The 144,179-nt window shown below is 32.5% G+C and overlaps 12 protein-coding genes and 1 long non-coding RNA gene across 15 annotated transcripts in view; 6 read left to right on the plus strand and 7 right to left on the minus strand.

Annotated features, from left to right (window-relative positions):
• LOC109619599 (uncharacterized) overlaps positions 1 to 2,504 on the plus strand; it is a 3,819-nt gene extending 1,315 nt beyond the window's left edge. Inside the window, exons 2-4 of the mRNA XM_020069960.3 lie at positions 526 to 559; positions 1,349 to 1,573; positions 2,165 to 2,504. Coding sequence (XP_019925519.3) covers positions 526 to 559; positions 1,349 to 1,573; positions 2,165 to 2,382 — 477 coding nt within the window. The 3' untranslated portion in view covers positions 2,383 to 2,504. The remainder of the gene's footprint in view (positions 1 to 525; positions 560 to 1,348; positions 1,574 to 2,164) is intronic.
• Positions 2,505 to 9,762: 7,258 nt separating this feature from the next.
• On the minus strand, positions 9,763 to 17,359 carry LOC105334831 (coiled-coil domain-containing protein 89). Of its 2 annotated transcripts, none has more exons than XM_034453886.2 (7): positions 17,170 to 17,359; positions 16,167 to 16,639; positions 14,897 to 15,027; positions 14,147 to 14,283; positions 13,820 to 13,902; positions 12,151 to 12,244; positions 9,763 to 10,913 (listed from the first exon to the last, which is right to left on the minus strand). In XM_034453886.2, the coding sequence occupies exons 1-7, from the start codon at positions 17,224 to 17,226 to the stop codon at positions 10,827 to 10,829; spliced, it is 1,062 nt and encodes a 353-aa protein (XP_034309777.2). In that variant the 5' UTR covers positions 17,227 to 17,359; the 3' UTR covers positions 9,763 to 10,826. The 2 variants fall into 2 exon arrangements, with proteins under 2 accessions (XP_034309777.2, XP_034309776.2); XM_034453885.2 differs by having other exon boundaries at positions 17,113 to 17,358.
• Positions 17,360 to 17,555: 196 nt separating this feature from the next.
• LOC105334830 (GATOR2 complex protein MIOS-A) lies at positions 17,556 to 42,670 on the plus strand. 2 transcript variants are annotated; one of them, XM_066074041.1, is made up of 28 exons: positions 17,556 to 17,663; positions 18,127 to 18,282; positions 19,039 to 19,115; positions 19,766 to 19,845; positions 20,432 to 20,475; positions 21,017 to 21,075; positions 21,641 to 21,797; positions 22,259 to 22,360; positions 22,967 to 23,061; positions 23,703 to 23,744; positions 24,013 to 24,068; positions 24,507 to 24,583; positions 25,070 to 25,117; positions 26,868 to 26,986; positions 30,871 to 31,008; positions 31,525 to 31,600; positions 32,065 to 32,260; positions 32,625 to 32,699; positions 33,779 to 33,879; positions 34,459 to 34,628; positions 34,976 to 34,993; positions 36,184 to 36,252; positions 37,405 to 37,477; positions 38,066 to 38,204; positions 38,744 to 38,785; positions 39,763 to 39,934; positions 40,448 to 40,556; positions 42,121 to 42,670. In XM_066074041.1, exons 2-28 carry the CDS (start codon positions 18,165 to 18,167, stop codon positions 42,300 to 42,302), a joined length of 2,634 nt encoding a protein of 877 aa, XP_065930113.1. In that variant the 5' UTR covers positions 17,556 to 17,663; positions 18,127 to 18,164; the 3' UTR covers positions 42,303 to 42,670. The 2 variants fall into 2 exon arrangements, with proteins under 2 accessions (XP_065930113.1, XP_065930114.1); XM_066074042.1 differs by lacking the exon at positions 34,976 to 34,993 and having other exon boundaries at positions 17,557 to 17,663.
• Positions 42,671 to 43,146: 476 nt separating this feature from the next.
• On the minus strand, positions 43,147 to 47,100 carry LOC105338180 (uncharacterized). The gene is made up of 5 exons (XM_034453889.2): positions 46,944 to 47,100; positions 46,441 to 46,570; positions 45,603 to 45,724; positions 44,667 to 44,772; positions 43,147 to 43,419 (listed from the first exon to the last, which is right to left on the minus strand). The coding sequence occupies exons 1-5, from the start codon at positions 47,050 to 47,052 to the stop codon at positions 43,233 to 43,235; spliced, it is 654 nt and encodes a 217-aa protein (XP_034309780.2). The 5' UTR covers positions 47,053 to 47,100; the 3' UTR covers positions 43,147 to 43,232.
• A 1,389-nt stretch (positions 47,101 to 48,489) lies between these two features.
• LOC109618293 (uncharacterized) lies at positions 48,490 to 52,136 on the minus strand. Its single transcript, XM_020065696.3, has 4 exons — positions 51,774 to 52,136; positions 50,418 to 50,451; positions 49,808 to 50,038; positions 48,490 to 48,803 (listed from the first exon to the last, which is right to left on the minus strand). The coding sequence occupies exons 1-4, from the start codon at positions 52,119 to 52,121 to the stop codon at positions 48,586 to 48,588; spliced, it is 831 nt and encodes a 276-aa protein (XP_019921255.2). The 5' UTR covers positions 52,122 to 52,136; the 3' UTR covers positions 48,490 to 48,585.
• Positions 52,137 to 56,828: 4,692 nt separating this feature from the next.
• On the plus strand, positions 56,829 to 61,163 carry LOC105340628 (GATOR2 complex protein MIOS-A). The gene is made up of 6 exons (XM_066072693.1): positions 56,829 to 56,892; positions 57,032 to 57,170; positions 57,699 to 57,740; positions 58,888 to 59,059; positions 59,564 to 59,672; positions 60,614 to 61,163. The coding sequence occupies exons 1-6, from the start codon at positions 56,829 to 56,831 to the stop codon at positions 60,793 to 60,795; spliced, it is 708 nt and encodes a 235-aa protein (XP_065928765.1). The 3' UTR covers positions 60,796 to 61,163.
• Positions 61,164 to 61,648: 485 nt separating this feature from the next.
• LOC105324742 (uncharacterized) lies at positions 61,649 to 65,799 on the minus strand. The gene is made up of 5 exons (XM_066074044.1): positions 65,644 to 65,799; positions 65,072 to 65,201; positions 64,244 to 64,365; positions 63,306 to 63,411; positions 61,649 to 61,921 (listed from the first exon to the last, which is right to left on the minus strand). Exons 1-5 carry the CDS (start codon positions 65,750 to 65,752, stop codon positions 61,735 to 61,737), a joined length of 654 nt encoding a protein of 217 aa, XP_065930116.1. The 5' UTR covers positions 65,753 to 65,799; the 3' UTR covers positions 61,649 to 61,734.
• A 754-nt stretch (positions 65,800 to 66,553) lies between these two features.
• On the plus strand, positions 66,554 to 70,988 carry LOC136272294 (uncharacterized). Its single transcript, XM_066073667.1, has 3 exons — positions 66,554 to 67,087; positions 69,510 to 69,593; positions 69,893 to 70,988. Exon 3 carries the CDS (start codon positions 70,056 to 70,058, stop codon positions 70,821 to 70,823), a length of 768 nt encoding a protein of 255 aa, XP_065929739.1. The 5' UTR covers positions 66,554 to 67,087; positions 69,510 to 69,593; positions 69,893 to 70,055; the 3' UTR covers positions 70,824 to 70,988.
• Positions 70,989 to 88,209: 17,221 nt separating this feature from the next.
• Positions 88,210 to 92,125, minus strand: LOC136272454 (uncharacterized). Its single transcript, XM_066074043.1, has 5 exons — positions 91,969 to 92,125; positions 91,466 to 91,595; positions 90,629 to 90,750; positions 89,699 to 89,804; positions 88,210 to 88,482 (listed from the first exon to the last, which is right to left on the minus strand). Exons 1-5 carry the CDS (start codon positions 92,087 to 92,089, stop codon positions 88,296 to 88,298), a joined length of 666 nt encoding a protein of 221 aa, XP_065930115.1. The 5' UTR covers positions 92,090 to 92,125; the 3' UTR covers positions 88,210 to 88,295.
• Positions 92,126 to 98,974: 6,849 nt separating this feature from the next.
• Positions 98,975 to 101,075, minus strand: LOC136272426 (uncharacterized). Its single transcript, XR_010710426.1, has 3 exons — positions 100,974 to 101,075; positions 99,618 to 99,651; positions 98,975 to 99,239 (listed from the first exon to the last, which is right to left on the minus strand). It is a non-coding gene; the product is annotated as an uncharacterized lncRNA (long non-coding RNA).
• A 1,644-nt stretch (positions 101,076 to 102,719) lies between these two features.
• On the plus strand, positions 102,720 to 103,765 carry LOC136272304 (uncharacterized). Its single transcript, XM_066073714.1, has one exon. It carries the CDS (start codon positions 102,720 to 102,722, stop codon positions 103,758 to 103,760), a length of 1,041 nt encoding a protein of 346 aa, XP_065929786.1. The 3' UTR covers positions 103,761 to 103,765.
• A 5,250-nt stretch (positions 103,766 to 109,015) lies between these two features.
• Positions 109,016 to 114,714, plus strand: LOC136272023 (GATOR2 complex protein MIOS-like). The gene is made up of 6 exons (XM_066072694.1): positions 109,016 to 109,058; positions 110,583 to 110,721; positions 111,250 to 111,291; positions 112,444 to 112,615; positions 113,112 to 113,220; positions 114,165 to 114,714. The coding sequence occupies exons 1-6, from the start codon at positions 109,016 to 109,018 to the stop codon at positions 114,344 to 114,346; spliced, it is 687 nt and encodes a 228-aa protein (XP_065928766.1). The 3' UTR covers positions 114,347 to 114,714.
• A 485-nt stretch (positions 114,715 to 115,199) lies between these two features.
• LOC136272455 (uncharacterized) lies at positions 115,200 to 119,342 on the minus strand. The gene is made up of 5 exons (XM_066074045.1): positions 119,198 to 119,342; positions 118,627 to 118,756; positions 117,795 to 117,916; positions 116,858 to 116,963; positions 115,200 to 115,472 (listed from the first exon to the last, which is right to left on the minus strand). Exons 1-5 carry the CDS (start codon positions 119,304 to 119,306, stop codon positions 115,286 to 115,288), a joined length of 654 nt encoding a protein of 217 aa, XP_065930117.1. The 5' UTR covers positions 119,307 to 119,342; the 3' UTR covers positions 115,200 to 115,285.
• Positions 119,343 to 144,179: the final 24,837 nt, after the last annotated feature.

Here is a 144,179-nt window from a genome sequence, read left to right on the forward strand (position 1 = left end):
ATGTAAAAAATATTACATAATAGGATTGGACACACAGATTACAGTAAAGGTATGTAATCAAATCTACTGAGATGCCCCGGGCTTCAGAGGATTTGATCACATGACTAACCAACTTCATATCCCGGTGACCTTTTTGAATTGCTATTTATTTCTTTAAAAAAACCCACATAGTACACACATTTGACATAATTCATACATATAAACGTGTTTTAATCTGGCCATACAAATCAAAGGGTGTCACTCCCATTCGTGAGAAATAAACTTTCAGTTCAAATATGATTTGTTCCTCAGCTGCGTTTAATTAAACTAAGGAATAGTTATTTTCAAAGTGTTCTAATTTCCATTTATTTTCCGATCACTTTCATATTTAAGTGTTAATTGTTTATAAAAGAGAAAACTACGATTACTTTAAGTACTATCATAGCAAATTTATTCTGAACTAAAATCATGAAAGTTACAACCTGTCATTGTTATATTGGCTGAATATTTATCCTAGATTTGTCGATTTTTTTTTTCTATCCACAGAGACAAGATAGCTTGGAATCAAGAGGGACCAAATGTAAGTAATGGTGTTAGATTAGCAGCATAAGCCCATCAACAGTCGGGCATTTTAGAAAATAAGATACTGTAGATTCCTAATTAAACGCGAGGAATTTATATCAGCGTAAAATCGCGAGAAGCACCCCTAGCAGATTTAAAATCTTGCCATTATTTTATGAAATTGGGAAACTCTAAGAATTATGGATAAATGTTCCGCGTTTGCGATTTTATATTCTCGCGATTTGATACAAAACGGCGGGATCGCGGAATTAAGTACTCGCGTAATATAAGGAATTTACACTACTTTAATTACCGATTTATGTATATACACCATGCAATGACTATATAGTTAAAAAAATACTTAAGTTTACTTCTTGTCAGATAACCTTAAATTGTTAAAATGCTTAATTGGAATGTTCATGTCTGACCTACATGTATTTCATTGTATTGCATTGCAGGAAAAAAACTATCTCAAACTAAATTTGTATTAAGCTATTAAGCGTGGTTCCTTCCTACTCATCTTATGTAAGAAACTTCGTTGTAATTAATTCACTGTCACTTATATTGAAATGTATGGTAATGTATGAAATAAATGTGCTAAAACAGGAAAGATTATTTTGCATTATATCTAACATTCGTTGAAAATGACAAGTAGTGTTTCGATTAATTGTTTAGTTTAAATCTATTTGTCAGACATTGTAAAAATTTGTGAACTTTTTTTTCTAAAAGAACAAACAAATTATACAAAAGAAAGATTACATTTATATTGAGAATAAAGCAAATTGATGTTTTTCATTTTGATATATAGTGTCTGCAAATTCAAAATTGTCAGCTGTAGCAAGCTCAACATTCATGAACAGTTTGGGAGATACATTTCCAGTGTCTAATGTTCTTGATGGGATTAACGGAAACGACTGCAATAGAAGTAATGTGTTCGGTTCAGGCAAAGAAGAAAATCCATGGTTAGAAATAACATGGTCCGGGGCAATAACAATTTGGAGAATAATAATATACAATCGAGTTGACTGCTGTGGTAAGTAAATTTAGATCCGGCTCCAAGGTAATGTAATTTAAAATCTTTTGATTGCTTTTAAGAATCAAAGTTTAAAAAAGCATAAAAATATGCACATAATTTAAAATTAGACCCAAATTATTATCACCAGGCTGTTCTCTGAAGAGACTACTCTAACTTATGTATTAGATAAACTACGCTACTTTTTTCACTGAAACGACTTATACATGTATATGTTCTTTAATAAAATAAAACATAAAATACTATGTAATCATTAATAATTAATTCATTTTAACTGTTAGGGTCCACGGGATTACATCTCTTGATGACAATTACCATTGAACGTTTTTTTTTTTGACAGTTGGACAATTGTTGATATTACATTCTTACTAAGAACGTTTTGCAGACTTTGCAAAAGAAATTATATAAAATAAATGTAATCTTTTTTCCTAATTATTCTAAATCGTTCATAAGGATATGATAAATTCTATTTACTAGTCAACAGCATGATTTAAATTTAATACATGTTTTTTTCTAAAGACACCATGAATATAATTCATAATTATATGTTAATGAAATTAATTTTAAAATCTTTTTATTTTACTCTTACAGGTGACCGTTTGGTCAATGTTAACGTCACGTACAGTATCAAGGGTGTCGTCGAAATCTGCGGCTTTTATCCGGGTCTCTTGTCACGTGAGGGTGATGTTATCATGTTCTTCTGCCCACCGGAAGCTCGTGCTAGTTCAGTAAAATTGCAAATCCAGTCAAAGTCGGGACAAGTAGATTATCTTATGCTGTGCGAGGTTGAAATCTACCGGAAAAAATAATTCCAATCGAGTTTATTGTTTTCCATTAATATTGAGCATCTTCAATGTCCTATTATTATTCTCTTTCTTCTTCTTTTTATTTTTCTTTTACTTTTAAAATTTTTGTCTTAAAAATATTTGCATTGATGGATCATAAGCATCTGTGACATTTTCATGAATGATAAAAAACGAATTTGTTTGAATACTATGAACCTATTTTATTTTTTAATTACAAAGTTGTTTCACATAAATAGTCTTTTTACCTTCGTTAGCGTTTTTTGTTAAATGGACTACAAACAAATTGAATGTGGATCTTTCGGGGATGAAATATGCATCGTAAAAAGTGTGCACCACAGTTTTCTCTCTTCATGAGAGGAACAAAAATATAAAAGGAGATTTTGCAGATTTTAAAAGCACATTAAAATTAGAATATACCAATACATGAAGTCAACCTAAGGGTTGCAAAATAATCTCCTGGCTTGATCCCATACTTGTGACTAGTTATTTCTTGTCATCAAGTATTTTCTTTTAGACTGAGACATTTCTGAAAATGATTTTGACGAATTAGACAAATTAGACAAACTGTTCTTAAATTTAGAAAATTCAATTTCTCAAACCTAAGAAATACCGTTGTTTATTTTCTTTTAAAAATATTCACTTATAATTTAACATCTTTAGTTAGAAGTATGCAATTTTTGTCTGTAGCGTTTGGTTCTCACAAATATTGAACGTTATACTTCAGCAATTAAGTCCAAAGAGCTTTCGTCTACAAGGCTTTAATTGATTTTAGAATTTTAACAGTTTGCCCTCGTAGCATAACAACATGTAATCATATTAAAACTTTCGACCCTGGCTGCGAATAAATAACATAAATATGACATTGTTTTTTTTTTTCAATCTATTATCTTTTATGACTATGATGACTTATTGAATTATGCGTTATCTACACAGTATACAGCCTATCCGTAATATGTCAGTCTATAATCAATCGGCGTCGTATAAACAGACGCTATGCAGCTTTAAATTGAATAGAAAGAGAAAGAATGTTTCTTGTTCAAAGAGACTACATACAGGTATAAATTTATTGTTAGAAAATAACTTGGTATTTAAAAGTATAATGGATGGTGTCAATGCATCTCATGAATTTTCAACTCATATCTGGAAATCAATAAAATGGAACAAAGAGGGAAAAGAGGGAATTGCTTTCTGTATATTAATTATACTAATTGATTCATACATGATGGGAAAAAGGTGTAATGTCTTCTGTTTTGGTATTGTCATAAATAAAAAAACAAAACTTTTTTTTTAAAGATAAAACCCAAATAACCAAATGTTCAAGAAAATATCTTTCAAACTGAAATGATTACAATCATAAACTGTAATTTTTAACTAAGCCAATTTCAAATCTGTAGATTTCAGGAAATCAATGTTTCGGATCAAAATACGTTGGACTGGAGACCGGTCTTTTATAAAAATTTCTTTATACGGGATTTATTATCCGGAAGAATTAAATGACTGCATACGATAGATGACTGCTCATAAGGATGACCGCTTCGGCAGTTTAGTCTATATTAATAATTTAAGAAAATGAGTTATATTAATATCTTTTAAAAGAGTATAAAAACAAAATAACATTACAAAATAGGATGCAAGATAAATTAAATACTTTCAAATTAATTAAATTCTGGATGTAACGCAGCATTTGATTGGCTATAAAAAAAATTGATATACAATCTGGTTTGCACGTCCCAAGACACGTCACAAAGCACCAACGTCAGAAACGTACTAATCAACCCCACGTTACGCTTTAAATTTTAAAAGATTAACACTATTGAAAGTAAATCTGAAAGGTAAATGTATACTAGTAAATGAAAATTTTATTACGTACTTTATTAAAAATAAATAAATAAATAAATAAATATTAGTATGTTCTGCTTATAGTTTCAAAATGAAAGAGTTTTACAAATATTTTTATCAATAGACACTAAAGCTATATAACCATTAATCTTTATTTTCTTCTTGAAAGAAAGATGGACTTTTATTTATCTCTGTGCTCGTTTATTTGTGATTTCTTTTCGTAAAACGGTTTGCACTAAAATATCAATAAATGTTATATTCTAATCCCCAAAAAGTTCTTTAGTTGCAAAATGGATATATATATTTACAAGGAAACTATTTATTATTCGATTATTACAATCACAATCAAAGTACTGAAAGTACTGTTAGACGGTGGCGTCGTTTGAAAGTGGCATATTACATGTAACAATGAGTGATGTATGATAATTATTTTTTTGTCGAAAACCGCGGCCAGTATCGCATTCATGTACTAATACTTAACGCTTACTCGCACAACTAGTCGTGAGTTTCCTACATGGATAATTCTGTGGAAATCGTAGCTGTGATCTCACTCTACACTTTACAAATGCTGTGTCTCTTGGTCGTCATCTTTTGGGAAAGACCCAAAGATTTATCACAGTAGTCTTTGTCGTATAGAAGTTTGTATATATATTTTGTATCAATATGTTTGTATCTATATCAGTTGACATTAAAACCCCGTTTGAATGGTTGCCACCACATATTGAATGAATAAATCAAATCCAAAGCGATTTCATCACAGTACGCCCAAATATTTGATTGTTTGAAGAAGGGGAATTTTGGTTTATTCCTTTTTGACCTTTGGGTTGGCCCCGCAAATGGGAACAACTTTTGAAAAGTGTGGATTGGACTATTGTGCTTTAAATATATTGTAGATTTCTCAACGTAACGAGAACAAATAAAGCTTTGGTATGATAAAATACTTATTTTTACTAACTATTTGGGCATACATATAGTATATTAATTGTCCCTCTCGACAGCATTTTCCCTCATTTTCTTCACGGGGAAAAAGTTGCAGTCTTGTGGATCATCACATTTGCTTTTTTTTCCCTCATAGTCAGTTAATACATTAAGGTGTAAAGAAAACGGAATGGGTTTACAAGAACCTGTTTGATAAAACTGGCATTGCTTTTGGAATGCACGTCATCATGAAACAGAAGAGTAAATCAATATTTTATCTTCGACTTTAGGGGATTATTTCCATTTGCTCACAACGAAAGTGAATGAAAATTTTAAAAAATATCATACAACATTCGGTCGCGGCAGTTTCATTAATCAACGTTTTAAACATTTGTTCTATTGTATATAGCTATAGATTTATTCAAACTATTTGAATGAATTCGGGAAAGTCACATGTATATTTTATCGCTTCTCAGTACACTTTAACACGCATAAATTACTTGCTACATTAAACTTTTCTAGTAAACTTACAACAAATATTGATTAATTATACAAAATAAGTTTTTAAAAACACCAAACAAACAAAATTCAAGCTGAACGCACGTTTTTCTGACCGTACAGCTGTGTATATAAAGAAGATGGGGGGGATAAGATGGCGCAACTGCCCTTTTGGTTTAGTTGTAAAATACAATTTCAAATTTAGCATTTTTTCAATTAAATATATTTGATATGTTATTATGCAAGTTTACAAAATGGTAATTTCTAACTATATTCAGTTTGAAATATTTCAAAAAGATAAGAAAAAAATAATAAATTTTTAAGTTTTGGTGGTATCGAACCCAAGTTCTATAAAGTTTCCTAATGGATGGTGCTCTAACCATGGTGAGCCATTTCATTCACAACAAAGTGCGTTATTTAAATGCTATATGAGACTATGACCACGAATTTTCGGACTTGTATTATATTTCTAAAACTTTCAATTGTTGAGCTACAAAATGACATTTTTGAACTGTAGTGGGTCATCTCTCCACATTTTTGTTGAGTCCAATCGGTTTATTAAATTCCATTAAACCACATTTAGACTGTAAAAAAAAAAAATATTGAGCTCAGACCCACTCTATGAAAGAAAATGAATTGAAGTTATAAAAATTACACGATTAGGAGGTTTTGACACGCATACGCCAGTTTAAATCAATATATTGTAAGTATATTTAAAATATTTAAAGATTACAATCCGATGTTACGTTAAATATACATTGTTTTTAATTATTTTTTTAAAAAGTATCAGATTTAATGATATTTTAATTTTGCCGTATCTAATCATTCCTCATATGGGCATTTTACACGCCTTATTCGCCTATCTTCTTTGATTTTATTCTTTGCATGTACTAAACAATAGATCTAGGGTTCGCAAATCCCGGCAATATTTTCGGAAAGCTATATTTCTGTAGCTCAGCAGAATTCTACAGTCATCTATGAAGCACATTTTTTTGCCTTCATGTTTCATTATTTATCGCAAATATAGCATGAATGTATACGCTACGGCCGATGTAGCATTGTGTTAAGTGATGACACTTTCTAACCGGTGTGTATTTCAATTGTGAGTCGCAACAAACTGGCGCATTTATATAGGCCCGCCTATTTGTAAATGCATGTTGACAAAATGATGCTAACACTTGGAAACAAATGTCGAAGAAAGTTCATAATAGAGTTGTACTCGCGAATTAAGAATCATTTGAGAACAAACGGGGCGATGTTTACGTACATATGTAAATAATGTTATCTGTTAGTGAAAAAATGCCCCCAAACCAAAGAAAAGATGCTCTCTTACATTACCGTTCATTATGTACCATAAATGTATATGGAATATCGCATGTTTTTTCTCACAAAAAAGCTAGCATTTGCTGCAAATTAGAGATAGACGAGCTGACACGCCGTGAAATCCACAAGACGTTTTACAGCATATGTAAAAAAAAATCTGAACTAAAAATCTTTGAAACATCGTAAAATGTAGTTTATAAACATTTAAAATGGGGACTCGATTTGCACGTGAATTTTACAATCCGACGTCGATTAGCGTGTTTGAGAGAAAGTCAGCAGCAAGTAAAGCGTCAACATCTGCAGTAAATATTGTCTGATGAATATTGAGGTGCCTGTAATAAAATTTATGTTTCTACAGACTGAGTGAGGTACGAAATAAGGTACATTGTAAATCACAGGTCAGTCGAAAATTTAACACATTTGTATCGTAAATTTAAAGTTTTTGTGTGTTTGAAAACACATGCACACTTGTAGAAGAAACTGTGCCATTGATCGGTTGAAGTTCAATAAAATGTAATTTAATTATGTAATATTCATTGTGAGTATCTGTTGTGAATTCTTTGGAATAAGCTTCAACAACAAAAAATATACTGCTCAACTAAAACTAATGCGTTGAAAATGGCTGAATTTATCGATGAAGCATAATTGCTGAAATATGAAATGGCAAACCAGTTTAAATAGTGTGTTTCTGACAATTATTTATATCATAAAAAACAAGAAGCAATTATTGTGAGATCTCTTGACCAATTATCGCAGTGATATAGTTTATATGCAGTCCTGATACAGAGTTAAACGTCAAAACTGGCAGTTTGAGCCTTAATTAATATTATTAATACCGCGTAAGCAGATAGGGTAACGGCTCATTTAAAATAAAACCCAATTTCATACATTATTTAAATGTATGTACAAAATAATTAGCAGCTATAATGCTTAAAATATCTGATAAGATTAAAATGAGTTCTCATACTGAAATCGACGCGTAGATAAAACACTGCATACATGTACCTAACAGAGTTATCGTTCGTTATCCGCTAGGGTCCCCGTGAGAAATACCCTTCCGGTCAGGACCGTAGCAATAGACAGTGGCTATAAATAGCCACCGTCTAAAAATAAAGCGCAGTGTTAGCATTACTTGCTCGCCTAGCAAACCCTTCGTTCAAGTGCTAGGTAATGGTATCTTTATCCTATAAATTGATATTTTGGATATTGACAAACACAACAGTTTGATTTTCAAATAAATGCTTTTTTGAGTTTCAAATTATAATTCGTCGTTAAAGGACACGAACGTGGTCTAGTATTGATAGTTAATCAATAGACGTAAATTAAAACGTTTATGTCAATCACTCTTAGGGACGAATTCCTCAATGACATATGGTAATAACGGATATTGTTCAAATCTATAATTCCACAGAAAAAATACAAAAAAGGGCTGAAAAATCATGGACCAAACTAAAAGCTATTAGAGGTACATGTAGGATCAGGTGCCATGAAGGAGAGAGCATCCTCTGTAGACCGGTCACACATGCCGTGTGCTCTTTGTCATAATCGGGAATACGAAAAAACCCCAGATAATTTGGTAAATAATAGCGGTCTAACAATTGGTATGAAAAAACGTCAGTCAGCAAGCGACCTATTGGAAAATTGTATTTCCTAACAAGGGCGTTGTATCGACTATAGAACTTAGAACTGTATCATCCCTTTCCAGTAAAATATCTAAATATGTAAAAGATGATTCAGACCCTTTGGTATCTTTTATTTCAAGTTCTCTGGAATATATCGAGTCGACGTATGGAGGTAACAATTGTTAATTAATAATACATGTACGTCGTCGATATACCCTATTGTTGAGTTGAAGGCCACAGCGAGGGATTCATTTTTTAACGTACAAGTTTTTGAAAAAATTCTGCTTCATATGAAATTAATATAGAACAAGTGAAAAACTCTCAATGTGGCAGCAAACCGGGTTTTCTTTTATGTGAACTGTATCCATAATCCATGTCAACCCATATCCAGTGAAATGGGGTACCCTATATGCAACATTTTGCCAAAAAATGACTAAGTTCAAAAGCTAGTATTTTTTTTATTAATCAGAAATCAAAATTCTAGCCATATGCACACCTCTGATATATGTACAATTAATCTGCAAAAGAACAACTTCCTATCTTGAGAACTGTAGGAGGAGTTATCCGTACAATGAGGGTACCCTATATGCAATATTTTGCCAAAAAATACTAAGTTCAAAAGCTGGTAATTGATCTGCAAAAGAACAACTTTCTCTCTTGAAAACTGTAGGAGGAGTTATCCGTACAATGAGGGTACCCTTTAGGCAGCCGCCCGCCCGCCATTTTCACCATTTTATAACCGGATTTTTCCGTTGGAAAACCCGGTTAAAAAGGTCTGCTAACAATGACATGAATTGGTGTCAATGGTAATTCCAACAGCTTGTTGGAAGAGCTAGTTTCCAAATTTTCTTTCTCATAATTGTTACCTAGCAGAGTAGCGCTGTGGGTTGGAGGTTTCACTTCGAATCTGTAAGCAGAGACATGAATAACATGTTATTTATGTCTCTGCTGTAAGTCATGAGTTCAAACCCTGCTGGGGATTATAAAGTTTTTACCTTAATTTTCAAAAAAATAATTAAAACGATTTTTGGTGAAATATTGTGAAATTTGAAAATTCTAAGTTGGTAAAAATAATTTAATGTACTTTAATCCACATCAATTCTGACAGATTCCCATACCACCTTAAATACATTGAATAATTAGGTTACCATGGGTTTTTCTCCATATGAACATAAGATAAATATTGTTGACATGAATTCATTTTATTAGTTACTGGAACTGTGTTAATCACGTACAATATATGACAGTACATGCATGGTGTATCACAAAAAAATAATAAATTATAGCTATACAATCAGCAGTTACATACTAGGCATTTGTCTGAATGTCAGATATTTTGTATAACAGCACAGCATGTTCATATTTGCTTCTAGTCCAATTTTATACAAAATTGGAACACTGTAAATAAATACAATGTACAAACCTTGACATTCATTTATTAAAGAACAGTTTTTTCTACTATTATATACAGTCTTTATTTAAAAATTGTGTATAACAATATCACAACAAATTAATATCAAATCAGCAGTATAATGAATATTTGGTCTTGTTTTTGCATATAATGAGACGTATTCAATTCAACTCAAACATAGTTGGAGAGAAAGAACGCCTTTTAATAAATGAAAACCAAAACTAGAACTACTAAATTTTAATCAATTCAGATCATGCAATAAAGTAAACATGGGAACCATTACAGAAGTATGTGCAGTTAAAGTTGCAATATATGACCATTGGCACCATAGATCATTCTTTTCTCAACAATTACATCATGTAAAATATTTTCTCAGGTGAAAATAAATCAGGCATTTATCAAACGATTGAGTCAATGTCACAATCAACATTTTCTTGCTAGAATAAATAAAATCTGGTAGACAAATCTATATGTAGATTTAAATATAATCTGATCATCATAACTTTCTACAACAGATTAAATGTCTGAATTCAAAATCTTGAAGCATAAATATTCACCTAAATATTAATATACCTTTATAGACAGTGACATGTGGATTTCCAATTACACTGTTCGGCTTTATCAATCTGCATATACATTTATTTTCATATACAGGCACATTTCAATTTACTGGAACTGTTCTCTTAAAATGGTTTTAAATGGTGGAATAAGTCATCCAGTTGAAAATAAGGGAAATGATTTAAGTTAAAGTCATTTTTCCCACATTTTGTATAAGAGAGATAACTCCCTAAGATTCCATCAACAAGGGGAATAACTATATCCTTCAACCAGAGAGGTCATTCTGCTAAGTGTCTTAGTCTTTCATTAATCTCCTTTTCTTTCTGTAGAAGCGTGTTAGAATATTTCTTGAAAGCCTCAAAATCCTGTAAATTAAAACAAATTAAAACTGTATTGCAGTTAAAAAATGACTTAAAAGTTTCACATTTTATTTTTATATCAATTAATAAATCAATCTTTTGATCATTACTGATAAATGAAAAACTGAATATAGAAAACTTTGATATATGAAACAGGATTCAACATATTGTGGCTAAAATACCTAAAACAACAATCATGTAAGTACTGGCTGCTATTTTAAAGGACTATAAAATTGAAATGGAAATGGTCCAATATCTGCTCCTTTCTTTTACAAATTTTAAAAAGTACCATATCATCAACGAATGGTAAGATCAGATAAATTCCAACTTACAGTTAATTTGACAAGCTATGTCTTATACATTGGAGATTAAAAACTTTTTTTTACCCCACGCTCCCCCACTACTTGACAATGACACACACATAATGAATGGCAAGATATGCATTAAATACACAAAATAATAAGATAAAAGGCATAACTTGCAAAAAGCATACTAGTATGCAAATCGATTCCTTAAACAACTAACATAATTCTAAGTTCAAAAGAGCCAAAATTCCAAAAAAATTACAGAATGGCCTTTTAACTTTCACATTTACACATTGTGTCCTAAATGACTACAACGTTTCACTAAATTCCATGAAGTGGTTAAGAAGGAGTTAAGCTTATTGATTTGTTCCTGACTATTTTCAATACTTGGCCTGCAAAATTCTAAATTTAAAATTTTAAAGGGCCGAATTAAGTTCAAAGAAAAAGAATGGAATAGGAATATCCTCATCTACACATTGTGTCCTAACTACCTACGAAGTTTAAAAGTTGTTGCACCTACAATACAATAGGACCAACAGACTTAACAAGTGAGGGACCAGTCAACAATATTATACCCCTCGAAACCAATGTCAATCTTATAATTACTGAACAACCTATTGTCAACATGTGATACATATTAAGATACTGGACAGCGCTTTACAAAAGAACTTACGACAAAGTTGTAAATGTTTTCAGTCTCATAGGATGGTCTTTAATAAAAAAAAATTAAACTAAAACCATTTATTTACAACTATATTATTTTCCATAATATATTCTACAGCCATTCGAATAGAGCATTGATAAGTTTGGGATTAATTAGCATTCATTAATTTGGTCGTAATTCGTAAGTTCCTTTGTAAAACGCAGCCCTGAACATGCCAGTGGCCATCTCTATGTCAATAAGTGAAAACGTGTACACACTGGGCTCTCAGACTCACCCTCATGACCTCCTGACATCGAGTCTCCGCGGAGCTCAGCTCATCACGTAACTTTCGAACTTGTAAATTAGAATTAACCGTGGCTGCTTCTCTTCTGAAAGAAATTTTTTTAAAAAGCCATGTAGTGGAACATATTACATGAACTCTATTTTAATGTTTGATCCAAACTAACAAATATTAAATATCATTTCATTTTTCTTTCCAAAAACTTTTGACATTCAACTGATTGTTGTTGAAATTAACTCTTTCAAAAAACAAAAACTAAACATTCATGGTATATCAAAAGCAATTTCTACGGATTAATTATAATTCATCAATGATGCTAAAAAGTAAATGAAAGTTCCTTTAAATTTGAATAACTAGAGGGATAACACCGAAAAGGATTTTAAATGATTTATCATAATGGTTTTAATTAACACTGATAAAAGCCATTTAATTTCTGCAAAACATCAAATCATATTTATAAATCACAATGTACTTGATAAAAGATAATTCTAATCAATCCTTTTTTCAAAATATTTACTTAACATTACATGCATGAACAAAAGAAATTTTATTTTATTTTCATCATAAAAAAAAGAAAAGAAACTCATGCATGTGTATCTACCATTAAAAAATAACACATGGACTGTGAACTATGTATTATGTGCTTTAACTGTGTATATATCATAAAAGTTAAAAATTCTAAATTGGTGAATTCAAAGTATTTTGATTACAATGTACTTTTTTCCACATTAATATCCACAAGTTTTCCATTCCACCTTAAGTAGGATATTTTTCTTAATACATGTATTGCAAACCTTACCTCAATATTTCAACACAAGCTTTATTGATTTGATGCTTACAAAGAAAGTCCAGACATATAGAAAACAAGTTTTACCAATAACGAATAACTACGGCCTAAAAATGCAAGAGCTAAGAAAAAGCATGCTTTGTGATACAGTGAAATGAATTCAAGTCATGAATGTGTTAAAAGTACATGAATGTGGGTTGCTTACAGCTTTATAAATCCAGAGAAGTTCAGAAAGATATAATACATATGTTAATCTAAGAGTTCAGGAGATTAGAAGAAATAACAGTGCATTCCAATCAAATATGTGTTCATTTTTTTTAGTACAGAGATGATCAAATGATTAAACAATATTACTGTGTGTTCATTTTCTATTAGTATATAGTATATAGATGATCAAATGATTATTCAATATTACTGTGTGTTAATTAATTCATTTTCTATTAGTATATAGTATATATAGATGATCAAATGATTATACAATATTAATGTGTGTTCATTTTCTATTACTATATAGTATATAGATGATCAAATGATTATACAATATTACTGTGGAATCGAAAATTCATAAGATGTAAATTGCCTCTGACTTAATGAATCATCATTTGTGGTGGTCAAATGCTGGAACTTTTATTTCACTTATTAATAAAATATTTTTTTAACCATTTAACAATTGCTTGCAAGTTATACAATTAGTCATAGAACAATAGAATACAAAATTATCTGAAACTCTTATCCTATTTTCATCATAATTAAATGTTCCAATATTATAATTTTGTAATCAATCAACATGGTCGAAACAGAACACAGAGACACACTTGGTTGCGTTAAAAGGAATGTCATTAAGACTCAGATTTCTCCTCCGTACTATATACTTACTCAAACTTATCCTCCATGCTACGAACAGATTTCTCCATTTCCTCCACCTTTTTCTGCAGTCTCTTATTTTCTGTTTGTTCTTTCTACAGTTAAAAAAAAAGATAATATTGTAAAATTTAAGCATTTCATTACCATATAAAAAAGGAGAAAAATTTTACTGAGAAAAATAAGTATGCATGTTTTCAGTGTGTGTTACATGTACCTGTATGGCTTTCTATCCTATTACCTGTGCTATACCTGTAGTTTACCCCCCCCCCCCCCCCCCCCCCAAGCATGGTGCTTTACATGTATTGTCTATGTTTTATCTTCATTATGTCTATGCTTTACCTGTATTATCTTCCCTCTCTGCATTGCTAGGTCCAGTAACTCATCTTTCTCCTTCACCAATGACTGTAATTTGGTCTGAGACTCTAGATCTGCAGACCTCTTGTCATCCATTTGATTCTGCAGCTTGTAATTAGCACCTGTGTTAATAAAAGTAAATCAAAATCAGATGAGCAATTAAATTATAATCAGTTTTTTTTAAACTGTAAAATATCAAACAGTAATTGAGTGTATTTTACTGTAATAGTCACCTTATTTATTGCGATACTGACCCTATATATAGTACTACATGTAATAACAACATTATTCAAGAAATAAAATATGAATTTTTGTGAATGTTGCAAAATAATCTCCGAGGTTGAGAAATGGTGTTTTGAATTTGATATAAAAGCCAATGAGTTAAGCGAGGCTTTTATGTTTCAAAGAACATTTTGAGACAGTGCCATCTTTTTGATCTCAGCAAAACCTGTTGTAGAAAACCCCTTATAACTGATCTCATACATTGCTAACTCTGACTTAATATTTAAGCCTTTTAACCCACAAGTCTGACCTTAAACCCTATTAATAAATCTGACATTTCCTCTGTTACTAGAGTTTAGTAGTCAATTCTTTGATGTCCCACCTTTTGACCCTTTGATACCGACCATTTTTTCCTTTTGACCTGCTGATACTGACTGCTTAACCTTTCCTATTTGTCCTATAGTTAAGAGGTCAATGCTTTGAGGACTGACCTTTTGACCCTATAATACTGACCTTTTAACCTTTCCTCTGTGTCCTGCAGTTTAGAGGTCAGGGCTTTGAGGTCAGTCCTATACTGTTCCTGGAGGCGGTCCACCTCTCTCTGAAGCTCCTGCTCCTTGGCTCTCAGATCCTGGATACTTTGCCTATAGGAAGGCAGTAACATGTAAAATCAGGATGCAATTATTTCATTTTAAGATGTCAAATTGTCAATCAACCAGACTTCAAACTTAGACAACCAGCACACCATTATTTCAATGATTATTGAAAACCTACAGTTGATTATGCTTCAACTCTCTCTCCAAGTAGAAGCATTTAGTTATCAATTATTTTCATCAGAACTTGGCACTTTAGATTAATTCATATTTATTATTCATCAAGCAAGGTAACCAACTAAATGTGAGTTATATTTGAGCAGTGCCCCAAAATAGACTGTTGCATGTCTGATTTTCAAATGTATTGTGACATCAGCTATATTGCAGCATTTGACAACACCATGGTGTCATAGTTTCAACTGCAGAAATGCACCTAAAAGGTTATCAAAACAATGTTAACTGTCTTGAAATATAACTAACTAAGGTGATATTTGGGCTAAGGTCAAAATATAAAGAAGGCTCCACAAGCATTTCCTGCTATCATATTTTGACCTTACCCTCACCCTGATATTGTTATTTATTACATACTTAGTAATAAATACAGATTTTGCATATCTGATAAAGATCACATCCCAAAACTCATATCGGCCTCCGGAACTGATACAGGTTATCAGCCCTAGGGCTGATACGGATCCGTATCACACCCCTTGAGGAACTCCTCTGCCTTTTTTCCGTTTCGGCATTTGTGCATGTTTCCAGAAGCTTAAGGAAACTAAAACATTTCTTACGTCGACATTTTAAATGCAGTTGAAAACTTATGTTTTGGAGCAGTTAATTTCAAAACACTAGGAAATTTCGGTTCTGTAGCTACATGTTTGGTAAAACAACAAGATCTTATATTTTATTTAGTACATATACAGACTACTTTCAAATAATATTTAAAATCAATTTGTTCAAGTTGATGCCTTTTTAATTTTTTATTACTAAGTATGTAATAAATATAATAATAAATACCCTTTTCAATATCAAACCCTGTATCAGTACTCGACCAATATCATCCCTCGGGCTGATATTGGAGTCTCGGGCTGTTACTGGCTGTGATATGGTAAAGGGTACGTATTATTCTCAATAAGACTGTAACCATGTATTTTGTAGATACTGTATACAATGTGTATATATGATAGAATTACCTCTGTCTCAGTTCTTGAGAACTATTTTGTTCCTTCATACTGGCAAGTTTCTTTTCCAAATCAGCAATGAGTTGGTCTTTTTCGACAATTGCACCAGAAAACAATCTAGCATTTTCGTCTCTGAGCCGAGAATTTTCAAGTCGGAGTTCTTGATTGGAGCGCTTGTATTCGTCCTTGATTTTAATCATTTCCTGATGATTTGATGCAAGCTCATCGAAGCGTTTTTCAAGTAAAGTATTTTTCCGTATTTCTGCGTTTAACATTTCTTGAGCATTGCCTCTGAATTCAATCAACTCTTTGTTGATTCGCTCCAAGGTGGAGGTTTTGCCTTGCACGTCATCGGCTCGCTGTTTAAGGATCATAATCAGCTGACATTGTTCGTCGATTCGAGATCGCAGCATGGCATTCTCTTTCTTGTCATCTTCAGACAGATTCTTCAGTTTATCCAAATTGCTTTTCATGTCCTCTACATCCTAAAATAAAAATCATACATGCATAACTTTATGATCCAATTATTCAGTTAGTTAGATTTCTAGTCCACACAAAAGCTCTAAAAGTAGTAGTTCTTTTTTTTTAATAATTTTTTTTTCTATATCTTGCTCACAAACATTTCACCTGCAATATTCTTTTATAATGCTTAACAATATTTAATCAAGTAAGAAACATATCGTACATATGATTGAACAACAAGGATTGCCTATGTAAGCTATCTCTTTGTTCAACATTGTTACATGTACCAATTATCGAGCACCTTAAAAATATGATTCATCATGCATCATTAGCCCTACATTTCACGTTGACAATGAATTTTTATTATTATGATCAAACTGTGTTTATCGATATATATTTACCATGTTTACAGTCAAATTAATTGATCAAAACATTAAACATTATGTTATAATTTCCCCCAAACAAAACTAAATAAGTTCAAGGTAGATCTGACCACCTTCTTGTTTGATTTACTGTCGACCAAGTGGACATCGACCATATCGAAAGCAGTTACCCGTTCACTGCTGGTCACCATCCCGCGTATGTCCTTAGGGTTCCTCGTATTCGACATTTTTCTTGGTTTACATGACACCGTTAACTAAAACATGGTACAGAACACGCATAAATTCTACAAAATTTGACAAGTCGCATTTTGCTGCCATGAAAACATGACGCCGGAAATAACAGAAATCGGAACTGTCCAAAAGTTTTAATCAACAGAACGCTTAAAACGCTTGTGAAAAAAAAGATAGGCATCTAAAAGATCTAGATTTTGATGCGGAGCCCGGTACATATTTATTAGGCCTATCTCTTGGCATAAATTTTATAAAATAATGAATCATGAAATTATTTTTTATGTTACATGTTACAATGTTAAATCAAGATCATTTTATACTGTTTAGGACTTTTACGACAACAGGAATGTAAACTGGTTCACCTCTAAATTGAAAGCGAAAGTTAACCCACGGAAGGACGAAATGAAATGATAACTTGAGCAGCTTGTTTTGTGTATGTCTGTCTTATCATACTATATCGTGCAAAGCAAAGTACTTCCAGTGGCACAATACACAACGCCTGTTAAAATTCAGGCTCATATAGTTAGACTTCTCTGTATTTTTGGGACTTCATCCGAGACATTTGATTTTTTGTGAAAAATTTGTTTTAAGAGATATACATTTCTGAAATGCTTATTTAGATCAGGGACGTATATACGTCCCTGTTTAGATCAATAAGCCCTAAACCCTGTCAAGGTAACTTGTCAGGGCAACTTGACATGGTTTAATGAACAATGATGTATTAAACATCAATTGCATGTTAATCTACGTCATTTAATTATCTACCATCTAAAACTTTGCCTAAATGTAGACCTATTAATTTGCACTGCAAGAAAGGGTAAATTAGCATGCCTAAAACTTTTGCTATCTAGAATAAAAAAAAAAGCTTGAATATTAGTTACTTTTTTTAATTTCAGATCTTTATTAGGAGAAACAAAACATAGATATATCCAGGATGAGTAACCTGAAAGTACATTGGTCCCCGATCCACGACGATGTGTTTTGCACATGTAGTCCAAACAAAATCCTACTGTATAAAGTGGTACACTCCACAGAGAAGCCAACACAGAAAGGTGAGTAAACAAAGTGTTATCTGTTTGTATAATGTGCTATTTCATTGTCTTAAGATCAAAACATTTACACATGTGTACTTTTTTGATGGTGTTGTAATTTCTTGTATCGAACTGTATGACGTTGTATTTATATTTTGTGCAATGATGCAAGATCTTCTCAATTTCTGTTCCTGATGATAAAGAATTGAAATATTAGGAGGATGTAAAATTCATACAATTCATGCAATAGATTCAGAATTTATAATCACATAAACTCGGTTGTAAGAGGTTGCACTTTTTTGCTGTTTATAAAGTGTGAACTGTGTAGCCAAGTTCATATTTGTATAAATTATGTAGCTATTGGATTAATTCTTGTTATAAGATGTGATAGTCCATAAAAACCAAAACAAAAATTGTTCTTGCTAAAGAAGATACTGTGTAATCTTCATTTTTTGTGGAGGATCAATGTTTGTGGCTTTTGTGGGTAACCCTTGTCATCGAATTTACATGAGTAACCATTATGCACAATAATAAACATGAGTTTTGTGACTGAAAAAAGACGAACATAAACATTTGTATAATACATCCATGTATCTTTTATGTCTTTTTGCATGAGGTTGGACTCCGTGTATTGTTGATTAACATAAAGTCTATAGTCTTCCTTTTCTTTTTTTAGATCAAAGTTTCAACAGTGTGATCTATATGATGTAAATATTGTATAACAGTGTGATCTAGATGATGTAAATACAATGTATTATATTACTCTATAATTGACAGTGCCCTCGATGAAACAGATGTCAGACACCCTCTGGGCAGTGGAACAACCCAAGTCTATTGAGATGGGGATGCTAAAGGTCGGTGATGGTGATGGAGTCTGTGAAATGTTAGGTTAATGTAGAGCGGGAGGAATAAACATCCGCGTAAAATCGCGGAAAAGCACATCTTGCAGATTTTAAACTCTTGCTTTTATTTAATAGACAGTGTTGAGTTATATGAAATTATAACCAAAAAAATTGTGTTTGCGATTTAATACTCTCGCGATTTGATTCAAAAAAGCTTTATCGCAGAATTAAGTACTCAATTATGTAAACAAGGAATCTATAGTATAAGATTATGTTAATTATTACCCATAGTTACCTTGATAGTCCATGTTAGCTTTATCAATAAAGCTGCATGTATACCAACAGAAAACCTAATTATTTTTCTTTCTCTTATTTAAAAACATCTACATACATGTACTGTTAACCAACTTTTCTTCGCCTGTAAGAAATTTTTGTGAGGTTTGCAAGAGCCACATCATCGTGAATTTTTCTCGCTGTGAACCAGTCCATGTCGTATGGTGGTTATAACAATATCGCTTTGGATAAGGTTTCGTTGAGAACATTAGTCATTGCGAACTAGTTTATCAGAAGTAAATGGCAAAATAAAGTTGTCGCGAATAAGAGTTGGTTCGCAGTATTTAACTTTAAGTTAAATTTTTAACAAAAATTATTGTGATTTACAGACAGTAGCTTGGTACCCGAAACCTGAACCAGACAACATGCTGGCCATTGGGCTGGCCAATGGGAGAGTTATATTGAACAAGTAAGTAGGTCTGGAAAATAACTTAAAGCCATTTCATTGTGGCCAGATATTGATGAAAATTTAGAGCTACATGTACACGTGTTAACCTGTCATCATATCTGCTTGGTGCTTGTCTGAATCTACCATACTCTTGTCCATTTATCAACATTGTAACAATGTATGTTTCTCATTTCTTGGTTATGAAATCCCTTAGGCTAGATGACAGTTCTTTAAATCTGTTTGTTATCAATTATGATTGTTACAAGTATGACTAGAAATAAACTGTGTAGCTGTGTTCACTCTGATGAATAAAAAAACAAAGCAGATTGCTGAGATACTGTAGACTGGCAAATAATCACGATGGTTTTAATTTCACTATCTTCGCGTTTTTTATCGTTTTTCCGCTAAAATAAACCCAATTGCATCGTAAATATTAATATTAGTTTTTTAAAACATTTTATTGCTTATATTTTGATCAACTGGTTTTCTTTGAGTGTGAAATTAAAACCATCGCGACTGGTACTTTTTAGAGTTTATGAAATTTTAACATCATGGAATTAAAACGACTTACAGTATATTTATGAATGCTCTTTTTCTTGAATTACAGTTTTAGCGGTAATAGCGAGAGTGACCTAATTAAAAAGGAGTTTGGTAAGAACAATTCAGCACACAATATTAGCATTATGTCCGTAAAAATATCTAGTCTCTATTTACAGTCACTGTAAAAAAAAAAAAAAAAAGGTAACATGTTCGTATAAAGTTAGACGTGACGCATAAAAGTTTGTGACTGCTTTTACCTTTGGCTCCAACTTTCACTAAAATTTTCAAATCACTCATCACTCAGCACAGTTCTCAACTCAAATTCTTTCAAGAGAAGTGCAGAAATTTAAGAAGTCAAATCTTAGAGTTGTTTTGATTGTTTTGAAAATACTTTATTGATCTTCAAAAGGATCAGAAACACGTTCTGAGAACTTAGTACTAGTTCTTCTTTTTAGAGTTGAGGCTGAGTTTTGACTTGACAAATGTTGGTGACGAAGGGGCCACCTGTTGTTCACATTCGAAAATTGATCATAACAATCTGTTTATTTTATTCTATTGCTGACCTGCTCTTGTGTATCAGGATGTAGACTAACTAACTGACTAACTAACTAACTAACTAATTAACTAACTAACTGTTATTATTATCTTTCAGTCCCCAAGCATACTCGATCCTGTATTTACTTGAACTGGAACCCAGTGGACAGCCATTTAGTAGGTTATTTTCTTTGGTTTTTCATCAATATTCATTTATACCAATTTTCATGGACTTCATGGTTTTCTGTAGGCTCAAACCTTAAGTTGATATTTCCCCCAAAATATGCATGTGTATCTTAATTATTTTTGTCAAATGGTTTTTTAAATCTACTTGAAAGGTGTAATTTTTTAACTGTCCTTTCACTACAATAAAGTATTTACTATATCTTTTGCATGCTTTGTTGATGGTGCAATTAAAGCATTTTTTTTTCAGAATAAAGAAATTGTATTTAACACTAAATTTCAAACCAACAATAGGCAATTGCTGCATATTGACAATCTCTTTGTTCTAAGTCTATGCATAGTTGTAGGACAGATGAATGATAACCCAAAGTTCTCTCCTACATACTTATTATTATTATTAGTTTTTTTTTTTTTTTTTTTTTTTTGGGGGGGGGGGTTGGTTGGTTGGTTGGTTGGTTGGATAGATGGGTTAGGTTCTAAGTTTGACAAAGACTGTATAATATAATAATGCTAAGGTCAATTTCATGCACAGTTTATTCAGTGCGTTTTTTTTATCAAGCTTGCGGAGGGTCTGGAGAAGTACAGAAATGACAGCTGTATCAACATCTGGAACATTCACCACAAACCAGGGAACGAGCTGGGGGACCGTCAACGATACAGTTCTAGTCACAGTGAATCCAGCGGGGCAATACACACACCATACGTAGAGATAGGGGGTAAGTCATTACACACACCATACATAGATATAAGGAGTAGGTCATTACACACTCAATAAACACTTTATACATAGATATAAGGAGTAAGTCATTGCACACACCATATGTAGAGACTGGGAGTAATTCAATTCATTACACAAATAATCTGAAGAGATAGGTCTAGATTATTACATGTGCCATCTTCAGAGATATTAAAAATTAACTTCCAAGAAAACCGGTTGCTACATTTTTTAAGTGAGCTAGTCATTAACCAAGTGATACTATAAAGTAATACCCTTTATACAGTCACAGCAAATTTGCTTAGTGATCTTGCTAAACACAAAATTTGCGACAGTGAATTAACTATACTGTTCATAGGTTTGTAACACACACAAGCAGGTATATATCTGTCTTTACAATGTGTCCTGACTCTGCTATCTTACAGAGTATAAACAGATAGTTCTATTTCTGTACTATAACAGGTCCCTCAGAGACAACAGCATCTTTCTGTTGGTTCAAGAAAGAACCCCGGACATTTGTGACTGGAATGAACACTCGTTACCTTCGAATCTACGACCTTAGGGGTAAGTAGAGCTTCCTCATTAGGAGACTACACAATTGTCTGAAAAGGTGTCCCGAATCTGTAATTCATCAGAGGGACTCCCAAAAATGGAACTGGGCTTTAATTCATTATTTAGTATCGGAATAAATTTAAGCTCTAAGTTTTAATTTGCAATAATTTTTTTAATTAATGTTATTATGTTTACAAATGAATTTATGATAAAAGTTCGGCTGTGATAACTAATACAAAACATAAAGATAACTGTTTGAAAATACTGTGGTTTCATTAATATTCAAGGGTATCAATTTTTGTGGATAAAATGAAAATCACAGTTTCAAGGATATGTAAATTCGTGGCCAATATGACCCTATCAATACAAAATGTTAATAGATATTGCATTTCAATGAACATTAAATTTCGTGGATCAACTTAACAATGAAATCCATGATAATTGGTATTCAACTAATATTGATGAAACCACAGTAGTGAATTAGACAAAAGAAATCCCAAACACACATTTTCCAACTTCTTTTATGATCCTTGATCAGTTTATTGTGTTAAGGCCAGTGCTTGTTCCCATAGAAATGATTCTTAGTATTAAACATGGTTTTCTGTTTGTGACTAACAGATTGCACTCGGCCCCAAAACCAGACACAGACCAAGATGATACGAGGGGCCAGTGTGGACAGACAGAATGAGCACAGGATCGCCACCTTTAACGAGGTCAGCCATGTATAGGAGACTGAATGGTCAACAACTATTGAATCTACGTCCTTAAAATATCAAATAATAATGATATTATCAATTTAGCTGAATATTTTCCTACATCTTCATCTAAAGCTCTTTATATGATTAAAAAAGATAAATTAAGTCTAAAAATGTGCTGTCCCCCGAAAATAAGGGATATTAATAAACTGTAATAGTCGCTCCCTCTCACAAATCCTGCAATGAAATTCAAAATAAAATCCCTGTCTGCTGCATTATATTTTGACATTTTTTTTTACTTGAAAAGCAAACGATAAATTTAATTTTGGCCTTGGCACATTGATAGTTACTGTTTTAATGTAAGGGGATACTTTTGACTTGTGCTGACATAGCTGTAAAAGATTTTGTCATTTGGCAAGAAGGAATTTTAGCTACATGTATATATGCAATGTAAAATATTATGATAACTCTTATGTGTAATGATGAAGTACATGTAATACATTAAAACCTAATATAAAGCTATAGACATTAAGCTTGTTATGAAGAAAAGAATAGCTTTTATAGTTATTAGATGTGAAATGGTGAATGTAAACAGATACCTAACATGACATATTTCTGTCAATCAGAATGAATGTGATATTTATTATGTCTTTTTCCAGAACCATGTCAGTGTGTGGGATGTGAGGAATTTTGATAAACCTGTATCCTTTGTACAATCTCTCTCTCTCTCTCTCTCTCTCTCTCTCTCTCTCTCTCTCTCTCTCCATCCATCCATATCTCTCTCTCTCCATCTCTCTCCATCTCTCTCCATCTCTCTCTCTCTCTCTCTCTCTCTCTCTCTCTCTCTCTCTCTCTCTCTCTCTCTCTCTCTCTCTCTCTCTCTCTCTCTCTCTCTCTCTCTCTCTCATATATGGAAAAAGAACCATGTCAATCATTTCAAAGCATTACATGCCTTAATACACTACAAAGATGTTAACATTTCAAGAACCGAAAGCAGTCTCTATGATCCGCTGGTGTCCAACAAGGTAATACTTGCAGCATTGTAACATCTTAACAAACAGTTTTATGCTTATCCTTAACTTCATTCATTCTGTATATTATATGCATGTTCATTGATTCAGATAGTTTATCACCACATTGTATGTTCATTACCAGTATGTATGTCATAATAATTAAGTAACTGTAATTGAATTCAATTCAATTTGACACTGATGGTTGTTTTCTTATTTTTCATTTGATAAACTGTAAATGATTTATAAAGAATTTTACACTAGACACATAAAATATGACTGCTTCAATGTTTTAGTTATATAATCAGCTTGTTTATTACAAAAACAAACTAGAGATCACTTGATAAACTAACTTAGATGTACATTTCCTGTTACAGTAATGTATTAAATGATTTTTTATGTTGCGCCATCCCTTAGTCAAATTTAAACAGACTTTTGTCTTGTGATTTGTAGGAAAGGATACCTAGGTATTCTAAGCCAGGACAGCCTGACAGTCAAGATCTATGACATTCTCCATCTACCACAAACAGGTAAAAACTCATCTACATAGCTCAGGTGAAATCATTAATATCACATAGGTAAATAGCATCTACATCACACAGGTAAAACTAATCTACCTCAAACAGGTAAAACCATCAGCTATAATGTACATATACTACACAGGTCTACAACACACAGGTATAAAACATCTACATCATACAGGTAAAATCATCAACATGTACTCCACACAGGTAAAAGTATCTACATCACACAGGTATTAAAAAAGCATCTACATCTAACAGGTAAAAAGCATCTACCACAAACAGGTAAAAAAGTGCCTACATTACACAGGTAATATCATGTAAATTCAAACAGTAAATTAAAGAATCTACAATATGTAGGAGACCTTCAAAACATATTGATAAGTAAAGTCATTTTAAGGTCTGTTGGAGGCTAAACTGTATGGTATGTTTTATTATATCTGTTTGAAGTAACTTCCATTCTCTGATGTTCATTGATTTATTGTTTGCTTACAGTGGGTTCTGAAGAACTGGATCAGTACTACAGCGAGAGAACCATCAAAGGTCTGCTCATTGTTTCTCTCCCTTTGCAATTTTCATCAACATATCAAATTATATCTTTTAGGCTAATAGGTAAAAGTGAAACATCTGCCAAATCTAGTAATTAAATGATTAAAGTCTACTGTAAACGTGGTTATATTGACGAGTTCAAAATTTGACGATTTTTTAGTAAGAGACAATTGGCGAGTTTTAATTTTGACGAATTTTTGAATAAGAGTAGGAGTTATCTATCTTTGATTTCTTATAATGCCAGGGTTAGAGTTATCTTTCTTGCGAACTCTTTTACAAGCGATGGTATTAATAAAATTTAACTTTGATTGAAAAAAAAGTCTGTAAAGATTTGATGGAATAACATTGTTCTTTGTATTCTGTTTTTATTCACTATACGATATTGTCTGAGGTAACAAAGTAGGTCAAACACGGCATGATAATTACGCACGCAAATTTTTTATAGAATGTTGTGACGATTGAGTGATAATTGCATTTAAAACATGCTTGTTTAGATTTTATGGGTTTTTAAAATGCTAATTACATGTTTTTATAGCTATTTACATAAATGAATCATTAACTTTGATCTAGTCCTAAAGGGATAATGCCGATTAAAAATTTCTGGTATTAATATGCTATATATATGATGTGAAGTTTGGCGAGTGGAAATTTTGACGAGAAAATAAAAATCGCCAACATAGTCAAAATTAACACATCGTCAAAATTTCCACGTTTACAGTATACTTTTTATTGATAAGGTATGCTTACTTTGCGCACTCTGAATGTGATATTTAAAATTTTAAAATATGCACTTTTGGTAGGCATTCATAATATATTTGATCAGATGTTTAGGTGTTCAATAGGGCTGAAACAATATGCCCCCTCACGATACAATACATATTGCAACACTTTTACCACAATTCAGTTTTTTTCAAAACGATACATTTGGAAGAAGAAACAATTCAAACAAATGAAGAAAGAATTTTTTTTAGCCAAGTCACACTTGCAATTTTAATTTAATAAAATGAATGTAAACGAATAATTCACTATGCACTAAATAATGACAAATACAATAAATGGACAGAGCTTACTTTTTATTGATTAGTCATTTATTAAAATGACTTTTAGTCGAACTGCTTTTATGTAATGATAAACGGTAACACATTCTTTTAAGTTTCAAAATTTCAAAAAGGAATGGCTCTCATCAGAAAAGTACCTCAGATCACTTGACGCCACACTTATTTAGTGTTTCCTCGGTTTTATGTTAACAAGGTTAATTGAAAGATGTATAGCTGCAAATCTGCTTTTATTGGAAGTTCATTTGCAAATCTTAAATACAAATCATTTTATTAGGAAGAAAGTAGGCATATTGCGTATTGCCCAGATTTCGCGGAACGATAGATGGTAGGTAGATTCTTCAGTTTGGCAGGTTTTTACAAGTTATCATTGTTTGTATCCGTCACAACAGATACATCGCGATTGCCCCCTTCATTTGTATCCATTGAAATTGTTGCAATGTTTTTCCCTTGGCAGTAAATCTAATAAAGTAGGCCGAACCCGATGTAATAAACCAAACTTAATTTTAAAAAAATGTATCAAACTGAAAATGGAAGCAGTGAATCGAAAATTGAATTGGTATTTAACAGTATCGATAATCGGTGAATCTTTTTAGCCCTAGTGTTCACATATATACACTTTGATCTTTAATGTTAAGTAAAAGTGCAGTTGTTTTGTGTCTTCTTATTTTTGTGGATTTTTGTTGTAGTCCTTAACTCTCAGATCGTGTCCTCCTTCTCCTGGCATCCCAAACAAGACAGTCGACTGTTGACCGTAACACAGCAGGGCTTACTGAGGGACCTCATAGTGCAAGAACACATTCCTTTTGTAAGTATCTGTCTGAGGGACCTCATAGTGCAAGAACACATTCCTTTTGTAAGTATCTGTCTGAGGGACCTCTTAGTGCAAGAACACATTCCTTTTGTAAGTATCTGTCCAAAGGACCTCATAGTACAGGAACACATTCCTTTTGTAAGTTTCTGTCTGAGGGATCCCATTGTCCAGGAACACATTCCTTTTGTAAGTATCTGTCTAAAGGACCTCATTGTACAAGAACCTATTCTTTTTATAAGTATCTGTCTAAAGGACTTCATTGTACAAGAACACATTCCATTTGTAAGTATCTGTCTGAGGGATCTCATTGTCCAGGAACACATTCCTTTTGTAAGTTTCTGTCTAAAGGACCTCATAGTACAGGAACACATTCCTTTTGTAAGTATCTGTCTGAGGGATCCCATTGTCCAGGAACACATTCCTTTTGTAAGTATCTGTCTAAAGGACCTCATTGTACAAGAACACATTCTTTTCATAAGTATCTGTCTAAAGGACCTCGTATTACAAGAACACATTCCATTTGTAAGTATCTGTCTGAGGGATCTCATTGTCCAGGAACACATTCCTTTTGTAAGTTTCTGTCTAAAGGACCTCATAGTACAGGAACATATTCCTTTTGTAAGTATCTGTCTAAAGGACCTCATAGTACAGGAACACATTCTTTTTGTAAGTATCTGTCTAAGGAACCTTATTGTACAGTACCAATCAGACCCAATCTAACAGAAAGTAGACCCCAACTTAACCCTGGGTTTACTTTTGGTGTCTGCTTTGGGTTTATTCAGGGTTTGCTAGAGCAGCCCCATAGTTAACCAAGAGTAGACCCAGAGTTAACCAAGAGTAGACCCAGAGTTAACCAAGACTAGACCCAGAGTTAACCAAGAGTAGACTCGGAGTTAACCAAGAGTAGACTCAGAGTTAACCAAGAGTAGACCCAGAGTTAACCAAGAGTAGACTCAGAGTTAACCAAGAGTAGGCCAAGAGTTAATCAAGAGTAGACCCAGAGTTACCCAGGAGTAGACCCATAGTTAACCAAGAGTAGACCCATAGTTAACCAAGAGTAGACCCAGAGTTAACCAAGATAAGACCCAGAGTTAACCAAAAGTAGACCCAGAGTTAACCAAGAGTAGATCCAGAGTTAACCAAGAGTAGACCCAGAGTTAACCAAGAGTAGACCCAGAGTTAACCAAAAGTAGACCCATAGTTAACCAAGAGTAGACCAAGAGTTAACCAAGAGTAGACCCAGAGTGAACCAAGAGTAGACCCATAGTCAACCAAGAGTAGACCAAGAGTTAACCAAGAGTAGACCAAGAGTTAACCAAGAGTAGACCCATAGTTAACCAAGAGTAGACCCAAAGTTAACCAAGAGTAGACCCAGAGTAAACCAGGAGTAGACCCATAGATAACCAAGAGTAGATCCAGAGTTAACCAAGAGTAGACCCATAGTTAACCAAGAGTAGACCCATAGTTAACCAAGAGTAGACCCAGAGTTAACCAAGAGTAGACCAAGAGTTAACCAAAAGTAGACCCATAGTTAACCAAGAGTAGACCCGGAGTTAACCAAGATAAGACCCATAGTTAACCAAAAGTAGACCCAGAGTTAACCAAGAGTAGATCCAGAGTTAACCAAGAGTAGACCCAGAGTTACATGTTACCAAGAGTAGACCCAGAGTTAACCAAAAGTAGACCAAGAGTTAACCAAAAGTAGACCCATAGTTAACCAAGAGTAGACCAAGAGTTAACCAAGAGTAGACCAAGAGTTAACCAAAAGTAGACCCATAGTTAACCAAGAGTAGACCCGGAGTTAACCAAGAGTAGACACAGAGTTAACCAAAAGTAGACCCAGAGTTAACCAAGAGTAGATCCAGAGTTAACCAAGAGTAGACCCAGAGTTACATGTTACCAAGAGTAGACCCAGAGTTAACCAAGAGTAGACCAAGAGTTAACCAAAAGTAGACCCATAGTTAACCAAGAGTAGACCAAGAGTTAACCAAGAGTAGACCCAGAGTTAACCAAAAGTAGACCCATAGTTAACCAAGAGTAGATCCAGAGTTAACCAAGATAAAACCCAGAGTTAACCAAAAGTAGACCCAGAGTTAACCAAGAGTAAATCCAGAGTTAACCAAGAGTAGACCCAGAGTTACATGTAACCAAGAGTAGACCCAGAGTTAACCAAGAGTAGACCAAGAGTTAACCAAGAGTAGACCCATAGTTAACCAAGAGTAGACCAAGAGTTAACCAAGAGTAGACCCAGAGTTAACCAAGAGTAGACCCATAGTTAACCAAGAGTAGACCCAGAGTTAATCAAGAGTAGATCCAGAGTTAACCAGGAGTAGACTCATAGTTAACCAAGAGTAGACCAATAGTTAACCAAAAGTAGACCCGGAGTTAACCAAGATAAGACACAGAGTTAACCAAAAGTAGACCCAGAGTTAACCAAGAGTTGACCCAGAGTTAACCAAAAGTAGACCAATAGTTAACCAAGAGTAGGCCCAGAGTTAACCAAGATAAGAGCCATTGTTATCAAAAAGTAGACCCAGAGTTAACCAAGAGTAGACCCAGAGTTAACGAAAAGTAGACCCATAGTTAATCAAGAGTAGACCCATAGTTAACCAGGAGTAGACCCGTAGTTAACCAAGAGTAGACCCATAGTTAACCAAGAGTAGACCCATAGTTAACCAAGAGTAGACTCAGAGTTAACCAAGAGTAGACCCAGAGTTAACCAAGAGTAGACCCATAGTTAACCAAGAGTAGACCCAGAGTTAACCAAGAGTAGACCCATAGTTAACCAAGAGTAGACCAAGAGTTAACCAAGAGTAGACCCAGAGTTAACCAAGAGTAGACCAAGAGTTAACCAAAAGTAGACCCATAGTTAACCAAGAGTAGACCAAGAGTTAACCAAGAGTAGACCCATAGTTAACCAAGAGTAGACTCAGAGTTAACCAAGAGTAGACCCAGAGTTAACCAAGATAAGACCCAGAGTTAACCAAAAGTAGACCCAGAGTTAACCAAGAGTAGACCCAGAGTTAACCAGGAGTAGACTCAGAGGGGACACAGACAGTAGACAATGATCTGAAGTAGACCCCTTAAAGCACATGCTGCATGTCTATTTGAAATATAAAAGGGGCGGGAATTACAGGCAGTAAGATGGTACTACGATAAAAGACAGGTCTGTTTTACACTTCAAAAGTTGACCCTAAAAGAAAATCCTGAGGTAACCCACAGTAATTTCCAATCAGACCCAAAGTAAACCCCAAGTGGACTTAATTTTTTTTTAAGCAGACCCATAGTATAAACCCCGAAATAAACCTACTAGGGTTTAGTTGGAATCTGCGCAGGTGTTTGTTTGGGTCTGGTCACTACTGTAATTATCTGTCTAAGGGACCACATTGTACAAGCTAGAGCATATTCCTTTTGTAAGTATTCGTATTAAGGACCTCTAATTACAGGTACACATTACTTTCATCAGTATCTATTTAAAGGACCTCATAGTATAAAAACACTCTCCTTTCGTAAGTATTTTTACAAAGGTTTTTTTTGTACCTGTATCTGTTGATAAATGAATAAAGGACCTTATAATGCAGGATTCAAATCCAATTATTGTTAGCATTTGTTTGATAACAGAAGCATCCTCCATTAGTTTTGTCCAAAAGACTTTTAGAAAATGAAAATTAACATTTCTGTTGTTATAAATTGTACTTTTCAGAAAATATCAGTCTGAAAATTGACTTGTTTTTAAAACTAATGTATTTTCTGAATAACTGAGATTAGTCACTTATATGATTTTTATACTTTATAGAAAGTACCCTATAGAATAGGTAAAAACAATAGGTAATGTGTGTAACATTGATGACAATGTTATCTTTGATGTGTGTTTCCAGAACTGGTCCGTTGATTCCACACTTGTCACAGCCCACGGAAAGTCCATGAGTATCACCTCCTTTACAAAGGACAACTCCATTCCACAGGACATTGCTGTCAGAATGAAGGAACGCATACTTCAAGGCTACGGACTGAAGGTACTGTGGTTTCATTAATATTCAAGGATATCAATTTTCATGGATAAACTGAAAATCACTGTTCCAAGGATACGTAAATTTGTGGCCATTGACTCTATCAATATAAAATATTAGTAGAAATTGCAGTTCAATGAATGTTTAATTTCATGGATGAACTTAAAATTGAAATCAACGAAAATTGGTATTCAACTGGTATTTCAATTGATGAAACAACAGTACATTGATTTACACAGAGTAATGATGTGCCATTCAATAAACTAAAATGTCACTCAATATTTATTGGAAGGGCTTAATCTTAACTAAAATGTAACTTATAAATGTTACTGAAAGGTCACTTAATGTTTACTGAAAGGTCACTTAATGTTTACTGAAAGGTGACTGAATGTAAATTACTGTAATTACTTAGTGTTTACTGTTAAGATGAATAAAGTATTATGAACATGCATTTTGTTAAATGTTTAAACTCCTTTTAGTTACCATTATCGTTCTGTAGGAAAATGTTTTCTACTTTTTCAGTCTGACATAATCTGGGAAAATGTGTACGCTATCAAAGAAGAACCTGAGCTGTATGGAGTGTGGAGGTGGTTATCATGTAAGATTACAAATTCTTTATCATTATTGTAAATTCCTAATTAAACGCTAGGAGTTTATTTTCGCGTAGAATTGCGAGCAGCACCCTTCGCGGATTCATAAAACTTGCCATTATTTTCTGAGAGTCGAGAACTATAAGAAATAAAGAACATAGTTCCACGTTCGCGATTTTATATTCTCGCGATTTGATACAAACCAACGGGGTCGTGGAATTAAGTACTCGGGTAATATATGGAATTTACAGTATTCTCTTCTCTGATCAAATTCTCTCCTCTGAGATAGAAAATAATACACGCAAGACAGCTTTTTGAAAAAATTTACAACATTTTAAAATATTGATGACAGATTTGAAGGGGAGGAGAGAGAAAGAAAAAGCAGTCTCATTTGAGTGTATTATTTTTATCTCTCTCCTTTCTTTCAAATCTGTCATCAATACTGTACAGTGTTGTAATTTTTTTAATGTAGATGCACGAGAAATGCTTGAATACAATAAACAAGGACAGACCTTTCAGCGTGGCATGATGGGAAAACACCTGGGAGTGAAGAGCATTCTGGGATTGGATGTGGATGACATGGCCACCTCTCATATGACTAACATGTACTGGTCCTCGGACTTCTATAGAAAGCTTGCCTGTGTGAAACAATATCATAGTGCAGAAAGGTCATTACAGTACATAAATGTCAACATAGTGCAGAAATTTTAGTACAATACATAAAAGAAAGTCAAAATAGTACCCAAAGGTCAATACAGTAATGAGAAATCAGTACAAGAGAGAAATGTCAAATGTAGTTCATAAAGGATAAAAAAAAAATAGAAAAAAATTAATAAGCACAGTACGGAAAGGTTAGTGCAATGCAGGTCAGTAAAGTACAGAAAGCCATAGCCACACTGAATAATCAGTACTCATCTGAAAGATTCTGAAAGTCAGAAAGATCTGCACAAACAATTGATTATTGCGCTGAAGTTGTGATTGGTACAATATTTATTATGTGAAATAAATTGGAACTGTTGTGTATATGTACAGGTCGAAGGCGTTGCAACTATGTGGGTGGGGAGGAGACCATCATAAGCCAGAACTACTGGATACCATCCTACATGAGTAAATATCGACATTTATTGTATATTTCCCTATGTTTGCATTGGAAATCTGCAACGTTCAATTTCCCATGAAAACACTTACTAGGTTAAATGTGATGAGTTTTATTATAACATCACAAAACGTCGAAGTGCAATGTCACAAGCAAAAATCAGAGTTCACGCTTGTGGCTGTTACATTTGCTCTTCCATAAATTGAACTTACCAGTAATTTTGAGGTAAACATATGTAAATCACATTTACAGACAAGGCAAGAATGAAAAAAAAATATAAATACGTATATAAGCATTGAATGCTTATTTTTGGATATCGTTAGTCCTATAATTCACCAGGTCATGCAGATAAATTAGCATAATGGGCAGTATTTAATTTGTCTGCACAGCCTGGTGTGTTATTGGACCAACGATATCCAAAAATAAGCATTCTATTCTTAACTGTCAGTAGCATTAGATAGTGGTTATACTCTGTCCCAAGATATTTTGGATTCACATTTGGCTTAATTGCTTGATATTTATAAATACCTCAGGGTTCAAACGATGTTCATTCAAAAGTATGAAAAATTTCCAAGATTTCTCAGTCGAAACGCCCCTGTTAGCTTATCAGGTTTCAATACAATGCTAAAAAATGAGATGTCTACGGAGATTTTGTATTGCAGCAAGCCCGGATGAATACGTTGAAAAATTGCGCGATGTATTCCGAGTGTATTCCGAATGGAGAAAAAAATGTAAACATTCCCCATTATAAATCTCCGTAAGGAATCTGTTTTCTTTCCTATGAATTTTTCCGAGTGAAAGATGATAAAGTGTCAATGAAATTATCTTGGAAAATCTCCCTTTCAACTATTTCAATTGCACTTCTTTCACAGGTAAGTGTATTTTTATTAAAAATCGTCCAAATGTGTTGTATACATATCTTGGGACAGACTATAGTTCTTAACACTGTGTTTTTGGTGATATGCTAGTTTTGGTGATCAAATGTAAAATAATATCAAAAACTTTATAAAAGTGTACAAAAGAACAGTTTGACATGTAGTTTTTGAAGTTTACTCACGTACATTTTAACTGGAATGCTTGATTTGTGCAGACTCCAGATGGATGGTAAATACGCAATAGCAGCTGCCATGGCCTTGTTCAACCTTCAAATCTCAAAGGCCATAGAAATACTCAGCACCAGCAAAGGTCAAGGTCAGTACTTTTTCTTTCACTTTAGACAATGTCAGTTTGTTTGTGCTTATTTGTGCATAGACCCATCTTAATAATATCTTTGCCTGCTGAACTATGTAAACCTTATCAAACATTATAGATCAAATAAGTTTTCAATATGTTTTGTTAGATAAAAATAAATATTAATTTTAAAATTCAATCATGAACAAAGACTCTCTTTAAGTTTAAATCTTCTCATTCTAATAAATTCTTATAAATGCCTCTCCAGCTTTTGGTGTACTATTGGGTAGCTTTTGATTTAAACTGATTCCTTCAATATAATTCATTGATTCCACATGAATAATTTTGCTATAAACTAACTGAAATAGTAGAGTGTGTTAATATTTTTTCACAACATCTGTGTGAACTACAAAGTCTTAGATAATGTATTATATTTCTTTATAAAACAGTCCTTTTATGTACATGTACATCTATCTATTAAGTAATTAACAAAGGCTTTGTCACGATAGAAAAAAAAGATCACTGCAAACTAGCATTATTTCATTGGCATTATAGCGTTGCCGCCATTAAAAGTTGGTTTAAAGTAGTTTTCCTCCTCAGAAAACACCGACCTTAGCACAGTTGCCATGGCGATCGCGGGTTACACGGAGGAGAAGAACACGCTGTGGAGGAAGACTTGCATGTCGCTGCTACAGAAGCTGGAGGACCCGTACCTCCGCGCAATGTTTGCCTTCCTCACCTGTGACCGCGAGAATTACGAGGAAATTCTGGTGAGCTTGGGGGCTTTCATTGTATATTTCACTGTAATAATTTATAGGTACCAGGCATGTTACAACAGGGGGGTCTTTTTATTTGGGTATACAGCATACAAGCACAGAATTGTCCCCGTCCCCAAGCAAACCTGATATGTTTAGTTTGATTTACATTGGAAATTTATCAATAGCTCTATACTAAGTAAGTCGAAAAAAGTTTGGAAATTATTGTCACAAATAGTGTGAGTGACAGCAATATGAATTTTTGAAAGTGATATATTCCTGATAATGATTGCACCGATGTTTTAACAGTGAACACTAAATGTTTTTTTTTCTTTATTGATGTTGTGGCACTTTATTCCCAGAGACATGGCTGGAGAAAGGTTTGTGGGCCACCATAGACAGTATCACATACTCAGGGTTATCTTAGCAGTCTGTGCTCATGCAAATCTTATTCTACTTTCATTTTCTTATTTATTCAATTTCATTTTCTTTTTTGAACATTCATTTACAGACATATTTTGTATCACCATCAGATGAAATTAGCATTTATAGTGGCATTTTATCTCTTTTGATTGTATTTATGTACTTTGTATATTTTTTAAACTTTGCTATAATTTTTGCATACTGATTTTTTTCCAATGATAAATTCTATATGCTTTAAGCTATATGCTCTAGTTTGTGCATACTGAGATTAAAAACTCTCTGTTTTACAACTTTATTATACATATCCAGTATCATTTATGATACTACCAGACTCTTCATTGACTATCAATGAGCATTTTCTAAGTCACAAAAATAAATGGATATGTTTTGATCAAATCAAATAAGTATAAATAGACATTGTCGGCATATGTTCAAAACTAATATTGAATAAACTATTTTAACTAGACTTAGTATTCAAATCTGTTGCGTGAAATCAATGATAATATTTAATATGATATTGCTTGCAAATGTAAACATTTAGCGAACTTTTACTTTTATTAACATTTTATCATTTTATTCTGATACAAAGCTATGCAATGGAGGAAAAACATCATTCACAGAGATATTAATGATACACATTTATTAATTAATTAATTGTATGACAATGAGGATGTTACATGCAAACTAATTATAAGATGATAACAATGTTCTTAAGACTGTATAGATAAGTTAAACTTATCATGTTAATTCATTCAGAAATTATTTAATATTTGGGAATTTCTTGAAATTAGATAATATACTATAAAGGGAAGATCGTTCATGTATGATTAGATATGTTAATTTGGTTTTATTGAATTTTGGAATTTCATTTTGGAATTGTAATAATTTGATTGTAGGGGAATGCCATTTGGTTATTTTTTTTTTTTTTTTTACATTTTAATATTTTTCAAACGGCTGCAGTTATATTTTTGGAGGAAAATATGGTGTGTGTTTTTTTAAAAGAATGAATAGATTTATTTTGATTGCAACAGTTACTTATTATGAATATGCTGCATTAGTATTCATCGACACAAACAATTTTGTACAAAACATATACATGTAATTATTATTATTTGATTACTTGTTTAACAATTATTTTTGCCAACAGACTGAACAAGGCGGCATGCAACTCTCTGACAAGGTGGCCTTTGCTTGCATTTATCTGGACAACGATAAGGTAAAACTAACTCATTGGACTTATAACTGGAATGATTGCTTGTTCCAAACTCTTGCAATAGTTATTTTTACGTACACAAAATTGTCTATAGTTACTTGTAATTATTTTAGTAATTTTTATTATGCCCCCCTTAGAAGAAGGGAGGGCATATTGCTTTGCTGCTGTCCGTTTGTCAGTGTGTCGGTCAGTCCAACAATAGTTTCCGTTCATTTTCTTCGCAGAGGTTGCATGTATTGAAATAAAATTTGATGTACACATTTATTTTAATAATATCTAGGTCAAGTTCATTTTTGGGTACGATTGAGCAATTTACAACAGAGTTATGCCCCTTGCATTTAGTAAAATTCCACTTATTTGCAGTTTCTGTTCATTTTCTTCACAGAGGTTGCATTTATTGAAATGAAATTTGGTATACACATGTATTATATCACCGGTAATATCTAGGTCAAGTTCGATTTTGGGTATGTTTTAGCAATTTTCGACAGTTATGCCCCTTTGACGTAGAAAAAATCCAATTATTTGCAGTTTCTGTTCATTTTCTTAGTGGATGTTTTCAAGGGGGCATAAGTGTTTCACAAACATCTCTTGTTCATTATGAAATTAAAATGTGTAAATATTCAGTAACTGTCTGAAGTAACATTTACATGTAACTATCTTTAATAACATTTAACTTTTAATTAGTCTGTAAAAATAGACCTTTAGACTAAGTGTAACTATCTGCAGTTATATGCATCTAGTCTGTGAGAAGTTCTGCAGTAATATGTAAGTAGACTGTAATTTTATGCTGTTATAGATTACTTGTTTGTAACTATTTGGAGTTACAGGTACTTAGTCTGTAACTTTTTGCAACTATTTCTAATTACAGTTATGTAACTATTTTGTAACTTTTTGCAGTGACATGTAACTAGTCTGTAGTTACATATATTTAGTCCCTTAATTGTAATTAAGTGTAGAAATATGTAACTGGTCTTCATATGTATTTAGTTATTTAGTCTGCAATTACATGTAATAACATGTCACTTGTCTGTAAAGTAACTTTGTTCCATTCACTGGTCTGTAACTAGTCTGTAGTTACATCAGCTCCCATACAATTTGAAATTAAGTTCATACTTCAGTTTTATGTTACGTGTTCTGATTTTTATCACCATACAGCTCAAAGAGTACATCAACAGGTTGACAAGGAAAGTGATAGAGGCCGGGAACCTGGATGGACTACTCATTACAGGTCTGAATTTATCATTACTAGTATTCTAAGGATTTGTTTCTTCATTTAATTTTACATGTAAATTTCGTCTTTGTTTTGATGAAGATGGTTTAATGTACAGTGTAACATATTAACCATTTTAAACTTTATTGACTTTCTTTTCATTAGTTAAGTGAACATTAGTACAGGTTATATAAATTTCTGTGCACCTTTTTGCTGTCTTCTTGACTTGTAATTTTTCACGGGAAACACCACCTACCTTTATCTTTTATAACATGAATTTTTGAGTTAACTACAGAGAAGATAACCTATTGATAACAATCTCTAATGATACATTATTTTGTCCAAAAGGCATTCATACTTACCGGTAATATTCATGTAAAGATAGTGTTCCTGTTAATCAACAAATTTGTAATTGTCTTGTACACAACCATTGACATTTTTTGTACTTTTTACTTCATAGGACAAAGATTTTTCTTTTTTATTGGTTGCCAGTTTTAGTTTATAAATAATCTGTAGGGTATTGTCTGTTGTAGGTCTGACCCCTGATGGAGTGTCACCGATCTCCAAGTTTTCATTGATTTTTGTATGATCTATGGTCTATCGTAGGTCTGACCCCTGACGGAGTGTCCCTAATCTCCAGGTTTGTGGACATGACGGGTGATATACAGACGGCTGCCCTGCTGTGTGTGTTCTCGCTGCCCAACGAGATGTCCAAGGACGAGCGAGTGCTGAACTGGATAGAATCGTAATCCGTGACTTCCTCCTATATATAATCGTTATCCCTTTAGTTACTGTAGATTCCTCAAATACTTTATTACGTGATTCAGCAGTTTTCAGCCTAATCGCCAGAACATAAATTCATTATTTTCATCAAATTCCAAGTAGTTTGCATTTGTCAGAAAAATATAAAGGAGATTGTAAAATTTGAGAGATAGGCTTCTCAAGATTTTATGCGGATATTAATTCTTTGCATTTAATTAGGAATATAAAGCATTGTCAGGGATTGTCTTGAATTAGTATGAGCTCTGTGTTCTCCTTGCACAATGAAATATTCGAGGATAAGTGGGTGCTGAACTGGATAAAATCGCAATCCTCATCAATTTATTCTATTCTAAAGTGTTGTTTCTATTGCTTATACTAAGAGTCTATGAGTACTAAAATAAATTATCAAAGGTGTATGAATATTTACTATAGGTTATTGCCTATATCAAAGGTCTGTGATTATGTAGATTACATTTGAGGACAAAAATTAAATATAAGCCCCTGTGTTTCTCTTTGTGGCAGGTACAGGGAACTTTTGGATCGATGGAGACTCTGGCATCACAGGTATTATACAGCAAATTCCCCTGCCATTTATCAATATGCTAACATTGAATTGAGGTCATTGTTTAAAAATTTTATGTGTAACACTTGAATTTTTAAAATGTGCTTATACATGGATCTAATTTATAAAGTTTTCTACAGATATTTGATTAAATATTTAAACTATATGTCATTGAGATGTTGCAATAGCCAATACCTGGCTAGCATACACATGTATTTGACAGCAATTACAGTGTTATAAATAATAATTTGGCGTAGAAAAAGTTGTCTCTTGTACTGGAAAGACAATGTACCTAGGAATTCATAGGATTATTTTGTAACTTAAAGGGGCATGGTCATAATTTTGGTCTAATTCTATTTTTCTGTTTTTATTATTTACAATACTTTACAAATGCATTTCTAAAAATTAAGTGAAATCTGAGAGTCGGTTGTTGAGTTACAAGCAAGATACAGGGCTCACAATTTTTTGTCATGCAAACAAGGCCCGTGCCCTGTTTTTGTTTACAAATTAAGGTTCAAAATACCAGTAAAAATCTTTTTCAAGCTAATTAGTCCATCTCTTTATTCATTTTAAGCATAAACGAACAGTTCCTAACAAAGGCTTTGTTTACATAGCAAAGAATTGTAAGCCATGTTACTCGCTTAAAGCTCAACAAATGACACTGACATTTTGGTTCCGTATTAAATATGCCTAACTGAAGCAATGTAAACATTAAAATGGAAAAAATAACTTTTGACCAACATTGTGACCATGTCCCTTTAACATGTTTAAGATAAACCAGTAGAGTATGAAGGTAAAAACCAAAGAAAAAACTGTTGACACAATATTCTATAGATCAAATTAAAAAGGAAGTGGTGCCACAAAATTTACAAATCAAAGTGAATAGAAGAATTTTAAATTATCATCACTAATTTTAACAGATTTACACTCATGTTAGAAAAAAAAAACAATTATAAAAAGATGTTGGTATTGTTTACAGATCTAAGTTTGACATCATCTGGCGGGCCGGTGACAACTTCCGCGTCATCTCCCAGGCGTTTGTCAGCTGTAACTTCTGCGGAAAATCCATCGCCTGTAACATGCCCGTCGCTAGTCGTGCTCGACCGCACAACTCTTACTCAGCCGGAACACTGACGTCCACAAAACCAAAGGTATTTCACTATAATAATTGTACATGTGTTTTAGATCATTTCTGTAGTCATGAATTCTCTATGAACAATTTATGGTAATAAATCTGTGTAATTCTCTTACTATACAGTAGACTTTTTCAACACTTTAGGGGAAAAATCTACTTGGAATTTAAAACCTTTCAATAGAATTCATGTATATAGGCTTGATGAAATGCAGGATTTTTTTTTAATCAATGACCAAACATTTGACATTCAATGGCAATGAAAAGCATGAACTTTAATTAAAACTCTTTTTATAAGCAAATTTGCCCGTAACTATATTTCAAATACAATACTTCACATAGATAGAATTTGATTTGAAATTCATGCATGGAGGCAACTGTTATGATGCCCTCATGTTTCATGCCAAAGTTAGCATCCTCTTGTCCAAAGCTTTTTTTTGTTTAAATATTCCTTTCAGATTTAATTTGATATGTGTCTTTACATGTAAATTAAGCTGATATGATCAAGGGAGCGTACTCTTGTTGTTTCCAGATATCGTGCTGTCCTGGATGTAGGAAGCCCCTCCCCCGATGTTCCCTGTGTCTGACCCACCTAGGGACGCCCTCAGGGTCTGCTCTGTACACACAGAAGGACAAAACAAGTCAGCATTCACACAACTTCTCTATATTTCTCTATCTTCTCCTCTCTATCGTCCATTCATCTCCTCCATCGTGTAAGTTTTAATGATAATCAGTAGTTACATGTACATACTCAGGCTTTGAAGGATTTCTTACAATTTATAAAGAATACAAGTTGATGTCCTTTAAAAAAGGACTACAATACGTGGACTATTTGCATATGTTTCCAACGAAAACGTGAAAGCCTTAATTAAGATCATCAGAGAATCCGCCGACTTTAGCCCTCTGCTTTTAACCACTAAATTTGTACGTTGTATTACGTATACATGTATGTATAACCCTGACTTTTTATCTCAGAACTTAAAGGGTTCATACTTCTAAAATAATTATGATCTATCTATGAATGAAGTTTGCATGTATAGTATCAGGCATTCGGTGAATTCTACTATTTGCGCACACATTACGATTCGCACTACTTTGTTAACTATGCAGTGACAGCTTTGTGTAAGTTAAAAATTTCATATTTTGATGCATTTTTTCTTGAGATTTAAACTTTTATACAGTGACATAATTATTCAATCAAACTTAAATGCTTAAACAAATTTAATCGGGAAGTTCTCTAGGCTCGCCTACTATAAAAGTAAAGTTAAGTTACATGTGTATTCGGAAAACAACAAAACATAAATTGTCATATGCTATTTGATGCATGTTGTAGTTTCGGAATAACATTAACTTATTTCATAATACTGATAGTTCATATCACATGCCAATCATTTCTTTAAAAGGAATACTTTGTTTCTGTACTGTTTACCTACAACTTTACAATTACAGCGCCTTTGAACTTATGTGTGCAAATGGCACGGAATCCCGATCCCGATTCAGATAAACGTGTGCTAGCCTGGTTCCCTGAGCTACCCATTACGCACAAGAACCAGGCTAGCGCATGCGCAGGCTGAATTTTCCCCATAGCATCCGGTTTAACCTCGCTTATATATTTTCTGCGTGGACCTCAGGGTCCACGCAATAAACTATTTGTTGAGTAACTGCAGTTTGAAACCTCACTGAGATTATTTTGTCATGTATATTCAAATTACATAATTTGTTAAAAACAAGACTAAGTTTATGCCTTAATTTGATGTGATTTTTTTTACCATTATACAAAATAAAGATAAAATAAATTAAAGTATGTATTTTTAGGATTTAACATTAAATATATGGGGTTTAATTGCTTGTTACAATTAGTTTTATGTAAGTCCAAGATAATGCATGTACTACATTAAGTTCAGTATCTTTGCTTTGGGTGTTTCATAAATATTGGCTTGATCAAATGCCTTCTCAATCACTGCCATAGGTAAATTATATATTAGTCAAACATGTTTCATTAAGTTATAAACACATTGATTATAAAGTGCAATTTAGACTATCTACTTCTTCTTATTTACAAACCGATTTTTGATTTTAAAAAAAATGGATCAATTTTGATATTCTTCTCATTAGCATATTCAGCAAAAATATGTTAATTTTCGTATTCTTCACATTATCATATATTAATCAAATGCGTTTTAATTTTTCTATTCTTCTCATTAGCATATTCAGCAAAGATGACGGCCATTGACGATTGGTTCACCTGGTGTCAATCATGTAGACACGGAGGCCACGCCTCTCACCTGTTAGAGTGGTTTGCAGAGCACTCTGAATGCCCCGTCACTGGGTGTAACTGTAAATGTTCTACCCTGGATCACACTGCCAGGTTAGCGGCCGAGAGCTGACCAGAATTTCAGTCTGTATTGTGCAAAACTTTACTACTGTGAAAACTTGGAACTAATTACACATGACACTTCCTATTGTGTGGGAGCTTGCAAAAGACAAAACGCTTTGGAATATGTCAGAATACTTGAACAAAATTGCAAAGGTTTTACTTTAACCGTGCTGCCAAAACAGTGAACGCCTAAAGAACATGCATGTGAATTAACATAATTCAGAACATAAAGTAACAATCGAGGGGAAGTTTGCAATGATTGCATATTATTTGTTCTACAAATGACTCAAGACAGTGTCGTATTTTTATATTTAAAAGTTATGTGATTAAAACATTGGTATATTGATCATTAATGTAATTAAAAAAGTGATTTCACAATCAAGTGCATCTTTTATTCAGTGTACAATTAAAACATTGTAGGATTTGACAATTTTACGGTAGATAATTTTTTAATTCATATAAGGGGGAAAAAGATCAGTACCAAAAGCTGACATATTGTATTGAAAATACGTTAAATATTGGGTGAAAGAAAGTGTTGAATATTCTGCATACATGTTATCTGAAGTCAGAATGCTTGAACAAGTAAATGCAGTGAATAAAGGACATACGTATGTCTAAAAGTCAACTCATATGAAATGTGGTGCAATAATGGCTTGAAATGTTGTTTAAGAGTTTGATACTCCACGCCGGGTTTAGATGAATGCAATGTACAGCTGTGCATGTGAATCGTCAGAGAAAGGCCAAGATCAAATCGGTCTCACTTACACTCTCTCGTTAAAAAGCTCAAATACAATGGGGAAAAAATACAGACAACAAAAATATTTTTTCTAAATTGAAAAAAAACCCAGAACCAATTAATTGATGTGATATTTATTTAAGATTCAATTCAGTCGGTTGTCGTTCATGAAATTAGTTTCATCATTGATCAGCTTTGGTATCTTTACAGAGCAGACGAAGGCGTCTCCTCAACTTGAAAGTCACATTGCTCGGGGTAACGCGGGATCCCGAATGTACTAACGAAGACGAAGGCATCTCTGCTTAGCAACGTCTTTATCGTTGAATAGTCTTCCTCTCCACAAGCTGTACGTGTAGATTGCAGGAATTCATTTAGTTTTTCATTTGCAGTCCTTGATAAGAAAAAACAATTATCAGTTATTGATTGCGCTTTCACTACATATGTAATATAAAGAATCAAATGCATCTTCTAAGTTCCACCGCTTGAAATAAGAAAACAAATATTCCCAAATTGATATATTTAATTTTTTTTTCCAAAACAAAGGAGAGAAAGAAAAACGCTGTCGCAAATTGTGTACTTTTTTAAAACAAATCTCGCTATCTTCATATGCTCGCACGAATTTCATATGCAATGATTTAAAGAGTTAAAATGTTTCACTGGGCTTATTTGGTAAAACAAGAAGGTTAGCCCTGTAAAGATGATTTACAGAAAAGCAATTGATGCATTTTATTATGTAGCTTGACATTTCAACTGAAAATAAAAAATAGCGATCCCTGGACTAATACTAAAGACCCAAGATGGGTTCAGAATTTAACGTAGAAGTTATAAAAAAATATATGGAAACTATTTTAAAATCTTTGAGAATCACATAGCTTCAATTTGTCAGATTACTATTTAAGCATCCTCAGATAGCGCAGATTTTAAATTATTTAAGCCGTGACCCTCGATTTGATACTAGGGATCCAGAAGGGTTCAAAGTTTAACATAAAAACTGTTTAAAAATCTTCTGAAGAACTACATTGTTTAACGTTGTGAGGTACATAATGTAACTATGCAAGCATCATTAAATAATGTAGATTCTAAATTGATAAAGCTGTAACTATCGGACTAATACTAGTACTGGGGTCCCGCGACGGGGACAAAGATTAACTTAGAAATATCTATGGAAAACGTCTTTGCTACAGTTTGTGTGAGTACTCTGCAAGGATCCTCAAACAACGTAGATTCTTAATTGTCAATAGAAATAGCATATATGCTACAAAATAAAATGTTACAAGGCACTGTTGTTCAGGTGAGCGATGTGGCAAGTCGGCCTCTTGTTATTAAACACGGCATAATGCGATGAGAAAACGAATAGAAAATAAGGCTAGCGAAAATGCATGCGATGTTAAAGAATGATTGAGAAGTTAATAAAGTTAGTTTTTAATGACCATTTTTGTTACTTTGTTGATGACAAATGATGAAAAAAGGTTAAGAAGCCAGCAAACATAGATATAAATGACAAAGACACTGTAAAATGATACTGGTTTTCGTATATACATGTATAATTTTTGTCTTTAAAATTCTCTTTTCTAAACAGTTATTATTTACCATCAGAACTCCTTTAAAACAGTTAAACTATATGTAATCTGAACGTACGAGCATATATTTTCAGCGTTCACTTGTTGGTTGTCTGAGTTTGCCCAGGTTGTAACTGCGGATTGAAAAGTCCTCTTATTGATACATCCTAACAGCGAAGTCCACTCTGATGAGTAGAAAAATAAAGTTTGTCAACATTTGCTTAGTTCATCAATTATACCAATGTGTGTGTGTGTTTAATGACAGCTATATGATGTTGATGCAAAAGCCGTTACACTATTTAAAATGTAAAATGTGTTAAATATAAAGGAGGAAAAATGGCACATACCGTTAAAATGATATGTAAGTTTGTGTTTTTATACTGGACGTAGAACAAGTTTAATGAATCAATATTAACTAAACTCGGCAAGGACTAAACAAACAACTGGATCTACGTTCTTGGTTATAAATCAACGCTTGTTTGAATATTAAAAAAGAAACACAGACAATTAAGCATTGTGCTGAGTAATTAAAAATAATTTAAGAACGAGGAAATTATTGAGACCACCCATATCTTTTTTTCATTTCTAAGTAACATATTCTTGTGAAAATTAGGATAAACAGGTACAAGTCCCTGGGAAAGAATTGGCAAAATTATTATTTAAAAAAAAGATTAACCTTTTATGTACAACGATACATAATAACAGTTGGTGGTTTGGGTACCCGATGCAGGTCCCGAACAAGTCGAATAGAAAATATATAAACGTTTACATACAAAAGTGTTGGTAACCCTACATATTGTTATAAGATATATCAAGTTATATATGATCAATCTACTATTTATTGTGACAATTTTTTTCACTGAGTAATAAAAAAATGAAATACAATATGAAAAGTTTCAGCTCAAATTATGACCATGCCACTTTAAAGGTTTTCCTTTAGATTAGATCTATATATTAGAAGTTCTATATTGCCATTTAACGTTTTCACATGTTTATTTATAAAATGCAAGCTTACTGTCTTTATTACGACAAATCAAATTTGCTAGATCACGTGACTTCTTGACATAGGTTGGCAGAGGTGTATCGCAGTCCGGGAGTCCAAAGCTTTTGTAGCATTTTCTTAATTCAGTAAATAAACTAAAAATTAAAAAAAAAAATAATTATCACGATTTATAAATTCCTAACTCTCTGACCAGCCAATATTAAAGAGAAAAGAGATAGTATAACTTACATTGAATTTCTACACTAGTAACCTTGACAACATATTCTTATCGTCCAAAAATTTCTTTTGTTTGCTGCTACGGCTTTGATCAACATAACTAACTTATTGTAGTTATAATTATTTTGAGGTTTCCTAGCTTAAAAACCTTGAGATTGATATTTTTGTATCAACTTTTCTCTGAATAATCTAGTATCAACTCATCTATTATTCATTTAGTATTTAAACTTTTTATCAAATTTTCACTGAATTATATACCATCAATTTGTCACTGAACTATATAAAATCAATTTTTTACTAAATCATATACCATCAATTTGTCACTGTATCATATAGCATCAATTTTTGTCAGAAGCAAATAAACACAATAAACATAAAACAGTATTATTTACATTTGCAAATATGTTAAATGTTACGAACGATGAACTTTGACTATGTGTGAATTGTGAGCAAAGATTAATGAGTATTATGTTAGTGATATGTCCCAGCAGTTTAGCTTTTATTTTGTGAATGAAAGGCATCGATGGAATTCACAAACAAATTAAAGAAGTTAATGTAGTAATATTAACTTGAAACATGAGTCTGTTGAAACGACGTCACCATAGTTTTCAGAGAAAAAGATTGCTTTGTTTACCTGCACACACGAGAAAACAGATTTTCGGCGAATACGTATGTTCCATCTGATGTCTTGTTGAAAGGTGGATCGCCTACCTTTCCGTCCATACAAGCTCCCATCCGCTCATACGTCGGACAGTTGTCTTGACCTATTGAGTGAAACGAGTAAAAAGATGATTATTGAATGTATTGGCAAAACAGGATTATTTGATGCCTTTATTAAAGAGTTTCGAGCAAAAATTAATTGAAACTTAACATTTTACTAGTATCTTGTAAAAAATACGAAAGAAATTGTCGTTAACAAAGCAGGTTCTTTGATTTAAAAGAAAATGTTTTGTTTGCATTCTATGGTGCCATAAATACCATGAATTATAAGCAAAAGATGTAATGGTTAATCATATACGTGCATTTTCTGAACACCGAAGGGTACAAGATATTTTATAATCAATAAACATGTTTTAAGAAATATCATATCTTGATGAACTGACCTTTCATTGAAATCCCTCTATTTTGATTACATACCTTCATTTCTCTGAACCGTCCTTATCCTAAGGTGATCATCAAATGAAAAACCTTGCGCTCCAAAGTAGACAAATAAGCCAAAATAAAAACAGGACCTTATGAGTTCCATTTTTGCCGTTGTTCAAAGTTCGAACTTCATTTCCTTTTAAATATTCTCAAAATCAAGTTAAACGTGTAAATTGTTGAACATTATCCATTTAGCTAAAATAACTCATTGCTGATTTCGATATTTTACATAATATAAATGTCAATTGGGTTCTTCCTCGAACAAATTGAGGATGCGCGTCGTGAGAAGGGGTTTGACTTTTTATGATTGCTTTATATGATAACGGAACAAATATAAATGTCACCACCAATTTCTGAAAATGGGAAAGTGGACCAATTATCTACGTGTATTTTTTTCTTTGTAGTAATATTTCTGGCTCAGAACTTTGGTCTGTATTATGCAATTTTTATCTAACATTTGTAAAAAAAAAAAAAAAAATTAAAAGAAATTTTGTTGAATCTATGAAAATATATCGTCAGCACGCGCTGCGTACTATTTAGAATTGATTGAATTAAAAACACGTAATTTAAAATAACATGGGTAAAACTTCGTCAGATCAAACGTACATATAATACTGTTTATCCCTTAAACGCCTGTCTTTGTTATCAAGTGACATTGGGGTATATCCTTCAAATGATACATAGCATACATTTATACATTACCCACTAGAAGTGATGTACATGTATGTCACATAGTTTTATATTCTCTAAATCTTATTTAAAAAACAAATTCTTAAACCCAGGTATCATACCCTTAGTTCCCATTAGTTTAAAAATCCAACATTAATGTTATTGTTTTAAACATACCAAACTAACTGATTAATCTACATCAATTCTGGATTGAAAAACGTGGTATTTTCCTACGCCAATATTCCACCCAAAAATATTCCTTGGTAGATTCTAAACATTGAGTACTGTTTCTATACCAAGTTGGAAGATATTAAAGAAGAAATAAAAATATACATTTTTAATTTCCTTTCATTTCGATTAAATGAACAGTTCATCAAATTTACGTTTGACAAGTCGAAAACAAGAAAAGACTCCTTCCTAAATTAAATCGAATATTCTAAAAATGTATTTATTTAAAAACAAGACGCAATTAATTTTTCTATCATACCAATCGAAAAGTGTTGTTACATTCTAAAAAATCAATATTAAGAAATCTCCTGGGTTAATAATAGAAATGATAAAAGTCTTTAAAAAAATGAAACAATAAGGATTTTTTTTTTATTTTTAAAATTTCCCATCAAGTACTGCAATAGTAGAATAAGTTAGTATTTATGTTTCACTTGTACTAGAATAAGAATTTTTTTTCTACTTATAGTTACATCTTTTTGAAATATTCAAACCTTCAATTTTTGTCATCAATGAAAAAAAAACAACATAGGACTACAAAAAGTCTTGCTTATTGACATATGTACATGTAACTGAGGAAATGAAGTGAATATGACAAAATAAAGCGATATTTTGGGTGGAATTTCTCTTTCAATTAATTCTGAAAGTGTCCACTGTCTCTGATATACTAATAGTAAAAACAAAAAAAAAAGAATTATTGAACTATATATTTAAATAACCAAGATTTGCACAAGAATTGAATTTAACTTTTCTTGTAAATTTCAACTTCACACAAATTCAGTTCATTGATTTGTCCTGGTTTAGAATGGATTTGGAGCTTTACTGAAGTAGCATGAGCTTCTGGTGGACAGTAAAACAGAAGGATATCACCGTCACGTGACAAGAGACCCGGATAAAAGCCACAAATGCCGGTAACCCCGTTGTTTTTGTATGTGACGTTTAAATTTACCAAACGGGAACCTGTCAAAATGATATGATAGATAGATGAAGTTATAAGTATATGTTTGTACATATGTATGAATCGATTTTAATGGTGTCATCAAATTTAATTAGTTGTTAATTAAGATCATGCTGTTGAATAATAATAGGAAATTATTATGTCATTACAAAAATATTTCTTAAAAATTGTAAGAAATTGTGCGTTTATTATTACATCTTTGTTATCCTGCAGGGTTTGTAGGTAGTTCTTTTCAATAGAATAGTAGACAAAATTTCCCAGTGTCAAAACTAGATCGTACTAGATTGTATAGATGTAAAATGTATCAAAAGACATAACAATCGTGGCCTTAACAGTTGATCAAGTCGAATATATAAGTATTCACTAAGCGATTTTTGGGAGTTGATTTTAATCAACTCTCCGGCAAACCGAAAGTGAAACAGTGTTTGGACCAAAGCACAAATCAACACCGCTGACAACATTTAGTTGTAATCAATAATTCGACCTAATGAGTTCTTAAAGGCCGGTTCTGGGGTATATTTATTTATTTGGTGATTTTATTTTTGCTATACTTTATACTGGGTTATTTTCGCCCCGTGTTATTTTCACTCCTCTACACTTGCAAACGGTTTCGCCCCGTCTTAAATTTGGAAAGATTTGCGTGTGTACTAAAGACATAATTTGGAACATTGGAATTCGCACAGTCTTAAATTCGCCCGCTGATATCGAGGGCAAAAGGGGTGAAAAAAAGGGGGCGAATATTTCCCTGTATATAGTAAATAAATTTTACCGTGTGTAAGATCATGTATAAAATTATACTGATTTTGTAGTGAAAAAAGATGCATAGTTCATCTGATAACCTAATATGACAATGTTTTGTCTTTTTAAATTAAGCATGATCAAAATCATTTGAGCTTGTTTCTATTATATGCTAATCTTAATATTTCATTGATTTAGATTCTTTTTTTTAGATATACTTAAAATTGAATTATCATTCTTTTACGAAGACATTTTTAATATTACTTACCACAACATTCATAACGATTGTAGATTATTATTCTCCAAATTGTTATTGTTCCGGACCATGCTACTTCTAACCATGGATTTTTTTCAATGACAGAACTATATACATTAACACGTTTGCAGTCGTTGCCGTAAATTCCATCTAGAACATTGGAGGCTGGATATTCTACTTCCAATATCCCATGCTCAATGTATGTTGAGCTAGCTACTGCTGACAAGTTTGAATTTGTAGACACTAGTAATCAAGATCAAAAGAAATATTGTATCAGGATATTGTTTTATTAAGTATTGTGTCATTTTCTGTTAGAATATCCTCATTTTGTTTACTAAGTATATTGTTCCCACCTTTTCTTTTCAAGGAAAAAACATTAACAATAAGGTGAAAAATGTCATAGATTCTGTGCATTTTAAATACATTTCGATACAATGAAAGTGCTCCGATATTTACATATAATTGTTTGTTTCTGTTGTAATGACCAATAATCGAGTTATTGAGAAGAAGTAACACATATCTTAGCTACTGTATATTGTATTTTTAAAAATCGGCAATTAAAGTATTTAATTCTCTAAAATATCGCATTGACGGTAAATTTAATTTCTTATTTCATACTTACATCTGGTCCCTCTTGATTCCACGCTATTCTTGCTCTAAATATAAGCAACAGGTTTATAATCAAATATCAGTAACAATAACATTAGCAGTTTGTATCGTACATGATTTAAGTACTGGGTATATTTGCTCTGATATAACTAAAACTAATGTACAGCAATAAAATATGTGTGGGTGTCTTTATACATTATATGAATAGATTTTACAGTTAAAGTGGATCTATGAAGTAAAGAATTGTTTTTATATATGTTTTACAATCTGGTAGGATGTTAAATATTGCCTTTTACAAAACTTGACTAGATTGTTTTAATCTTTTTAAAAGTATTATAGATCGTTATGATTATCTTGCATCTTAAATCCTCTCCAATGCATTTCAACTTATAGATGGTAGCAAATTATTATATATGCAGGGTTAAATGTTTTTCAGTTTCCTTCTACAATTTTTCCCACTATTCATAATTCATGTTGCATTAATAATTGAGTTGTTTATTAACGTTTTAAAACAAATCATAATGATATACGAGGGTCAATCAAAAAGACGATGTGACCTTTTAATTATGACAAATACTTTTCATAAATGTCATATTTAACAGATTATTGTAGGCATCAACACCTATTTTATTGATATGTGAAGTTTCACATTTGATGAAAATGTATTTTCGATACCCGAATTAAAAAACAACATGTTTTGTCACCGCGGAGCATAGTATAACATGATGTCAAGTTGACGCACAGTTTATAGGAAAACCCCGTCTTTACATGTATATCACGCCTACTATCTTTTGCCTTTCACCTTACAATTCAAGATGGCACTAGATTACTTAACATCCTATTGGCCCACGTTTGCTCGAGAATCGAGTAAGTTCTTCAGTTTTTATTTTCTTAACCAAGTAGTTCATAGTTTATAAGAAGAAAAAACCTAAAGGTCAGATGATGATACTAATTCCTTTGACTAAATAATTAAAGATTTTCCATTCTTTTTCGGACTGTGTGAAGTCCAAAATACGTTTACAACTATACCCACAAATTGTATGACAATTAAATACTAATGTGCAAATACGCTTCGCAGATTATAAAGGGTATATTGCCCCAACCAAGGTTAAACTTGTGTAACTTGGGTAGACATTGAGTTCATTTCCTTAACAATATTTGCAAAACAAACTGCACATAATAAGGGTATTCCAATAATAGCAATCGTTGAGGATTGTATCGTTACATTTTACTGAAGGTTTGTTTTTCAATGGAAAATAAGGTTTAAATTTATATTTTGTAATCAGATTTCTATTATAAAAAGAAACAAAACATACTTTACATATTCTATGCAGAGAAATTAAAAAAAAAAATAATCAAATATTCAAACCAGTTCAAAATATTTGCAGCCACCAATAGCGGTTCTGGGGAGTCCTCCATCTTTGTCAACCACGTACCATTCACAACATCCCCTGCATCGTGCCAAGTCTGGTCGTATCGTGCAAATCTCGATCCCCACGCATCGCTGGTCTCTTTCACAATAAGCGAAACAAACATGCATGGCCAAACCAACAGATTCTTTCTCTATTTCCCAGAGAGGCTTTGCTCGATCATCGTGAAGTGACCCAATAAACTTTTTATGCATGGTGTAGGTTGTACATCTAGACTGTTGGTTGTGTGAGAGTTGAAGCGAAGCAAGAATACACGCAATTACTGTATTGAAGAATTGGAACTGCATGTTGACAGCCTCGCTGTTAATAGAAGAATCCTTTAACGAGTTTACGTATAAACATACAGGTTAGAGGAAACGTTTTGCATTTTCTAATATTTTGTTTCAAAAATTTATAAAGTGCAAAAAACTCATTTTTAAGAGAGCAATCCATTAGGATGAAGTTTGAAGCATGTTTTTAAAAGCGTGCCTATTGATTAGCTAATGTCAAGTTTCACTGAACAGATCTCGTTATCACATGATCGTATTTTCTCCTTATTTAACAATAAATAAATTATTTTTCGAAACACAATAAACGCCCTCATTTCAATATCATACTGGTTTGGTTGATAATTCCCCATATATCACAAAGTATTGCGATGCCATTTCATTGAATATGATTGAAGATTCTGTTGGACAAAAGTAAAGTTTTCTGGACATTTTATTGACCCATTTTGCAACCCAGATACATGAGGGGGGGGGGGGGGTGGTGGTAAAAAAATTAAGGGGAGTCTACTTGGTTTTATTTAATTGAATATATAGAAAAGTCAATTTTCCTGTTTTAAAATAAGTTCATTAGTTTGTATTTATGTTCATATCCTTTGTTTGAATAAGATATATGAAATATTTGTTATGAAATTGTTGAAAGCTGTATTAATTTAAACAAGTTTTGATTTAAGCTGCACACATTTATTGAACCGTTGTACAATGCTGTATTTATACTGAAAAAAAACTTTGGAGCTTTTTATCGACCAGGATATCTTACAGTATATCAGAAACTCAAAAAATATAACTTTGATGTTCAAGTATACTGAGTATTCTAAAACTCCCAAACGCTATTTCATTGAAAGAAAAAAATCAAGTCATCTTCTACATAAAAAGTTGACAAACGTGTCCATGATAAAGACCTTAACTTGTATCAACAGTACATCAACAGTATCCATACTGGGAACTAAATATCGCACTAACTTCATGTTTAAATGCCATGTTATTATTAATTATTAATGAATAATATTTATTGATTTAGAATTCATATTTGATTTTAATCAATGTTTGCAATATTTTTCACTTAAGGAAAGAGTCTTCTCGGTATCAAACATACTTCTTATAATAAGAAATTTATGAAATTTTGACACAGTCAATGGGATCATATTACCAATTGATTCTACCATTTTATTCAAATTTGACCTTTTTGTTTTCGTATAAGATCAGGTCAAGTTCACTACCTTTTTCCTCAACGTAAATGATGATCAACGTAAACGATCATAAAAGAAATAAATGTAGCTCTTTGTAGTTCTGTTGACATTGTTTAAGATTTGAAGATTCTATTCTTCAATAAAATAATAGAATATCAGAATGTCTATCAGCTAGTACTACTAAATTGGAATAAATATTTGTACTAAAATTGATATTGCTTAGCCCGCATTTCCTCTATTTTTTTTACATTTTGAAGAAAATCTAACTATTATTTTATGCTTCCAATAATGAAACATTTCTGATTTTTATCTATTCTGAATTTATAAAAAGATATGAATTGAGAGAAAAGCTAATATATTGACCATTTATTTAGAGAGAAAAACTGATTTTAGTGATTTTTTTCACAAAAATCAATGTATAGAATGGGCGCGTTAAAAAGCTTATAAAAGTGAAGTTTGATAGGCAAATCATTTTTTAAAAACATATTTTGAAACCCAAGCATTATATTATTAGTTCACATTAGTACAAAAAAAAACAACATTAATATGTTATTGTTTTTAAAATGCTAAAACAAACTCATTATTCTGCAGCAATTCTGAATTGCGAGACGTGATTTTTCCTACGCCAATATTAAGCCAAAAATATAGTCCTTGTTAGATTTTAAACATTGGTTACCTTTTCTATGCCAAGTTATATGATAGTAAAAAAGGAAGAAAAATATACTATTTTAATTTCCTTTCATCTTGATTTAATGAATAATTAAATAAATTTACGTTTGACAAGTCCAAAAAAAGAAAAGACTCCTTCCTTAATGATATATAAGTGATAAATGACCCTCGATTATTTTATATGGCACTAGAAATAGTACAAAGTCCTCTATGATCCGTATAATAGTATAACTTTTAATCATGTGTACAATAGTATAATCATTTAAACTGTGTCTAATTTGTTATACATAATAAGATGTACTGGTACAGTACTAGTATCGGTAAGGTCTTGATCACTGGTGTATTATCCGTCGTTATCATGATACATTTTGACAGGTTTTGAGTGATCATAAGTAATGATTACATTTTGTGTTTTAATATTTTCATTAAGATCAACACAAAATGTAATATTGCAAATTTTATAAATATGTATCGGGGAGTGTATTCTTATTTTTGGAGTCTAAAGCACATACACCTACAATATTTAAACATCAAAATGAAATTGTTAGCTCTTGTAGTCATTCTTTTTCGTAAACGTTCATTCTTTTCTAGTTCGTCTTGTTTGATGAAGTGAAGTTAAGTGTCATTAAAATTCAAGTCATGATGACAGGATAAGCCTGTGTTATCCATCTAACTGAATGATAACTTGAATGTCGGGTAATGGTAGGGATGAATAAATAGCACAGCTATGTTTGATTGCACGCACAAATTGCCTGTAAACATCTAAATAAAATATTAGTTTATAATGTACCTGTCCGTGGGAAAAAAATAATCAAAATAAACCACAACCGATGAAAGATGTGATATCAACCAAAGAAGTCGTTACATTAGTGCAGTCAGAACAGTTTAAGTTTTTGTTTTAATTTTAAGTCAAACACAATATATGTTTTTCTGTATAGAATATTTATTCATAATGTACAATTTTATGTTAATCAATCAAAATTGATGCACTGCCCGGGAATTGAAATGAAAGAATTCCCTTAACTACATGTATAAGTTAAACAGAAAATCAATGTATTTTCTGTTTAAATATTCACATCTTATGTACAGTCCATGTTAATTAACCAAAATTGTTGCAGGGAATTGGAGTAAAAATAAATTCTGAATTTTAAGCAAAACACAATATGTTTTTATGTACATGTATTAAATATTTATTTATAATTTACCATTTTGTGTTAATCAATCAAAATTGATGCACTGATACGGAATTGCAATGAAGAGTTCTCTCACGTTTACGTAAAACAAATAATTAATGTCTGTTCTTTATAAACTATTGAATTCAAATGTAACAACCCGTGTAAATCGATTTAAATTGTCGCAGGGAATTGCAGTAAAAGAGTTCTCAAAATTTTAAGTAAAACACTGCTCTAGGGGTACTAACACTGTGCCGAATAATTATGCCAGTGCCAAGGTGGCATTTTTGGACCCGCTTAATATGCAGTTTCGGAAAAATCCATGTATACCAAATGATAGACCATTGTCTAGATAGTATATAACCACTTTTGTTTTTAGTGTGTTTCACCTGACAGGTGAGATAATTACCTTTAGAAATTAATATCCCATCGAAAAATGATAATTCCCATGGCAGAATTGATTCTCCTACAGGAAATATTGACAATCCTACAGGATTTTTTTTTAAAAAGTCCTATAGGAATTATATTTCCTATAGGAGAATGGTATTTCCTGTAGGAATTTGATTCAGACATGTAGTTTTCCTATAGGATATTAAGTTTTCCTATCGGATTTTATCAAATCCTATCGGAATTGAAATTCCTGTAGGAAGTTCTTGTATTCCGATAGGAAATTTCAAATTACTTATAGGAATATTGTTTTTCCTATGGGAAAAATTATTTTCCTATGGGAATTTATTTTTGAAAGGAAAATATCTCACCTGACAGGTGAGATACTATGATAACAAAGGTGGTTGTTAACTCTTTAAGCAATGGTCTATCATTTTGCATATTTGAATTATTCGATATATGCAGCTTAAGCGGGTGCAAAAATGTCACCTTGACACTGGCATAATTATCCGGCACAGTGTTTACTGTGTATCGCATGTGTAGACATACATCTTGACTCGCTTTTTATTTCTCGGTCACGATGAAATTATCAAATTTTACGCACTTTCTTTCAAGCTCCGTGAACACTAACATCAAATCAACAGGTCAATGTAATTATTTGCAAACAGAATATGGACATAGAATAAGAAATAAATGTATAAAATTCAAAAACAACAAAAGGAATACTACACGTAGGCCACGAGTTTGAGGTGCGCAATCGGGTGGAACAAATTGAAGGGTTTATATAACAAGTACCTTTGTGACGGTGCTTATTTACGAGCGGTGTTCAGCTTTAACCTTCAGACTATAGCTACTGGACCGTGACCGCTTCGATGACCAAAAAATATGACATTTTTTTTAACCTCCGGTTTATTGCACCGTGTAAAAGTACAGGGGTTGTTGTACTTAATTTCCAAAACATAAAGCATTTAAATCAACACTTATAATTTTTCCATGTTATATTCATACAGAGAGAAATAGGAGAAGAAAATGTATGCTTTTAAGCTTGTTTAACCAGATATCTTTCAATTTCCTTGTACTGTTCAGCTATCAATCAAATAATGATATCAAAATTAAGTGACTGTATTAAGTGTGCAACATTCCTCCTAGTTTATACTTTGTAAATGGTTAAAAACAATAACATAGTGTGTCTCTGATCTCCAAGTTTTCATTGATTTTAGTATGATCTATGGTCTGTTGTAGGTCTGACCTCTGATGGAGTGTCCCCGATCTCCAAGTTTTCATTGATTTTAGTATGACCTATGGTCTATTGTATGTCTGACCCCCGATGGAGTGTCACCGATCTCCAAGTTTTCATTGATTTTAGTATGACCTATGGTCTGTTGTAGGTCTGACCCCCGATGGAGTGTCACCGATCTCCAAGTTTTCATTGATTTTAGTATGATCTATGGTCTGTTTCAGTGTTCCTGATCTCCAAGTTTTCATTGATTTTAGTATGATCTATGGTATGTTGTAGCTCTGACCCCTGATGGAGTGTCCCTCATCTCAAGGTTTGTGGACATGACGGGTGATATACAGACGGCTGCCCTGCTGTGTGTGTTCTCTCTCCCCAACGAGATGTCCAAGGACGAGCGAGTTCTGAACTGGATAGAATCGTAATCCGTGACTTCCGCCTATCAATAAATGTTATCCATCTAGTTATTGTAGATTCCTCAAGTACTTAAGTACACCATTCAGAAGTTTTCCACCTAATCACCAGAACATAAAATCGCAAATTCTTTATTTTTATCATACTTCAAGTAGTTTGCATATGTCAGAGAAATAAAAGTGAGACTGTAAAATTTGAGAGATAGGTTTCTCACGATTTTATGCGGATATTAATTCTTTGCATTTAATGAGGAATTGCCAGTAATTATCTTAAATTAGTATGAGCTCTGTGTTCTCCTTGCACAATGAAATATTCGAGGATAAATGGGTGCTGAACTGGATAAAATCGCAATCTTCATCAATTTATTATATTCTTAATTGTTGTTTCTATTGCTTATACTAAAAGTCTATGAGTATTGAAATAAATTATCAAAGGTGTATGAATATGTAGGTTATTGCCTATATCAAATGTCCTTGAGTATGTAGATTACATTTGAGAACAAAAATATAAGCCCCTGTGTTTCTCTTTGTGGCAGGTACAGAGAACTTTTGGATCGATGGAGACTCTGGCATCACAGGTATTATACAGCAAATTCCCCTTGCCATTTATCAATATGCTAACGTTGAATTGAGGTCATTGTTTAAAATTTTTATGTGTAACACTTGAATTTTTAAAATGTGCTTATACATTTATCTAATTTATAAAGTTTTTTAGAGATATTTGATTGAATATTTAAACTGTATGAGATGTTGCAATAGCCAATACCTCGCTAGCAAATTTGACAGCAATGACAGTTTTAAATAATAATTTGACCTAGAAAAAGTTGTCTCTTGTACTGGTAGGACATGGTACCTAAGAATTTATAGGTTTATTTTGTAACTTAAAGGGACATGGTCATGATTTTGGTCAAATTCAGTTTTTCTGTTTTTATTATTTACAATACTTTACAAATGCATTTCTTAAATTCAAGCGAAATCTGAGAGTCAGTTCTTGAGTTAGAAGTAAGATACAGCGCTCACAATTTTTTGTCATGCAAACAAGGCCCGTGCCCTCTTTTTGTTTACAAATTAATGTTCAAAATACCAGTAAAAATCTTTTTCAAGCTAATTAGTCTATCTCTTTATTCATTTTAAGCATAAACGAACAGTTCCTAACAAAGGCTTTGTATACATAGCAAAGAATTGTAAGCCATCTTACTCGCTTATAACTCAACAAATGACACTGACATTTGGTTTCCTATCTTTTTAAAGCTGTTTTGTCTTATTATTCATTTAAAGCATATATAAACAGTTAACACATTTATTTCAGGTCTAAAACTGGAATTTTCACTTCAATATTCGAAATGTAAACAAAAGCTTTGTTTACATAGGGAGGAATTGAAAGCTCTGTAACTCGCTTATAACTCAATAAATGTCACTTAAATTTTGATTGCCTATTAAAAATGCCTCTCTGAAGCATTGTAAACATTAAAATCGAAAATTAATTTTTGACCAACATTGTGACCATGCCCCTTTTAGATAAAACAGTAGAGTATGAAGGTAAAAAACACAGAGAAAATGTTGGCACAATAATCTATAGATCAAACTTAGAAGAAAGTGGTGTCACAAAATTTACAAATCAAAGTTAATAGAAAAATTTTAAATTATCATCACTAATTTAAACAGATTTACACTCATGTTAGAAAAAAAACAATTATTATAAAAAGATGTTGGTGCTGTTTACAGATCTAAATTTGACATCATCTGGCGGGCCGGTGACAACTTCTGCGTTATCTCCCAGGCGTTTGTCAGCTGTAACTTCTGCGGAAAATCCATCGCCTGCAACATGCCCGTCGCTAGTCGTGCTCGACCACACAATTCTTACTCAGCCGGAACATTGACGTCCACAAAACCAAAGGTATTTCACTATAATAATTGTACATGTGTCTAAGATCATTTCTGTAATCATTAATTTTCTATGAACAATTTATAGTAATAAACCTGTGTAATTCTCTTACTGTACAGTGGACTTCTTCAACAGTTTAGGGGGAAAAATCTACTTGGAATTTAAACCTTTCATTAGGATACATGTATATAGGCTTGATGAAAATGCAGGATGTTTTTAAATTAATGACCAAACATTTGACATTCAATGGCAATGAAAAGCACTAGCTTTAATTAAAACAAGCACATTTGCCTGTAACTATTTTTCAAATACAATACTTCTCACAGATAGAATTTGATTTGAAATTCATGCATAGAGGCAACTGTTATGATGCCCTCATGTTTCTTAACAAAGTTAGCATCGTCTTGTCCAAAGCTTTTTTTAGTTTAAATATCCCTTTCAGATTTAATTTGATATGTGTCTTTACATGTAAATTAAGCTGATATGATCAAGGGAGCGTACTCTTGTTGTTTCCAGATATCGTGCTGCCCCGGATGTAGGAAGCCCCTCCCCCGGTGTTCCCTGTGTCTGACCCACCTAGGGACGCCCTCAGGGTCTGCTCTGTACACACAGAAGGATAAAACAAGTCAGCATTCACACAACTTCTCTATATCTCTCTATCTTTTCCTCTCTCTCGTTCATAGATCTCCTCCATTTGTATGTTTTATTGATAATCAATAGTTACAGTTAAACACGGTTATAGCGAACACGCTTATAATGAATTGATGCGTACAGCGTCGTAATTTTCATTCCCTGTGACTCTATTGCATGTTGTAAACTTGACTGATACAGTATAACGAATTATGCATATAATGAAGCAAAATCGTCCATCCCTGGCACTTTGTTATAAGCGTGTTTTACTGTACATTCTCAGGCTTTAAAGGATTTCTAACAATTTATAAAGAATATAAACTATTTGTTGAGTAACTGCAATTTGAAACCTCACTGAGATTTATTTTGTAATGTTTATTCAAAATGACTGAAATTACGTTATTTGTTAAAACAAGACTATGGTTTTGCCTTAATATGTGTTGATGTATTATTTTGACCATTGTACAAAAAAAAATAAAATAGGTTAAAGTATGTATTTTTAGGATATAACATTAAATATATAGGGTTTAATTGCTTGTTACAATTAGTTTTATGTAGGCCCAAGATATTACATAAAGTTCAGTCTCTTTGCTTTTCTTTTGTTTCTCATGTTCATAAATATTGACTAAATTAAAGGCATAATCAATGACTACCAGGTAACGCATATATTAGACAATCATTTGTTCATTAAGTTATAAAAAAACATTGATTATGAACTGCAATTTTGACTATCTACTTTTTATGTACAGACCTGACTTTGATTTAAAAAAAAATGTTTTAATTTTGATATTCTTCTCATTAGCATATTCAGCAAAAGTATGTTAATTTTCGTTTTCTTCTCGTTATCATATATTAAGCAAATGGTTTTTAATTTTTGTATTCTTCTCATTAGCATATTCCGCAAAAATATCATAATTTTTGTATTCTTCTCATTAGCATATTCAGCAAAGATGACGGCCATTGATGATTGGTTCACCTGGTGCCAATCATGCAGACACGGAGGCCACGCCTCTCACCTGTTAGAGTGGTTTGCTGAGCACTCTGAATGCCCCGTCACTGGGTGTAACTGTAAATGTTCTACCCTCGATCACACTGCCAGGTTAGCGGCCGAGAGCTGACCAGAATTTCAGCCTGTATTGTGCAAAACTTTACTGCTGTGAAAACTTGGAACTAATTACACATGACACTCCCTATTGTGTTGGAGCTTGCAAAAGACAAAACGCCTCAGAATATGTCAGAATACTTGAACAAAATTGCAAAGGTTTTACCTAAACCGCGCTGCCAAAACAGTGAACTCCTAAAGAACATGCATGGAAATTTAAAATAATTCAGAACAAGAAGTGAAAATCGAGGGGAAGTTTGCAATGATTCCATATTATTTGTTCTACAAATGACTCAAGACAGTGTCATATTTTTATATTTAAAAGATATGTGATTAAAACATTGTTCATTTATCATTAATGTAATTAAAAAAGTGATTTCACAATCAAGTGCATCTTTTATTCAGTGTACAATAAAAACATTGTAGGATTTGACATCTTTAAAATAGAATTTTTTTTAATTCAATTTAATTGGAAAAAAAGATCAGTACCAGAAGCTAACACATTGTATTGAAAATCCGTTAAATATTGGGTGAAAGAAAGTGCTGAATATTCTGCATACATGTTTATCTTAAGTCAGAATGCTTCAACATGTAAATGCAGGGAATAAAGGACATACTTATGTCTAAAAGTCAACTCATATGAAATGTGATGCAATAATGGCTTGAAATGCTATGTTCGTTTTAGTTTGATTCTCCACGCCGGGTTTAGATGAATGCAATGTACAGCTGTGCATGTGAATTGTCAGAGAAAGGCCAAGATCAAATCGGTCTCATTGACACTCTCTCGTTAAAAAGCTCAACTACAATGGGGAAAAAAAACAGACAACGAAAATATTTTTTTTAAATTGAAGAAAAAAACCCAGAACCAATTAATTGATGTGATATTTATTTAAGATTCAATTCAGTCGGTTGTTGTTCATGAAATTAGTTTCATCATGGATCAGCTTCGGAATCTTTACAGAGCAGACGAAGGTGTCTCGTCAACTTGAAGGTCACATTGCTCGGGGTAACGCGGGAACCCAAATGAACCAACGATGACGAAGACATCTCTGCTTAGCGCCGTCTTTATCGTTGTATAGTCTTCCTCTCCACAAGCTGTACGCGTAGATTGCAGGAATGCATTTAGTTTTTTATTTACAGCCCTTGATAAACAAAAATATTATCAGTTATTCATTGCGCTTTTACGACATATGTAACAGAAAGAATCAAATGCATCTTCTAAGTTCCACCGCTTGAAATAATAAAACAAATATTCCCAAATTGATATATTTGATTTTCTTTTCCAAAAAAAAAGGAGAGAAAGAAAAATGCTGTCACAAATTGTGTACTTTTTAAAACAAAGCTCGCTATCTTCATATGCTCGCACGAATGTCATATGCAATGATTTAAAGAATAAAAATAATTATTTGGGCTTATTTGTTAAAAAAAAAAACCAAAAAAAAATTAGCCTTGTAAAGATAATTTACAGGGAACCAATTGACGCATTTTATTATGTAGCTTGACATTTCAACTGAATCAACCCAAACCAATATAAAAAGAGCAGAGCTAGCCCTTGTTAGTTCACCTGAACCGAACGTTCACAACTGAAACGAAGGTTCAGTGGAAAAACTATGCAACCTTGGATAATGTAAATTTTAAATTATTTAAAAAGAAATAGCGATCCCTGGACTAATACTAAAGACCAAAGATGGGTTCAGAATTTAACGTAGAAGTCATAAAAGAATATATGGAAAATATTTTAAAATCTTGGAGAATCACATAGCTTCAATTTGTCAGATTACTATTTAAGCATCCTCAGATAGCCCAAATTCTAAATTATTTAAGCTGCGACCCTCGATTTGATACTAGGGATCCAGAAAGGTTCAAAGTTTAGCATAAAAACTGTTTAAAAATCTTCTGAAGAACTACATTGTTTAACGTTGTGAGGTACATAATGTAACTATGCAAGCATCATTAAATAATGAAGATTCTAAATTGATAAAGCTGTAACTATCGGACTAATACTGGGGTCCCGCGACGGGGACAAAGTTTAACATAGAGATATCTATTGAAAACGTCTTTGCTACAGTTTGTGTGACTACTCTGCAATGATCCTCAAACAGCGTAGATTCTAAATTGTCAATAGAAATAGCATATATGCTACAAAATAAAATGTTACAAGGCACTGTTGTTCCGGTGAGCGATGTGGCATGTGGGCCTCTTGTTATTAAACACGGAATAATGCGACGAGAAAACGAATAGGAAAGAAAGCTAGCGAAAAAGGCATGCGATGTTGAAGAATGATTGAGAAGTTCACAAAGTTAGTTTTTAATTACCATTTTCGTTACTTTGTTGATGACAAATGATGAAAAAAGGTTAAGAAGCCAGCAAAGATAGATGTAAATGACAAAAACACTGTAAAATGATACTGTTTTTCGTATATACATGTATAATTTTTGTCTTTAGAATTCTCTTTTGTAAAAAGTTATTTTTTTTTACCATCAGAGCCCCTTTAAAATAGTTAAACTTTATGTAATCTGAACGTACGAGCATATGTTTTCAGCGTTGACTTGTTGGATTTCTGAGTATGCAAAGGTTGTAACTGCAGATTGAAAAGTCCTCTTATTCATACATCCTAACAGCGTAGTCCACTCTGATGAGTAAAAAAATAAAGTTTGTCAACATTTGCTCAGTTCATCAACTATACCAATGTGTGTGTGTTTCATGACAGCTATATGATGTTGATGCAAAAGCCGTTACATAATTTAAAATGTAAAATGTGTTAAATATAAAGGAGGAAAAATGGCACATACCGTTAAAATGAGATGTAAGTTTGTGTTTTTATACTGGATGTAGAACAAATTTAATGAATCAATATTAACTAAACTCGGCAAGGACTAAACAAACAACTGGATCTATGTTCTTGGTTATAAATCAACTTTTGTTTGAATATTAAAAAAGAAACACAGACAATTAAGCATTGTGCTGAGTAATTAAAAATAATTTAAGAACGAGGAAATTATTGAGACAACCCATATCTTTTTTTTCATCTTAAAGTAACATATTCTTGTGAAAATTAGGATAAACAATGTACAAGTCCCTGGGCATAATTGGCAAAATTATTATTTCAAAAAAAAATTTAACATTTTATGTACAACGATACATAATAACAGTTGGTGGTTTGGGTACCCGATGCTGGTCCCGAACAAGTCGAATAGAAAATATATAAACGTTTACATACAAAAGTGTTGGTAACCCTACATATTGTTATAAGATATATCAACTTATATATGATCAATTTAACTATTTATTGTGATAATTATTTTCACTGAGTAATAAAGAAATGAAATACAATATGAAAAGTTTCAGCTCAAATTATGACCATGCCACTTTAAAGGTTTTGCTTTAGATTAGATCTATATATAAGAAGTTCTATATTGCCATTTAACGTTTTCACATTTTTTATTTATAAAATGCAAGCTTACTGTCTTTATTACGACAAACCAAATTTGCCAGATCACTTGACTTCGTCACAAAGGTGGGCAGAGGATGATCGCAGTCCGGGGATCCAAAGCTTTTGTAGCATTTACTTAATTCAGTATATATACTAAAAATTAAAAAAAAAATTATTGTGATTTATTAATTCCTAACTCTCTGACCAGCCAATATTAAAGAGAAAAGAGATATTTTAACTTACATTGAATTTCTACACTAGTAACCTTGAAAACATATTCTTTTCGTCCAAAAATTTCTTTTGTTTGCTGCTAAGGCTTTGATCAACATAACTAACTTATTGTAGCTACAATTATTTTGAGGGTTCCTGGCTTAAAAACCTTGAGTTTGATATTTCTGTATTAACTTGTCTCTGAATAATCTAGTATCAACTCATCTATGAGTATTTAGTATAAACTTTTTATCAATTTTTCACTGAATTATATACCCTTAATTTGTCACTGAACAATATACAATCAATTTTTTACTAAATCATATACCATACATTTGTCACTATATCATATAGCATCAATTTTTGTCAGAAGCAAATAAACACAATAAACATAAAACAGTATTATTCACATTTGCAAATATGTTAAATGTTATGAACGATGAACTTTGACTATGTGTGAATTGTGAAAAGAGATAATTGAGTATTATGTTAGTGACATTTCACAGCAGTTTAGCTTTTATTTCGTGAATGAAAGGCATAGATGGGATGCACAAACAAATTAAAAAAGTTACTGTAGTTATATTAACTTGAAACGACGTCACAATACCATCATACCATAGTTTTCAGATAAAAATATTGCTTTGTTTACCTGCACACACGAGAAAACAAATTTTCGGCGAATTCGTATGTTCCATCGGATGTATTCTTGAAAGGTAGATCGCCTACCTCTCCGTCCATACAAGCTCTCATCCGCTCTAACGTCGGACAGTTGTCTTGACCTATTGAGTGAAACGAGTAAAAAGATGATTATTGAATGTATTGGCAAAACAAGATTATTTGATGCCTTTATTAAAGAGTTTCGAACAAATATTAATTGAAACTTAACAGTTTACTAGTATTTTGTAAAAAAAAAATACGAAAGAAATTGTCGTGAACAAAAAAAAGCCGGATTTTCAAAAAATCAGAATTCAAAGAAAGATACAGATATACATAGTTAACAAAGCGGGTTCTTTGATTTAAAAGAAAATGTTTTGTTTGCATTCTATGGTGCCGTAATAACCATGAATTATAAGTAAAAGTTGTAATGGTTTAATCATATACGTGCATTATCTGAACATCGAAGGGTACAATATATTTTTATAATCAATAAACATATTTTAAGAAATATCATATCTTGATGAACTGACATTTCATTGAAATCCCTCTATTTTGATTACATACCTTCATTTCTCTGAACTGTCCTTATCCTAAGGTGATCACCAAATGTAAAACCTTGCGCTCCAAAGTAGACAAATACGCCTAAATAAAAACAGGACCTTATGAGTTCCATTTTTGCCGTCGTTTAAAGTTCGAACTTCATTTCCTTTTATATATTCTCGAAATCAAGTTAAACGTGTAAATTGTTGAACATTATCCATTTAGCTTAAATAACTTACTGCTGATTTTGATATTTTACGTAATATAAATGTCAATTGGATCCTTCCTCGAACAAATTGAGGATGCGCGTCGTGAGAAGGGGTTTGAATTTTTATGACTCCTTTTTATGATAACGGAGGGTTTTTTTTTTATGAACGAATATAAATGTCACCACCAATTTATGAAAACGGGAAAGTGGATCAATTATCTACGTGTAGCTTGTTTGTTTGTAATAACATCGCTGGCTCAGAATTTTGGTCTGTATTATGCAATTTTTATCTAACATTTGTAAAAAAAAAAAAATTAAAAGAATTGTTGTTGAATCTATAAAAATAGATCAAGTCAGCACGCGTTCCGTACTATTTAGAATTGATTGAATTAAAAATACGTAATTTAATCATGGGTGAAACTTCGTCAGGTCAATAGTGTAGCTTTTTTCTTTGTAATAATATCGCTGGCTCAGAATTTTGGTCTGTATTATACAATTTTTATCTAACATTTGTGAAAAAAGAAAAAGAAATCTAAAAGAAAATATATCAAGTCAGCACACGTGGCATAATATTTACGATGTATTGAATTAAATACATGTTATTAAAAAAAAAGAAGGAAAAGTGAAACTTCCTCAGATCAATATTACATGTAATACTGTTTATCCGTTTAACGCCTGTCATTAATAGCAAGTAACCCGTAGTTTTTTATTCTTCAAATCTTACAGTGCCGCTATCCATAAAGTTTACACTGGATAGAATAGGATAGGATGCTGGATACAGGATATAGGATACAGGATAGAGAATACATGATAGAATAGAAACGCTTTCTATCCTATCCATCCTATCCATTCTATCCTGCATCCATCAACCAATCAAATTAAAGAACGGTTTTTGTAATTTTGAGGATTATTTTAACAAAAAGAAATGACTAATTAATTATTAATAGGTTTTAATTTATACAAAATAGGTATTTTTAAGGTTGTATATAAATAAAATTGGTCATCTTAGCGAATTGCGAGCAGAAAATCCTATCTACGAACTAATAAACCGTCTAACCGGAAACTTGTAATCGAAGCACGATGTAGCTCGAATACTCTCGAGCTTTTGTGATTCTTGGTTGTTTTTACGATATTTATGTATTTATAACCAAGCATCTTTGACATCCTGATGTTCATCGTATAACAGAGTGTGCCTTTTTGGGATTTACACATGCATGGACCATTAAAAAAGCCTGTATTATGAGGATTGGACCGGAGAAAGTAAGTAAATCGAGAGCTTATTATTCTTTTTAACATGTTTACCGTTCTATTAGTCAGGGCATGAGTAGATCTATCGTTGGAAAAAAAAACAATTTAACAACCCCTTTCAGTCCGTTTTATATATTTCTATTGTTTTCTGTTCTATTAATCTTCAGAACTAAACTGTGCATGTACATTACAACCTCTGCCGATGCTCTACGATACGTGTCCATGTGTGCAATCGAAGAACCCTGGTACACAAGCGAGGGGGTCAACACTATTATTACTTGATTATTATCCTAATACTGGTCACATTCTTTATTGTACACAGGAAACATTTAATACTAAGTTAGAACAGCTGTCTGTGGTCCAAATCAGACTAACTAATGAATAAGTTGTGGTTTTTTAAATATGAAAACTATCAATAATACCATGCCTTAAAATTTTGACAAGGTCATGCTCATGAATCATCTCTACAAAACATCTAAGTGCATGCAGTTATCCAAGGCAGACCATCACAATCTGATGAAAATTGGCTGATACATGTAATACAAGTATTGATCAAATCAAGTTGCAGATCTGTATAAACCCTATTTGATTTGTATATGATTTTATTGTTTTAAAAACTTCACATGGAACCTAAAACGAAGCAGTTTTAGATGTACGACAAGCTTCATTACACACATTTGACAGCAGGCAACAATATAGAGGAGCACAGAGGTTTTCGGACCCTCCCTCGAAAATTCAAACTCATTGAATTCACATACTAAAGTTGAGGCCTAGGCACCAAGACCGAGAGGCAAACAATTCATCCCGAGGGCATCCCCAGCCCCCAACCCAAATCCCGAGAAATATTCTAACGCACATGAATGGAAATAAATACCATCTGATATGTCTGACTTCTTCATATTTATAGCATTATAACTATAAGCATGATTGTGTATAACTGTAATGGTAATAGCATATTTAAAAACATATTATGTAGATTTAAAACCTGCTTACACTGGAATTGCTATTGTTTGCCTATGAATATGCTGTTTCAAACAACAAATTTGATCACATTATTTCATATTACTTATATATTCTAGAAGTCATAGAATAATCAATTTATAGTTAATATAGAGCTAAAGAAACTCCGACTCCCATACTGTATATGTATTGTTCAGTACATCTTGGTATGGGGTCTTAAATTACAATGGAGGAAATTGGTTTCATTTTAAGAGTTTTGAAATTATATTTCTATCTGAAAACATACTTAAAAACTCATCAAGTATATTTTTTTTGATTTAGGGCCATATAAATAGTTCATATCTTTCTCTGTACTGTAAAGGAATTCAAATTTAATTGAATCTCAGTTCTCTCTTTGATCCTGATCTTATCCAAGTTTTTTTTTCATTTTACAGTCGGTCAAATACAATTGATTAGCAGTCTGATTAGCCTTATATACATAAAAATGTTCATTATCTACAAAAGCGGTATGCTTTATAAAAAATGTTAAGACAAAAATATTCCATATACTTTAATATATTTTAACTTACTGATTGATTGATTTAGTTTATTGTTTATTGAAAATTAGTTACTTGTTTCAATATATCTAACATTTTTGAATTATATAAAATTACTATATCAAATTATCCATATTAACAGTATCTATGAAAGTAAAACATATTACTGAATTAATCAAGTTAATTAATAACAGCTGATTAATGTAAAAGAAGTCACAACCAGGGAGTAACACCTGTGGTGGTGGTATACAGTAGTTAGGATCACATGGTGTCAGCCGCTGTAAGCCCCCTGTCACCCCAATCTTCCCTCTGTGCACCTGTGAATTAAGGGTACGCAATGTTTGATTGGTTCCGACGCCTGTGAATTCTTAAGCCGATTAACTGCTATGTATTTGTTCCATTATTTCATATATCAGAAATTATTTCCAATCATTTTTATTCAGAGTTTTTATGCGTGCTAAAAAATTAAAGGAACAGAAAATTGATACCTCTGCTCTAAAGAGGGACATTAGTTTTACCCTTTCTGTCTCTCTGTCCATATAATAAATTTCTGTGACATGTTTCTGAGGAAAAATTTATCGGAGATATTGAAATTTCACATCTTTAAAAAAAATTTGACATCATCTTCCTGTTAAATGACAACTCCATGTAATTTTAGCCTAAATTGTCAATCATATTTTGGTCTGAAATTACTCAACAACGATTTATTTCAGATTCTTGAAATTTTAACACACTATTTGCTTATGTATGCTATATGATGAGATTTTTATTTTTTTACAAAATAATGAGATGTCATCTTTGTGTTTTAAAAATGTTGACATTGCTTATCTTGTATATTCACATCAGAGTGGGGGTATCACTAATGAGCATTAGCTCAGAGATAGTTTGTTTTAATTTGACCTAGCCAATATTATTAAAAACTGTTTTCTCTGCTTTAGGTACTGTCTAGACTACCATCAGAAGACACTGCCATACCTTCCAAATCAAGGGGCAATAAGCCTTAAGCTCCCAAGGCACTACCGGTATTTTATAATATAATGGAGTAGTAAACAGAAATTCTTTATTACAATGATAACTTTCTAAAACTGTATTTGTTTATACTCTATCTGTCACTTGCAAGCAACACGTACACTTTGAAATTATGTGCTAGTCTGATAGTTCATTATAAATTAAGATAAAAATAATGACATAATTTTGAATTGGCACTAGATTTGGTTGCCACATATAAACAGAAGAAATAACTGTTCAACTGGATTTTTTTAATTGGACCCTATCAAACTCTTAAGAAAATGCATATTAACTTTTATCCCCTCTTTTACAGAATGATTGACGACCATTCCAAATCCTTTTTCAAGGCGAAAGAGCTTCCTCTGATGACTCAGCATCTTCAAACAGACAGCCATGCTTCTATGAGGACCTCACCCCCGATCAAGTGGATGTTCTGGAACATCAAGTGAACAACTTTTCTCAGCAGAAAGCCAGCTATGACAGATTCAGTTGTAGTGCTGAAAGATGATAAGGAAATAAAGGAGGCTTACAAGAGAGCAACCAGTGGAAACCTGTCCCGTTCAAAGATAAATGTTTGGTCCAACCACCCATCACCATCGCTGGAGTTAACTCAGTGTACATTGGACACTATTGCAAGACACCAGGATGAAATCAACCGAAAACCTGGAAGAGTTCTGGAAATTCTAGAGAGTCAGCCACTACAGGAAATCAGCTGTCTTAGTGACTATCTGCGTCATCTAACAACACCACTAAGGACAACTCCTGAGGTAACCTTCATCACCGAAAGTCGTCTGTTTGACAAAGAAAACTGCGGTGGATCTCCACGTCCAAATGAGCTGTTTGCAGAGACACCTGATGAAGAGGATGTAGTTAAAGAGCCTGCCTCTGAAAACTCTCCGAGGGAAAATTCAAGACAGATTGTTCGAGCTCAAGACCCACCGGCCCAGCCCATTAGGATTGTTCCTGTGGACCGACCCATCGACAGCTGTTCACATGTTGCGCCCTATGACTTCAGTGTCATCAACAGCATGATTGTACTGCATTGCCCTCCGACTGCAACGATCATTGAGGTGAACTCTCCTGAAGATATCGTCCCTAGAAAGTGTGAATTTGTGGTCAACAAGGCTATCCAACACAAGGCTAGGATGGAGGCATGTTCTGCTGGAAACTTCCTTTGGACCATGACGAAAGTGTTATTCAAGGAGGAAGAAATGGGTCAGAAAATGAACTTCATGGGGAAGTAAGGGAAAAGGAGGATGTCGCCAAGAAGAAGACACAGCCTAGTTCACTTGTGTGTGGAAAACTTTGACAGGCGATTCGATGGACTTATGAAGGCCGTTACGTCTGTCAACAATGGACTTACCATTTCCAAGAAGAACAAAAGCAGTGAACAGAGTGTGTAAATAAACTCCTTGGTACGATGGCCGATATGGGCCGGACAAAAAGTAACCACGAGTTGTGTTTGATTTGCCGGCAATTCCTGAAATGCCGGCAAAAAGTAACCACGAGTTATATTTGATTTGCCGGTAATTCTTAGATGCCGGCAAATCTCAAACGTGGTCAAATCTTACTTATTGTTCAATTAAAATACCAGAGGATATAGAGGTCAAAAAGTCTCGTTATCTTAATTGACAAAAGGGTTTGACAAAAAACATGGCAGTTTTACTTGCAACGTGCATTATTAATGACATCAAACAGAACACAAGAGCAAATTAAAAAAAAAGACGGCATCATAACATCCAGACATGTCTTAAACTCATTGGAACCCGACATTCTTAATGAAGCATTTGGTCAATTGCTTATATATCATAACTAATTAAGAGCGTTTTGGCGGTATTAATAGCACATGTGACATTTCAAATTTGTAATAAGGCCCACCTCGTCAGGAGCTCACCTTATACATAAATCAATTAATCTCTCTGAAATTCATTTGGTTTTAATTTGGATCTAATGATAAGATCACCTATATTTTTGTGTTTACTGTATGCAACCATAGGAGGTGTTGTGAATAATTTTTGCATACTTCGTCATGTTGTATGTTATCCAGGTATTTCATAAGTCGTTTCCTTAATACTTTTATACAAATTTGGTCACCAAAACATTAGATACAGCCTTTTCATTGTTTTCTTCTTTTATTTTTTTAGAAGATTAATTCTATTTGCTGAAATAGTTTCTTGCATAATAGGTTCAATTTCTGATTGTTTTTAATCTCTTTTTTTTAGATGAGTTTTAAAGTCTTTAAAAATACTTTGTAATACAGCTTGATCACTAGTATTTCTCAGATGTCTGGTCCTTTAATTAGGCCCTTGAAAACTGATGAGCTATGAGCACTTTGTCTGTGCAGGTATTGGAAGCTGTTAGTAGGTTTGATATATGAGCGAATGTCTAATCGCTGGCTATCTGAGAATCTTGTTTTCTTGTATATGGTCGTGTCTAAGAAATTGACTGGTGTGAGATAATTCATAAGTAAATCTCAGATATTTATGACAAGAGTTCCCTATGTCAAAAAATTCTTTAAATTCATCCGGGCTTCCATTAAATAGAATAAAGCCGTCATCTCTATATTTGCCGTGATAAATAAGTTTCGAAAGGCCCTCAACATTGCCGGTGCGCAATTCCCCCCTTACTTCTCCTCATACTTTGCTTCTTTTCAACCCTTACGACCAATTAAGATAACTTGACTTTTGTGACCTCAATCTTCTGGTATTTTAATTAAACATTAAATATAAGATTTGCCCACATTTAAGATTTGCCGGCATCTAAGAATTGCCGGCAAATCAAACACAACTCGTGGTTACTTTTTGCCGGCATTTCAGGAATTACCGGCAAATCAAACACATCTCATGGTTTCTTTTTGTCCGGCCCATATCGGCCATCGTACCTTGGTGATTAATTGGTGAAAAATGCTCAAGTTTGTACATTGTTGTGTTTGATAAAAGACATTGATAAAAGTGACGTATCAGTTATATTGGAGTGAAAATGTTTTGATGACTGTTGCATAGTTTTAGCTGTGATCATACGTATATATACCTATAATAATTCTTATTAATTTGATTACTGTGTCATCAATTAGTTTAATTATTATATTGAGTTCATAATAAACTAGTTTTATTCAGTTTTCTATTTCACTTACATGTTTCATCGAAGGTACATCTACCAAAGGAAAATATCATCAGATATTGAGAAAATTTTAGCTTTATTTTTGACCACAGACAAAGATAACAAGAAAAAAAAATACTGTAAAATTAGATTTTTAAAATATATGAGAACTGATATTTTCATTTCGAAAAAGGAAAGAAAGTTTAGTCTTTTCTTTATATATGGTCATAAATAATGCTTAAATTTAATCAAATACTGACTTCCATCTTCAATATTTTCATTATTTACAAATTAATAGGTCAATTTAAAAGTTAAGCTCATTTAATGTAGCACATGTAAAAGAATGCATAAAAATTCAGATGGATCATGTGTAAATATACATATGCATTTGTATAGTAAGTTCTAATCCATTCCTGTTAAATTAAATGCTACGAAAATTAAACGTGATAATCTGACATTCAAACTGAACAACCTAGAAATATGAACAATAAATTCAAAAGAATACAGATAAAATAAAACATATACACAAACTACTCAATGAGAATTAATACCACTTGTACATATATTTCTACTGAGTTGAATAAACTCACCAGTTTTAAGATTAGACTTGTAAACTTTGTAGTTAATTACATTAACCGATTTAAGTACAATACTACACTGTTATTGTTAGATAGAATTCCTGATCATAGTAATGATGTAATTAAGAAGTTCAGAAACTGGTCTCACAAAAAGCAGGCGACACACATTGGCACACAATCAAAAGTTTGTCGCTTCACCATTGTTCATGATAACCTGTGGTATCACACGATGCACATGGTCTATGTATCTGGCACACTGCCTTGCTGTCAAAGTTCTCCAAAAGGAGCGAATGCCAGAAACAAGTTCTTCTTTGGTTTTCGGTTTTGCGGTAGACTGCAAGAAAGTCTTCATACCAGCCCATACATTCTCGATGGGGTTTAAGTCATGAGAAGAGGCTGGTGTCTTCATCACTGAGTTGATGATTCCTGCCTGCTCCATCCATGCCTTGGTTGAACGGCTGGTGTGCTTAGAATCATTGTCCTGAAAGAACAAATCAAATAATGATAATTTGTGTTTTAACTATTCTATCACCCAAAAACATACAAAAAAACAGCCCCTTTTTATACAACAGATAACAGAAAATCTACCATGATTTTGGTAATTACAAAACAAGAAAGAACAAACATTCTACATCTTGATTAGTGAGAATAGCTTAGATTTTTACCCATTAAACTATTTACCATAAATAAAGATTTATATATCCAATGTTACTGTTTTTTCCTGCTTAGGAAATGGATTATATAAGCGTACATGTACCAAAGACTAAGACTAGTGCATGTAAAATTGAAAGATAAATTCCCAAATCTATTCTATTGGTAATTTATTTTTACACCACCCTTTGTGATCTATGCATGCTCTGATCCAGATTTTTTTTTTCACTGAAAGGGGGGGGGGGGGTGGGGGGTGGAATGACCTCCCAGATCTGTGCATGCTACTCTCACCTTTTAACAGATTCTGTATATAAATACCTGATACAACTTGAAGCCTCCTGGAAATCTCCCTCTGTGTCTGACGAATGGAAGCAGGTTACTCTCTAGAATCTGTTGGTATCGGGCAGAGTTCATTATGCCAGTAAAGATGCAGATTGGAGTTTTCCCTTGGTAAGATATCCCTGCCCAGACATTCACCTAAAAATATTACAAAGCAGTTTAACAAATCAATCATTGACAGTATGGATATGTGCTATGTGAGTGTTTGTTTGTTCACTTGCTTTCTACTTATTTTTCAAAATTGTAGTTCTAAGGTTTCACAATAAAATAATGCTTGAACTTATTTTCAAAATCAAAAATACTTATTTTGAATTAACAATTACTAAGCCTGGAAGCTTAAAAGTTTTTAAAAGTAACGTAACTGTGAATAAAACAAATTAATAAATATTGGAGTAATGTGTCAGCTCTCTACTCACCTTATATGCATGCTTTGGCCTGGATCGCTTCCTGGTCTTCATCTCTATCCCTGATCGTTCCTAAAGTTGTTATTGTTCTTAATGGCGTTGCATGCCCATTCCATTCTAGCCAAAGAATTAAAATTTGACATAATATAAATTTATTGATTGTCCCTATTCCATTAAGTTTATATTTAACCTTAATGTTTATATTTAGCTCAGTGCATCAAGACTTTGTAGCTATAAAACAATCTCTAATATCCTTTTATACATTCTGCAGGGGTTGTATACAACTGTACAGAATTTAGAGAAAAAAATACAATATCAATACCAATCATATAACACACAATTAATGGCATCGTCAATGTTATTTACATTATACGAGGGCTGTCCAAAAAGTTCGTGGACAATCGCGTTTTTTGTCATTTTAAACGGGTTTATATATGCATATTGTATACCAAAATATTTGTCATAAAATTCCAAATCAGATTAAAGTGGTTTTGAATGTTTTCATTAAAATTAAACTTAAATTATACTGTATTAAAATGTCGCAAAAAGCACGAACGGCCCATTGTCAAAATTGTCCAAACTTCGAGATTGAGTTTTAAGATATGAATATTAACAGTATTTTTAATACAGGTAAAAACGTCAAAATATTCCACTGTGACGTAGTCAGAATTGTGAACGTCATTTTCATACGTCATTTAAAGCCGTTTTTAATTGAGCAGAGGATATTTCAAGGAGTTTACGGCAAGAACATGTCTTTCAAAACGCCAGAAAAAGCGACGTCGGCGGATCGCATGGAACAGCGCGCCATCATTAAATTCTGCGAAGACTCGGGGAAAACACCTATCGAAACGAAACAAATGATGGAGAACACAAAAAGGCATCGACATATATCAAGATCACTAGTCTACAAGTGGCACAAACGATTTTCGGATGGAGTTTGCGATTTAAAAGACGCTGAAAGAAGTGAGAGGCCTTTGCTTTGTGACGATATAACGAAATCCCACATTCATGACATTGTCATGAAGGACAGACGTCTGACGTTAAGGTAGCAAGGGACAGTTTCGAATAAAGTACCCGTCAATATTTTTGTAAAATTGAGAGTTGCAGTACTTGAAGGCTTATGAGTGTTGCTAAAATTCCTGAAATGATTTTTAATGATGATCATTAGTTAGAGGGGTGTCTGTTGTTGAAATTGATATGCAATATGTAGGCCCCTTATGTTAGGTACATGAGAATCAGAAGTAAAATGCGAAACCTGTGGCTATGACTGTTGTGCTGACTTTACACAGTGAAATTGCAAGTTACAGAAGGGAGGTAAAATAACACGAAAAGTAGGTGGATGGGACATTGTAAACTATACACCGGTAAGTTTCTGACATGTGATAGTGCAACATGCACGCGGTACGGAAGGTCAACCCTCTGCAGGGAACTAGCTGGGGGAAGTCTAAAAAGCTGAAAAATCATGAAAAATTAGCAAAATATGAAAGGGTCAAAATCTCATAAAAACCAGTATGTAGAGAATTTTACAGGTTTTGATTAGTAATTTTCTTTAGAAATTGGTGATTGGCCTTATAAAGAGTGAATTAAAGGTATTTGTGCTGAATGGGAACTGAGGAAATTCTAGTTCCGCTACAATGAATTGTATCAAAAAAACTGTCCCCTGCCACCTAAGAGAAGTCGCGTCAATAAGTGATGTTAGCAAATCTTCGGTTTTTAATATCCTCACTGAAGACTTCTGTATGAGTCGTTTTGCGCAAGATGGGTGCCCAGACTTTTATCCGATGAGCACAAAAAAGACGAATGCAGACAAGTAAGGCTTTCATACAGAATTTCAAAAGAGGAGGAGAGAAGTGGCTTGACAGAATCATTACTACGGACGAGACTTGGCTGCATCATTATGATCCAGAAACAAAAACAGAATCCAGCATTTGGAAACACCGGGGTTAACCAGCACCGAAAAAGGCAAAGGTTGCGAAATCCATGGGTAAACAAATGTACATATTCTTTGCTGATCGGCACGGAATGATTTTGGTCCACGCTGTACCCTCCGGTCAGACGGTGAATGCTGCATACTACTCCAAGGTAGAGAACTACCCATTTCATCACATTTAAATTGTAATTACAGATTTAAAAACGTCCATTTCGCTACATTTAGCATATCGTAATTCATAAATTTAATACCCGGACATTCTAATCTTAATTTTGATTTATTTAATTACTATATATATATATATGAATAAATTCACATATTCTAAAGCCACATACAGTGTACCAAACGAAACATTGGTTTTATTTATTACAGGTGTTACGCCGCGACTTAGTTAAGGCAATTAAGAAAAAACGCCCTGCCATGGCTGTGGACCTAGGAAATATCATCCTACACCAAGATAATGCACCAGCACATACAGCAACTTCCACGTGTCTGGAAATCGAACTCCTAGGATACGATCTTCTTGAACACCCGCCATACAGTCCGGATCTTGCTCCGATGGATTTTGCAATTTTTCCTTTCATCAAATCACAGCTAAGAGGAGTAAGATTTGAGAATTCTGATGAACTTAAATATGCTACTCGGACCATTGTATCTAAAATCGACAGTAAATGGTATTCGGATGTGTTCGATTCATGGCTAAGAAGGTGTGGGAAGTGTTTGCAGTGCAAAGGTGACTACGTTGAAAAGTAACAGAAACCAACGCGCTACGTACGACGTTATAAAAACGTCGTGTAACCGTCAGACTGGGCCGTGCGGCCTGTACAGGCAATGTTTTTGTAGTGATAACTACATTATGAGAATGAACATTGTTCTGATTTTTATACACATGCATTATTATAGTCTATATTAAAATATTTTAATACTTTTCTAAATATAGCGTCGTTATTTAGAATGAAATTACGTGTCCACGAACTTTTTTTGACAACCCTCATATTTTTGCTTTAAGTTAAGAACAAGCATATGTTTGGATTTGATTAGATGTATTTTGTATAGTTTTTTTGTTCTATTTTTACACTTCTTTTTTGTTTTTGTGGCTGATTTGCTGGCAGTATTTTCTTGTGTTGCTGCTCCATCCCAACTCACGTCTAACCTTCCTTACACAGGATAATGACACACTTAGACGAAACAAGTCCTTCAGTTTTCGCTGGATATCATAAGCTGTCAATTCATTGTTCTGTGTTAACCACATATGGATAAATCGTCTGTGAATGGCGAGAATCTTCCGTGCACTGTTTGTCACCAGTTTCCTTCTTCTCACTAAGCTCCCGTGTCTCAAAAATCGATGAATCACTTGTCTGGAAACGGTGCACATCAGAATTTGTGCTTTCACGTCTAACCGCATCGGCGCCATCTTTGATAATGAATGGTCCTACTAAACAGAGAACTCTGAAGAACTCTAGAGAACCCTAGAGAACTCTGGGATTTTTTTTATTTAAAAGGGCTAATAACTGCTTTATTATGCATGCATCTGTTCAGTAACATGTTATACTACATACATTAATTCATTAAAGTTGATTTTAAACTAATTAAAGAGAATTCCCGAAGGAAATCTAGTCGGCGCGATCGTCAAACTCCGATCCCGATCTAATATCATTTAGACTTTGTTTCTATATACAGGTTACCTCAAGCCATTGGTATAATAATGCACGTAAAAACACAACATAATATATATTAAGCTATCACAATTCAATGATTATATTCTGTTGTTATAAATATAACAACTTACATACGTTGTTATCATTGTCCAGAAAAAATGTATCTTTCTTTTTACCGTTTACGAATGACTCTTAAATTTCATTTGATCATTAAAAATGCATTCCTAAAGCATATTGTAAATAATTAAAACAGAAATATAGAATTTGACCACAATCGTAAACATGTCTTCTGTAAGGAAAAGGCAATCCATGGACTATTTTTAAAGCCTTTATATCACTTAATTAATATTTACAATTTCTAGTGTCATAGTGGATCTCGGATATTCTTTCGATTGTCCATATATAAATGCATATTCATGGAGAAGAGTTGTTTTATTACACTCAGCCGTAAAACTATCAAGATTTGAAGTTGACGACAAGCAAAAAGTCAGTATCTTAATTAAAATCAATACAAATCACAAACGGAGAATAAAGACACTAACGCTACAAATTATAAAATATAAGTAACCTTAAATAAATTCCATTTTAAGAATGGTATTAAATGTTGAACGAATTTAAAAAAGAGTAATTTTAATGGACTTGTATACTGCTAGGGGTCGAGATCCTTTGAATAATTTAGTCTCCCCCAAATAGATGTTTTGCGTGAAATAATAAATATATACTTAAATCCAAATATTTTAAATATATATTTCGACTAAAATACAACTTTTTTATCATATAAAATGCAAAAATAGGTTCTAAATACTTAAAATATGAAAAAATCCCTAGAGTTCTCTAGAGTTCTCTAAAGTTCTCTAGAGTTCTCTGTTTAGTAGTACCCCTGATACCCAATGTTCATCGAGCGAGGGATGCCGCCATCATTTCGTTTTGCGAGCTCAATCGTAAAAAAAAGTATTATGATTATCATATTTACGATAAATAACTAAAAAAAAGTATATCTATTATAAAATTGATGAACAATTAATAAATTTATTGGCAGTTTCGCTTTCTTAAATAAATATTCCCAATTTTTAATCTGATAGGATAGGATGGATAGGATGGATAGAATAGAATCAATAAATAGAATAGAATACTGGATACAGGATATAGAATATAGGATACAGGATACTAGATACAGGATAGGATAGGGCTTAAGCTGTAAACTTTATGGATAGCGGCACTGTAACCCGTACTTTTTTATTCTCCAAATCTTACATGTATTTTAAAAACAAATTCTTAAACCTAAGTATCATACCATTAGTTCACATTAGTTTAAAAATCCAACATTAATGCTGTTGTTTTATCCATGCCAAAACAAACTCATTAATCTACATCAATTTTGGATTGAGAAACATGTGATATTTTTCTACGCCAATAATCCGCCAAAAAATAGTCCTTGTTAGATTTTTAACATTGATTACTGTTTTTATGCCAAGTTGTAAGATATTAAAAAAGAAATAAAATTATACTTTTTTTTAAATTTCCTTTCATTTTGATTTAATGAACAATTAATCAAATTTACGTTTGACAGGTCGAAAACAAGAAAATTCTCCTTCCTTAAATGAAATCGATTATTTTAAAAATGTAGTTATATAAAATCCCAAAGCAATTAATTTTTCTATCATAACGAACGAAAAGTGTTATTAAATTCTACAAAATCAATACTGAGAAATCAACTGGGTTAATAATCGAAACGAAAAAAAGTCTTTAAAAAATGAAAAAAAAATAAGAATTTTTTTTTTAATTTCCGATCAAATACTGCAATTGTAGAATAAGTTAGTATTTATGTTTCACTTATACTAGAATAAGACCTTTTTACTACATCGTAAAATAGTTATATCTTTTTTAAATATTCAAACCTTCAATTATTGTCATCAATGAAAAAAGCATAGAACTACAAAAATTCTTGCTTGTTGACACATGAACATCTAACTGGGGAAGTGAATATGACAAAATAAAGTGATATTTTGGGAACAATTTCTCTTTCAATTAATTCTGAAAGTATCCACTGTGTCTGCTATACTAAAAGTAAAAACAAAAAGAATTATTAAACTAATTATTTAAATAACCAAGATTTACAAAATAATTGAATTTAACTTTTCTTGTAAATTTCAACTTCACACAAATTCAGTTCCTTTAATTGTCCTGGCTTAGAATGGATTTGGAGCTTTACTGAAGTAGCATGAGCTTCTGGTGGACAGTAAAACAGAAGGATATCACCGTCACGTGACAAGAAACCCGGATAAAAGCCACAAATGCCGGTAACCCCGTTGCTTTTGTATGGGACATTTAAATTAACCAAACGATAACCTGTCAAAATGAAATGATAGATAGAACACTGTGCTGGATAATTATGACAGTGCCAAGGTGGCATTTTTGCACCCGCTTAAGCTGCATATATCGAATAATTCAAATATGCCAAATGATAGACCATTTCTCGCATTATCACCGGTGTGAGATCGGTTTGTCCGGTGAGAGACAGCAGTGTGAGATTTTTCTGTCTTACACTGTGTATTACTATGCCGTTTTAAAACATAAACAAACGTTGTCTGCTGTAGGGAAATGCAAAATGGTGCATTGAGATTATCCATTAAGTAATTGTGTTGCTTAATTAATTACAATTTATCATAATTATAATTTAAAAACTGTCGATTGCTCTCATTTTGACTTGCACTATTTGAAGCACGCGGAGGAATAAACTGAAAGTAATCTTTTGAACGTCATAACAGAAAGTTGTCAAACATCATTTTTTAAGGTAATATAATGCGAGAAAAATAATCATTCATTATATACTCGTGTGGGATTGTGAAATTCCACCTCGGGGCCAAGATTCACGGTCTAGGACTCGGCAAAGCCTCGTCCTAGACCGTGAATCTTGTCCCCTCGGTGGAATTTCACTATCCCACACTCGTAATAATGAATGATTCTATTATGCTTAAAGAGTTAACAACCACCTTTGTTATCAGTATATTTCACTTGTCAGGTAAGATATTTACCTTTCAAAAATAAATTCCTATAGGAAAATAATTTTTTCCATAGGAAAATCAATATTCGTATAGGTAATTTGAAATTTCCTATTGGAATACAAGAACTTCCTATAGGAATTTCAATTCCGATAGGATTTGATAAAATCCGATAGGAAAACTTAATATCCTATAGGAAAACCACATGTCTGAATAAATTTCCTACAGGAATTACCATTCTCCTATAGGAAATATAAATGGATTTTTCCGAAACTGCATCTTAAGCGGGTGCGAAAATGCCACCTTCGCACTGGCATAATTATCCGGCACAGTGTTATAGATGAAGTTATAAGTATATGTTTGTACATATGTATGAATCTATTTGAATGGTGTCAATAAATTTAATTATTTGTAAATTAAGATCAATCGTGCTGCTGACTAATGATAGGAAATTATTATGTCATTACAAAAATATTTTTTTTAAATTGTAAGAAATTGTGCGTTTATTACATCTTTGTTATCCTGCAGGGTTTGTAGATAGTTCTTTTTCAATATAATATTAGACAAAATTTCCCAGTGTCAAAACTAGATCGCACTAGATTGTATAGAATGATGTGAGATATATCAAAAGACATAACATTGGTCTTAACAGTTGATCAAGTCGAATATACAAGTATTCACTAAGCTATTTTTGGGAGTTGATTTTAATCAACTCTCCTATGCAGTTACTCAGGCAAACCGAAAGTGAAACAGAGTTTTGACCTAAGCACAAATCAACACCGCTGATAACATTTAGTTGTAATCAATAATTCCATGTAATGAGTTCTTAAGCATTGTTTTTCAAGGACACTAATTTATAGATACATTGTACATAGGCAGATTTTAAATGGTACGAACAATTTAGATATTTTTTGAAGTCGTACATTTAATGTATTCCTACGCCAGAGTTCAATATAGTCTCGTTCAACCAGACACTCGGATGTCTCCGTAAATCTCCGACAAGCAGAGAGTATGGAGATTAACGGATACAGCTGAGAGTCTGGTTGAACGAGACTAGAGTTGAATTTTGCTTGGATTCTTACAATTTTCATAACTATTTCGATTACTGATACGCAGTTTGATGGACTAATTCTTTGAATATTACACAACATAAATGATATTGGATTTTCACGAATTTCCTGTAGGCGAATTCATATCATAAAAAAATATACGTAATTACAAATACGTATAGGAATTTACTTGCCATGCATGCAAAATTACATGTCGTTGATTTTAAAATAAATAATAATCGATAAAATCAACTTCCGTCAGTACTTCAGTACCTTGATTTTTATTTTTGCCATACTGTATACTGGGTTATTTTCGCCCCGTGTTATTTTCACTCTTCTACACTTGCAAACGGTTTCGACCCGTGTTAAATTAGACAAGATTTGCTTGTGTACTAAAGAAATAATTTGGATTATTGGAATTCGCCCAGTCTTAAATTCGCCCTCTGATAACCAGGGGGCGAATATTTCCCTGTATACAGTAATCAAATTTTACCTTGTGTAAAATCATGTATATATACTGAGCTTATAGTGAAAAAAGATGCATAGTTCACCTGATAACGTAATAAGACAATGTTTTTTCTTTTTAATTTTAAGCATGACCAAAATCATTTGAATCTGTTTTTTTTATGATGTGCTAGACTAATTAAGGTGTAAATCCCTCTGCTATTAATTTTACCATATCTTTTAAAAAAAATTCATATTGATTTTCATGAAAGTCAATATCAATAGATTCAGATGAAACAAAGTTGAAGTGATGAAACACTGCTAGATTTTTCAAAAATTGATAATGTGTCTAATCGTGTTATGAAGAAAACTAGACATAGTGAATAGAAAAAGCAAAATTTTACCATCGCAGCGTAAAATAAAAAAAAAATTAAATGCAAATGAAAATAATATATAGTTATATACATTGCCAATTCATATTAGAAAACATAATGAAGCGGTACTTTTTAGTTCAGAATAGCATTTTGTTGCATAGGTTTGTAACACAAATTGCTTCAATTAGCAAGAGTTATCTTTCTTTATCATAGACTATTAAAGGTTTTACATACATATTTCACATACAGTACTTGATAAATTGCCACAGTTTCTAATTAATCAGAAGTGTTTTCTGTTTTTAAATTTGGATAAGATAATAGTTCATGTCAATGGATCCATATGTTTTAGAAATGCTAAAAATGTAAACCAGTCGTGAGAGCATTTTGTTATAACACTAAAAGGGGATCAAATGAATGATCTTCCAGTAATTGGTATGATCTCAATATAGAGATATATTGTCTTGAATATAATATAATATTATTATTTCTTTAATTTTGTTGTCCCATATCTGCTCTCTCAGATAAGAAAACCCATGTTCAATATTAAACATTTGAAATGTTATGTTTCAAACAATGATAATTAAGTCTAGAGTTTGCAATTGTCTTGGTCACGTTTTTATCAATTATTATTCATTCACCTTTGTGAACGAGCTATAAATGGAGAGAGAGAGAGAGAGAGAGAGAGAGAGAGAGAGAGAGAGAGAGAGAGAGAGAGCAAAATTTCATCCAAAATTCTCTGGCCTAAAACATCAAACACGTACTGTTCATGTACTGAACTAGTACATAAAATTAGTATTATTTCTAAAAAAAATTAATCCATTGGGGGAGGGGAAGGGGTATACATGTAGACACTGCCTCATTAAATTTTGATGAATATAATTCGCTTCTTACATTTTTTTGTGAAATTTTCTTTACTTTTTTACACTTGCCAAAAGTTTGGGTTAAGTTTGTTTGGTTAAAATTTCCCTTTTTTTAAATTGAATATTAAATAAATGTCGCCTTCCAACATAAATTGGGGCCCAGCACTGCTTTCCTTAATGCTACATGCCTTAATAATTGTGAGTTAACAGAAACAAAGTGAGATTATTTTCTACAGAAGTTATCTCTCTTATCAGAGGGATATTCCACATTAACATCTAATTGGCTCCCATTTGCTCAAAAATCGAGTAAGTTCTTCAGTTTTTAATAGTTTTAACCATGTAGTTTATAGTTTATGATAAGAAAAAACCTAAATCCCAGATGACGATACTAATTCTTTTGACTAAATAATTAAAGATTTTCTATTCTTTTTCACACTGATTGATGTTCAAAATACTACTACAACCACAAACTGTATTACAATTAGAATTTATTCAAAAACTTGTACATGAAAAAAAATAAATCACTCGCTGTGGCCTTCAACTCAACATTCAGGTTTATCGACGACGTATTATCAATAAACAGTTGTTATTTCCATACTGACGTCACCCGATATATATCCCAGTGAACTTGATATAAAAGATACCACAGAGTCTGCGTCATCTGTTTAAATTTGGATATTTTACTGGACATAGACATTGATGGTAACCTTACAACAAAACTTTATGATAAACGTGATGACTTCAATTTTTCTATAGTAATCTTTCCTTGCTTATGTAGAAATATACTTTCATCACCTACATATGGTGTTTTTGTCTCTCAGTTGATTTGATACGCACGGTCATGCTATTCGTATGAACAGTTTCTAAGACGAAGCAAGCTACTGACAAACAAGTTGATAAAAGAGGACCACAACACTCTTTACATGTAAATTAAGCTCATATGATCAAGGGAGCATACTCTTGTTGTTTCCAGATTTCGTGCTGCCCAGGATGTAGGAAGCCCCTCCCCTTCCCTGTGTCTGACCAACATTAAGTTATAAAAACATTGATGATGAACTGCAATTTTGACTATCTACTTTTTATGTACAGACCTGATTTTGATTTTAAAAAAAAATGTGTTTCAATTTTGATATTCTTCTCATTAGCATATTCAGCAAAAGTATGTTTATTTTTGTATTTTTCTCATTTTCATATATTAAGCAAATGTGTTTTAATTTTTGTATTCTTCTCATTAACATATTGAGCAAAAATATCTTAATTTTTGCATTCTTCTCATTAGCATATTCAGCAAAGATGACAGCCATTGACGATTGGTTCACCTGGTGCCAATCATGTAGACACGGAGGCCACGCCTCTCACCAGTTTGGGTGGTTTGCTGAGCACTCTGAATGCCCCGTCACTGGGTGTAACTGTAAAAGTTCTACCCTGGATCACACTGCCAGGTTAGCGGCCGAGAGCTGACCAGAATTTCAGCATGTACTGTGCAAAACTTTACTACTGTCAAAACTTGGAATTAATTGCACATGACACTCCCTGTTGTGTGGAGCTTGCAAATGACAATACGCCTCAGAATATGTCAGAATACTAGAGAACAAAACTGCAAAGGTTTTACAGACCTTAAAACGTACTACTACACAAAACGCTCGCTACACGCTCGCTAAACGGTTCACAAGAAACGCTGAACGGTTTACACGAAACGCTGAACGGTTTACACCAAACGATTCTCGCACGAAACGATTTGCTCGCTTTTCACACGCTTTGGACACACTTTTATCCAGATTGATTTTCGTTTCCTTCTGGTCCTCTCAGATTTTCCCCTTGACTCTGTTAGTTAGAATTAATTATAAGAAAACACGAAATAATAGAAATACTGATAATAGAAACATATATGCACACAGGTATTAAATTGATTAATTAAAAGAAATTCACTGAATTAACAAAAATGTTACTAAATACAGGTATATTTATGACAAAAGAAAGCCACAAAAGAGATATCCATGATTCTTATCAATGCCGTAAATAATAAAAAAAACCAGAAAAAAGTTACCGTAACTCAGTAATCAATAACAAAGAAAAAAACCGTTTGATTACAAACTGAAATCGGTTATTACAGTATTCGGCGGGATTAGTTTTTTTCTTCTCACGTTAGTATTTTTATTGGTTTCAGAAAATACGATGTAAAAATACAAACAGTATATAAACCTGTAATTATTTGCATTGGTAATTTTGAAATTTATTTAAAACTAAATTAGTCAGATACGTTAGAAAAAAAAATGTTATTCAATTGATTGATTTTTGTCTTAAACGTCCGAGCATTCGCGTAAATAAATATGTTTCGTACATACCTGTAAAACCCCAGAAAAAAATCAATCGGTTTAACCAACAACAAAAAATTGTCATAACTATTTCGGGTTTTTTTTCTAAAAATAATTCAACATCGTATTGGAAAGAACAAAACATAAAAATAAATTAAATTTTTGACTCAATTTTCGTATACATAACCGGCGCCCCGTATAACGGCGGACAGTGTATCTATCATAATCTATTGGAATTAAGTGCCATGCATATAGATTTCCATAATAATAAATTGCATGTGTACAAAGTAGGCAAATCACTGTGTGTTGATTACTTCTAAGACTTGCTGTTTTCCGTTAACAGTGTTTAAATAATTAAAATAATTACTTGTAGACATATTCTTAATCGGGATTCCAAAGAAATGACTTCCCGCATTTGATAGAAATGAACAGTATTTTTTTTTTATATTTACGTTTAATTTTGTTCAAATAATTGTTAATGTTCCTATCATTTAAATTGTATGCTTCATCAAATTCTGATTCCGACTACCTTGAAGTCATTAAATTTCTATTGGCTATTGAAAAAAAGGAGACGCGTGACCATCCAATGAAAACAAATACACAGTGTTAGATTGACAAGTTCAGCCAGGTGCAGGTCTTACCCGATGGCTGAGGTTATGTGTGCTGGTTGTACACAGCCAAATAGTCTCAGTAAGAGCTATCGATGTAGATAAATAAAGTTATGTTTTGCTAACTGTATTTAATATTTTTTATGTATGGCTATTTTCATATTGTACGAGTAATGAAACATCGTATAAAAATGTTGTACATGTACATGTTCTCTGTAACTATTCTTCCTTTAATACAGGTACCTTTCTTTTGTTTGTTGAAAATTAATTCAATTTTGCAAAAACGATAAGTATGATATGATTTCTTTTAGATTTTTTTTTTCATAAGAATACCTACTAAACAGTTTTACCAATCACAAATAGTTTAAAGTAATGTAAAACACGGGCGCCATTTTGAAACAATTAAATTCTCAGAGAGTTCCGAATGAAATCTGATGAACGTTTCACACGGTTCTCGCACGCTTTGCTCGAAACGATTTACACGCTTTTCCCGAAACGCTAAACGGTTTACACGAAACGCTTCACGATTCACACGAAACGCTAAACGGTTTACACGAAACATAAAACCGTTTACACGAAACGTTTCTCGCACGAAAGTCGCAAGCTTTTTTGGTGTAGTAGTACGTTTCAGGGTCTGTACCTAAACCGCGCTGCCAAAACAGTGAACGCCTAAAGAACATGCATGGAAATCTAAAATAATTCAGAACATAAAGTGAAAATCGAGGGGAAGTTTGCAATGATTCCATATTTTTTGTTCTACAAATGACTCATAACAGTGTCGTATTTTTATATTTAAAAGTTATGTGATTAAAACATTGTCTATTTATCATTAATGTAATTAAAAATGTGGTTTGACAATCAAGTGCATCTTTTATCTGTGTACAATAAAAACATTGCAAGATTTTACAGTTTAAAATGTAGAGAATTTTGTAATTCAATTTGAGGGGAAAAAAGATCAGTACCAAAAGCTAACACATCGTATTGGAATTCCGAGTGAAAGATATACTTAGTGGTGATTATTCTGCATAAATGTTATCTGAAACCAGAATGCTTGAACATGTAAATATAGTGAATAAAGGACATACTAAAAATCAACTCATATGAAATGTGTTCCAATATTGGCTTGAAATGTTGTTTATAGTCGATACTCCTGGGTTTAGATGAATTCAATGTACAAACTGTACTTGTGAATCGTCAGAAAAAGGCCAAGATCAAATCGGTCTCACTTACACTCTCTCGTTAAAAAGCTCAAATACAATGGGGAAAAAATACAGACAACAACAATATTTTTTCTAAATAAAAAAAAAAACCAGAACCAATTAATTGATGTGATATTTATTTAAGATTCAATTCAGTCGGTTGTCGTTCATGAATTTAGTTTCATCATTGATCAGCTTTGGTATCTTTACAGAGCAGACGAAGGCGTCTCCTCAACTTGAAAGTCACATTGCTCGGGGTAACGCGGGATCCCGAATGTACTAACGAAGATAAAGGCATCTCTGCTTAGCGCCGTCTTTATCGTTGTATAGTCTTCCTCTCCACAAGCTGTACGTGTAGATTGCAGGAATTCATTTAGTTTTTCATTTGCAGTCCTTGATAAACAAAAAAAATTATCAGTTATTGATTGCGCTTTCACTACATATGTAATATAAAGAATCAAATGCATCTTCTAAGTTCCATCGCTTGAAATAATAAAACAAATATTCCCAAATTGATATATTTGATTTTCTTTTCCAAAACAAAGGAGAGAAAGAAAAACGCTGTCGCAAATTGTGTACTTTTTAAAACAAATCTCGCTATCTTCATATGCTCGCACGAATTTCATATGCAATGATTTAAAGAGTAAAAATGTTTCACTGGGCTTATTTGGTAAAACAAGAAGGTTAGCCCTGTAAAGATGATTTACAGAAAAGCAATTGATGCATTTTATTATGTAGCTTGACATTTCAACTGAAAATAAAAAATAGCGATCCCTGGACTAATACTAAAGACCCAAGATGGGTTCAGAATTTAACGTAGAAGTTATAAAAAAATATATGGAAACTATTTTAAAATCTTTGAGAATCACATAGCTTCAATTTGTCAGATTACTATTTAAGCATCCTCAGATAGCGCAGATTTTGAATTATTTAAGCCGTGACCCTCGATTTGATACTAGGGATCCAGAAGGGTTCAAAGTTTAACATAAAAACTGTTTAAAAATCTTCTGAAGAACTACATTGTTTAGCATTGTGAGATACATAATGTAACTATGCAAGCATCATTAAATAATGAAGATTCTAAATTAATAAAGCTGTAACTATCGGACTAATACTGGGGTCCCGCGACGGGGACAAAGTTTAACATAGAAATATCTATTGAAAACGTCTTTGCTACAGTTTGTGCGAGTACTCTGCAAGGATCCTCAAACAGCGTAGATTCTTAATTGTCAATAGAAATAGCATATATGCTACAAAATAGAATGTTACAAGGCACTGTTGTTCAGGTGAGCGATGTGGCAAGTTGGCCTCCTGTTATTAAACACGGCATAATGCGATGAGAAAACGAATAGAAAATAAGGCTAGCGAAAATGCATGCGATGTTAAAGAATGATTGAGAAGTTAATAAAGTTAGTTTTTAATGACCATTTTTGTTACTTTGTTAAGAAGCCAGCAAACATAGATATAAATGACAAAAACACTGTAAAATGATACTGGTTTTCGTATATACATGTATAATTTTTGTCTTTAAAATTCTCTTTTCTAAACAGTTATTATTTACCATCAGAACTCCTTTAAAATAGTTAAACTATATGTAATCTGAACGTACGAACATATATTTTCAGCGTTCCCTTGTTGGTTGTCTGAGTTTGCCCAGGTTGTAACTGCGGATTGAAAAGTCCTCTTATTGATACATCCTAACAGCGAAGTCCACTCTGATGAGTAAAAAAATAAAGTTTGTCAACATTTGCTTCGTTTATCAACTATACCAATATGTGTGTGTTCCATGACAGCTATATGATTTTGATGCAAAAGCCGTTACACTATTTAAAATGTAAAATGTGTTAAATATAAAGGAGGAAAAATGGCACATACCGTTAAAATGAGATGTAAGTTTGTGTTTTTATGCTGGACGTAGAACAAGTTTAATCAATATTAACTAAACTCGGCAAGGACTAAACAAACAACTGGATCTACGTTCTTGGTTATAAATCAACGCTTGTTTGAATATTAAAAAAAGAAACACAGACAATTAAGCATTGTGCTGAGTAATTAAAAATAATTTAAGAACGAGGAAATTATTGAGACCACCCATATCTTTTTTTCATTTTTAAGTAACATATTCTTGTGAAAATTAGGATAAACAAGTACAAGTCCCTGGGAAATAATTGGCAAAATTATTATTTAAAAAAAAGATTAACCTTTTATGTACAACGATACATAATAACAGTTGGTGGTGTGGGTACCCGATGCAGGTCCCGAACAAGTCGAATAGAAAATATATAAACGTTTACATACAAAAGTGTTGGTAACCCTACATATTGTTATAAGATATATCAAGTTATATATGATCAATCTACTATTTATTGTGACAATTTTTTTCACTGAGTAATAAAAAAATGAAATACAATATGAAAAGTTTCAGCTCAAATTATGACCATGCCACTTTAAAGGTTTTCTTTAGATTAGATCTATATATTAGAAGTTCTATATTGCCATTTAACGTTTTCACATGTTTATTAATAAAATGCAAGCTTACTGTCTTTATTACGACAAATCAAATTTGCTAGATCACGTGACTTCTTGACATAGGTTGGCAGAGGTGTATCGCAGTCCGGGAGTCCAAAGCTTTTGTAGCATTTACTTAATTCAGTAAATAAACTAAAAATTAAAAAAAAAATAATTATCATGATTTATAAATTCCTAACTCTCTGACCAGCCAATATTAAAGAGAAAAGAGATAGTATAACTTACATTGAATTTCTACACTTATAACCTTGACAACATATTCTTATCGTCCAAAAATTTTTTTTGTTTGCTGCTACGGCTTTGATCAACATAACTAACTTAATGTAGTTATAATTATTTTGAGGTTTCCTAGCTTAAAAACCTTGAGATTGATATTTTTGTATCAACTTTTCTCTGAATAATCTAGTATCAACTCATCTATTATTCATTTAGTATTTAAACTTTTTATCAAATTTTCACTGAATTATATACCATCAATTTGTCACTGAACTATATAAAATCATTTTTTTACTAAATCATATACCATCAATTTGTCACTGTATCATATAGCATCAATTTTTGTCAGAAGCAAATAAACACTATAAACATAAAACAGTATTATTTACATTTGTAAATATGTTAAATGTTACGAACGATGAACTTTGACTATGTGTGAATTGTGAGCAAAGATTAATGAGTATTATGTTAGTGATATGTCCCAGCAGTTTAGCTTTTATTTTGTGAATTTAAGGCATCGATGGAATTCACAAACAAATTAAAGAAGTTAATGTAGTAATATTAACTTGGAACATGAGTCTGTTGAAACGACGTCACCATAGTTTTCAGAGAAAAAGATTGCTTTGTTTACCTGCACACACGAGAAAACAGATTTTCGGCGAATACGTATGTTCCATCTGATGTCTTGTTGAAAGGTGGATCGCCTACCTTTCCGTCCATACAAGCTCCCATCCGCTCATACGTCGGACAGTTGTCTTGACCTATTGAGTGAAACGATTAAAAAGATGATTATTGAATGTATTGGCAAAACAGGATTATTTGATGCCTTTATTAAAGAGTTTCGAGCAAAAATTAATTGAAACTTAACATTTTACTAGTATTTTGTAAAAAATACGAAAGAAATTGTCGTTAACAAAGCAGGTTCTTTGATTTAAAAGAAAATGTTTTGTTTGCATTCTATGGTGCCATAAATACCATGCATTATAAGCAAAAGATGTAATGGTTAATCATATACGTGCATTTTCTGAACACCGAAGGGTACAAGATATTTTATAATCAATAAACATGTTTTAAGAAATATCATATCTTGATGAACTGACCTTTCATTGAAATCCCTCTATTTTGATTACATACCTTCATTTCTCTGAACCGTCCTTATCCTAAGGTGATCATCAAATGAAAAACCTTGCGCCCCAAAGCAGACAAATAAGCCAAAATAAAAACAGGACCTTATGAGTTCCATTTTTGCCGTCATTCAAAGTTCGAACTTCATTTCCTTTTATATATTCTCGAAATCAAGTTAAATGTAAATTGTTGAAAATTATCCATTTAGCTAAAATAACTCATTGCTGATTTCGATATTTTACATAATATAAATGTCAATTGGGTTCTTCCTCGAACAAATTGAGGATGCGCGTCGTGAGAAGGGGTTTGACTTTTTATGATTGCTTTATATGATAACGGAACAAATATAAATGTCACCACCAATTTCTGAAAATGGGAAAGTGGACCAATTATCTACGTGTACTTTTTTTCTTTGTAGTAATATTTCTGGCTCAGAACTTTGGTCTGTATTATGCAATTTTTATCTAACATTTGTAAAAAAACAAAATTAAAAGAAATTTTGTTGAATCTATGAAAATATATCGTCAGCACGCGCTGCGTACTATTTAGAATTGATTGAATTAAAAACACGTAATTTAAAATAACATGGGTAAAACTTCGTCAGATCAAACGTACATATAATACTGTTTATCCCTTAAACGCCTGTCATTGTTATCAAGTGACATTGGGGTATATCCTTCAAGTGATACATAGCATACATTTATACATTACCCACTAGAAGTGATGTACATGTATGTCACATAGTTTTATATTCTCTAAATCTTATTTAAAAAACAAATTCTTAAACCCAAGTATCATACCCTTAGTTCCCATTAGTTTAAAAATCCAACATTAATGTTATTGTTTTAAACATACCAAACTAACTGATTAATCTACATCAATTCTGGATTGAAAAACGTGGTATTTTCCTACGCCAATATTCCACCCAAAAATATTCCTTGGTAGATTCTAAACATTGAGTACTGTTTCTATACCAAGTTGGAAGATATTAAAGAAGAAATAAAAATATACATTTTTAATTTCCTTTCATTTCGATTAAATGAACAGTTCATCAAATTTACGTTTGACAAGTCGAAAACAAGAAAAGACTCCTTCCTAAATTAAATCAAATATTCTAAAAATGTATTTATTTAAAAACAAGAAGCAATTAATTTTTCTATCATACCAAACGAAAAGTGTTATTACATTCTAAAAAATCAATATTAAGAAATCTCCTGGGTTAATAATAGAAATGATAAAAGTCTTTAAAAAAATGAAAAAAATAAGGATTTTTTTTTTATTTTTAAAATTTCCCATCAAGTACTGCAATAGTAGAATAAGTTAGTATTTATGTTTCACTTGTACTAGAATAAGAATTTTTTTTCTACTTATAGTTACATCTTTTTGAAATATTCAAACCTTCAATTTTTGTCATCAATGAAAAAAAAACAACATAGGACTACAAAAAGTCTTGCTTATTGACATATGTACATGTAACTGAGGAAATGAAGTGAATATGACAAAATAAAGCGATATTTTGGGTGGAATTTCTCTTTCAATTAATTCTGAAAGTGTCCACTGTCTCTGATATACTAAAAGTAAAAACAAAAAAGAATTATTGAACTATATATTTAATTAACCAAGATTTGCACAAGAATTGAATTTAACTTTTCTTGTAAATTTCAACTTCACACAAATTCAGTTCATTGATTTGTCCTGGTTTAGAATGGATTTGGAGCTTTACTGAAGTAGCATGAGCTTCTGGTGGACAGTAAAACAGAAGGATATCACCGTCACGTGACAAGAGACCCGGATAAAAGCCACAAATGCCGGTAACCCCGTTGTTTTTGTATGTGACGTTTAAATTTACCAAACGGGAACCTGTCAAAATGATATGATAGATAGATGAAGTTATAAGTATATGTTTGTACATATGTATGAATCGATTTTAATGGTGTCATCAAATTTAATTAGTTGTTAATTAAGATCATGCTGTCGAATAATAATAGGAAATTATTATGTCATTACAAAAATATTTCTTAAAAATTGTAAGAAATTGTGCGTTTATTACATCTTTGTTATCCTGCAGGGTTTGTAGGTAGTTCTTTTCAATAGAATATTAGACAAAATTTCCCAGTGTCAAAACTAGATCGCACTAGATTGTATAGATGTAAAATGTATCAAAAGACATAACAATCGTGGCCTTAACAGTTGATCAAGTCGAATATATAAGTATTCACTAAGCGATTTTTGGGAGTTGATTTTAATCAACTCTCCTATGCAGTTACTCAGGCAAACCGAAAATGAAACAGTGTTTGGACCAAAGCACAAATCAACACCGCTGACAACATTTAGTTGTAATCAATAATTCGACCTAATGAGTTCTTAAAGGCCGGTTCTGGGGTATATTTATTTATTTGGTGATTTTATTTTTGCTATACTTTATACTGGGTTATTTTCGCCCCGTGTTATTTTCACTCTTCTACACTTGCAAACGGTTTCGCCCCGTCTTAAAGAACTAGGTACGGTTGTAATGGTATAAATGCCTAAAATTCCAAAATTTTTCAAGCTGTTTATGAAAAGTAAATAAATGCATAATTACGAATAAGATGTCAAGTGTAAGCGATAAATCCGTAAAAATAATCGTGCAAAGCGTTGCTAAGCAACACTAGCATCCGCTAAATGCACGATGTTTACCGGAAATTAACATATTCAAGGCAATTTTTACTATAAAATTTGAAAATGTATATATAGCGCAGTCCTCGAGCAAAACGAAACATGATTTATTAAAATATAATTAAAAAGAGAAAAGATTTAAACATGATTACATTTTGCTCAAGGCCTGCGCTGATAGTTAAAGTTCCCGTTTTGTGACGAGTTTTAGTGGTGGATTCAGTCAAGCAGATGCGGTTATATTCGCCGTATAATCAATTATCGATGACGAAAATCAGACAAGATAAGATGAATTTATCTTCAGTAACTTTTATTACAAAAAAATGATATCTATAATAAGTTCTGATAAATTGTTATCATGATAATGAATATAGGACGTGATCATTTTTGTTTTCACTTTAGAACTACCGTATTTTGGCCTACCGTATACTGTTGAGTCATGTTTCCTTTTGTTTTCCACGTACTTGTAGGTTTTGTATAGTTTTTTCCTCATTCACACTACATACTTTGAGCTTCTTGAAACGATTCTTCGACTTGGCAAATGATTAAAAACAAGATATATATTCGCCATACTTCACACTCAAAACGCCTTCGGTAACACAGTAGCACTTTTTTCCACCGCATAATATTCATATTTGTTTACACAACACAAGAAAACATCATTACTTCTATAATAAGTCCCATATTTTTATAGAAATGTTCGGTGAATGATCCATTCACTCAGAAAATATCAGTAAATTTCATTTGAAGCATTTCAAACGCATGTACAGAACAAGTTTGTTTACATGACGTCACATTCTTTGAGTAAGGCGGGTCGTAAGTGAAAGAAATTAACGTTAGGCTTAGCGATTTTATTGCTCGACATTGTTAGAGGACTCCCGACTTCATCAAACTAAAGGTTGCTGATGTAGACCGTGATATACAATAAAATCTTTAAAATAAGTTTACATGACACATATTCAATGCTTAAATTAATTCAGCTGACAAGTACATGTAATTGATGTCAGATAACGATATAGAGGTTCTATTAGTATAGGCCTACGGTCTGACATTCACACCTTGCCGCGATCATGTCGTGCGTTTAGTCAAATGTACATGTATACATTTTTCATTTTGTTAGTTTTACTATTTTTCTGCATCAGTGAATATATTATTTTGCAAGCACAGGTTCATTTACTTTATGTTTTAATATGTACAAATAATATTAGTACCGATAAAGCCGATGATAGTCTACAAACGTATATTCATGCGTTGAAAGCGCTATACTTATCATTAGTATTTAAAATGAATAAAATCCATGCAAACAAGACTTTATTACTTCTGTATTGTTTGCACAAACATGAGAGAGAGAGAGAGAGAGAGAGAGAGAGAGAGAGAGAGAGAGAGAGAGAGAGAGAGAGAGAGAGAGAGAGAGAGAGAGAGAGAGTTTAAACAACGTAGTATATGTAAGAATTAATCTTCACAGAGGCACTTAAATCATGATATCAAACATCACAAATACTGCAAAATACGTTATTGTTAAAGGCATTTTTTCTTGAAATAAAAAACAATTGAACGAAAATGGAAGAGCACAAGGTGCAGCTCGCAGACTGATTTGATTGACGGGTGAAACACGTGGATCGAAACTGTTGGATTAAACGAGTGCATTATTTATGGTTAATTATAAAGATTTAAAAATATTTCATATCAATGTATTGCACATTTAAGAGTAAAATGACTATCATTTATCAAAAACTATTGGAAACGTTTGTTTGTTTCTTAGGAACAAATGAAACCTAAAATATTATACGGCGCGCGGTAAAAATTGTACATCACATGTAAGTAATAAAGAAAAAAATTATTTAAACTCATTCTAAATATACGAAACTTTATATCATTCTCTTGAAGAAAGAACAACTGTCTGTGATCATGTGTTTAGTTTTGATAACGGTAAATGTTATCAAAAAGGTAATGCTATTAAAGTTCCATACAGTTAATCCATTGAATAAATAAACTGAATATACTACTTTTATAAATCAAGAGTATGTGTTGTACCGTTTTCCCTTACATTTTGTGTCACATACTGTATATTCGTTATTTTACGCGAGTACTTCATTCCGCGACTCAACTGTTTTGAATCAAATCGCGAGAATATAAAATCACAAACGCCAAACTTTTATCATAGTTTCAATTAGTTGACATCTGTCCGAAAAATAAAAGCGAGGTTTTTACCCGCTATATGTGCTTCTTGTGATTTTACGCGGAAATTAGTTCCTCGAGTTTCATTAGGAACATTACATAAAAAGTGCCTGTTTCGGAGGGTAACAGTTGGAATTGACACCCGAGAAAACAAACCATTGTCAACACAAAGCGGAGATTGACAATGGTGTTCGAGGGGTGTCAATGTCAACTGTTACCCTCCCAAACAGGCACTTTTTTTTATTATACTGAATGTCTTAATTTTAGAGAAAATTTTTCTACTTTTATATAAAAATGACGTAAATTCTACAGCGAACTGTATGCACATAATTTACGCGCATGTAAAAATTCGTTGTGTTACCCGTTGCCAAGTGTGTTGCTAACGCTGAGTGTAATAGAACGGATTGTCAACTGCGTCTAAACCAATCAGATTTCAGTATTTAATATGAAGGTACAATAAACAGTATCCAGCTACTGACTTTTGAGATTTTGTTATATAATAATAATCCCGAAATATTAGGTACATGTAAATCTGCATGCAAATGTATTTTTCAATTTTTTACCAAAACCCTTTGTTTCTAAGTGTTTTTTTTTTTAAAGTGTTAATTTAAATTATATGAAAATATCAACGGTAACTACTGATCGCAACTTTGTTTGTCTTTCGGAAATAACAAAAAAAAAAACAACAAAAAAACCGTGTAAGTAAATCGATTACGGCGACGCTTTATATTTGCAGGGGACACAAAAATTATGAGTATGATCGGAAAGTGCAAGATGAAAAAAAACAAGCGGATTGTTATAAGGAATAAGGAATCATTCTTTGAGTATTATGAGGTGATAATTTTGGTCGGGGCGTGATCAAATCCAATAAAGTACGAAGGGCTTTATGAAAGATTTGATCACGCCCCGACCGAAATTATCACCTCATAATAATCCAGGAATGATTCCTTTTTACTTATATTTATATAATTTTAGGCCATCGTACGATTAAATCTTTAAATATAAATAAGCAAACCCCGCCGGCGCCTCAATTTGGCGTCATTTGTATTATGGGTTATATAGTACAAAATCGATACGTAGTGTTATCATAGACAAAGACACTGGTTAATGTAAATATTATGGCATAAATGCATTTATACTCAACGATTTCAGGCATGCATATCTCAAACAAAACTCATCGTTGATGCTGGCTGATGCGAAGACGAAAGCACCCGATAACAAAAACAAGTTGTTACCTTTTCAAGATAATCCCGATTTCGTATTTTGAAACTACACTGCGAGCCTAAATCCTAACGAAACTAGTTTGGATGCAAATTGAAATACGGAAATTAATCAGATTGTGATTAATTGTTAAAGACTATAATAATTTACAATTTATATCTTTTAAAAAAGATATCAACCCTTTCAAAAGAGAATGATGTAACGTAATTGTAAAGGCAGATGTGATAACATTGATTTATATATGGAGCACTATAATTTGAGCTTTCCAGAAGAACACGAGATATTGGACTTTGTATTTACTGTGAATAGATATGTTGATAATTATATGTATATGATAATGATCATTATACAGATTAACGTCTTATTTAAAGTTACTTTTATGAGGGGTGATTCATATGAATTCCATTGCTTACGTGTATAACGTTACGATGGTAAATGCGACGTCATTATAACGTGACTAAAATGACACACTATTTGAGCATTGGCACACACAAAAATTATGAAGAAATTATCAAAACTGTTCTATTTCATGAAGTTACATATTAATGTCTACCTTTTAGTAAAATATCGGTCGATTTAGAGATAGGGCCATTTTTGGCATATACCGTACCTAGTTCTTTGGAAAGATTTGCATGTGTACTAAAGAAATAATTTGGAACATTGGAATTCGCACAGTCTTAAATTCGCCCGCTGATATCGAGGGCAAAAGGGGTGAAAAAAAGGGGACGAATATTTCCCTGTATATAGTAAATAAATTTTACCGTGTGTAAGATCATGTATAAAATTATACTGATTTTGTAGTGAAAAAAGATGCATAGTTCATCTGATAACCTAATATGACAATGTTTTGTCTTTTTAAATTAAGCATGATCAAAATCATTTGAGCTTGTTTCTATTATATGCTAATCTTAATATTTCATTGATTTAGATTTTTTTTTTTAGAAATACTTAAAATTGAATTATCATTCTTTTATGAAGACATTTTTAATATTACTTACCACAGCATTCATAACGATTGTAGATTATTATTCTCCAAATTGTTATTGTTCCGGACCATGCTACTTCTAACCATGGATTTTTTTCAATGACAGAACTATATACATTAACACGTTTGCAGTCGTTGCCGTAAATTCCATCTAGAACATTGGAGGCTGGATATTCTACTTCCAATATCCCACGCTCAATGTATGTTGAGCTAGCTACTGCTGACAAGTTTGAATTTGTAGACACTAGTAATCAAGATCAAAAGAAATATTGTATCAGGATATTGTTTTATTAAGTATTGTGCATTTTCTGTTAGAATATCCTCATTTTTTTTACTAAGTATATTGTTCCCACCTTTTCTTTTCAAGGAAAAAACATTAACAATAAGGTGAAAAATGTCATAGATTCCGTGCATTTTAAATACATTTCGATACAATGAAAGTGCTCCGATATTTACATATAATTGTTTGTTTCTGTTGTAATGACCAATAATCGAGTTATTGAGAAGAAGTAACAAATATCTTAGCTACTGTATATTGTATTTTTAAAAATCGGCAATTAAAGTATTTAATTCTCTAAAATATCGCATTGACGGTAAATTTAATTTCTTATTTCATACTTACATCTGGTCCCTCTTGATTCCACGCTATTCTTGCTCTAAATATAAGCAACAGGTTTATAATCAAATATCAGTAACAATAACATTAGCAGTTTGTAACGTACATGATTTAAGTACTGGGTATATTTGCTCTGATATAACTAAAACTAATGTACAGCAATAAAATATATGTGGGTGTCTTTATACATTATATAAATAGATTTTACAATTAAAGTGGATCTATGAAGTAAAGAATTGTTTTTATATATGTTTTACAATCTGGTAGGATGTTAAATATAGCCTTTAACAAAACTTGACTAGATTGTTTTAATCTTTTTAAAAGTATTATAGATCGTTATGATTATCTTGCATCTTAAATCCTCTCCAATGCATTTCAACTTATAGATGGTAGCAAATTATTATATATGCAGGGTTAAATGTTTTTCAGTTTCCTTCTACAATTTTTCCCACTCTTCATAATTCATGTTGCATTAATAATTGAGTTGTTTATTAACGTTTTAAAACAAATCATAATGATATACGAGGGTCAATCAAAAAGACGATGTGACCTTTTAATTATGACAAATACTTTTCATAAATGTCATATCTAACAGATTATTGTAGGCATCAACACCTATTTTATTGATATGTGAAGTTTCACATTTGATGAAAATGTATTTTCGATACCCGAATTAAAAAACAACATGTTTTGTCACCGCAGAGCATAGTATAACATGATGTCAAGTTGACGCACAGTTTATAGGAAAACCCCGTCTTTACATGTATATCACGCCTACTCTCTTTTGCCTTTCACCTTACAATTCAAGATGGCACTAGATTACTTAACATCCTATTGGCCCACGTTTGCTCGAGAATCGAGTAAGTTCTTCAGTTTTTATTTTCTTAACCAAGTAGTTCATAGTTTATAAGAAGAAAAAACCTAAAGGTCAGATGATGATACTAATTCCTTTGACTAAATAATTAAAGATTTTCCATTCTTTTTCGGACTGTGTGAAGTCCAAAATACGTTTACAACTATACCCACAAATTGTATGACAATTAAATACTAATGTGCAAATACGCTTCGCAGATTATAAAGCGTATATTGCCCCAACCAAGGTTATACTTGTGTAACTTGGGTAGACATTGAGTTCATTTCCTTAACAATATTTGCAAAACAAACTGCACATAATAAGGGTATTCCAATAATAGCAATCGTTGAGGATTGTATCGTTACATTTTACTGAAGGTTTGTTTTTCAATGGAAAATAAGGTTTAAATTTATATTTTGTAATCAGATTTCTATTATAAAAAGAAACAAAACATACTTTACATATTCTATGCAGAGAAATTAAAAAAAAAAATAATCAAATATTCAAACCAGTTCAAAATATTTGCAGCCACCAATAGCGGTTCTGGGGAGTCCTCCATCTTTGTCAACCACGTACCATTCACAACATCCCCTGCATCGTGCCAAGTCTGGTCGTATAGGTTTTTAAAATTTCACCTGAACTTATCATGTGAAAAAAGAGGCCCAGGCTACTGGAAGTTAAATGTGTCAAATATAGAAAACGATAAATATAAAAAGGAGATTCATAAAATCATTGATAATTTAGATAACTCCTTGAACCCAGTCGACAAATGGGAATGTATTAAACGTAAGATAAAAGAATTTTCTATTAATTTTTCGAAATATCAACAGAGATCAATTAAGAAACGGAAAAAGGAAATTGAGAAAGAAATTGAAAATATAGAAACTAGTAAAACTGAGGAATTCGATTATAAAAAGCTTAAACAGTTAGAAGCAGAATTAGATTCTATTTATGATAAACAATCAAAAGGTGCACATATTAGATCTAAAGCAAAATGGGTAGAAAATGGCGAAAAAAACACATCATATTTTCTAAATTTAGAAAAGCAACATCAATCATCAAACGTAATAACGGAACTTTTGACTTCAAACAATGAAAAAATTCATAATACCAATTCAATTATGGGGGAAATGTTTAAATTTTACCAGAGCTTATACGCAAGTAAAAACATTGATAATAAAATAATTGATGATTACTTATCTGAAATCAATGTACCAGTAATAAGTGAGGATAATAAACTTTTGCTAGATAAATTTCCGACGTTCGAGGAATGTACGGAAGCTGTCAATAGTATGAAACACGATAAATCGCCTGGACTTGATGGATTGCCAAGTGAATTCTATCAATGTTTTTGGAATGTAATTGGCCCTTATTTCTACGATGCTCTTAAAGATATATATGAAAATAAAATGATGACATACACACAGCGGCAATCAGTAATATCGTTAGTGTTTAAGAAAGGAGAAAAGAATTCTTTAAAAAATTATCGTCCAATTAGTCTAACAAATACTGATTACAAAATCATAGCTTTTGTTTTTGCAAAAAGACTACAGAAGATCCTAAAAGACATAATCAATGATAACCAAACTGCATATATAAAAAGAAGATACATTGGAGAAAATGCCCGGCTTATATTAGATATATTTGAATTTTGCGAATCAGAAAACGTGGGGGGAATTCTGCTATTTTTAGATTTTGAAAAAGCATTTGATTCGGTTGAATGGAATTTTCTTTTTAAAACTTTAAAAAAGTTTAATATCGGAAAAAGTTTTATTACATGGGCAAACATTTTGTATACAAATCCTATTTTTAAAATGAAAAACAACGGCTGGCTTTCAAAATCATGTTCAATGACAAGAGGAATAAGACAAGGATGTCCTTTATCAGCTCTCTTATTTCTTTTTGTTGCAGAAATATTGGCGACTAAAATTAAAAATCATCAAAACATAAATGGCATTAAAATAAATAACTACGAAATTAAAAGTATACAACATGCAGATGATTTAACAGTGGCTTTGAACGACGAAATCTCAATGAAGAATACTTTAGATATTATTAAAGCATTCTGTGAATGTGCTGGGTCAAAAATTAATACTAATAAAACTGAATGCATATTATTAGGAGATATGAAAAACGAATTTGAAGAGCTACATGGAATCAAAGTAACAAATAAAGCAATTAAATGTTTAGGTATTTATGTAGGCCATGATAAGGAAGAATGCTATAATAAAAATTGGATGAGAATTAATCATGACATGGAAAAACTATTTGAATCCTGGAAACGAAGAAAATTAACACTCTTTGGAAAAGCATGTATTATTCGGACTCTAGCTATTTCAAAACTTGTATATACTTCGTCAATACTTTGTCTTCCTGATAGCAATTTTATTAAAAGAATACAGAGATTGATTTTTAACTTCATTTGGGAAAAAACGGAAATAATTAAACGAAATACTTTAATTGGAGACATAGCAAAAGGTGGATTATCTATAGTAGACATAGATTGCAAGTTAAAATCATTAAAAGCAGCGTGGATTCCAAGATTACTTAACTCAAAAGGCATTCTATTTGATATTCTTAGTAACCAGTGTAAAAAACTTAATATCGATATACACTTTCTTTTAAAGTGCTCCACTACTAAAACAGAGACCTTGGATAGCATAAAATTACCCCTATTCTACAAAGAAATATTTTGTTGTTTTAATGAATGTAAACGTGAACTGCACTTTGAAAAAAGATCACCTGATGATATTTTACAACAACCAATATGGAATAATTGTAACTTAGTATATAAGGGAAACTCTGTTTTCTTCGAAAACTGGATTAAATCAGGAATACTATACATTAAAGACTTGTTTGACGACGAGGGTAACTTCAGACGATTAGAACATTATGCAAATATTATTAATAAATCTAACTGGTTATGTGAATACAAAATTCTTTTTCAAATAACTAAATCAATTCGAAGACTTTACTCATTCAGCAATGTAAACTTTATCAACATACAAAGCGTAATGAGTTTCAACTTCCCTCTGGGATATTACAACTTGACTGGTAAATCTAGTAATTTTTTCTATAAAAATCTCATTGAAAAAAAGTTTTGTAAGCCATCTTCTCAATTAATACTGCGTAAAGAATTTGAAATATACGATGAGAAGAGTTGGAAAAATATTTATGAATGCAAGATTAAAGATATAAAAGATAAACATGTAGCTGAATTCAGTTACAAGCTTTTAAATAATATATTATGTAATAATGTATATGTGAGTAAATGGAAAAAAGATATATCAAATTAATGTGTACACTGTAAACAAATAGAAAATATAAAACATTTGCTTTTTGAATGTAACAATGTTAAAAACATATGGAATACTGTTAGTAGTTTATTGTCATTCAAAATACAATGGAAACATATCGTTGTTGGTTTCTTCTATGAAAAAAGCGATAAAACTAAATCTCTAAATTTACTTATCACTTATGTAGCTTATAGAATTTATGAACAAAAAATGCTTTGTAGATTGGATTCTATGAATGAAACTGAATGTATCATATATAATCATGTTAAAAAATCCACTTGTTTTTATGCCTCAGTTTTACGTTTTTTAAATGCAAATGCTGAGTGCAAGTTTTTTGAAAATCTGTCAAAGATGATGTGATATGTCTTATTATCATAGTGTAAAATATTCTATTATCCTAAAACTACTGAGAAGAGACCTGTCTTCCAGTAGAGCTGTCATAAAAGGGAGGATATGGACTGTAAAACAAGGTAGAACCTCCTTATTAGGACAGCAAACTCTTTTTGTCCATGATTTTTATATCATAATTATATAGACAACTACAGTGTAATATAGTAAACTGTTATATACCATGGATACATAGAGTCTGCCTATATATCTCTACACCCAGAGACTATGTGATTGATAATATTGTCTACCAGGTTAGGCAAGATACTACTTGTACATTTATTTAAATCTCTATACATTGCTAATTTAGCCTTATTTGTACACCATTTTTTTTTACTTGCTTTATGAATCTATGCTAATTGTATATATATGTGTAATACACTGAAACATTATCTGTGGAATCTATACAACTCTAAATACTCTTTAAAGTATTTTTTTCATAAGCAATATTTAATTAGATGACAAAAATAATAATCATAGTATCTTATTTAAGACAATGTGCTGTCTTGTAGATAGCTTATTAGAATTCTGTGCTTGAAGTTATTGTATACTTTGTTTGTTCTTGCAAATAAATTATAAAAAAAAAAAAAAAAAAAAAGTCTGGTCGTATCGTGCAAATCTCGATCCCCACGCATCGCTGGTCTCTTTCACAATAAGCGAAACAAACATGCATGGCCAAACCAACAGATTCTTTCTCTATTTCCCAGAGAGGCTTTGCTCGATCATCGTGAAGTGACCCAATAAACTTTTTATGCATGGTGTAGGTTGTACATCTAGACTGTTGGTTGTGTGAGAGTTGAAGCGAAGCAAGAATACACGCAATTACTGTATTGAAGAATTGGAACTGCATGTTGTCAGCCTCGCTGTTAATAGAAGAATCCTTTAACGAGTTTACGTATAAACATACAGGTTAGAGGGAACGTTTTGCATTTTCTAATATTTTGTTTCAAAAATTTATAAAGTGCAATAAACTCATTTTTAAGAGAGCAATCCATTAGGATGATGTTTGAAGCATGTTTTTAAAAGCGTGCCTATTGATTAGCTAATGTCAAGTTTCACTGAACAGATCTCGTTATCACATGATCGTATTTTCTCCTTATTTAACAATAAATAAATTATTTTTCGAAACACAATAAACGCCCTCATTTCAATATCATACTGGTTTGGTTGATAATTCCCCATATATCACAAAGTATTGCGATGCCATTTCATTGAATATGATTGAAGATTCTGTTGGACAAAAGTAAAGTTTTCTGGACATTTTATTGACCCATTTTGCAACCCAGATACATGAGGTGGGGGGGGGGGGGGGGGGTGGTAAAAAAATTAAGGGGAGTCTACTTGGTTTTATTTAATTGAATATATAGAAAAGTCAATTTTCCTGTTTCAAAATAAGTTCATTAGTTTGTATTTATGTTCATATCCTTTGTTTGAATAAGATATATGAAATATTTGTTATGAAATTGTTGAAAGCTGTATTAATTTAAACAAGTTTTGATTTAAGCTGCACACATTTATTGAACCGTTGTACAATGTATTTATACTGAAAAAACTTTGGAGCTTTTTATCGACCAGGATATCTTACAGTATATCAGAAACTCAAAAAATATAACTTTGATGTTCAAGTATACTGAGTATTCTAAAACTCCCAAACGCTATTTCATTGAAAGAAAAAAATCAAGTCATCTTCTACATAAAAAGTTGACAAACGTGTCCATGATAAAGACCTTAACTTGTATCAACAGTACATCAACAGTATCCATACTGGGAACTAAATATCGCACTAACTTCATGTTTAAATGCCATGTTATTATTAATTATTAATGAATAATATTTATTGATTTAGAATTCATATTTGATTTTAATCAATGTTTGCAATATTTTTCACTTAAGGAAAGAGTCTTCTCGGTATCAAACATACTTCTTATAATAAGAAATTTATGAAATTTTGACACAGTCAATGGGATCATATAACCAATTGATTCTACCATTTTATTCAAATTTGACCTTTTTGTTTTCGTATAAGATCAGGTCAAGTTCACTACCTTTTTCCTCAACGTAAATGATGATCAACGTAAACGATCATAAAAGAAATAAATGTAGCTCTTTGTAGTTCTGTTGACATTGTTTAAGATTTGAAGATTCTATTCTTCAATAAAAGAATAGAATATCAGAATGTCTATCAGCTAGTACTACTAAATTGGAATAAATATTTGTACTAAAATTGATATTGCTTAGCCCGCATTTCCTCTATTTTTTTTACATTTTGAAGAAAATCTAACTATTATTTTATGCTTCCAATAATGAAACATTTCTGATTTTTATATATTCTGAATTTATAAAAAGATATGAATTGAGAGAAAAGCTAATATATTGACCATTTATATAGAGAGAAAAACTGATTTTAGTGATTTTTTTCACAAAAATCAATGTATAGAATGGGCGCGTTAAAAAGCTTATAAAAGTGAAGTTTGATAGGCAAATCATTTTTTAAAAACATATTTTGAAACCCAAGCATTATATTATTAGTTCACATTAGTACAACAAAAAACAACATTAATATGTTATTGTTTTTAAAATGCTAAAACAAACTCATTATTCTGCAGCAATTCTGAATTGCGAGACGTGATTTTTCCTACGCCAATATTAAGCCAAAAATATAGTCCTTGTTAGATTTTAAACATTGGTTACCTTTTCTATGCCAAGTTATATGATAGTAAAAAAGGAAGAAAAATATACTATTTTAATTTCCTTTCATCTTGATTTAATGAACAATTAAATAAATTTACGTTTGACAAGTCCAAAAAAAGAAAAGACTCCTTCCTTAATGATATATAAGTGATAAATGACCCTCGATTATTTTATATGGCACTAGAAATAGTACAAAGTCCTCTATGATCCGTATAATAGTATAACTTTTAATCATGTGTACAATAGTATAATCATTTAAACTGTGTCTAATTTGTTATACATAATACGATGTACTGGTACAGTACTAGTATCGGTAAGGTCTTGATCACTGGTGTATTATCAGTCGTTATCATGATACATTTTGACAGGTTTCGAGTGATCATAAGTAATGATTACATTTTGTGTTTTAATATTTTCATTAAGATCAACACAAAATGTAATATTGCAAATTTTATAAATATGTATCGGGGAGTGTATTCTTATTTTTGGAGTCTAAAGCACATACACCTACAATATTTAAACATCAAAATGAAATTGTTAGCTCTTGTAGTCATTCTTATTCGTAAATGTTCATTCTTTTCTAGTTCGTCTTGTTTGATGAAGTGAAGTTAAGTGTCAATAAAATTCAAGTCATGATGACAGGATAAGCCTGTGTTATCCATCTAACTGAATGATAACTTGAATGTCGGGTAATGGTAGGGATGAATAAATAGCACAGCTATGTTTGATTGCACGCACAAATTGCCTGTAAACATCTAAATAAAATATTAGTTTATAATGTACCTGTCCGTGGGAAAAAAATAATCAAAATAAACCACAACCGATGAAAGATGTGATATCAACCAAAGAAGTCGTTACATTAGTGCAGTCAGAACAGTTTAAGTTTTTGTTTTAATTTTAAGTCAAACACAATATATGTTTTTCTGTATAGAATATTTATTCATAATGTACAATTTTATGTTAATCAATCAAAATTGATGCACTGCCCGGGAATTGAAATGAAAGAATTCCCTTAACTACATGTATAAGTTAAACAGAAAATCAATGTATTTTCTGTTTAAATATTCACATCTTATGTACAGTCCATGTTAATTAACCTAAATTGTTGCAGGGAATTGGAGTAAAAATAAATTCTGAATTTTAAGCAAAACACAATATGTTTTTATGTACAGGTGAATCTCGATAACTCGAACTTCGGGGGACCATGATTAAACTTCGAGAGATCAAGAGTTCGAGAGATCGATAGTTTAAAAAAATCCGGAAATTTTTGTTCCGGTCATTTTGGTTCTAAAATTATAGTAGCCGGAAATTCATATTTATAACATGGATTGATGGAAGGATAGTCTGAAATGATTTCAGTCGTATTTTCTGCTACATTACTTCAATTTAAACAATACAGAACTTACTTCTGTGGTTATTTAGTGTATTTTTTCACGTTAAAAAACTTTAAAGCGTAATATGTTTTCTTAATCATTACGTTAGAATATTTTAAATAAAGAGCATTTACCGTAACATTCACAAGTTGTTGAAATTAATAGATCACTTACAAATTACTTATCTACCCTTTGAGGAAGCAATGGGTAGTGTCACTTACGTAATCAACCAATTAACACTACCACGCTAGCCCCCAGGAGTTCACTCAACCATCCAGGTAAGGTCCACGCGGAGCTATAATTATACGCTTGATCGGCCGCGTGTGTACACAGCAATCACTTCGAGTTATCAAGAGTGAAAAACAATGAAATATGTATAACGGGACCCAGGTTTTACTTCGAGAGATCAAGAACTTCGAGAGATCGGAGTTCGAGAGATCAAGAGTAAATTTGCTTAGTTATATAGAGAAAAAAATCGGGACCGTGAGTTCACTTCGAGAGATCAAGAACTTCGAGAGATCGAAGTTCGAGCCAACGAGTGTCACCTGTATTAAATATTTATTTATAATTTACCATTTTGTGTTAATCAATCAAAATTGATGCACTGATACGGAATTGCAATAAAGAGTTCTCTCACGTTTACGTAAAACAAATAATTAATGTCTTTTCTTTATAAACTATTGAATTCAAATGTAACAACCCGTGTAAATCGATTTAAATTGTCGCAGGGAATTGCAGTAAAAGAGTTCTCAAAATTTTAAGTAAAACACTGCTCTAGGGGTACTAACACTGTGCCGGATAATTATGCCAGTGCCAAGGTGGCATTTTAGTGTGTTTCACCTGACAGGTGAGATAATTACCTTTAGAAATTAATATCCCATCGAAAAATGATAATTCCCATGGCAGAATTGATTCTCCTACAGGAAATATTGACAATCCTACAGGATTTTTTTTTAAAAAGTCCTATAGGAATTATATTTCCTATAGGAATTATATTTCCTATAGGAGAATGGTATTTCCTGTAGGAATTTGATTCAGACATGTAGTTTTCCTATAGGATATTAAGTTTTCCTATCGGATTTTATCAAATCCTATCGGAATTGAAATTCCTGTAGGAAGTTCTTGTATTCCGATAGAAAATTTCAAATTACCTATAGGAATATTGTTTTTCCTATGGGAAAAATTATTTTCCTATGGGAATTTATTTTTGAAAGGAAAATATCTCACCTGACAGGTGAGATACAATGATAACAAAGGTGGTTGTTAACTCTTTAAGCAATGGTCTATCATTTGGCATATTTGAATTATTCGATATATGCAGCTTAAGCGGGTGCAAAAATGTCACCTTGGCACTGGCATAATTATCCGGCACAGTGTTTACTGTGTATAGCATGTGTAGACATACATCTTGACTCGCTTTTTATTTCTCGGTCACGATGAAATTATCAAATTTTACGCACTTTCTTTCAAGCTCCGTGAACACTAACATCAAATCAACAGGTCAATGTAATTATTTGCAAACAGAATATGGACATAGAATAAGAAATAAATGTATAAAATTCAAAAACAACAAAAGGAATACTACACGTAGGCCACGAGTTTGAGGTGCGCAATCGGGTGGAACAAATTGAAGGGTTTATATAACAGGTACCTTTGTGACGGTGCTTATTTACGAGCGGTGTTCAGCTTTAACCTTCAGACTATAGCTACTGGACCGTGACCGCTTCGATGACCAAAAAATATGACATTTTTTTAACCTCCGGTTTATTGCACCGTGTAAAAGTACAGGGGTTGTTGTACTTAATTTCCAAAACATAAAGCATTTAAATCAACACTTATAATTTTTCCATGTTATATTCATACAGAGAGAAATAGGAGAAGAAAATGTATGCTTTTAAGCTTGTTTAACCAGATATCTTTCAATTTCCTTGTACTGTTCAGCTATCAATCAAATAATGATATCAAAATTAAGTGACTGTATTAAGTGTGCAACATTCCTCCTAGTTTATACTTTGTAAATGGTTAAAAACAATAACATAGTGTGTCTCTGATCTCCAAGTTTTCATTGATTTTAGTATGATCTATGGTCTGTTGTAGGTCTGACCTCTGATGGAGTGTCCCCGATCTCCAAGTTTTCATTGATTTTAGTATGACCTATGGTCTGTTGTATGTCTGACCCCCGATGGAGTGTCACTGATCTCCAAGTTTTCATTGATTTTAGTATGACCTATGGTCTGTTGTAGGTCTGACCCCCGATGGAGTGTCACCGATCTCTAAGTTTTCATTGATTTTAGTATGATCTATCGTCTGTTTCAGTGTTCCTGATCTCCAAGTTTTCATTGATTTTAGTATGATCTATGGTATGTTGTAGCTCTGACCCCTGATGGAGTGTCCCTCATCTCAAGGTTTGTGGACATGACGGGTGATATACAGACGGCTGCCCTGCTGTGTGTGTTCTCTCTCCCCAACGAAATGTCCAAGGACGAGCGAGTTCTGAACTGGATAGAATCGTAATCCGTGACTTCCGCCTATCAATAAATGTTATCCATCTAGTTATTGTAGATTCCTCAAGTACTTAATTACACCATTCAGAAGTTTTCCACCTAATCACCAGAACATAAAATCGCAAATTCTTTATTTTTATCATACTTCAAGTAGTTTGCATATGTCAGAGAAATAAAAGTGAGACTGTAAAATTTGAGAGATAGGTTTCTCACGATTTTATGCGGATATTAATTCTTTGCATTTAATGAGGAATTGCCAGAAATTATCTTAAATTAGTATGAGCTCTGTGTTCTCCTTGCACAATGAAATATTCGAGGATAAATGGGTGCTGAACTGGATAAAATCGCAATCTTCATCAATTTATTATATTCTTAATTGTTGTTTCTATTGCTTATACTAAAAGTCTATGAGTATTGAAATAAATTATCAAAGGTGTATGAATATGTAGGTTATTGCCTATATCAAATGTCCTTGAGTATGTAGATTACATTTGAGAACAAAAATATAAGCCCCTGTGTTTCTCTTTGTGGCAGGTACAGAGAACTTTTGGATCGATGGAGACTCTGGCATCACAGGTATTATACAGCAAATTCCCCTTGCCATTTATCAATATGCTAACGTTGAATTGAGGTCATTGTTTAAAATTTTTATGTGTAACACTTGAATTTTTAAAATGTGCTTATACATTTATCTAATTTATAAAGTTTTTTAGAGATATTTGATTGAATATTTAAACTGTATGAGATGTTGCAATAGCCAATACCTCGCTAGCAAATTTGACAGCAATGACAGTTTTAAATAATAATTTGACCTAGAAAAAGTTGTCTCTTGTACTGGTAGGACATGGTACCTAAGAATTTATAGGTTTATTTTGTAACTTAAAGGGACATGGTCATGATTTTGGTCAAATTCAGTTTTTCTGTTTTTATTATTTACAATACTTTACAAATGCATTTCTAAAATTCAAGCGAAATCTGAGAGTCAGTTCTTGAGTTAGAAGTAAGATACAGCGCTCACAATTTTTTGTCATGCAAACAAGGCCCGTGCCCTCTTTTTGTTTACAAATTAATGTTCAAAATACCAGTAAAAATCTTTTTCAAGCTAATTAGTCTATCTCTTTATTCATTTTAAGCATAAACGAACAGTTCCTAACAAAGGCTTTGTATACATAGCAAAGAATTGTAAGCCATCTTACTCGCTTATAACTCAACAAATGACACTGACATTTTGGTTTCCTATCTTTTTAAAGCTGTTTTGTCTATCTTATTATCCATTTAAAGCATATATAAACAGTTAACACATTTATTTTAGGTCTAAAACTGGAATTTTCACTTCAATATTCGAAATGTAAACAAAAGCTTTGTTTACATAGGGAGGAATTGAAAGCTCTGTAACTCGCTTATAACTCAATAAATGTCACTCAAATTTTGATTGCCTATTAAAAATGCCTCTCTGAAGCATTGTAAACATTAAAATCGAAAATTAATTTTTGACCAACATTGTGACCATGCCCCTTTTAGATAAAACAGTAGAGTATGAAGGTAAAAAACACAGAGAAAATGTTGGCACAATATTCTATAGATCAAACTTAGAAGAAAGTGGTGTCACAAAATTTACAAATCAAAGTTAATAGAAAATTTTTAAATTATCATCACTAATTTAAACAGATTTACACTCATGTTAGAAAAAAACCAATTATTATAAAAAGATGTTGGTGCTGTTTACAGATCTAAATTTGACATCATCTGGCGGGCCGGTGACAACTTCTGCGTTATCTCCCAGGCGTTTGTCAGCTGTAACTTCTGCGGAAAATCCATCGCCTGCAACATGCCCGTCGCTACTCGTGCTCGACCGCACAATTCTTACTCAGCCGGAACATTGACGTCCACAAAACCAAAGGTTTTTCACTATAATAATTGTACATGTGTCCAAGATCATTACTGTAATCATTAATTTTCTATGAACAATTTATAGTAATAAATCTGTGTAATTCTCTTCCTGTACAGTGGACTTTTTCAACAGTTTAGGGGAAAAAATCTACTTGGAATTTAGACCTTTCATTAGGATACATGTAGATAGGCTTGATGAAAATGCAGGATGTTTTCAAATAAATGACCAAACAATTGACATTCGATGGCAATGAAAAGCACTAGCTTTAATTAAAACAAGCACATTTGGCTGTAACTATTTTTCAAATACAATACTTCTCACAGATAGAATTTGATTTGAAATTCATGCATAGAGGCAACTGTTATGATGCCCTCATGTTTCTTAACAAAGTTAGCATCGTCTTGTCCAAAGCTTTTTTTAGTTTAAATATCCCTTTCAGATTTAATTTGATATGTGTCTTTACATGTAAATTAAGCTGATATGATCAAGCTCTTGTTGTTTCCAGATATCGTGCTGCCCCGGATGTAGGAAGCCCCTCCCCCGGTGTTCCCTGTGTCTGACCCACCTAGGGACGCCCTCAGGGTCTGCTCTGTACACACAGAAGGATAAAACAAGTCAGCATTCACACAACTTCTCTATATCTCTCTATCTTTTCCTCTCTCTCGTTCATAGATCTCCTCCATTTGTATGTTTTATTGATAATCAATAGTTACAGTTAAACACGGTTATAGCGAACACGCTTATAATGAATTGATGCGTACAGCGTCGTAATTTTCATTCCCTGTGACTCTATTGCATGTTGTAAACTTGACTGATACAGTATAACGAATTATGCATATAATGAAGCAAAATCGTCCATCCCTGGCACTTTGTTATAAGCGTGTTTTACTGTACATTCTCAGGCTTTAAAGGATTTCTAACAATTTATAAAGAATATAAACTATTTGTTGAGTAACTGCAATTTGAAACCTCACTGAGATTTATTTTGTAATGTTTATTCAAAATGACTGAAATTACGTTATTTGTTAAAACAAGACTATGGTTTTGCCTTAATATGTGTTAATGTATTATTTTGACCATTGTACAAAAAAAAAAAAAGAAATAGGTTATAGTATGTATTTTTATGATATACCATTAAATATATAGGGTTTAATTGCTTGTTACAATTAGTTTTATGTAGGCCCAAGATATTACATAAAGTTCAGTCTCTTTGATTTTCTTTTGTTTCTCATGTTCATAAATATTGACTAAATTAAAGGCATAATCAATGACTACCAGGTAACGCATATATTAGACAATCATTTGTTCATTAAGTTATAAAAAAACATTGATTATGAACTGCAATTTTGACTATCTACTTTTTATGTACAGACCTGACTTTGATTTAAAAAAAAATGTTTTAATTTTGATATTCTTCTCATTAGCATATTCAGCAAAAGTATGTTAATTTTCGTTTTCTTCTCGTTATCATATATTAAGCAAATGGTTTTTAATTTTTGTATTCTTCTCATTAGCATATTCCGCAAAAATATCATAATTTTTGTATTCTTCTCATTAGCATATTCAGCAAAGATGACGGCCATTGATGATTGGTTCACCTGGTGCCAATCATGCAGACACGGAGGCCACGCCTCTCACCTGTTAGAGTGGTTTGCTGAGCACTCTGAATGCCCCGTCACTGGGTGTAACAGTAAATGTTCTACCCTGGATCACACTGCCAGGTTAGCGGCCGAGAGCTGACCAGAATTTCAGCCTGTATTGTGCAAAACTTTACTGCTGTGAAAACTTGGAACTAATTACACATGACACTCCCTATTGTGTTGGAGCTTGCAAAAGACAAAACGCCTCAGAATATGTCAGAATACTTGAACAAAATTGCAAAGGTTTTACCTAAACCGCGCTGCCAAAACAGTGAACTCCTAAAGAACATGCATGGAAATTTAAAATAATTCAGAACATAAAGTGAAAATCGAGGGGAAGTTTGCAATGATTTCATATTATTTGTTCTACAAATGACTCAAGACAGTGTCATATTTTTATATTTAAAAGATATGTGATTAAAACATTGTTCATTTATCATTAATGTAATTAAAAAAGTGATTTCACAATCAAGTGCATCTTTTATTCAGTGTACAATAAAAACATTGTAGGATTTGACATCTTTAAAATAGAATTTTTTTAAATTCAATTTAATTGGAAAAAAAGATCAGTACCAGAAGCTAACACATTGTATTGAAAATCCGTTAAATATTGGGTGAAAGAAAGTGCTGAATATTCTGCATACATGTTTATCTTAAGTCAGAATGCTTCAACATGTAAATGCAGGGAATAAAGGACATACTTATGTCTAAAAGTCAACTCATATGAAATGTGATGCAATAATGGCTTGAAATGTTATGTTCGTTTTAGTTTGATTCTCCACGCCGGGTTTAGATGAATGCAATGTACAGCTGTGCATGTGAATTGTCAGACAAAGGCCAAGATCAAATCGGTCTCATTGACACTCTCTCGTTAAAAAGCTCAACTACAATGGGGAAAAAAAACAGACAACGAAAATATTTTTTTTAAATTGAAGAAAAAAACCCAGAACCAATTAATTGATGTGATATTTATTTAAGATTCAATTCAGTCGGTTGTTGTTCATGAAATTAGTTTCATCATGGATCAGCTTCGGAATCTTTACAGAGCAGACGAAGGTGTCTCGTCAACTTGAAGGTCACATTGCTCGGGGTAACGCGGGAACCCGAATGAACCAACGATGACGAAGACATCTCTGCTTAGCGCCGTCTTTATCGTTGTATAGTCTTCCTCTCCACAAGCTGAACGCGTAGATTGCAGGAATTCATTCAGTTTTTTATTTACAGCCCTTGATAAACAAAAATATTATCAGTTATTCATTGCGCTTTTACTACATATGTAACAGAAAGAATCAAATGCATCTTCTAAGTTCCACCGCTTGAAATAATAAAACAAATATTCCCAAATTGATATATTTGATTTTCTTTTCCAAAAAAAAAAGGAGAGAAAGAAAAATGCTGTCACAAATTGTGTACTTTTTAAAACAAAGCTCGTTATCTTCATATGCTCGCACGAATGTCATATGCAATGATTTAAAGAATAAAAATAATTATTTGGGCTTATTTGGTAAAAAAAAAACCCAAAAAAAACTTAGCCTTGTAAAGATAATTTACAGAGAACCAATTGACGCATTTTATTATGTAGCTTGACATTTCAACTGAACCAACCCAAACCAATATAAAAAGAGCAGAGCTAGCCCTTGTTAGTTCACCTGAACCGAAGGTTCACAACTGAAACGAAGGTTCAGTGGAAAAACTATGCAACCTTGGATAATGTAAATTTTAAATTATTTAAAAAGAAATAGCGATCCCTGGACTAATACTAAAGACCAAAGATGGGTTCAGAATTTAACGTAGAAGTCATAAAAGAATATATGGAAAATATTTTAAAATCTTGGAGAATCACATAGCTTCAATTTGTCAGATTACTATTTAAGCATCCTCAGATAGCCCAAATTCTAAATTATTTAAGCTGCGACCCTCGATTTGATACTAGGGATCCAGAAAGGTTCAAAGTTTAGCATAAAAACTGTTTAAAAATCTTCTGAAGAACTACATTGTTTAGCATTGTGAGATACATAATGTAACTATGCAAGCATCATTAAATAATGAAGATTCTAAATTGATAAAGCTGTAACTATCGGACTAATACTGGGGTCCCGCGAAGGGGACAAAGTTTAACATAGAAATATCTATTGAAAACGTCTTTGCTACAGTTTGTGTGACTACTCTGCAATGATCCTCAAACAGCGTAGATTCTAAATTGTCAATAGAAATAGCATATATGCTACAAAATAAAATGTTACAAGGCACTGTTGTTCCGGTGAGCGATGTGGCATGTGGGCCTCTTGTTATTAAACACGGAATAATGCGACGAGAAAACGAATAGGAAATAAGGCTAGCGAAAAAGGCATGCGATGTTGAAGAATGATTGAGAAGTTTACAAAGTTAGTTTTTAATTACCATTTTTGTTACTTTGTTGATGACAAATGATGAAAAAAGGTTAAGAAGCCAGCAAAGATAGATGTAAATGACAAAAACACTGTAAAATGATACTGTTTTTCGTATATACATGTATAATTTTTGTCTTTAGAATTCTCTTTTGTAAAAAGTTATTTTTTTTTACCATCAGAACCCCTTTAAAATAGTTAAACTTTATGTAATCTGAACGTACGAGCATATGTTTTCAGCGTTGACTTGTTGGATTCTTGAGTATGCAAAGGTTGTAACTGCAGATTGAAAAGTCCTCTTATTCATACATCCTAACAGCGTAGTCCACTCTGATGAGTAAAAAAATAAAGTTTGTCAACATTTGCTCAGTTCATCAACTATACCAATGTGTGTGTGTTTCATGACAGCTATATGATGTTGATGCAAAAGCCGTTACATAATTTAAATGTAAAATGTGTTAAATATAAAGGAGGAAAAATGGCACATACCGTTAAAATGAGATGTAAGTTTGTGTTTTTATACTGGATGTAGAACAAATTTAATGAATCAATATTAACTAAACTCGGCAAGGACTAAACAAACAACTGGATCTACGTTCTTGGTTATAAATCAACTTTTGTTTGAATATTAAAAAAGAAACACAGACAATTAAGCATTGTGCTGAGTAATTAAAAATAATTTAAGAACGAGGAAATTATTGAGACAACCCATATCTTTTTTTTCATCTTAAAGTAACATATTCTTGTGAAAATTAGGATAAACAATGTACAAGTCCCTGGGCATAATTGGCAAAATTATTATTTCAAAATTTTTTTAAACATTTTATGTACAACGATACATAATAACAGTTGGTGGTTTGGGTACCCGATGCTGGTCCCGAACAAGTCGAATAGAAAATATATAAACGTTTACATACAAAAGTGTTGGTAACCCTACATATTGTTATAAGATATATCAACTTATATATGATCAATTTAACTATTTATTGTGATAATTATTTTCACTGAGTAATAAAGAAATGAAATACAATATGAAAAGTTTCAGCTCAAATTATGACCATGCCACTTTAAAGGTTTTGCTTTAGATTAGATCTATATATAAGAAGTTCTATATTGCCATTTAACGTTTTCACATTTTTTATTTATAAAATGCAAGCTTACTGTCTTTATTACGACAAACCAAATTTGCCAGATCACTTGAGTTCGTCACAAAGGTGGGCAGAGGATGATCGCAGTCCGGGGATCCAAAGATTTTGTAGCATTTACTTAATTCAGTATATATACTAAGAATTAAAAAAAAAAATAATTATTGTGATTTATTAATTCCTAACTCTCTGACCAGCCAATATTAAAGAGAAAAGAGATATTATAACTTACATTGAATTTCTACACTAGTAACCTTGACAACATATTCTTTTTGTCCACAAATTTCTTTTGTTTGCTGCTACGGCTTTGATCAACATAACTAACTTATTGTAGCTACAATTATTTTGAGGGTTCCTGGCTTAAAAACCTTGAGTTTGATATTTCTGTATTAACTTGTCTCTGAATAATCTAGTATCAACTCATCTATGATTATTTAGTATAAACTTTTTATCAATTTTTCACTGAATTATATACCATTAATTTGTCACTGAACAATATACAATCAATTTTTTACCAAACCATATACCATAAATTTGTCACTATATCATATAGCATCAATTTTTGTCAGAAGCAAATAAACACAATAAACATAAAACAGTATTATTCACATTTGCAAATATGTTAAATGTTATGAACGATGAACTTTGACTATGTGTGAATTGTGAAAAGAGATAATTGAGTATTATGTTAGTGACATTTCACAGCAGTTTAGCTTTTATTTCGTGAATGAAAGGCATAGATGGGATGCACAAACAAATTAAAAAAGTTACTGTAGTTATATTAACTTGAAACGACGTCACAATACCATCATACCATAGTTTTCAGATAAAAATATTGCTTTGTTTACCTGCACACACGAGAAAACAAATTTTCGGCGAATTCGTATGTTCCATCGGATGTATTCTTGAAAGGTAGATCGCCTACCTCTCCGTCCATACAAGCTCTCATCCGCTCTAACGTCGGACAGTTGTCTTGACCTATTGAGTGAAACGAGTAAAAAGATGATTATTGAATGTATTGGCAAAACAAGATTATTTGATGCCTTTATTTAAGAGTTTCGAACAAATATTAATTGAAACTTAACAGTTTACTAGTATTTTGTAAAAAAAAATACGAAAGAAATTGTCGTGAACAAAAAAAAGCCGGATTTTCAAAAAATCAGAATTCAAAGAAAGATACAGATATACAGAGTTAACAGAGCAGGTTCTTTGATTTAAAAGAAAATGTTTTGTTTGCATTCTATGGTGCCGTAATAACCATGAATTATAAGTAAAAGTTGTAATGGTTTAATCATATACGTGCATTATCTGAACATCGAAGGGTACAATATATTTTTATAATCAATAAACATATTTTAAGAAATATCAAATCTTGATGAACTGACATTTCATTGAAATCCCTCTATTTTGATTACATACCTTCATTTCTCTGAACTGTCCTTATCCTAAGGTGATCACCAAATGTAAAACCTTGCGCTCCAAAGTAGACAAATACGCCTAAATAAAAACAGGACCTTATGAATTCCATTTTTGCCGTCGTTTAAAGTTCGAACTTCATTTCCTTTTATATATTCTCGAAATCAAGTTAAACGTGTAAATTGTTGAACATTATCCATTTAGCTTAAATAACTTACTGCTGATTTTGATATTTTACGTAATATAAATGTCAATTGGATCCTTCCTCGAACAAATTGAGGATGCGCGTCGTGAGAAGGGGTTTGACTTTTTATGACTCCTTTTTATGATAACGGAGGGTTTTTTTTTTATGAACGAATGTAAATGTCACCACCAATTTATGAAAACGGGAAAGTGGATCAATTATCTACGTGTAGCTTGTTTGTTTGTAATAACATCGCTGGCTCAGAATTTTGGTCTGTATTATGCAATTTTCATCTAACATTTGTAAAAAAAAAAATTAAAAGAATTGTTGTTGAATCTATAAAAATAGATCAAGTCAGCACGCGTTCCGTACTATTTAGAATTGATTGAATTAAAAATACGTAATTTAATCATGGGTGAAACTTCGTCAGGTCAATAGTGTAGCTTTTTTCTTTGTAATAATATCGCTGGCTCAGAATTTTGGTCTGTATTATACAATTTTTATCTAACATTTGTGAAAAAAGAAAAAGAAATCTAAAAGAAAATATATCAAGTCAGCACACGTGGCATAATATTTACGATGTATTGAATTAAATACATGTTATTAAAAAAAAAGGAAAAGTGAAACTTCCTCAGATCAATATTACATGTAATACTGTTTATCCGTTTAAAGCCTGTCATTAATAGCAAGTAACCCGTAGTTTTTTTATTCTTCAAATCTTACAGTGCCGCTATCCATAAAGTTTACACTGGATAGAATAGGATAGGATGCTGGATACAGGATATAGGATACAGGATAGAGAATACATGATAGAATAGAAACGTTTTCTATCCTATCCATCCTATCCATTCTATCCTGCATCCATCAACCAATCAAATTAAAGAACGGTTTTTGTAATTTTGAGGATTATTTTAACAAAAAGAAATGACTAATTAATTAATAATAGGTTTTAATTTATACAAAATAGGTATTTTTAAGGTTGTATATAAATAAAATTGGTCATCTTAGCGAATTGCGAGCAGAAAATCCTATCTACGAACTAATAAACCGTCTAACCGGAAACTTGTAATCGTAGCACGATGTAGCTCGAATACTCTCGAGCTTTTGTGATTCTTGGTTGTTTTTACGATATTTATGTATTTATAACCAAGCATCTTTGAAATCCTGATGTTCATCGTATAACAGAGTGTGCCTTTTTAGGATTTACACATGCATGGACCATTAAAAAAGCCTGTATTATGAGGATTGGACCGGAGAAAGTAAGTAAATCGAGAGCTTATTATTCTTTTTAACATGTTTACCGTTCTATTAGTCAGGGCATGAGTAGATCTATCTGTGGAAAAAAAAACAATTTAACAACCCCTTTCAGTCCGTTTTATATATTTCTATTGTTTTCTTTTCTATTAATCTTCAGAACTAAACTGTGCATGTACATTACAACCTCTGCCGATGCTCTACGATACGTGTCCATGTGTGCAATCGAAGAACCCTGGTACACAAGCGAGGGGGGTCAACACTATTGTTACTTGATTATTATCCTAATACTGGTCACATTCTTTATTGTACACAGGAAACATTTAATACTAAGTTAGAACAGCTGTCTGTGGTCCAAATCAGACTAACTAATGAATAAGTTGTGGTTTTTTAAATATGAAAACTATCAATAATACCATGCCTTAAAATTTTGACAAGGTCATGCTCATGAATCATCTCTACAAAACATCTAAGTGCATGCAGTTATCCAAGGCAGACCATCACAATCTGATGAAAATTGGCTGATACATGTAATACAAGTATTGATCAAATCAAGTTGCAGATCTGTATAAACCCTATTTGATTTGTATATGATTTTATTGTTTTAAAAACTTCACATGAAACCTAAAACGAAGCAGTTTTAGATGTACGACAAGCTTCATTACACACATTTGACAGCAGGCAACAATATAGAGGAGCACAGAGGTTTTCGGACCCTCCCTCGAAAATTCAAACTCATTGAATTCACATACTAAAGTTGAGGCCTAGGCACCAAGACCGAGAGGCAAACAATTCATCCCGAGGGCATCCCCAGCCCCCAACCCAAATCCCGAGAAATATTCTAACGCACATGAATGGAAATAAATACCATCTGATATGTCTGACTTCTTCATATTTATAGCATTATAACTATAAGCATGATTGTGTATAACTGTAATGGTAATAGCATATTTAAAAACATATTATGTAGATTTAAAACCTGCTTACACTGGAATTGCTATTGTTTGCCTATGAATATGCTGTTTCAAACAACAAATTTGATCACATTATTTCATATTACTTATATATTCTAGAAGTCATAGAATAATCAATTGATAGTTAATATAGAGCTAAAGAAACTCCGACTCCCATACTGTATATGTATTGTTCAGTACATCTCGGTATGGGGTCTTAAATTACAATGGAGGAAATTGGTTTCATTTTAAGAGTTTTGAAATTATATTTCTATCTGAAAACATACTAAAAAACTCATCAAGTATATTTTTTTTGATTTAGGGCCATATAAATAGTTCATATCTTTCTCTGTACTGTAAAGGAATTCAAATTTAATTGAATCTCAGTTCTCTCTTTGATCCTGATCTTATCAAAGTTTTTTTTTCATTTTACAGTCGGTCAAATACAATTGATTAGCAGTTTGATTAGCCTTATATACATAAAAATGTTCATTATCTACAAAAGCGGTATGCTTTATAAAAAATGTTAAGACAAAAATATTCCATATACTTTAATATATTTTAACTTACTGATTGATTGATTTAGTTTATTGTTTATTGAAAATTAGTTACTTGTTTCAATATATCTAACATTTTTGAATTATATAAAATTACTATATCAAATTATCCATATTAACAGTATCTATGAAAGTAAAACATATTACTGAATTAATCAAGTTAATTAATAACAGCTGATTAATGTAAAAGAAGTCACAACCAGGGAGTAACACCTGTGGTGGTGGTATACAGTAGTTAGGATCACATGGTGTCAGCCGCTGTAAGCCCCCTGTCACCCCAATCTTCCCTCTGTGCACCTGTGAATTAAGGGTACGCAATGTTTGATTGGTTCCGACGCCTGTGAATTCTTAAGCCGATTAACTGCTATGTATTTGTTCCATTATTTCATATATCAGAAATTATTTCCAATCATTTTTATTCAGAGTTTTTATGCGTGTTAAAAAATTAAAGGAACAGAAAATTGATACCTCTGCTCTAAAGAGGGACATTAGTTTTACCCTTTCTGTCTCTCTGTCCATATAATAAATTTCTGTGACATGTTTCTGAGGAAAAATTTATCGGAGATATTGAAATTTCACATCTTTAAAAAAAAATTGGACATCATCTTCCTGTTAAATGACAACTCCATGTAATTTTAGCCTAAATTGTCAATCATATTTTGGTCTGAAATTACTCAACAACAATTTATTTCAGATTCTTGAAATTTTAACACACTATTTGCTTATGTATGCTATATGATGAGATTTTTATTTTTTTACAAAATAATGAGATGTCATCTTTGTGTTTTAAAAATGTTGACATTGCTTATCTTGTATATTCACATCAGAGTGGGGGTATCACTAATGAGCATTAGTTCAGAGATAGTTTGTTTTAATTTGACCTAGCCAATATTATTAAAAACTGTTTTCTCTGCTTTAGGTACTGTCTAGACTACCATCAGAAGACACTGCCATACCTTCCAAATCAAGGGGCAATAAGCATTGAGCTCCCAAGGCACTACCGGTATTTTATTATATAATGGAGTAGTAAACAGAAATTCTTTATTACAATGATAACGTTCTAAAACTGTATTTGTTTATACTCTATCTGTCACTTGCAAGCAACACGTACACTTTGAAATTATGTACTAGTCTGTTCATTATAAATTAAGATAAAAGTAATGACATAATTTTGAATTGGCACTAGATTTGGTTGCCACATATAAACAGAAGAAATAACTGTTCAACTGGATTTTTTTAATTGGACCCTATCAAACTCTTAAGAAAATGCATATTAACTTTTATCCCCTCTTTTACAGAATGATTGACGACCATTCCAAATCCTTTTTCAAGGCGAAAGAGCTTCCTCTGATGACTCAGCATCTTCAAACAGACAGCCATGCTTCTATGAGGACCTCACCCCCGATCAAGTGGATGTTCTGGAACATCAAGTGAACAACTTTTCTCAGCAGAAAGCCAGCTATGACAGATTCAGTTGTAGTGCTGAAAGATGATAAGGAAATAAAGGAGGCTTACAAGAGAGCAACCAGTGGAAACCTGTCCCGTTCAAAGATAAATGTTTGGTCCAACCACCCATCACCATCGCTGGAGTTAACTCAGTGTACATTGGACACTATTGCAAGACACCAGGATGAAATCAACCGAAAACCTGGAAGAGTTCTGGAAATTCTAGAGAGTCAGCCACTACAGGAAATCAGCTGTCTTAGTGACTATCTGCGTCATCTAACAACACCACTAAGGACAACTCCTGAGGTAATCGTCATCACCGAAAGTCGTCTGTTTGACAAAGAAAACTGCGGTGGATCTCCACGTCCAAATGAGCTGTTTGCAGAGACACCTGATGAAGAGGATGTAGTTGAAGAGCCTGCCTCTGAAAACTCTCCGAGGGAAAATTCAAGACAGATTGTTCGAGCTCAAGACCCACAGGCCCAGCCCATTAGGATTGTTCCTGTGGACCGACCCATCGACAGCTGTTCACATGTTGCGCCCTATGACTTCAGTGTCATCAACAGCATGATTGTACTGCATTGCCCTCCGACTGCAACGATCATTGAGGTGAACTCTCCTGAAGATATCGTCCCTAGAAAGTGTGAATTTGTGGTCAACAAGGCTATCCAACACAAGGCTAGGATGGAGGCATGTTCTGCTGGAAACTTCCTTTGGACCATGACGAAAGTGTTATTCAAGGAGGAAGAAATGGGTCAGAAAATGAACTTCATGGGGAAGTAAGGGAAAAGGAGGATGTCGCCAAGAAGAAGACACAGCCTAGTTCACTTGTGTGTGGAAAACTTTGACAGGCGATTCGATGGACTTATGAAGGCCGTTACGTCTGTCAACAATGGACTTACCATTTCCAAGAAGAACAAAAGCAGTGAACAGAGTGTGTAAATAAACTCCTTGGTACGATGGCCGATATGGGCCGGACAAAAAGTAACCACGAGTTGTGTTTGATTTGCCGGCAATTCCTGAAATGCCGGCAAAAAGTAACCACGAGTTATATTTGATTTGCCGGTAATTCTTAGATGCCGGCAAATCTCAAACGTGGTCAAATCTTACTTATTGTTCAATTAAAATACCAGAGGATATAGAGGTCAAAAAGTCTCGTTATCTTAATTGACAAAAGGGTTTGACAAAAAACATGGCAGTTTTACTTGCAACGTGCATTATTAATGACATCAAACAGAACACAAGAGCAAATTAAAAAAAAAGACGGCATCATAACATCCAGACATGTCTTAAACTCATTGGAACCCGACATTCTTAATGAAGCATTTGGTCAATTGCTTATATATCATAACTAATTAAGAGCGTTTTGGCGGTATTAATAGCACATGTGACATTTCAAATTTGTAATAAGGCCCACCTCGTCAGGAGCTCACCTTATACATAAATCAATTAATCTCTCTGAAATTCATTTGGTTTTAATTTGGATCTAATGATAAGATCACCTATATTTTTGTGTTTACTGTATGCAACCATAGGAGGTGTTGTGAATAATTTTTGCATACTTCGTCATGTTGTATGTTATCCAGGTATTTCATAAGTCGTTTCCTTAATACTTTTATACAAATTTGGTCACCAAAACATTAGATACAGCCTTTTCATTGTTTTCTTCTTTTATTTTTTTAGAAGATTAATTCTATTTGCTGAAATAGTTTCTTGCATAATAGGTTCAATTTCTGATTGTTTTTAATCTCTTTTTTTTAGATGAGTTTTAAAGTCTTTAAAAATACTTTGTAATACAGCTTGATCACTAGTATTTCTCAGATGTCTGGTCCTTTAATTAGGCCCTTGAAAACTGATGAGCTATGAGCACTTTGTCTGTGCAGGTATTGGAAGCTGTTAGTAGGTTTGATATATGAGCGAATGTCTAATCGCTGGCTATCTGAGAATCTTGTTTTCTTGTATATGGTCGTGTCTAAGAAATTGACTGGTGTGAGATAATTCATAAGTAAATCTCAGATATTTATGACAAGAGTTCCCTATGTCAAAAAATTCTTTAAATTCATCCGGGCTTCCATTAAATAGAATAAAGCCGTCATCTCTATATTTGCCGTGATAAATAAGTTTCGAAAGGCCCTCAACATTGCCGGTGCGCAATTCCCCCCTTACTTCTCCTCATACTTTGCTTCTTTTCAACCCTTACGACCAATTAAGATAACTTGACTTTTGTGACCTCAATCTTCTGGTATTTTAATTAAACATTAAATATAAGATTTGCCCACATTTAAGATTTGCCGGCATCTAAGAATTGCCGGCAAATCAAACACAACTCGTGGTTACTTTTTGCCGGCATTTCAGGAATTACCGGCAAATCAAACACATCTCATGGTTTCTTTTTGTCCGGCCCATATCGGCCATCGTACCTTGGTGATTAATTGGTGAAAAATGCTCAAGTTTGTACATTGTTGTGTTTGATAAAAGACATTGATAAAAGTGACGTATCAGTTATATTGGAGTGAAAATGTTTTGATGACTGTTGCATAGTTTTAGCTGTGATCATACGTATATATACCTATAATAATTCTTATTAATTCGATTACTGTGTCATCAATTAGTTTAATTATTATATTGAGTTCATAATAAACCAGTTTTATTCAGTTTTCTATTTCACTTACATGTTTCATCGAAGGTACATCTACCAAAGGAAAGGATCATCAGATATTGAGAAAATTTCAGCTTTATTTTTGACCACAGACAAAGATAACAAGAAAAAAAAAATACTGTAACATTAGATTTTTAAAATATATGAGAACTGATATTTTCATTTCAAAAAAAGGAAAGAAAGTTTAGTCTTTTCTTTATACATGGTTATAAATAATGCTTAATTTAATCAAATACTGACTTCCATCTTCAATATTTTCATCATTTACAAATTAAGAGGTCAATTTAAAAGTTAAGCTCATTTAATGTAGCACATGTAAAAAAATGCATACAAATTCAGATGGATCATGTGTAAATATACACATGCATTTGTATAGTAAGTTCTAATCCATTCCTGTTAAATTAAATGCTACGAAAATTAAACGTGATAATCTGACATTCAAACTGAACAACCTAGAAATATGAACAATAAATTCAAAAGAATACAGATAAAATAAAACATATACACAAACTACTCAATGAGACTGAATACCACTTGTACATATATTTCTACTGAGTTGAATAAACTCACCAGTTTTAAGATTAGACTTGTAAACTTTGTAGTTAATTACATTAACCGATTTAAGTACAATACTACACTGTAATTGTTAGATAGAATTCCTGATCATAGTAATGATGTAATTAAGAAGTTCAGAAACTGGTCTCACAAAAAGCAGGCGACACACATTGGCACACAATCAAAAGTTTGTCGCTTCACCATTGTTCATGATAACCTGTGGTATCACACGATGCACATGGTCTATGTATCTGGCACACTGCCTTGCTGTCAAAGTTCTCCAAAAGGAGCGAATGCCAGAAACAAGTTCTTCTTTGGTTTTCGGTTTTGCGGTAGACTGCAAGAAAGTCTTTATACCAGCCCATACATTCTCGATGGGGTTTAAGTCACGAGAAGAGGCTGGTGTCTTCATCACTGAGTTGATGATTCCTGCCTGCTCCATCCATGCCTTGGTTGAACGGCTGGTGTGCTTAGAATCATTGTCCTGAAAGAACAAATCAATTAATGATAATTTGTGTTTTAACTATTCTATCACCCTAAAACATACAAAAAAACAGCCCCTTTTTATACAACAGATAACAGAAAATCTACCATGATTTTGGTAATTACAAAACAAGAAAGAACAAACATTCTACATCTTGATTAGTGAGAATAGCTTAGATTTTTAACCATTAAACTATTTACCATAAATAAAGATTTATATATCCAATGTTACTGTTTTTTCCTGGTTAGGAAATGGATTATATAAGCGTACATGTACCAAAGACTAAGACTAGTGCATGTAAAATTGAAAGATAAATTCCCAAATTTATTCTATTGGTAATTTATTTTTACACCACCCTTTGTGATCTATGCATGCTCTGATCCAGATTTTTTTTTCCACTGAAAGGGGGGGGGGGGTGAATGACCTCCCAGATCTGTGCATGCTACTATCACCTTTTAACAGATTCTGTATATGCATACCTGATACAACTTGAAGCCTCCTGTTAATCTCCCTCTGTGTTTGACGAATGGAAGCAGGTTACTCTCTAGAATCTGTTGGTATCGGGAAGAGTTCATTATGCCAGTAAAGATGCAGATTGGAGATTTCCCTTGGTAAGATATCCCTGCCCAGACATTCACCAAAAAATATTACAAAGCAGTTTAACAAATCAATCATTGACAGTATGTATATGTGCTATGTGAGTGTTTGTTTGTTCACTTGCTTTCTACTTATTTTTCAAAATTGTAGTTCTAAGGTTTCACAATAAAATAATGCTTGAACTTATTTTTAAAAGCCAAAGCCATTCTAGCCAAAGAATTAAAATTTGACATAATATAAATTTATTGATTGTCCCTATTCCATTAAGTTTATATTTAACCTTAATGTTTATATTTAGCTCAGTGCATCAAGACTTTGAAGCTATAAAACAATCTCTAATATCCTTTTATACATTCTGCAGGGGTTGTATACAACTGTACAGAATTTAGAGAAAAAAATACAATATAAATACCAATCAAATAACACACAATTAATGGCATCCGTCAATGTTATTTACATTATACGAGGGCTGTCCAAAAAGTTCGTGGACAATCGCGTTTTTGTCATTTTAAACGGGTTTATATATGCATATTGTATACCAAAATATTTGTCATAAAATTCCAAATCAGATTAAAGTGGTTTTGAATGTTTTCATTAAAATTAAACTTAAATTATACTGTATTAAAATGTCGCGAAAAGCACGAACGGCCCATTGTCAAAATTGTCCAAACTTTGAGATTGAGTTTTAAGATATGAATATTAACAGTATTTTTAATACAGGTAAAAACGTCAAAATATTTAACTGTGACGTAGTCAGAATTGTGAACGTCATTTTCATACGTCATTTAAAGCCGTTTTTAATTGAGCAGAGGATATTTCAAGGAGTTTACGGCAAGAACATGTCTTTGAAAACGCCAGAAAAAGCGACGTCGGCGGATCGCATGGAACAGCGCACCATCATTAAATTCTGCGTAGACTCGGGGAAAACACCTATCGAAACGAAACAAATGATGGAGAACACAAAAAGGCATCGACACATATCAAGATCACTAGTCTACAAGTGGCACAAACGATTTTCGGATGGAGTTTGCGATTTAAAAGACGCTGAAAGAAGTGGAAGGCCTTTGCTTTGTGACGATATAACGAAATCCCACATTCATGACATTGTCATGAAGGACAGACGTCTGACGTTAAGAGAAGTCGCGTCAATAAGTGATGTTACCAAATCTTCGGTTTTTAATATCCTCACTGACGACTTCTGTATGAGTCGTGTTTGCGCAAGTTGGGTGCCCAGGCTCCGATTTCACAAAACAAACTTAAGTTTTTACCTAAGTTTAATCTCAAATCCTGAGAATTTACTCAGCTGAGATTTTTCTCAAATTGCGTTTCACAAAACAAACTTAGTCAATTCTCAGCTGAGTCAAATTTTTTACTTAGCTGAGTCAAGAATTGTCATAGTCACAAGTGGCCCCTTATAACTTTTCTTGTTTTTTTAAGTTATTCTCATTAAAAACAATCGTCTGCTTATGTTTTCAACAGAGGAAAATCGGATTAGATTAACAAGAGTCATAAAATGTTCATAAGTCATGAAATGTACACTTTGTTATGCTAAGTATTGATGACATATCTACATGATCTTATATATTATATAACAAACAAAAGACCACATTAAATACATTATGGTTACCTTAAAATCATTAGAAAGTAGAATCACTGCACAGTTATTCCATTTAACACAAACAAATGAATTAGTTCCCTTTGTTTACATTTTTGTCAAGGGAGATAACTCCGCCAAAATTATAATTTTTTAATGAAAAAAATATTTATCAAACCTGCATGAAACATTGCATATTCGCTGATTATTGAGTGGAATAGATCTAAGAAATGAACATTACAGACAATAAAATACTGATTTAATGATGTTAATGACATATTCATATTTGAGATTTGACTTAAGTCTGCTATGGAGGTAACTTAAGTTTTTTCTCAAATTGAGTAAAAAACACGACTAAGATTTTTTTGTGAAACGCAAATATTTGAGATTTCTCAAATTTGAGAAAAAACTCAAATATTTGAGAAAAAACTCAGACTTAAGTCTGAGATTTGACTTAAGTTTTTTTTGTGAAATCGGAGCCAGACTTTTATCCGATGAGCACAAAAAAGACCATTCCAAATCCTTTTTCAAGGCGAAAGAGCTTCCTCTGATGACTCAGCATCTTCAAACAGACAGCCATGCTTCTATGAGGACCTCACCCCCGATCAAGTGGATGTTCTGGAACATCAAGTGAACAACTTTTCTCAGCAGAAAGCCAGCTATGACAGATTCAGTTGTAGTGCTGAAAGATGATAAGGAAATAAAGGAGGCTTACAAGAGAGCAACCAGTGGAAACTTGTCCCGTTCAAAGATAAATGTTTGGTCCAACCACCCATCACCATCGCTGGAGTTAACTCAGTGTACATTGGACACTATTGCAAGACACCAGGATGAAATCAACCGAAAACCTGGAAGAGTTCTGGAAATTCTAGAGAGTCAGCCACTACAGGAAATCAGCTGTCTTAGTGACTATCTGCGTCATCTAACAACACCACTAAGGACAACTCCTGAGGTAATCGTCATCACCGAAAGTCGTCTGTTTGACAAAGAAAACTGCGGTGGATCTCCACGTCCAAATGAGCTGTTTGCAGAGACACCTGATGAAGAGGATGTAGTTGAAGAGCCTGCCTCTGAAAACTCTCCGAGGGAAAATTCAAGACAGATTGTTCGAGCTCAAGACCCACAGGCCCAGCCCATTAGGATTGTTCCTGTGGACCGACCCATCGACAGCTGTTCACATGTTGCGCCCTATGACTTCAGTGTCATCAACAGCATGATTGTACTGCATTGCCCTCCGACTGCAACGATCATTGAGGTGAACTCTCCTGAAGATATCGTCCCTAGAAAGTGTGAATTTGTGGTCAACAAGGCTATCCAACACAAGGCTAGGATGGAGGCATGTTCTGCTGGAAACTTCCTTTGGACCATGACGAAAGTGTTATTCAAGGAGGAAGAAATGGGTCAGAAAATGAACTTCATGGGGAAGTAAGGGAAAAGGAGGATGTCGCCAAGAAGAAGACACAGCCTAGTTCACTTGTGTGTGGAAAACTTTGACAGGCGATTCGATGGACTTATGAAGGCCGTTACGTCTGTCAACAATGGACTTACCATTTCCAAGAAGAACAAAAGCAGTGAACAGAGTGTGTAAATAAACTCCTTGGTACGATGGCCGATATGGGCCGGACAAAAAGTAACCACGAGTTGTGTTTGATTTGCCGGCAATTCCTGAAATGCCGGCAAAAAGTAACCACGAGTTATATTTGATTTGCCGGTAATTCTTAGATGCCGGCAAATCTCAAACGTGGTCAAATCTTACTTATTGTTCAATTAAAATACCAGAGGATATAGAGGTCAAAAAGTCTCGTTATCTTAATTGACAAAAGGGTTTGACAAAAAACATGGCAGTTTTACTTGCAACGTGCATTATTAATGACATCAAACAGAACACAAGAGCAAATTAAAAAAAAAGACGGCATCATAACATCCAGACATGTCTTAAACTCATTGGAACCCGACATTCTTAATGAAGCATTTGGTCAATTGCTTATATATCATAACTAATTAAGAGCGTTTTGGCGGTATTAATAGCACATGTGACATTTCAAATTTGTAATAAGGCCCACCTCGTCAGGAGCTCACCTTATACATAAATCAATTAATCTCTCTGAAATTCATTTGGTTTTAATTTGGATCTAATGATAAGATCACCTATATTTTTGTGTTTACTGTATGCAACCATAGGAGGTGTTGTGAATAATTTTTGCATACTTCGTCATGTTGTATGTTATCCAGGTATTTCATAAGTCGTTTCCTTAATACTTTTATACAAATTTGGTCACCAAAACATTAGATACAGCCTTTTCATTGTTTTCTTCTTTTATTTTTTTAGAAGATTAATTCTATTTGCTGAAATAGTTTCTTGCATAATAGGTTCAATTTCTGATTGTTTTTAATCTCTTTTTTTTAGATGAGTTTTAAAGTCTTTAAAAATACTTTGTAATACAGCTTGATCACTAGTATTTCTCAGATGTCTGGTCCTTTAATTAGGCCCTTGAAAACTGATGAGCTATGAGCACTTTGTCTGTGCAGGTATTGGAAGCTGTTAGTAGGTTTGATATATGAGCGAATGTCTAATCGCTGGCTATCTGAGAATCTTGTTTTCTTGTATATGGTCGTGTCTAAGAAATTGACTGGTGTGAGATAATTCATAAGTAAATCTCAGATATTTATGACAAGAGTTCCCTATGTCAAAAAATTCTTTAAATTCATCCGGGCTTCCATTAAATAGAATAAAGCCGTCATCTCTATATTTGCCGTGATAAATAAGTTTCGAAAGGCCCTCAACATTGCCGGTGCGCAATTCCCCCCTTACTTCTCCTCATACTTTGCTTCTTTTCAACCCTTACGACCAATTAAGATAACTTGACTTTTGTGACCTCAATCTTCTGGTATTTTAATTAAACATTAAATATAAGATTTGCCCACATTTAAGATTTGCCGGCATCTAAGAATTGCCGGCAAATCAAACACAACTCGTGGTTACTTTTTGCCGGCATTTCAGGAATTACCGGCAAATCAAACACATCTCATGGTTTCTTTTTGTCCGGCCCATATCGGCCATCGTACCTTGGTGATTAATTGGTGAAAAATGCTCAAGTTTGTACATTGTTGTGTTTGATAAAAGACATTGATAAAAGTGACGTATCAGTTATATTGGAGTGAAAATGTTTTGATGACTGTTGCATAGTTTTAGCTGTGATCATACGTATATATACCTATAATAATTCTTATTAATTCGATTACTGTGTCATCAATTAGTTTAATTATTATATTGAGTTCATAATAAACCAGTTTTATTCAGTTTTCTATTTCACTTACATGTTTCATCGAAGGTACATCTACCAAAGGAAAGGATCATCAGATATTGAGAAAATTTCAGCTTTATTTTTGACCACAGACAAAGATAACAAGAAAAAAAAAATACTGTAACATTAGATTTTTAAAATATATGAGAACTGATATTTTCATTTCAAAAAAAGGAAAGAAAGTTTAGTCTTTTCTTTATACATGGTTATAAATAATGCTTAATTTAATCAAATACTGACTTCCATCTTCAATATTTTCATCATTTACAAATTAAGAGGTCAATTTAAAAGTTAAGCTCATTTAATGTAGCACATGTAAAAAAATGCATACAAATTCAGATGGATCATGTGTAAATATACACATGCATTTGTATAGTAAGTTCTAATCCATTCCTGTTAAATTAAATGCTACGAAAATTAAACGTGATAATCTGACATTCAAACTGAACAACCTAGAAATATGAACAATAAATTCAAAAGAATACAGATAAAATAAAACATATACACAAACTACTCAATGAGACTGAATACCACTTGTACATATATTTCTACTGAGTTGAATAAACTCACCAGTTTTAAGATTAGACTTGTAAACTTTGTAGTTAATTACATTAACCGATTTAAGTACAATACTACACTGTAATTGTTAGATAGAATTCCTGATCATAGTAATGATGTAATTAAGAAGTTCAGAAACTGGTCTCACAAAAAGCAGGCGACACACATTGGCACACAATCAAAAGTTTGTCGCTTCACCATTGTTCATGATAACCTGTGGTATCACACGATGCACATGGTCTATGTATCTGGCACACTGCCTTGCTGTCAAAGTTCTCCAAAAGGAGCGAATGCCAGAAACAAGTTCTTCTTTGGTTTTCGGTTTTGCGGTAGACTGCAAGAAAGTCTTTATACCAGCCCATACATTCTCGATGGGGTTTAAGTCACGAGAAGAGGCTGGTGTCTTCATCACTGAGTTGATGATTCCTGCCTGCTCCATCCATGCCTTGGTTGAACGGCTGGTGTGCTTAGAATCATTGTCCTGAAAGAACAAATCAATTAATGATAATTTGTGTTTTAACTATTCTATCACCCTAAAACATACAAAAAAACAGCCCCTTTTTATACAACAGATAACAGAAAATCTACCATGATTTTGGTAATTACAAAACAAGAAAGAACAAACATTCTACATCTTGATTAGTGAGAATAGCTTAGATTTTTAACCATTAAACTATTTACCATAAATAAAGATTTATATATCCAATGTTACTGTTTTTTCCTGGTTAGGAAATGGATTATATAAGCGTACATGTACCAAAGACTAAGACTAGTGCATGTAAAATTGAAAGATAAATTCCCAAATTTATTCTATTGGTAATTTATTTTTACACCACCCTTTGTGATCTATGCATGCTCTGATCCAGATTTTTTTTTCCACTGAAAGGGGGGGGGGGGGGTGAATGACCTCCCAGATCTGTGCATGCTACTATCACCTTTTAACAGATTCTGTATATGCATACCTGATACAACTTGAAGCCTCCTGTTAATCTCCCTCTGTGTTTGACGAATGGAAGCAGGTTACTCTCTAGAATCTGTTGGTATCGGGAAGAGTTCATTATGCCAGTAAAGATGCAGATTGGAGATTTCCCTTGGTAAGATATCCCTGCCCAGACATTCACCAAAAAATATTACAAAGCAGTTTAACAAATCAATCATTGACAGTATGTATATGTGCTATGTGAGTGTTTGTTTGTTCACTTGCTTTCTACTTATTTTTCAAAATTGTAGTTCTAAGGTTTCACAATAAAATAATGCTTGAACTTATTTTTAAAAGCCAAAGCCATTCTAGCCAAAGAATTAAAATTTGACATAATATAAATTTATTGATTGTCCCTATTCCATTAAGTTTATATTTAACCTTAATGTTTATATTTAGCTCAGTGCATCAAGACTTTGAAGCTATAAAACAATCTCTAATATCCTTTTATACATTCTGCAGGGGTTGTATACAACTGTACAGAATTTAGAGAAAAAAATACAATATAAATACCAATCAAATAACACACAATTAATGGCATCCGTCAATGTTATTTACATTATACGAGGGCTGTCCAAAAAGTTCGTGGACAATCGCGTTTTTGTCATTTTAAACGGGTTTATATATGCATATTGTATACCAAAATATTTGTCATAAAATTCCAAATCAGATTAAAGTGGTTTTGAATGTTTTCATTAAAATTAAACTTAAATTATACTGTATTAAAATGTCGCGAAAAGCACGAACGGCCCATTGTCAAAATTGTCCAAACTTTGAGATTGAGTTTTAAGATATGAATATTAACAGTATTTTTAATACAGGTAAAAACGTCAAAATATTTAACTGTGACGTAGTCAGAATTGTGAACGTCATTTTCATACGTCATTTAAAGCCGTTTTTAATTGAGCAGAGGATATTTCAAGGAGTTTACGGCAAGAACATGTCTTTGAAAACGCCAGAAAAAGCGACGTCGGCGGATCGCATGGAACAGCGCACCATCATTAAATTCTGCGTAGACTCGGGGAAAACACCTATCGAAACGAAACAAATGATGGAGAACACAAAAAGGCATCGACACATATCAAGATCACTAGTCTACAAGTGGCACAAACGATTTTCGGATGGAGTTTGCGATTTAAAAGACGCTGAAAGAAGTGGAAGGCCTTTGCTTTGTGACGATATAACGAAATCCCACATTCATGACATTGTCATGAAGGACAGACGTCTGACGTTAAGAGAAGTCGCGTCAATAAGTGATGTTACCAAATCTTCGGTTTTTAATATCCTCACTGACGACTTCTGTATGAGTCGTGTTTGCGCAAGTTGGGTGCCCAGGCTCCGATTTCACAAAACAAACTTAAGTTTTTACCTAAGTTTAATCTCAAATCCTGAGAATTTACTCAGCTGAGATTTTTCTCAAATTGCGTTTCACAAAACAAACTTAGTCAATTCTCAGCTGAGTCAAATTTTTTACTTAGCTGAGTCAAGAATTGTCATAGTCACAAGTGGCCCCTTATAACTTTTCTTGTTTTTTTAAGTTATTCTCATTAAAAACAATCGTCTGCTTATGTTTTCAACAGAGGAAAATCGGATTAGATTAACAAGAGTCATAAAATGTTCATAAGTCATGAAATGTACACTTTGTTATGCTAAGTATTGATGACATATCTACATGATCTTATATATTATATAACAAACAAAAGACCACATTAAATACATTATGGTTACCTTAAAATCATTAGAAAGTAGAATCACTGCACAGTTATTCCATTTAACACAAACAAATGAATTAGTTCCCTTTGTTTACATTTTTGTCAAGGGAGATAACTCCGCCAAAATTATAATTTTTTAATGAAAAAAATATTTATCAAACCTGCATGAAACATTGCATATTCGCTGATTATTGAGTGGAATAGATCTAAGAAATGAACATTACAGACAATAAAATACTGAATTAATGATGTTAATGACATATTCATATTTGAGATTTGACTTAAGTCTGCTATGGAGGTAACTTAAGTTTTTTCTCAAATTGAGTAAAAAACACGACTAAGATTTTTTTGTGAAACGCAAATATTTGAGATTTCTCAAATTTGAGAAAAAACTCAAATATTTGAGAAAAAACTCAGACTTAAGTCTGAGATTTGACTTAAGTTTTTTTTGTGAAATCGGAGCCAGACTTTTATCCGATGAGCACAAAAAAGACGAATGCAGACAAGTAAGGCTTTCATACAGAATTTCAAAAGAGGAGGAGAGAAGTGGCTTGACAGAATCATTACTACGGACGAGACTTGGCTGCATCATTATGATCCAGAAACAAAAACAGAATCCAGCATTTGGAAACACCGGGGTTAACCAGCACCAAAAAAGGCAAAGGTTGCGAAATCCATGGGTAAACAAATGTACATATTCTTTGCTGATCGGCACGGAATGATTTTGGTCCACGCTGTACCCTCCGGTCAGACGATGAATGCTGCATACTACTCCAAGGTAGAGAACTACCCATTTCATCACATTTAAATTGTAATTACAGATTTAAAAACGTCCATTTCGCTACATTTAGCATATCATAATTCATAAATTTAATACCCGGACATTCTAATCTTAATTTTGATTTATTTATTAACTATATATATCTGAATAAATTCACATATTCTAAAGCCACATACAGTGTACCAAACGAAACATTGGTTTTATTTATTACAGGTGTTACGCCGCGACTTAGTTAAGGCAATTAAGAAAAAACGCCCTGCCATGGCTGTGGACCTTGGAAATATCATCCTACACTAAGATAATGCACCAGCACATACAGCAACTTCCACGTGTCTGGAAATCGAACTCCTAGGATACGATCTTCTTGAACACCCGCCATACAGTCCGGGTCTTGCTCCGATGAATTTTGCAATTTTTTCTTTCATCAAATCACAGCTAAGAGGAGTAAGATTTGAGGATTCTGATGAACTTAAATATGCTACTCGGACCATTGTATCTAAAATCGACAGTAAATGGTATTCGGATGTGTTCGATTCATGGCTAAGAAGGTGTGAGAAGTGTTTGCAGTGCAAAGGTGACTTCGTTGAAAAGTAACAGAAACCAACGCGCTACGTACGACGTTATAAAAACGTCGTGTAACCGTCAGACTGGGCCGTGCGGCCTGTACAGGCAATGTTTTTGTAGTGATAACTACATTATGAGAATGAACATTGTTCTGATTTTTATACACATGCATTATTATAGTCTATATTAAAATATTTCAATACTTTTCTAAGTATAGCGTCGTTATTTAGAATGAAATTACATGTGTCCACGAACTTTTTGGACAACCCTCGTATTTTTGCTTTAAGTTAAGAACAAGCATATGTTTGGATTTGATTAGATGTATTTTGTATAGTTTTTTGTTCTATTGTTACACTTCTTTTTTGTTTTTGTGGCTGATTTGCTGACAGTATTTTCTTGTGTTGCTGTTCCATCCCAACTCACGTCTAACCTTCCTTACACAGGATAATGACACACTTAGACGAAAGAAGTCCTTCAGTTTTCGCTGGATATCACAAGCTGTCAATTCATTGTTCTGTGTTAACCACATATGGATAAATCGTCTGTGAATGGCGAGAATCTTCCGTGCACTGTTTGTCACCAGTTTCCTTCTTCTCACTAAGCTCCCGTGTCTCAAAAATCAATGAATCGCTTGTCTGGAAACGGTGCACCTATGATGCGATCGTAAATGTTTACATATTTCTAAAACTCCACGTCCCTCTTCACGATACTTCAGAATTTGTGCTTTCACGTCTAACCGCATCGACGCCATCTTTAATAATGAATGGTCCTACTAAACAGAGAACTCTAAAGAACTCTAGAGAACCCTAGAGAACTCTGGGATTTTTTTTATTTTAAAGGGCTAATAAATGCTTTATTATGCATGCATTTGTTCAGTAACAAGTTATACTACATATATTAATTCATTAAAGTTGATTTTAAACTAATTAAAGACAAATTCCCAAAGGAAATCTAGTCAGCGCGATCGTCAAACTCCGATCCCGATCTAATGTCATTTAGACATTGTTTCTATATACAGGTTACCTCAAGCCATTGGTATAATAATGCACGTAAAAACACAACATAATATATATTAAGCTATCACAATTCAATGATTATATTCTGTTGTTATAAATATAACAACTTACATACGTTGTTATCATTGTACAGAAAAAATGTATATTTCTTTTTACCGTTTACGAATGACTCTTAAATTTCATTTGATCATTAAAAATGTATTCCTAAAGCATATTGTAAATAATTAAAACAGAAATATAGAATTTGACCACAATCGTAAACATGTCTTCTGTAAGGAAAAGGCAATCCATGCACTATTTTTAAAGCCTTTATATCACTTAATTAATATTTACAATTTCTAGTGTCATAGTGGATCTCGGATATTCTTTCGATTGTCCATATATAAATGCATATTCATGGAGAAGAGTTGTTTTATTACACTCAGCCGTAAACCTATCAAGATTTGAAGTTGACGACAAGCAAAAAGTCAGTATCTTAATTAAAATCAATACAAATCACAAACGGAGAATAAAGACACTAACGCTACAAATTATAAAATATAAGTAACCTTAAATTAAATCCATATTAAGAATGATATTAAATGTTGAACGAATTTAAAAAAGAGTAATTTTAATGGACTTGTATACTGCTAGGGGTCGAGATCCTTTGAATAATTTAGTCTCTCCTAAATTGATGTTTTGCGTGAAATAATTAATATTTACTTAAATCCAAATATTTTAAATATATATTTCGACTAAAATACAATTTTTTTTATCATATAAAATGCAAAAGTAGGTTCTAAATACTTAAAATATGAAAAAATCCCCAGAGTTCTCTAGAGTTCTCTAAAGTTCTCTAGAGTTCTCTGTTTAGTAGTACCCCTGATACCCAATGTTCATCGAGCGAGGGATGCCGCCATCATTTCGTTTTGCGAGCTCGATCGTAAAAAAAAGTATTATGATTATCATATTTACGATAAATAACTAAAAAAAAGTATATCTATTATAACATTGATGAACAATTAATAAATTTATTGGCAGTTTCGCTTTCTTAAGGGAGTATGGGACTGACACCAAAGTAATTAAAATTTTTTTTAAAAATTGGTTCAACAAATAGCATTGCATTTTTTCTAACAAAATATAACAATTTTTTGATAGGTTAATATGTTTGTTTCCATGGTAACGGTATCCAAACATACCCTTGTTGGAAATACTTCCGCTCATCAAAATACACCACTTTCAACAAAAATGAAGCAATGCTACATCGTTCATAGTAATTTTATTTCATTTTTGTTATATGCTATTTATAATACATTGACAGAAGAACAATTTATTAAAAAAAAATTCTGAAAGCCTCCTCAGTATCATACAATGTGCGACCGAATTTCCTCTGCATGGTTCAAATTTGTTACTTTTTGTGTTGACCTTCAATGCAAAATGGTCAAAAAATCTGTTTTGATATAATTGGAAGTTTTATTTTTGAACTTAAACGAAATATACAAATGTTATGCTTTCACTGGAAAAGGAGAAACTCATATGTCAATGACTTAGATAAAAAGATATTGCAATCTGAATTTACTCTGGTCTGTTTTTACAATTTTGCGCCATTTTCACTTGATCACTATTCTAGTGTAGATAAAATAATCAATACCAACTTTTTGTTTAATAAACATTGAGTCAATTAATAATATCTTTACTACAATGCTGGTACTTTATAAAATTCAACAAAAAAGTAAAAAATTATTCATTTAAATCTCAAATTTCCTCTGCTTAACTTGAAATTCCTCTGCTAAAATACAAATTTTTAAACCATTTGCACCTTATAACACTATACCAGGTAGGAACAAAATAATTCTAGTAGGTATAAACAAATAAATATTTAATTTATGATTTGCTACATGTATTATAATTATTTTTTTCAACTCTGAAACATAAAAAAAGATTGAAATCAGCATTACATCATGTACAAAATGCACAGTACAAATGCCGAATATAATTTTAAGCTATTTTGGCAGAACAACATCCAGTACTGTTACAACCATATATTATGGTATGAATTTTTTTTTAAACTAATCAAGTTTATACCGGACATTTAACTCCTCACATGTATATGTACAATGTAATAGATCAACAAACTTATACAAATAATGCACCCAAATCAAAAGCCCTTTCAACATTGTTACATGTATTACCAATCTAGCATAACTAATGAAGCTGACAATTACCGCTCCAGAACGAACGCTATCAACAATTTTATTATATATCTAACATAAATATTGAAGCAGACAAGAGCACATCCTTGGCTTATCCTTGCAACATCTGCTTTTTATTTGAGCAAAGATGTAGTATAAACATCTTTTGAGATACTGTATGACTTTGAAAGTTAAAGTTGTGTGTTATTTTTTCACAATATAGATGGTTCCTTAAGATTTTCTTTACATGATAAGCATCCAATGTTTTACCAATATTTGTGTCAATGTTTGTCCGAAGTTTTGAAATCATTGTGCTATCTTCATCACCAACTATTGTCTTTATACAAATAGACCCATCATTCACATCCTTGACCATCTCTTCTATCATGTCACTCTCCATGGCCTTCATAGAACTTTCCGTTCCAGTTGATAATGCAATCATGTGGAGGAGGTGTTGATTTGGAATTGAGAGACAAAGTACATGTGCGACAGGATTTCGATCTTGTTGAAAAGTTTTCTATTTTTCCAGAAAATGTCCCGATCATAGATGAATGACCTGAAAGATGGGGTATAGCATCAACTTAAATACTTATACATAAAGAAATATCTTAAAACTGTTGTGACATTCAAACACAAGGATTTCTTAGGATGTACAATTTATGGTTCACAAAGACTAGGCCTCGGACAATTCAGGGTTTATTCAACTACATGTGGTTCGATTTCCATGGCATTCAAAAATTATATAATTTAGAATTTACTGATATAATAAACAAACGTTTTAAATGAATGAAAGACTTTCAATTGGCACACTCATGCTAGGAGTATTAAAAAGAATAAAATAAATGACAAAAAATATATTGCACAGTGATAATCTCTGGGACTAAGGATTCAGTCAAAATATATATGGAATAATACATTAACTTTTACCTTACTGTATGGGGGCTTTAATTTGTTGATATGAAAGAGTATACCCTTGAAATCCATGAAAATTTAAACCAATCACAGTGATACACTGTACCAAACGAAATTACCCAGTAGTTTATGTACTGGTAATTTATCAAATACCTGATAAACCGTCATGACTTCACTCTCTCTATCTATTCTGCCAACCAGCATATTTCTATGTATAGCTCTTCTTCATTAGAAGATCAATACAGTCTAAAAATGGCCTCGACCATCGGGCTCTCTTAAATGCGTATCTGCTTACATCCCTAATTCCACCAAACTCCTCCACTGTCTCCAACCACAATCAGACATTTGGACAATTTCTTCATGGTCAACATCTGTAATATTAAGCTACATAATCAGGAATTTTTGCACCATGAGAGAATTTTAAATGGAACACCAGTTGGTTGCAAAGTTGATCAGTAAAAAAAATATATACATGTGTACTTGATATTATAAAGGCATAAACAGATTCTAAGGTTAACTCAGATTTAACAAACATAATAATATTTACTAAGAGAGGAATAGTTAATATAAGACAATGACTTCTGAAATCTTTACTTTTAAATTACATGTTCTCCAATCAGATAAATGCAAATATTTCAACATGGAGAAGGGCATGGGGCTGTGAAAAGTAATTTTTGAGGGAGCATTATTGTGAAAGACTGAAAGTCACATAAAAGCTCCAGACACTGTACAGGTGTTTTAACGGGGAAAAAAGATACCATCTGAGGTTGACATTGTACTTGACATCTATTTCACACCTATTTGAAATTTATTTTGCTGTCAATATGTAAATTATGAGTTAATGTGTATACCATAGTGTATATCATTACAGAAAGTGTTCAATCTGTCTTTCTATTTTAAAATACATCTCCAGACGTCATGGGTTTCCAATAGTCTAACTCTTAACCCCACACATAATGGCTGTCAGTTTACAATTTCTATCAAAACTAAATCATTTTTAACCTCACTCATATATAGCATCAGAAATTACTGATACAAAATCAAAGTCATCATCATTTGCAGTCTCAACTTGTAGCTTATAGTCTGTCCCGAGTTACTGCTTCCATCACTTTTTGATTATTTTTAATAAAAATACACATACCTGTGAAAGAAATGCTGTTGAAGTCGATAAAAGGGAAAATATTCAGGATATCTTAATTGACAAATTATCATTTTTCACTCATAAAAGTTCACTGGAACAAAAACAAATTTCTTACAGAGATTTATAATGGGAAATGTTTACATCTTTTCTCCATTCGGAAGTACTCCGAACACCTCGCACAATTTTTCAAAGTTATCATCCGGGCTTATTTATGGCTGATGCAATGCAAATGCAAAATCTCAGCAGACTTTTTATTTTGGGATGTGTATTGAAACCCGAAGAGGTAGAGGGGGCGTTTCAAAACATATAATCTGGACATTTTTTATAATAGTGGATGAACGTAGTTTGAACTCAAAGGTATTTATGATTATCGAAGTATCAAGCGAAAAGAAGTGGAAGCAAAAACTCGGGATAGAGTATAAATATAAATTGAATGCCAGATAATTTGACTAATGAATATGCATAGAGACGACAGGAGATTTCGTATGTGTGGTATGACATCATTTTGAACCATGCATTGAAAATCGACTACTGGAAACATCTGATTATCTGAAACATGTGACGACATGATACACATTCTGATATATGTTAGAATTAAGTTTAACTATTTAAATGAGAGACATAAAGAATTCTACTGTGTTCTGATATGTGTATTGAACCATAATGGCATACTGTCAAAGACTTGTATTTTTAAATAATTATAATTATTTTTTTTATTATGAAATTACATCTCAGGTGCTTGGGGCTTTACTAACGAATATGTACGATGCTTACTTTGATAGGCATAGGTATCTTACATATCAATGCTTGCGGTTGTGCATTACAACGCCATAGCATTTATACAAGAAAAAATTAATGATGTCCATACCAATTTTACTTTTACTCTAGTCTCAGCAAGATTCGCCGAAACTGAAAATCTGAAAAAACGTCTATCAAAAACTTTCAGTCTCGACGAACTTAATCCTGCTGAGATTACAAATACTTTTACTCTATCAATGAATGTAAGTCAAACCTGGACATATCGCTTTTGCTGGCGTCGAGTCATCTTCCTCCATCTCCGATGAGAATTTTTCAGCTGTAATATCAAAATATGTGATTGATCTGCCCAATAGAGCGTCCACGTTCGCACTACACTATACCTTTTCTGAGCTTTAGCAACCTTTATGTGGCGATTGGTCTTCTCAGCGTTCAAAATCAAATCCACGTTTCCTCCGCATTGCCGAAAACTGAACCGATATTTATGTCGTAAAAAAAGAATTTTGGGTTAAATTAACTCTTATTATCATTTATATTCACGATTTATTATTTAAAAAACCTATAAAACCCTTTCCACTATAAATTTTATTGTTTAATACCTTAGAATTGAACAAACAGATTTAACGACCGCGAATTGGTTTACGTCATTCAGAGTTGCGCGGTAGATTCAAAATCGTGAGTCCCATACTTCCTTAAATAAATATTCCGAATTTTTAATCTGATAGGATAGGATGGATAGGATGGATAGGATGGATAGGATGGATAGAATAGAATCAATAAATAGAATAGAATATTGGATACATGATA

The sequence above is a fragment of the Magallana gigas genome, chromosome 10 (genome assembly GCF_963853765.1).
Source record: "Magallana gigas chromosome 10, xbMagGiga1.1, whole genome shotgun sequence".
In the NCBI taxonomy this organism is placed as follows: Eukaryota; Metazoa; Mollusca; class Bivalvia; order Ostreida; family Ostreidae; genus Magallana; species Magallana gigas.

Coding starts and splice junctions, on each gene's coding strand:
- LOC136272455 (XM_066074045.1), bottom strand. CDS start 119,306: ATGGAATTCATAAGGTCCTGTTTTTATTTAGGCGTATTTGTCTACTTT. Junction 118,757..119,197: donor GACAGTTCAGAGAAATGAAG/GTATGTAATCAA, acceptor TTCACTCAATAG/GTCAAGACAACTGTCCGACG. Junction 117,917..118,626: donor TTGTTTTCTCGTGTGTGCAG/GTAAACAAAGCA, acceptor TTTAATTCTTAG/TATATATACTGAATTAAGTA.
- LOC105340628 (XM_066072693.1), top strand. CDS start 56,829: ATGTCTGACCCCCGATGGAGTGTCACCGATCTCCAAGTTTTCATTGAT. Junction 56,893..57,031: donor TGATTTTAGTATGACCTATG/GTCTGTTGTAGG, acceptor GGTATGTTGTAG/CTCTGACCCCTGATGGAGTG. Junction 59,673..60,613: donor CACACAGAAGGATAAAACAA/GTCAGCATTCAC, acceptor TCTTCTCATTAG/CATATTCAGCAAAGATGACG.
- LOC105324742 (XM_066074044.1), bottom strand. CDS start 65,752: ATGGAACTCATAAGGTCCTGTTTTTATTTAGGCGTATTTGTCTACTTT. Junction 65,202..65,643: donor GACAGTTCAGAGAAATGAAG/GTATGTAATCAA, acceptor TTCACTCAATAG/GTCAAGACAACTGTCCGACG. Junction 64,366..65,071: donor TTGTTTTCTCGTGTGTGCAG/GTAAACAAAGCA, acceptor TTTAATTTTTAG/TATATATACTGAATTAAGTA.
- LOC105334831 (XM_034453885.2), bottom strand. CDS start 17,226: ATGTCGAATACGAGGAACCCTAAGGACATACGCGGGATGGTGACCAGC. Junction 16,640..17,112: donor ACAGTAAATCAAACAAGAAG/GTGGTCAGATCT, acceptor TTTTTATTTTAG/GATGTAGAGGACATGAAAAG. Junction 13,903..14,146: donor AGAGAGGGAAGATAATACAG/GTAAAGCATAGA, acceptor TTTTAACTGTAG/AAAGAACAAACAGAAAATAA.
- LOC136272454 (XM_066074043.1), bottom strand. CDS start 92,089: ATGACGGCAAAAATGGAACTCATAAGGTCCTGTTTTTATTTTGGCTTA. Junction 91,596..91,968: donor GACGGTTCAGAGAAATGAAG/GTATGTAATCAA, acceptor TTCACTCAATAG/GTCAAGACAACTGTCCGACG. Junction 89,805..90,628: donor GATTTGTCGTAATAAAGACA/GTAAGCTTGCAT, acceptor TTTACTCATCAG/AGTGGACTTCGCTGTTAGGA.
- LOC109618293 (XM_020065696.3), bottom strand. CDS start 52,121: ATGCAGTTCCAATTCTTCAATACAGTAATTGCGTGTATTCTTGCTTCG. Junction 50,452..51,773: donor GCTGCAAATATTTTGAACTG/GTTTGAATATTT, acceptor GCTTATATTTAG/AGCAAGAATAGCGTGGAATC. Junction 48,804..49,807: donor CAATCGTTATGAATGTTGTG/GTAAGTAATATT, acceptor TCATTTTGACAG/GTTCCCGTTTGGTAAATTTA.
- LOC136272023 (XM_066072694.1), top strand. CDS start 109,016: ATGCCAGTGCCAAGGTGGCATTTTAGTGTGTTTCACCTGACAG. Junction 112,616..113,111: donor TGACGTCCACAAAACCAAAG/GTTTTTCACTAT, acceptor TGTTGTTTCCAG/ATATCGTGCTGCCCCGGATG. Junction 113,221..114,164: donor CACACAGAAGGATAAAACAA/GTCAGCATTCAC, acceptor TCTTCTCATTAG/CATATTCAGCAAAGATGACG.
- LOC105334830 (XM_066074041.1), top strand. CDS start 18,165: ATGAGTAACCTGAAAGTACATTGGTCCCCGATCCACGACGATGTGTTT. Junction 22,361..22,966: donor TCGAATCTACGACCTTAGGG/GTAAGTAGAGCT, acceptor TGTGACTAACAG/ATTGCACTCGGCCCCAAAAC. Junction 38,786..39,762: donor TGGAGACTCTGGCATCACAG/GTATTATACAGC, acceptor TATTGTTTACAG/ATCTAAGTTTGACATCATCT.
- LOC136272294 (XM_066073667.1), top strand. CDS start 70,056: ATGACAGATTCAGTTGTAGTGCTGAAAGATGATAAGGAAATAAAGGAG.
- LOC105338180 (XM_034453889.2), bottom strand. CDS start 47,052: ATGGAACTCATAAGGTCCTGTTTTTATTTTGGCTTATTTGTCTACTTT. Junction 46,571..46,943: donor GACGGTTCAGAGAAATGAAG/GTATGTAATCAA, acceptor TTCACTCAATAG/GTCAAGACAACTGTCCGACG. Junction 45,725..46,440: donor CTGTTTTCTCGTGTGTGCAG/GTAAACAAAGCA, acceptor TTTAATTTTTAG/TTTATTTACTGAATTAAGAA.
- LOC136272304 (XM_066073714.1), top strand. CDS start 102,720: ATGGAAAAACTATTTGAATCCTGGAAACGAAGAAAATTAACACTCTTT.